Source organism: Peromyscus maniculatus, chromosome X, assembly GCF_049852395.1.
Source record: "Peromyscus maniculatus bairdii isolate BWxNUB_F1_BW_parent chromosome X, HU_Pman_BW_mat_3.1, whole genome shotgun sequence".
NCBI classification, from domain to species: domain Eukaryota; kingdom Metazoa; phylum Chordata; class Mammalia; order Rodentia; family Cricetidae; genus Peromyscus; species Peromyscus maniculatus.
The window spans coordinates 19,600,132-19,744,310 of record NC_134875.1 but is presented as its reverse complement, the minus strand read 5'-3'; the positions used below and the strand labels follow the sequence as shown (position 1 = coordinate 19,744,310).

General features: G+C 43.6%; 2 protein-coding genes and 1 pseudogene across 6 annotated transcripts; all 3 read left to right on the top strand.

Annotated features, from left to right (window-relative positions):
• Positions 1 to 14,882: 14,882 nt before the first annotated feature.
• Positions 14,883 to 15,377, top strand: LOC102924274 (UBA-like domain-containing protein 2 pseudogene; annotated as a pseudogene).
• Positions 15,378 to 65,117: 49,740 nt separating this feature from the next.
• Ints6l (integrator complex subunit 6 like) lies at positions 65,118 to 121,932 on the top strand. 4 transcript variants are annotated; one of them, XM_006991985.4, is made up of 18 exons: positions 65,118 to 65,609; positions 65,742 to 65,819; positions 87,898 to 88,047; positions 88,880 to 88,969; positions 89,199 to 89,382; positions 89,810 to 89,938; positions 92,306 to 92,469; positions 95,754 to 95,906; positions 99,737 to 99,869; positions 104,465 to 104,559; positions 105,552 to 105,662; positions 107,936 to 108,154; positions 109,614 to 109,737; positions 111,072 to 111,214; positions 115,401 to 115,635; positions 117,969 to 118,343; positions 120,513 to 120,606; positions 120,981 to 121,932. In XM_006991985.4, exons 1-18 carry the CDS (start codon positions 65,499 to 65,501, stop codon positions 121,087 to 121,089), a joined length of 2,697 nt encoding a protein of 898 aa, XP_006992047.1. In that variant the 5' UTR covers positions 65,118 to 65,498; the 3' UTR covers positions 121,090 to 121,932. The 4 variants fall into 4 exon arrangements, with proteins under 4 accessions (XP_006992047.1, XP_042124708.1, XP_006992049.1 ...); XM_042268773.2 differs by having other exon boundaries at positions 65,132 to 65,609; positions 115,401 to 115,503; XM_042268774.2 differs by lacking the exon at positions 105,552 to 105,662 and having other exon boundaries at positions 115,401 to 115,503.
• A 1,841-nt stretch (positions 121,933 to 123,773) lies between these two features.
• On the top strand, positions 123,774 to 140,359 carry LOC107399368 (uncharacterized). Of its 2 annotated transcripts, none has more exons than XM_042269382.2 (5): positions 123,774 to 124,001; positions 136,570 to 136,745; positions 138,476 to 138,622; positions 139,608 to 139,701; positions 140,081 to 140,359. In XM_042269382.2, exons 2-5 carry the CDS (start codon positions 136,571 to 136,573, stop codon positions 140,178 to 140,180), a joined length of 516 nt encoding a protein of 171 aa, XP_042125316.1. In that variant the 5' UTR covers positions 123,774 to 124,001; position 136,570; the 3' UTR covers positions 140,181 to 140,359. The 2 variants fall into 2 exon arrangements, with proteins under 2 accessions (XP_042125316.1, XP_042125315.1); XM_042269381.2 differs by lacking the exon at positions 123,774 to 124,001 and adding an exon at positions 128,233 to 128,353.
• The last annotated feature ends 3,820 nt before the right edge of the window (positions 140,360 to 144,179 follow it).

The window sequence follows — 144,179 nt, the reverse complement described above, 5'->3', positions numbered from 1 at the left end:
CCCCCTCTTCCCTCCTCCTGCCCGATCCCCAGCCTCCCCCTCCCAACCCACCCTCTACTCTACCCCACAGGAAGGCAAGGCCTCCCACGGGGAGGCACATCCAGTAGAGGCAAGTCCAAGCCTGTCCCCCTGCCTCAAGGCTGCACGAGGTGTCCCATCCTAGGTAGTGGGCTCCAAAAATCCCTCTCAGGCACCAGAGATAGATTCTGATCCTACCGCCAGGGGGCCCCCCAAGAAGGTCAGGCTACACAACTGCGCATAGGACTGGACTAGGTCATTCCTATGCAGGCTCCACAGCCATTGATCCACCTTTCATGAGTTCCCACTCGTTGGTTTGGTCATCTCTGCAGGTTTCCCCATTGGTGGCTCCGTGGTTAAGAGCACCCACTGATATTCCCGAGGACCCAGGTTCAATTCTCAGGTTCTTCCATTTTAATGAACAGAACAAACAATCCTTTTCATATGTGCTCATAACAATTTCACCTCCTCTTCAACCTTTCAATCAGCCCAAACCACTGAATCTCTATCCAGGCCTCAACTCAGCTGTTCGTGATGGGAAAATGCCACTTCCCTTCTAGTTATCTGGCTCTTTCTCATCCTGTATGTCTTAGAGTTATGACACAGTCTCTTTTTTTCTTTTTTTTTTAATTAACTAATTCTATATTTCTTTTATCTATAATAGCTTTTTTTTCATACAATATATTTTGATTATGATTTCCCCTTCCCCAACTCCTCCCAGATTGTCCCCACCTCTCTTCTCATCCAATTCTACACCCCCCATCCCTATTTCTCTCATTAAAAACAAGCAGGCAGTCAGGTGTTGGTGACACATGCCTTTAATCCTAGCACTTGGGAGGCAGAGGCAGGTGGATCTCAGTGAGTTTGAGGCCAGCCTGGTCTACAGAGCGAGATCCAGGACAGCCAAGGAGAGCTAAGGCTACACAAAGAAACCCTGTCTCAAAGAAAGGAAGAAAGGAAGAAGGAAGGAGGGAAGGAAGGAAGGAAGGAAGGAAGGAAGGAAGGAAGGAAGGAAGGAAGGAAGGAAGGAAGGAAAGAAAAGAAGCAAGCTTCTAAAAATAATAAAAGATAAAACCAAAAACAAATTGCAATAGGACAAACACATATCTTAGAGTTTTGACCCCATCACTTTTTAAAAATTAATTTTAAATGTTCATGTGTGTGAATGTCTTGCCAGCATGTATGTATGTACACCATGTGCATGCAGGGCCCAATGCAAGCCAGAAGTCAGTGCTGGATTGCCTGGAACTGGAATTATAGGCAGTTGTAAGCTGCCCTGTAGGTGCCAGGAGCCCATCTCAGGTCCTCTTTAAGAGCAGCAAGTACTCTAAGCACTAAGCTATCTCTTCAGCTCCATGACACCATTTCTTTGGCAATCGTTCTCTGCACTGTGAGTGTAGGTTGAGTGCTTTTCTTCTGGCCCTCACAGTCCCTAGAGCACATTCCTCTCACCATGCTGCATATCAATTGCTTGCTAGCTGTCTGTCTTTTCTACCAATGGCTAGGGACTGCTCTGCTTATCTTTGTGATCTTGCATCTCACCAATATCCTGGCACAAATTAGGAATAAACCACATTTTCCAGTGAAATTATATATAGCACCTGCTGGGTGGTGGTGGTGGTGGTGCACACCTTTAATCCCAGCACTTAGGAGGCAGAGCCAGGCAGAACTTTGAGTTCAAGGCTAGCCTGGTCTACAGAGTGAGTTCCAGGACAGCCAGAACTGTTACACAGAGAAACCCTGTCTCAAAAAACAAAACAAAAGGCCGGGCGTTGGTGGCGCACGCCTTTAATCCCAGCACTCGGGAGGCAGAGCCAGGTGGATCTCTGTGAGTTCGAGGCCAGCCTGGGCTACCAAGTGAGCTCCAGGAAAGGCGCAAAGCTACACAGAGAAACCCTGTCTCGAAAAAACCAAAAAAAAAAAAAAAAAAAAACCAAAATAGAAATTGTATAGCATCTCATCATCATTTGACAATCTGTGAGTGAAAGACCTTGCTGGGTTCTTGGGACAGGGATAAAACACATGTGACCAGAATAGAGGTAGAAGCATATTAAAAGGTATAAGAAATAGGGGTGACTGGTATTTGGGATGTGGCCTGATGGGAAGGCTCTTGGTATCGTGGAGATGTGTTTAGACTTCATTGTCTTAGGAATGAGAGGGTAAGAGAGTGAGTTTAAGGGTCATTATTTTAGTATCAGAATGTGGGATGGGTTTAAAGGTAGAATTATCCAGACCAGCCAGTGACCATTCTGTCAGAGGTGGCAGAACTGAGGAAGACTAGAGGAGGCTGGGAACTGAGAACTGGCCCCCAGAATGCTTTATCTGAGCTCTGCAGTTCAGTTTGCAAACACAAATAAAATCGTTAACAATCAGCAAGTCCTTCTTGGTTTTTTCCTAAGGTCCTGTTTTATCTAACCCAAAGTAGCCTCAAACTTGTTAAAGCTAAGGATGACTTTGAACTTTTGATCTCCCGCTTCTACCACCCAAGTGTTAAAACTACAAATATGCGCCCGACCGCACGCTCTCACACACACCCTCTACTCCCTACCCCCTACTGTGGTGACAGGGATCAAAGCAGGCAAGCACCCCACCAACTGAGCTATAGCCTCAGGCCCTTTGTTTCCAGCTCTCTGGTCCCAGAAACAGAACCCTGGGCTCTTTTACCAGGAAGCAGTTTATTATGCTGGCAGGCTTCTAGCAGATTGTTATCCAAAGGCTAGAGCCCAGAACGATACGGGTTGATGCTTTTATAAATTTTTGGCTCTTTTATTTCCTGTACGTGGCTACATGCATTTTGATTGTGTGTTTTAAATTACTAGGCAGTAATGAAAAGAGGAAGGAGTATTCAAAAACATGAGTTTGTGGGAGACATTTTATATTCAAACCATAATAACTATGCTTACCTATGTGTGAAGATTTTTTCTTTCTTTTTTCTTCTTTTTTTTCTGGTTTTCAAGACAGGGTTTCTCTGTGTAGTTTTGGTGCCTGTCCTGGATCTTGCTCTGTTAGACCAGGCTGGCCTCAAACTCACAGAGATCCGCCTGGCTCTGCCTGCTGAGTGCTGGGATTAAAGGTGTGCGCCATCGTTGCCTGGCTGGATTTTTATAATGATTGATATTGGCTAACATTTTATAATAACATAGTGCATTTTAAAAGCTAGTCGTATGGGGTTGAAGAGGATACAGGTTTGATTCCACACATGGTGGTTCCCAACCATCTGTAACTCCAGTTCCAGAGTGTCTGATGTTGTCTTCTAGACTCTGAAAGCACTGCATGTACTCAGTGCACAGACATACATGCAAGCAAAACACCCACACATATAAAATAAAAATAAAATATTTGGGGGCTTTTGTATTAACATTTTTCATTTATTTTACATATACCAACCACGGTTTCCCCTCCCTCTTCTCTTCCCATTCCCTTCCTCCACCTCCTCCATCCCATCTATCCCCATCCCTCATCCATTCCTCCTCTGTTCAGAAAGGGCAGGCCTCCCATTGTAGTAAACAAAGCATGGCACATCCAGTTGAGGCAGCACCAAGCTCCTGCCCCTGCATCAAGACTGAGCGAGGCATCCCACCATAGGGAATAGGTTCCAAAGAGTCAGCTCATGCACCAGGGACAGAACCTGGTCCCACTGCCTTTAAAAACTAAAAAGAAAAGGAAAATGATGTATGTGCTCACAAATACACAAAACGTCATATTATATAACCACTAGGGACAGATATGAAATTACGTTCAGTTGTGTTTCTTTTTTGAACCGTCTTCTCCTGGTCATAATTAATAATTTAGAACATCTAAGAAGCTGCTGTTTCGGCTGTTATTCCTCATCCTGTCAGTCTTCCAAGTGGCCTCTGAAGTCACACTTCTTGGACCCAAATACTGGCTGCGCTATTTGATAGCTATGTTCTCTTAGGTAACTTAACTTCTTTGCGCCTTCATTTACTCATCTGTAAAATGGTCATGATATTATTTCCCTCATAGAACCATTGGGAGGATTAAATGAGATATCTCTACATTATCTTGCAGCATTATGTCTTCCTGTGCATATATTACCTTCCCAGCAGACCACAGCATATATCATTGGGAGAGGAACTGTGTTCTATTCACCTTTAGAATCAATAGCCAGTTGATATACATTATTGATTGAGAGGAAATTTGATGTCACATTTTCCCTTCATCGTTGTTCTATTTTGGCTAAAAGCAGGTCCATTAAGTGGGTCCTCTGCCACTATACTTTGTGAATCAGACATCTTTGAGAAGCAGACATCTCTCACAATAATCAAGTGTATGACATGAAATGGTGGCCTTTGTTTTGAAGAGTTCCTAAAAGGTACAAAGGTGTTTTTAGCAAAGTACATTTCTGCTGTGGGCGCAGAAATTTAAGACTTTCTTCCTAAAGAAAGCTCGTAGTCTAGAGAGCATGTAATTGGTTTCAGGTGGATTTATCTTGATTTGTTGCCTGGTGATAGCCAAAGGAAGTTACCCTGTGGTGAACCACAAGTCTGTTTGCCATTATGGTTTCACACAAAACAGGCTCGAACAGAGAGCATTCATAGAGGAGAGCAATGCCAGAATGGGTTAATTTTAGCTAGGTAATGGGAACATCAAGTCCTCAGAAACGCTAGCGGAGGCACAGCTGTTTTAATGTCCTCGTTTAAGTAAGCAAAATGTCTCGACTCCCTTAGGGACAGCTTCTATTCATTTTTGCTACTGTACACAGGTCGTATTTCATGGATTCTTTGCATGGATCTCAGGTTTTGCGTGAAACCGAACATTATAATGTGATACCTTTGGCAATAAGATTCTTCTGCTTCCCCAGGTTGTTGCTGTTCATTGCAGACTGCAGGGTGTTTTAGTTTGGGTTTGGATTTGAGTTTATAGTTTTGCATTTTGGAGTCAGGCACTCCCAGCCCAGGCTAGCTCAAACTCGCTATGTAGCCCAGGGTGGACTTCAGTGTCTACTCCCCTTGCCTCTAGCTCCCGAACGCTGGGGTCCTAGTGAAGCAGTACCACACAGGTTAGTTGCTGGGGTTTTGTTGAGTGTTGGACACTGGTTTTGTAGAGGCTTCATCTATTGTGCGCATTCCCTGAACTCTTTCTTCTGTTAGCCTCACAGTTCACTAAATAATCCTGATAGGTTTAGAGATTTTTAAAAAAAAAAAGCTCACCTGGTCTTTGTTAGATTGTGTCTCTGGGAAGTTTTACCCTCTCCTATCAGCTGCCTATTCAGAACTGAAAGGTCAATCAGAGGTAAAAGCCTGGGGTCTTCTCAGATCTTCTCTGAGCATCCATCCCCAGGCACATGCATGGCTTTGCTCAGTTTCCTCAGCCATTTTACCGCCTGATCCCACACGTATTTCTACCAGCAGCCTCTTGCCACTCAAGACTGTTGGGTCCATCTGCTCCTTGCTCTCTCTTGTTCCCAGCCCCAGGAACATGTGGCTAATGTATTTTCAATTCTTTCAGCAAAAGTTGCTCAGGAGGCTGCCTGCTGCAGCCCTGAAAAGACTCTTAGACCCGTCAATCAGAAGTGAGCCTGGGATCATCCCTCTGGGAGCCGCTACACTGGCATTTTATGACCAACTGTTCAATGATATCTATAATCTGGTCTGCAACTGCCTATGCCCTTCAATAATCCTCTTGACTCGGGTTTGAAAACAACCGCAGTTGGCAATTCAAGCACAGGGAGCAGCAGGCAAGACTCCCAAGTTCGGACTGGCGTGAATCTGTTCTGCTCCCGAGAGAAAGGCCCCCACCATGTTGCTAGTTGCCTGAACTCCAGGGCTCCAAGTGACATTCCACAGCTTTACCTACCAGGATATTGGAGGGAGGACACTTACATTCAATCTTGAAACATGTCAAAGAACTTTCTAGTTGGGTCTACAAAGATTAAGGCCAGATGTGGGAAGTCCATCTTCCTTTCATAAAATTTCTTCCTCCTCCTCCCCCTCCTCCTTCCCCTCCTCCTTCCCCTCCTCCTCCCCCCCCCTCCTTCTCCTCCTTCTTAAGTTTTCATTATATAGGTCTAGCTAGCTTGAAACTCAGTATGTAGATCATACTGGCTTCAAACTCAGAGATTTCTCTGCCTCTGTCACTGCCTCCTGAGTGCTGGGATTGAAGGCATGCACCACCATACCCCACAGAAGTCCATTTTTTTATGCCAAATGAACAGCCAGTAAAAACAGAAGTGTGAAGCAGCTTATATGTTTTGATTTAAGTACTTTTCTCAAACCTTCTCACAGTACTACCACAATTTTTGTAGGAAATAGGTATTGTTGTCACTCTAAAAAATTAAATATTGCAAGGACTAGAATGTTTGCTGTGAGATAGTGTCTTCTGAAACAAAGAAAAAAGAAGACATGAAGTGGAGGGGTGTGGGGAGAAGGGGGTGGATCTTGGAGGAATTAGTTGGGAGGAGTAGGGGTTAATGATCAAATACATTATACAGAATTCTCGCAGAATTAATAAAAATATATTAAATAATTTATTTATTTGTTTATTTATTTATTTGTTTGTTTGTTTTTGAGGCAGGGTTTCTCTATGTAGCTTTTGCAGCCTGTCCTGGAACTCATTCTGTGAACCAGGTTGGCCTCGAACTCACAGAGATCCACCTGCCTCTGCCTCCTGAGTGCTGGGATTAAAGGCGTGCGCCACCACCGCCTGCTACATTTTTAAAAGTTACATTTTACTTTGTGTGTGTGTGTGCATGCACACCACAATGGATGTGTGGAGACAGAAGACAGTCTGAAGAAATTGGGTCTCAGCTTCTAACACGTAGGTCCTGGGGTTCTGATTCAGGTTGTCAGGCTTGGCAGCACCTGCCTTTACCTACTAAGCCATCTCGCCAGCCCCATTATCACCATATGCTGAAGGAGAAGGTCACTCCCTTAGCTACAAGTGTCCATAAGGAGATGGTCACAGAATCTTTACAAAAAGTTACTATAAGTAGCTATTATACTGTCCACTGTGAAGTCCCACAGACCGCACCCTCTATTCCTCCATGGGTTCCATGTTATCCACAATTGAGCATGGAGTTAGTGTCCTCTGAGTTGACCCTGCCTTCAGGCCCAGCTTCCCCACATGGCTTCTGGTGCCCCTTTTCTGGTGCCTTTGTTCACAGAATTTTTTGTTTTGGTTTGCTGTTTTTGTTTTTGTTTTGTTTTTTCGAGACAGGGTTTCTCTGTGTAGCTTTGGAGCCTGTCCTGGAACTCACTCTGTAGACCAGGCTGGCCTGGTTTGTTTGTTTTGTTTTGTTTTGTTTTGTTTTTGTTTGTTTGAGACAGGGTTTAGGGTTTCTCTATATAGCCCTGGCTGTCCTGGAAATAGCTCTGTAGCCCAGGCTGGCCTCAAACTCAGATATGCACCTGCCTCTGCCTCCCCAGTGCTAAGATTACAGGCATGCACCACCACACCGCAAGTTTGATTTTTATTGATGAGTGACAATTTTGTATGCATAGGTCTCACTAAACTGGACACAACTAGAGATATAGAACTAAGAGGAGCAAACAGGAGAACTAAGTAGCAGATGTCAGGAAAAATGAATCTATCATTTTGCCTAGTTTTCTTTATGTACACACAAAATATGAATCAAATTTGAAATATTTCGATGGTGGTGAAATTACACTCACATATCTATGGAAATGGACATCTTACCTCCCAATATTTAATCTGCAATGGTCCTGCAGTTTTCCATCGCACATTTACTACTTTCTGCAGTAGTAACTTCGGGAAATGTGCTGTCTTTTCTATCAAAGGGTTAAATAAGACAAAAACCCTTTGGAAAATTGTGAAGAAGCCACTTGGCAGAAATTCACATTCCTCCAGGGTCAGCTCTTCTTGAAATCAAAGTACTCGCTCAAGGTTGCATCCTTCTCTCAAAAGTTGAAATTTACTTATCCACTGTGCTCTTTTGAGTTAGCCAAACACTGGAGAATGGGAGGCCAAGTTCTGGGCACTCAGTGAGATACAGAACTCCCTTACCCTAGGACTAAAACCCAGCATCGAGGTTAGGTGTGGTGGTACAGGTCTTTAGTCCCAGGCAGAGGGAGGTGGCCCTGTGTGAGTCCAAGGCCATCCTGATCTACACAGTGAGTTCCAGGACAGCCCGTACTGTGTAGGGAGACCTTATCCCCAGAACAAAGCAAACAACAACAACAACCCCACAGCAGGCCCCCTACTAGCCTGCTTGATTTGACATTGTTGAGCACCTTGCACCTTGCTAGCAGGAGTAACCTTTTCGCTTTTTGGAAATACTTTGGCTTGTGTGGTCATTTTCTTGGGACCTGAGATCCATTTCGTGTGTGTGTGTGTGTGTGTGTGTGTGTGTGTGTGTGTGTGTGTGTGTGTGTGTGTAGGTATTTGCATGTGTGTGCAGGTATCTGCAGAGGCCAGAGAAGTCAGATCCTTCTGAAGAGTTACAGGCTGATGGAGTAAGTGGCCTGCTGGAGATTGAACTAGGGTCCTCTAGAAGAGAAGCACATGCTTTTACCACTGAGCCATCCCTCCAGACCGCTGAGACCCACTTTGAACAGGAACCAATGACCTTATTTTGTGATTTTCTTCTGAAACAAGGACTGTTTCATTTCTGGTAATCCTCATTTTTTTTAGTCAGGGTTTCTCTATGTAGTCCTGGCTGTCCTAGAACTCATTCTGTAGACCAGACTGGCCTGGAACTCACAGAGATCCACCTGCCTCTGCCTCCTGAGTGCTGGGATTAAAGGCGTGCACCACCACTGCCTGACAGTAATCCTCATTTTTATCATTTATAAAAAACTAAAGGAGGGCTGGAGAGATGCTCAGAGGTTAAGAGCACTGGCTGTTCTTCCAGAGGTCCTGAGTTCAATTCCCAGCAACCACATGCTGGCTCACAGCCATCTGTAATTAGATCTGGCCTGCCCTCTTCTGGCCTGCAGTCATGCATGCTGTATACATAATAAATAAATAAATCTTTTAAAAAAAAACTAAAGGATAGAAGAAGAGGAAAGTATGATGAATTACAATTTTTAAAGTAAAGATAAGATTTATTTGCATGATTTTTCTGCTATGAGGTTAAATGTGCTAAGCTTGGAATCAAAAGCATGTTTCCTTTTGTATAGGAATCACCAGTACACCAGAAGTTTAGGTTTTTATGTATTTTCTTAAATTACATGACAGTCTGCTGCGATTAAAGATGTGTGCCATCACCACCAGCTTATTTTTAATTTTTTATTAAATTATGGAAATATGTGTGCCCATGATTTTGACTCGGAAGTTAGAGGTCAACAAGAACTATCACTGTGCCCAAAGCCCAGGTCATCTTCTTTTCATTGAGCCCAGCTTGGTAGAGAGGTAAAGTTTCTCTCTGCAGACTCACTAAAGAAAGACAGGCAGGAAGTCAGTTGGTGGTGTAGGAATTCGTGTCCGGCACACACACAGAGAACCAGGGCACAGCAATGCAGTAATAAGCGGTGTGGTCAGTGGCTGGATTTACCACCTGGCACAGACTAATTCTTTGGGCATCTGGTTACTGATATCCAGCCAGCTGTTCAGTCCCATCTGGAAGATACCTATAGTGTAATGTTCACTTATAATGTCATTGGCATGATTAGAGACCACTGGCAAATGGTGTATAGGTTCTGTGGCATTTAAAATCCTTACTTTTATCTCTTAGAGAAAGAAGTTGTTTGATAATCTAACTTCATAGGACAGCTGATGCTCTATATTATTATTGTTGTTGTTGTTGTTGTATATGCCATGGAGGGTATGCACACCCTGCCATGGTGGGCACGTGGAGTCCAGAGGACAGATTTGTGGAGCCTTTTCTTTCCTTTCCTTTCAGTGGGTTCTGAAGTTCACACTCAGGTTCTCAGCCTGTTGCACCAAGTGCCTTTATCTGCTGATAAACTGGCTCAGCTAGTTGGCGCTTTTGGTAAAGTTCTGGTACTAGTCTTTTGTTAGCCAATTTGCTGTGGGTGCGGCACATGGACACGAGGGAGCTTTTCCATAGGCACTCTCCGAGTAGCTTCAAGCTCCTGTTTGGTCTCGACTCTCTTGCCATGCAGCTTCTCAGTACCATGCATCTTGTCGGATGGGCTGTCCAGTCAGCAGGATGGCTGATGGAACGGTGCTTGTTGTACTAACATCTTCTGGGGAGATGTGACCAAAGGACAATTTGTCACACATAGAGCGCAACAACTGGACAAAGAAGGATTCCATCCAAGTCTGGTTTGGTGACGTGAGCTTAATTGGGTTACTTATAAGAGCATGGGGAATTTATGAGTGGCTAGAAAACCAAGGAAAAGAGAATTCAGGAGAATGAGTTTCAAGGGTCTAATCAACACTCTAATAGAGAAATTGTCTCATTTAGAAGTTGAGCTCCATATGAAGTCCACAATAAGTCTACCCAGTCTGTCGTTGACTCCTGTGAAGACTCTGTATCTCGACACAAACTAGATTTGGGAAATGAACGTAGGCTGTATGGGTTTTTTTTTTTTTAACTTGCAGGGACCCAGCTGAATACAGTCCACACATTTCTATGACAACATGACTTCTGCTGAAGCCAGGGCACATGAAGAGCGGTTGTGCCATTTTGAACTTCCACAGTGAAATGGGGCCAGGCCCTGGAATTGTGAGCTCTGCACCAGCCAGTTCCTGTAGACCAGCAGATCAGATGACCACCTGCTGTTCAGGATAGGGAGCTGTGGTCCAGTTTCCTTGGAAAGATTAGAAACCGTTCCTTGTATTGTGTGTGGCTATGTTTCTGATTTCCATGCTCACTGTACCATTTGCCAAGTTTATGGTTGAGGGCCTGGTTTTTTGAGACCCCCATCCTACCTCTATTTTTGAGTATTAACATTGCTCAGCTCTTTTTTGTTTTTTTTTAATTTAAGAATTTTTTAGTCATTTTACATACCAACCACAGATCCCCCTCTCATCCCTCCTCCCACTCCCCCCATCCCCCCCACCCCTTTCTCCCCTCCTCCAAAAGGGTAAGTCCTCCCATGGGTTGTCAACAAAGCCTGGTACATTCAGTTGAGGCAGGACCAAGCCCCTCCTCTCTGCATCAAGGCTGAACAAGGTGTCCGAGCATAGGTAGTGGGCTCCAAAAACCCAGCCCATGCACCAGGGATGGATCTTGATCCTATTGCCAAGGGGGCACCTTAAGCAGACCAAGCTACACAACTGTCTCGCTTATGTAGAGGACTTAGTCTGGTCCCATGCAGGCTCCACAGCTCTTGGTCTAAAGTTTGTGAGTTCCCACGGGCTTGGTTCAGCTGTCTCTGTAGATTTCCCCATCATGATCTTGACCCCCCCTTGCTCATAGAATCACTCTTCCCTTTCTTCTACTGGGTTCCCAGAGCTCGGCCTGGTGCTTGGCTGTGGATCTCTGCATCTGCTTCCATCAGTTACTGGATGAAGGCTCTCTTTGTCCAAAGAGCTGGCAGAGTCTGTGTCTCAGGGGGCCGCTGAGGTCTCGGGAATGGGAGGGTGAGAGAGGTGGGGGATGGGGGAAGTGGGGGAGTGCTTGGAGGATGGAGCGGGGCTTGTAGATTACAGAGTCCAATGGAGGGCGGGTGGGAAGGCCTGCCTGCAGGAGTCTTGTGGTCCAGTTTCCTTGGAAAGATTAGAAACCGTTCCTTGTACTGTGTGTGGCTGCGTTTCTGATTTCCATGCTCACTGTACCATTTGCCAAGCTTATGTGTGAGGGCCTGGTTTTCTGAGACCCCCATCCTACCTCTGCTTTTACCCTGTCTTGAAAAACAAAACAAATGAAAAAAAAAACAAACAACAAGATAAACAAGGTAGTAGAAGATGACAGAGTGCAGGTTGTGTCTACCTTATGGGTTCCTAGGCCCTCCTCCTTTGATGGGCTGGAGTATGTTACAGGTGAAAGCCATGTAGGGAAACAATAGGCTCCATGTTCAAATGTAGATAGATTGGTTCCCCCACTAATGTACAGATCACAGGGCTTCAGTGGACGCTAAATCATGACAACGCCCCCAAATACAGTAAGCCATGAAAACCCAGAGGTGAGTACAAAGAGGAAAGAACACAAGAAAAGAAGGTGTTTGTCCGGACGGGCAGCTGTGTCCCTCCACAGTAAGCCGTTTACAGACTTCCCACCCAAGAATACATACACACTGGGTGTTGACGTGCTTCTGGAACACACTGCCCAAATGTGTCCTTTGTCTCCCAAAGGGGACATACGACCTATCAGCAGATACAGGGCTTGTTATGGGAATGACATGTGGCAATAGTTAGCATGCGCACTTTCAGGAGGCCTTTCTTGTCTGGCTGTATCTCTTGATAACTGACCGGCCTGCTTACTCGGAAAATCTGAAAGCTTCGGAAATTCCTTGTCCCTGGGTGCTGGCATGATGGGCGCTGTCTCCATGCCCTCCCTGCTCGTACCTCGGGTGAAGATACTGGATGCTTTGATTCAGGTTAAGACTCTCCATCCGGTAATTGGGATCATGTACTCATGAATGCTTTTAAGTGATTCTGTGGATTGCCCTGTTCCTATAGAATAAATAGCACCTCGGTGTTTTGTGCTTGACAAGCAAAGATAACGATTGTGGAAAAAGACAGAAAAAAATGGAAGAGCCAGTGGAAGGGTCTAATGAGATTTGTTCTGTGAGTCTGAGCCTTACTCAGCTGGAGTGACTCTATCTTGCAGTGAGCCACCGTTCAGCTGTACTGTGTCAGACTGAAGCAAAGTAAGCCATCTTCTTTTCCAGGATCAGATAAAGTCTGCTGGAGTCAGCTCATCGCCGCCGCCGCTGCCACAGGAAGGGCAAGGACAGAGTATACAAAAACAACTTTGCTGGTCAGTTTGGGGCCTTGTGCTTTGTGAGCCAGTGGCACCTTCGCTGCTCTGACACTAGGGGGTGCTATAGCTTCAGAGCCATATAAAACAGGATCCTGCTAGGTATGCAGTTACTGACTTAGGCAAAATGCAGCTGGATGTCTGGAGCCATCGACGTCTATGTCAGTAGCTCAAAAACAAGAACAAAACCAAAACAACTCATTTTACTTGTGAACATGAATCTACACAGCGGTTTTGGGTGCTCTAGTCTGGGGGCAAATGAAAGTTAATTATAAATCTCTCTCATTTTGTTTGGAGTTTTTTGTTTGGTTGGGTTTTTTTTTGAGGGCGAGGAGGCAGGCAGTGAGACAGGATTTCTCTGTGCTCTCTGGCTGTCCTAGAACTCTGTAGACCAGGCTGGCCTCGAACTCACAGAGATCCATCTGCCTCTGCCTCCCAAGTGCTGGGATTAAAGGTGTGCGCCACCACCAGGCTGACCTGGAACTTCTGATCCTTCTGTCTCCACCACCTGAGTGGGGGTGGGGTATAGAAAGGATGGAGGACGGAAAGAGACCCACACTGAACGCAACTGGTACCATTCCGTGGGCTGAGATCCTGGACCTGATCGAAAGAAGAGAGGGAGCCAAAGACAGCGCTTACCTTTTTCCTTTCTGACTGCAGATGCGATGCAGGCCTCTGCACCCACAACTAGAGGTGCCCTTGTCACCATGCCTTCCCCGTTGTGATGGAGTGTGCCCTCCAACTGGGAGCCAAAGAAAGACTTGCTTTGCCAGGCATTTCTGCCACAGCAATGAGAAAGGAACTAAGAGATGGGTGAGGCCCATTTGGCAGAGCCGAACATGCTAAACTTCTGGTCACATAACCTGGGATTTGCACTCTGGGTTTCCCAGCAACTATATATGCCCATTAAGCCAGTTCGTTACTTTCTGGGTTTTTGTTTGATTTTTGTCTGTGTCTGAAAAATGATGCAGGATGGACAGTTTTCAGAGTCCGTTCCTATGTTCTTTATGCACTGCAAAAAGGGTCATGGGGTTCTTGGCTGGTTGCCACCCTCTTTTTCCCCTCTTTGTTGTTTTTAATTTATTTATTAATTATGTATACAGTGTTCTGCCTACATGTATGTGTGCAGGCCAGAAGAGGGTACCAGATCTCATTACAGATGGTTGTGAGCCACTGTGTGGTTACTAGGAATTGAACTCAGAACCTCTGGATGAGTAGCCAGTGCTCTTAACCTTTGAGCCACCTCTCCAGCCCCCTTTGTTGTTGTTTTGAGACAGGGTTCCTCTGTGTAGCCCTGGCTAGCCTAGAACCTGCTCTACAGACCAGGCTGGCTCTGAACCCAGAGCTCCACCTGCCTCTGCCCTCCAAGTGCTAGGATTAAAGGCACATGCCAGCACACCTGGCTCTCAGCTTTTGTAAAGAATGCACATGTGAAAATTCTCTCCAAATGTTTTTTCCTTACATACCAGAGATGCGGTGCCTCAACCACTTCACCTTTCTCTCTGATTAGTGTTGAATCTCAGGGGGAAACTGAGTAGCAGCCCTTAGAAGTACAGGAAAAGGAGAACGAAGGGACGAAACTCAGCTCACGTACCTTGGGATCAGCAATTGGGAAAGCTGAACATTGGCTGAGAGTGGGAAGGAAGCCTGTGGTTACTTTGAAGCCACAGCTGTATATTCTCCGTGAATGTTTTTGAAAGGTCTATTCCGGAGGAAAGGAGCAATAGTTGTTTTGCCATTGTAGTAATAATTAAGCTTTCTAGAGCCTTTTAAACTGAACTTCTATCTTCACTGATAAGCGGTTGGGAAATTGGTAGCTGAGAAGAGATGGCTCCCTAGCAAAGACAGGATAGAAGCCGGAAACTGGCTTAGAGGCCAGGGCAGGTTCAGCTAGGAAGGCCTAAAGAACAAAGAAATGCGCACTGTCTAGGTCCAGAAGGTACCACGCTACTTAGAAAACGGTGGTGGTGGTGGCGGCGGCGGCGGCGGCGGCGGCGGCGGCGGCGGCGGCGGCTGCGGAGCTGCAAGCGCGAGCCCGGAGCGGCCGCCCAGCGCCATGTTGATGAACACAGACAAGCTGTGGCACCAAGTCATGATCCACCAGTTCGCGCTGGCCGCGGGCTGCGAGGCGGACCAGGTGCAGCAGCTGCTGCAGGCGGCACACAGGCAGTTCGAGACCGCCCTGGGCACGTTCTTCCAAGAAAGCAACATTCCCAACAGCCACCACCACCCGCAGATGATGTGTACTCCCAGCAACACCCCTGCCACACCACCTAACTTCCCTGATGCGCTAGCCATGTTCTCCAAGCTTCAAGCCTCTGAGGGCCGGCAGAACAGCAACAGCCCCATGACAGCTGTGGCTTGCTCCCCTCCTGCAAACTTCAGCCCCTTTTGGGCCGCTTCCCCACCCAGCCACCAGGCGCCCTGGATCCCGCCCTCTTCCCCCAACTCCTTCCATCATCTCCACTGCCCAGAGCCCACGTGGCCCCCTGGAGCGTCCCAGGGGGGCGCCCAGCAGAAAGCCGTGACAGCAATGGATGGCCAGAGATGAGTGAGACTGGATGGCACTGGGCTGGAGCTGGGGGCAGTCCAGGGTTGTGGGGGACACAGAGGAGGGCTGGGGAGGGGGGGACACAAGAGGGCAGGGGATTTCTTGAAGATCGCACTGGAAGATTTTAAAAGAATTTTTGTGGGGTGGGCGAGACAGTAAACATCCTGAGCCACTTGGGTTCTTCAGGAATTTCTCTTTGGGAAAGTCTTTTCCCTCTTTTTAATATATAACTATAATATATATGAATATAAATTTAATGTATGTGAGAGTGGGGCCTGCACACTGGGGTGCTGGGGTCAGAAGGGAAGGGCCTCGAATCCTCTGCCCATTTGGGGGAGAGCAAAGGGGTGCTCATAGATGAAGCGAGCTTGCAGCCAGGTGACCTGCTGCCTTCTTTAGAAGCCACATCGGCCATTAGGAAGCCCCGCCCCCACCTCCAAGGGAGCTCCCGGAAGGGTCCTGTTGGAATCCTGGACTTTCCTACCCATCACTGGTAGGTGGAGTTTTCATTTCTGCTGGTGGTGGCCTCTCGGTGGCCCTAAAACTCGTCCCCCTGTCCCCAGCTGGGTGTGCAAAGCCCACAGGACTGAAGAGTTGGCTGACCTCTGAGTGCATGCTTGGCTGTCCCGTCCCTACTGTCCTGGCTGTCCCACAGGTCCCCAGCCTCTGTCCAGCATCAGAGGACGACAGCTCGGGAGAGCCTGCCTTTGGATTCCTAAATTAAAATCACATTTCACCAGGGTGCAATTTTGATTTAAAAACTTAAAGACTTTTCTAACTTAAAAAAAAAAAGAAAGAAAGAAAACGGTGTACACGGTTACATTGGGTTAACCAATATAACACATATTGTGCTTACAATTTGGATACTGTGTATCTGTGGGGGAGGGGAATGGAATAAAGGGGGACTGGAAGATGACAGAAAAGGAAGGGAGAAGGAAAGAGAGTACACTGTGGGGAGAGGGCAGACACAGACAGCCACGGCACAAGGGAGCTTGCTTTGTAGCTCAGGCTGGCCTAGAATTCACCATATAGCCCAGGCTGAGCTGAGACTTGTGATTCTCTAGCCCCAGCCTCCTGAGCGCTGAGATCACAGCATCTGCCAGGGCTGTTTTGGTGAAGAGCTAATGCTAGCTACAGGACATCTTCACATTTCTCCTATCTCCTAGTTGGAGAGAGTGTGAGTTATAATCACAAAGGTGCAATGTGGAACAAGAATCTCTTTTAGGGCCTGGAAAGATCATTAGTGTTTAATGTGGTGATATATTGTGTACCCTAATAAACTTGCCTAAGGATCAGAGGACAGAGCCAGCCACTAGATTAGACATAGAGGTCAGGCAGTGGTGGCACACACCTTTAATCCCAGCACTTGAGATCTCATGCATTTGCTTGGGAAGCACACACGCCTTTAATCCCAGGAAGTGATGTCTAGGCAGAGAAAGGTATATAAGGTGTGAGGAAACAGGAACTCACTCTCTTTAGACTGAGGATTTTGTAGAGGTAAGAACTAGTGGCTGGCTGCTCTGCTTCTCTGAGCCTCAGGCAAGTTTATTAGGGTACACAAAATATCACCACAGGTTAGGAGCACTGGCCCCAGGACTTTGGGGGCTGGAGAGATGGCTCAGTGGTTAAGAGCACTGGCTTCTCTTCCAGAGGACCCAGGTTCAGTTCTCAGAACCCATTTGGAGGCTTACAACCCTCTGTAACTACAGGTCCAGGGGATCCAACACCCTTCTCTGGCCTCCACAGGAACTAGGCACCCAGGTATTATTCATAAATAAATAAATATATATATATTCTGTATATGAATATACATGTCTGAATAATATACATGAAAACACTAATAGATAACAAATTTTTTTAAAAGAATCTTTTTAAAAAGAAAATCGAAGTGGAGGAGATATTTTCTACATACAAGAAACAGCTTCTTTACCTTAACCAATGATATTAATTTATCTGAAGTGCATGTGTGAACATATCTATGTGACAGAGACTGATTTGTGCATATGCAGTACTCTCTAAGGGACAGAGGGTGATTGTTGCACGAATCCTAATTGATCTTAATAAAAACCCAGAGCCAGATATAGGGGTAAATGCAGAAAGATCAGAGAGACAAAGGAACAAAAAGCCACAGCCAGCGCTCGCCTCACCAACTCCTCAGCTGAAAGGACTGAGCTCCTGTCTCCTCCCACCTTATATTCCTTTTTTTTTTCCACCCAGCCATATCACTTCCTGTTTCCTCCTTCCAAGTGCTGGGATTAAAGATGTGTGCCACCACTGCCTGGCCTCTATGGCTAACCAGTGGCTGGCTTTGCCCTCTGATCTTCAGGCAAGCTTTATTTGTTAGAGCACAAACAAAATATCACCACAGGTGACCCATACTGAATTAATATACTGCCACATGTAAAGTGAATGGAAGAAAATAAAGAAGATACATTCAGTGTTTATGATGGAATTACAGGCAATAGACTATATTTTTTTCATGTATAATTCTCTAATTGCTCCCAGATCTCTGTGCAACCTATACAATTTTTATAATGTAAAAAAAAAACCCATAATTTTAAGGCTTTCTTGTTTTGTTTTTCAAAACATGGTCTCTCTGTGTAGCCCTGGCTGTCCTGGAACTCGCTCTGTAGACCAGGCTGGCCTCTGCCTCCTGAGTGCTGAGATTAAAGGCATGTACTACCACTGCCTGGCAATTTCAAGGCTTATTATATTCATCAAAAGCAGTTGTGGTAAAGTTTCTCTGGATCCTTGAAGCCCACCCTGTTACCCTGGCCTCTGTTCATAGATGTCCAAGAGAAGGATGTAATTAAAAAGATAAGTCAGAGAAGAACCTGCTTCTTGAGTTACTAAATACTCATGTATCCCAGCAAAGCAGCCTACAGCATAGGAGACAAAAGGACTCCTTCTTCCCTTTTCCTTAAGGACATTTAAAGAAGACGCAGACCTCAACAGGCATTGAGATAACACATGTTCTATTATTACTATTATTATTATTATTATTATTATTATTATTATTATTACATTGTATTACATAGACATGCACAGTTTCAGTGTTAGAAAGAATAAGGGACCTGGGCTATCTTGTCCCACTAGCCACATAAGATGCAGGGTTCAAGGAAGAATGGAGAAAGAACTTACACCAAACTGAGGGGAATGGCCTCAGGCCAGTTGCACCTCAAACCACTTTGCCCTTCCCATAGGAAGCTCCAACCTCTTGCAGGGGAGAGGAAGGGGAGAAGCCTGGCTTTCTCTTAGGACAGCAACTCTCAAACTCCGATGACAATCACAGTATATACAGACTACATACTCCCTACCCCTAAGCCCAAGGAGAATTTTCATAAACAATACCTTATTAATAGGGTCTGCGTCCTCATCACATCTCCAGTACACAGAGCATGGCTCGCTTGTGTGCGATTTAGTGCCTACCTGTTACTGTTAGAACTTATCAATAGCTAGGTGGTGGTGCATACCTTTGATCCCATCACTCGGAAGACAGAGGCAGGTCGATCTCTGTGAGTTCAAGGCCAGCCTGGTCTACAGACTGAGTTCCAGGACAGCCAGGGCTGATACACAGAGAAACCCTATCTCAAAACACAAGAAAGAAAGAAAGAGAGAGAGAGAGAGAGAGAGAGAGAGAGAGAGAGAGAGAGAGAGAGAGAGAACTTATTAATAATTTCATTTCTGAGCTCACCTTTTAGAATTGTAGTCAAATGCAGCAACTTTGATAAGCATGGAACAGGGGAGATGTGTGTGGATCGTAGCAGCTCTTTTCTTCCAACCTCATTTACATACAGTGTAAAATTCCAGTCGCCCCACAGCCCTTGTGAGGTCGGCATGACTGAAAGGGAGCAGAAGGTTAGGGAGTCCCATCTACAGTTTAGTGAGGCTGGACAGAGTGTGGTGGCAATGGTACCTCACTGAAAAGGTCACAATTTCCTTTGGAACTAGAGCTTGTTCCCAAAGCAGAAAGCATGCAATGAAGTTCTGAGAGACATGGAAACTAAGAAAGCCTTCCCAATTAGAGTAGCAGTGCCCTCGGTTACTAAAGTCTGGAAATAAATCGCTCAGCTGGGCAGTGGCGGTGCACACCTTGAATCCCAGAACCCAGGAGCCAGAGGCAGATCTCTGTGAGTTCGAGACCAGCCTAGTCTACAGAGCTAGTTCCAGGACAGCCAGGACTACACATTGAAACCCTGTCTCAAAAAACCAAAAAGAAGAAGAAGAGGAAGGAAAAGAAAGCTCCTAAGTTCTAAACTGTGTCCCCACCACCACCCCGTCTCACAATGAAATCTTGCATCATTGTCCTTGGTCTTTCTGGAATGTACATCATCCCTTTGTCTAGTTACCTGCCCACTGGTCACTTAGTAGCCTATGAGATTATCACATTGACTTTCCTGGAACTACTATATTTATGTGACAGAGCCCTTACTTTACTTCATAGGAATGTAAAATATGAGAGTAATGATCCTTCCAACTTTATAAGAGCATATTTTGATAATTGTTCTATTTTATTATCACTTGTTAATTTCTTCTGCTGCCTTATCTATGAATTCAACTTTCTTACAGGCATGTATGAATAGAAAAGCACATAGATATCGGGTTCAGTACTGTCCTTGGTGTCAGGCATCCACTAGGGGTCATGGAAGGAGGGACTCCTGTTTGCTACAATGATGACAGAGAAGCAAAGGGAAGATAATCCAGCCTTTCCTTTCCATCCTCACGCACTCACCAAAAAAGTGAGCACAGAATGCGGCCTGAATGCCCGTTGAGAAGTGCCATCAAACAAAAGGAATCGGCTTTGTGCTGCAAATCTATCACCACGGTCAGAGCAACGAAGTGCCAGTTGTGTACGCGGGGGGGGGGGGGGGGGGCGCAGGAGGGGGGTGTCTCTGGGTACACTTGCGATTTCAACAAGCCTTGCAGAACATGAAGAAGAATGGCGACCGTCACATTTACAGTAACTTTGAGTATTTTACTCAGTGTGATAGGCAACAGCAAACAAACAAAACATACCAGGCAAACCAAAAACAAAAGACACACAGAGAGAAACAGCAAAAGAAGGAAATTGCTATAGAGCTCCATACTTCCGAATGACTCTTTCATCCTGCTTTTTGATCAGAGCATCTCTTAGTTCCATTGTTCACTGGACCCTGTATGTTACCGTAGCTCGTCCTACTTAAAGTGTGTGAGATCTCCCTGATACTACTTTACTGTGCTCTCTGTTAATTAAATGCTGTTCATGAACCACACAGATTTCATTAACCTGATAGGTTATGACAGGTGATAAGTGAAGCACAGCCCCACCCATTAGAGTGCATACTTAACATCCTCCTAAAGATTTTCCTCCGCAAACAAACCAGAGGTCTTAACAGGCCAGCATGATAAGACTAACCAGAGCCGGTATGCTTTTCCTTGAGAAGGATAAGCAGTGGTAGCATCAAAGTCCTTCTGAGGGCTGCCTGAATAAAGACTGCCACCGCCTCTAGACCCTCACGGCCTCAGACAAAGGCTCTTTGATCTGGGTCCAGAAATCATTGCCATTCATCAAAGTAATACTTCAGTTAAATTTACCCCAAGGCTATCCCAGGAACTTGGTGAAAAAGTCATCTAAACTTAAGCTTAACTCAGTTATTCTAATAGGATCACCAGACAGGTTTATACAATGGGTATATTACCTTGCTCATAACTGTGGTAAAGTATCAGAAAAGGGCAAGTTAAGGAAAGAATGGTTTGTTTGGGCTCACAATTTGAGAGTATAGTCCATCGTGGGAGAAAAGTTACGGCAGCAAGAGTCAATGGTGGTGTGTACCCCGTCAGCAGGAGTCAGTGGGTGGTGTGTACCCCGTCAGCAGGAGTCAATGTGTGGTGTGTACCCCTGTCAGCAAGAGTCAATGGTGGTGTGTACCCCGTCAGCAGGAGTCAGTGGGTGGTGTGTACCCCTGTCAGCAGGAGTCAGTGTGTGGTGTGTACCCCGTCAGCAGGAGTCAATGTGTGGTGTGTACCCCTGTCAGCAAGAGTCAATGGTGGTGTGTACCCCCGTCAGCAGGAGTCAATGGTGGTGTGTACCCCTGTCAGCAAGAGTCAATGGTGGTGTGTACCCCGTCAGCAGGAGTCAGTGGGTGGTGTGTACCCCTGTCAGCAGGAGTCAGTGTGTGGTGTGTACCCCGTCAGCAGGAGTCAATGGTGGTGTGTACCCCGTCAGCAGGAGTCAGTGTGTGGTGTGTACCCCGTCAGCAGGAGTCAATGGTGGTGTGTACCCCGTCAGCAGGAGTCAATGTGTGGTGTGTACCCCTGTCAGCAAGAGTCAATGGTGGTGTGTACCCCGTCAGCAGGAGTCAGTGGGTGGTGTGTACCCCTGTCAGCAGGAGTCAGTGTGTGGTGTGTACCCCGTCAGCAGGAGTCAATGGGTGGTGTGTACCCCTGTCAGCAAGAGTCAATGGTGGTGTGTACCCCGTCAGCAGGAGTCAATGGTGGTGTGTACCCCGTCAGCAGGAGTCAGTGGTGGTGTGTACCCCGTCAGCAGGAGTCAGTGGGTGGTGTGTACCCCTGTCAGCAAGAGTCAATGGTGGTGTGTACCCCGTCAGCAGGAGTCAATGGTGGTGTGTACCCCTGTCAGCAAGAGTCAATGGTGGTGTGTACCCCCATCAGCAGGAGTCAATGGTGGTGTGTACCCCTGTCAGCAAGAGTCAATGGTGGTGTGTACCCCGTCAGCAGGAGTCAGTGGGTGGTGTGTACCCCTGTCAGCAGGAGTCAGTGTGTGGTGTGTACCCCGTCAGCAGGAGTCAATGGTGGTGTGTACCCCGTCAGCAGGAGTCAGTGGTGGTGTGTACCCCGTCAGCAGGAGTCAATGGTGGTGTGTACCCCGTCAGCAGGAGTCAATGTGTGGTGTGTACCCCTGTCAGCAAGAGTCAATGGTGGTGTGTACCCCGTCAGCAGGAGTCAGTGGGTGGTGTGTACCCCTGTCAGCAGGAGTCAGTGTGTGGTGTGTACCCCGTCAGCAGGAGTCAATGGGTGGTGTGTACCCCTGTCAGCAAGAGTCAATGGTGGTGTGTACCCCGTCAGCAGGAGTCAATGGTGGTGTGTACCCCGTCAGCAGGAGTCAGTGGTGGTGTGTACCCCGTCAGCAGGAGTCAGTGGGTGGTGTGTACCCCTGTCAGCAAGAGTCAATGGTGGTGTGTACCCCGTCAGCAGGAGTCAGTGGTGGTGTGTACCCCGTCAGCAAGAGTCAATGTGTGGTGTGTACCCCTGTCAGCAAGAGTCAATGGTGGTGTGTACCCCGTCAGCAGGAGTCAGTGGGTGGTGTGTACCCCGTCAGCAGGAGTCAGTGTGTGGTGTGTACCCCGTCAGCAGGAGTCAATGGGTGGTGTGTACCCCGTCAGCAGGAGTCAGTGGTGGTGTGTACCCCGTCAGCAGGAGTCAATGGTGGTGTGTACCCCCGTCAGCAGGAGTCAATGGTGGTGTGTACCCCTGTCAGCAGGAGTCAGTGGTGGTGTGTACCCCTGTCAGCAGGAGTCAGTGGTGGTGTGTACCCCCGTCAGCAGGAGTCAGTGGGTGGTGTGTACCCCCGTCAGCAGGAGTCAATGTGTGGTGTGTACCCCGTCAGCAGGAGTCAGTGGGTGGTGTGTACCCCCGTCAGCAGGAGTCAATGTGTGGTGTGTACCCCGTCAGCAGGAGTCAATGTGTGGTGTGTACCCCTGTCAGCAGGAGTCAATGGTGGTGTGTACCCCTGTCAGCAGGAGTCAGTGGGTGGTGTGTACCCCGTCAGCAGGAGTCAATGGTGGTGTGTACCCCTGTCAGCAAGAGTCAATGGTGGTGTGTACCCCGTCAGCAGGAGTCAATGGGTGGTGTGTACCCCGTCAGCAGGAGTCAATGGTGGTGTGTACCCCGTCAGCAGGAGTCAGTGGTGGTGTGTACCCCGTCAGCAGGAGTCAGTGGGTGGTGTGTACCCCTGTCAGCAAGAGTCAATGTGTGGTGTGTACCCCGTCAGCAGGAGTCAATGGTGGTGTGTACCCCCGTCAGCAGGAGTCAATGGTGGTGTGTACCCCCGTCAGCAGGAGTCAGTGGTGGTGTGTACCCCTGTCAGCAGGAGTCAGTGGTGGTGTGTACCCCGTCAGCAGGAGTCAGTGGGTGGTGTGTACCCCGTCAGCAGGAGTCAATGGTGGTGTGTACCCCGTCAGCAGGAGTCAATGGTGGTGTGTACCCCTGTCAGCAAGAGTCAATGGTGGTGTGTACCCCGTCAGCAGGAGTCAGTGGGTGGTGTGTACCCCTGTCAGCAGGAGTCAATGTGTGGTGTGTACCCCTGTCAGCAGGAGTCAGTGGGTGGTGTGTACCCCGTCAGCAGGAGTCAATGGTGGTGTGTACCCCCGTCAGCAGGAGTCAATGGTGGTGTGTACCCCCGTCAGCAGGAGTCAGTGGTGGTGTGTACCCCTGTCAGCAGGAGTCAGTGGTGGTGTGTACCCCGTCAGCAGGAGTCAGTGGGTGGTGTGTACCCCCGTCAGCAGGAGTCAATGGTGGTGTGTACCCCATCAGCAGGAGTCAATGGTGGTGTGTACCCCGTCAGCAGGAGTCAGTGGGTGGTGTGTACCCCTGTCAGCAGGAGTCAATGGTGGTGTGTACCCCGTCAGCAGGAGTCAATGGGTGGTGTGTACCCCTGTCAGCAAGAGTCAATGGTGGTGTGTACCCCGTCAGCAGGAGTCAGTGGGTGGTGTGTACCCCGTCAGCAGGAGTCAATGTGTGGTGTGTACCCCTGTCAGCAAGAGTCAATGGTGGTGTGTACCCCGTCAGCAGGAGTCAATGTGTGGTGTGTACCCCGTCAGCAGGAGTCAATGTGTGGTGTGTACCCCTGTCAGCAAGAGTCAATGGTGGTGTGTACCCCGTCAGCAGGAGTCAATGGTGGTGTGTACCCCCGTCAGCAGGAGTCAATGGTGGTGTGTACCCCCGTCAGCAGGAGTCAGTGGTGGTGTGTACCCCGTCAGCAGGAGTCAATGTGTGGTGTGTACCCCGTCAGCAGGAGTCAGTGGTGGTGTGTACCCCGTCAGCAGGAGTCAATGGTGGTGTGTACCCCTGTCAGCAGGAGTCAATGGTGGTGTGTACCCCGTCAGCAGGAGTCAGTGGGTGGTGTGTACCCCTGTCAGCAGGAGTCAATGTGTGGTGTGTACCCCTGTCAGCAGGAGTCAGTGGTGGTGTGTACCCCGTCAGCAGGAGTCAGTGTGTGGTGTGTACCCCGTCAGCAGGAGTCAATGGGTGGTGTGTACCCCTGTCAGCAAGAGTCAATGGTGGTGTGTACCCCGTCAGCAGGAGTCAGTGGGTGGTGTGTACCCCGTCAGCAGGAGTCAATGTGTGGTGTGTACCCCTGTCAGCAAGAGTCAATGGTGGTGTGTACCCCGTCAGCAGGAGTCAGTGGGTGGTGTGTACCCCTGTCAGCAGGAGTCAATGTGTGGTGTGTACCCCTGTCAGCAGGAGTCAGTGGTGGTGTGTACCCCGTCAGCAGGAGTCAGTGGGTGGTGTGTACCCCCGTCAGCAGGAGTCAATGGTGGTGTGTACCCCATCAGCAGGAGTCAATGGTGGTGTGTACCCCGTCAGCAGGAGTCAATGGTGGTGTGTACCCCGTCAGCAGGAGTCAGTGGGTGGTGTGTACCCCTGTCAGCAGGAGTCAATGGTGGTGTGTACCCCGTCAGCAGGAGTCAATGGGTGGTGTGTACCCCTGTCAGCAAGAGTCAATGGTGGTGTGTACCCCGTCAGCAGGAGTCAGTGGGTGGTGTGTACCCCGTCAGCAGGAGTCAATGTGTGGTGTGTACCCCTGTCAGCAAGAGTCAATGGTGGTGTGTACCCCGTCAGCAGGAGTCAGTGTGTGGTGTGTACCCCGTCAGCAGGAGTCAATGGGTGGTGTGTACCCCTGTCAGCAAGAGTCAATGGTGGTGTGTACCCCGTCAGCAGGAGTCAGTGGGTGGTGTGTACCCCGTCAGCAGGAGTCAATGTGTGGTGTGTACCCCTGTCAGCAAGAGTCAATGGTGGTGTGTACCCCGTCAGCAGGAGTCAGTGGGTGGTGTGTACCCCTGTCAGCAGGAGTCAATGTGTGGTGTGTACCCCTGTCAGCAGGAGTCAGTGGTGGTGTGTACCCCGTCAGCAGGAGTCAGTGGGTGGTGTGTACCCCCGTCAGCAGGAGTCAATGGTGGTGTGTACCCCATCAGCAGGAGTCAATGGTGGTGTGTACCCCCGTCAGCAGGAGTCAATGGTGGTGTGTACCCCATCAGCAGGAGTCAATGGTGGTGTGTACCCCCGTCAGCAGGAGTCAATGGTGGTGTGTACCCCCGTCAGCAGGAGTCAATGGTGGTGTGTACCCCCGTCAGCAGGAGTCAATGGTGGTGTGTACCCCCGTCAGCAGGAGTCAATGGTGGTGTGTACCCCGTCAGCAGGAGTCAGTGGGTGGTGTGTACCCCGTCAGCAGGAGTCAGTGTGTGGTGTGTACCCCGTCAGGAGCACGGGAAGATGAAAGCTGCTCTTTGGCTTTCTTTTACAATTTTATTCAGTCCAGGACCTCAACCCTGGACCTCTGGTGCTCCTAACATTCAGTTAGATCATCCTGAAAATGCCCTAATAGACATTTCCTGTGGTGTTTCCATGGTGATTCTAAATTCAATCAAGGTGACGAGATTAGCCATCATGATGGGTGAATTCCTCTTGTAGAATATTATTTTAAGGTGTGTTACTTTTGTTTATGCTCTGGAAATTTTGTTTAATGATGCAAAGATGTGTTTGATGAAAATTCACCTGCGGTCAGGAGGCTGCATCAGCAACTAGCTGACAGGAAGTCATAGGGAGAAGCTGTTAGTATTCTGACCTGCCCCTTGGGGACCCACCCAGTGTTCTCCTGATGCCATCCTAAGTTCCCTTTAAGTAAAAGCTCCTCCCTCTTTGATCTCTCTCTCCTGCCTCTCACCAGAGGTAGCACACACCTCTCTCTTTCCTCTTCTCTTTCTATCTCTCTTTCTTTTTTCCTTCCCTCTGTTCCCTCTCCCCTCCCCCTAAACCCCAAAACAAACTTGCCACATGGACATCAAGTCAGCCATGTGAGTAACTTTCCATCATCCACCGTGCTCAAATGGCGCGTCTCACCCACTGTGGGCACCTTGGTCCAAAACCTGCCAAGGCCTCCCATGTGCCATATCATTACAGGAGCTAGGCGGGGAAGGGTTTTTAAGGGGGGCCAAGGAGAAGCACGGGGGCTTTTGGAGGCTGCGAGCAAGGAGAGGAGGCGAGCTACTTGCTAGTCAGCCTCTCTGAGGAGCAGAATCCCACCGCAACCTTTGAATCTTGAGTTCATTGGAGGGACGGAGATTTAGTGAAGATGCCTTCATAGCTTGGAAAGAGTCAGTGCCTGAGGGAACAGAATTCCTTCTAGCTATGGCCCTTGCGCCTAACCGTTGCTGCTGGTTATGGAGTTGCAGTTGCTGATTCAGACAGCCATGGCTTAAAAGGCTGCAACAATTTTTAAAAGGACAACAACTTCCCATAGGCCAGTGGCTCTCAACCTGTGGGTCACATCCCCTATGGATGGCGAATAACCCTTTCACAGGGGTCACATATCAGATATCCTGCATATCAGATATTTACATCACGACTCATAGCAGTAACAAAATTACAGCTATAAAGTAGCAATGAAAATAATGTTATGGCTGGGGGTCAGCACAACCTGAGGAACCGTACTAAAGTGTTGCATCACTAGTAAGGTTGCCATAGAGGAAACACCATGTTGAACACAATACTGAGGTAGGTGAAGGCAAAAGCGTGCAACTTGATTAGATTAGATACTAACCCTAGCCCTGCTCTTCGGTTGGGCATGCAACTTAACCTTCCTGCATATCATTTTCCTTGGACTATTGCTCTGGAGATTGTTGGAAAAGAGCAAAGAATATTTCCTAAGCAGCTGATGGTGTTATCATTTCCAGAAAAACTCTTTCATATCTCAGATATCTCCCTTTTACAATTTTGCTTTTACTGTTTTAGTGTTCAGTCCAGCTGGAAGGATCTTTCTTAGGTGCCTTGTCCAGGAATTGCTAACTGGGAGCACTTGTTCACTTGGCCCTATCTCACAAACGTCTGAAGACAGTGTTCATCCTACCGCCTGAGGGATGAAGGTGAGACCAGCACATTGGAGGTAGGGCCAGAGATACTGTTAAGCCCCCTACAATACTCAGTACCTGTTGTGTCCTGGGCGCGAGACCCCTGAAGAGACCACCAGAGACACGAACTCACCGAATTGCAGCAGCAAGGTTTATTGAAGCAGTTCAGGCCATGACACAGCGGAGGCTAGAGGAGGTGCCCGCCCTTCTGCAAGCTCAGTCTTTAAAGGCAAAAACCATAGGGTTACATCATTTAGGGGTGCTAGTACGGGTACAATTCTGACTGACTCAACTTTTAAGAGCTTTTTGGAATTTCTGTGTTATCTTACTTTGCAGTTTTAACCGGTTGTTTGTCAAACTTTATAGACTACCTCCGGCATTGGGGCATTCTGTGGTTAATCAATTGTTACCAGATAGTCCTTCAAACATCCTGACTTTGTACTTCGACCATCTCCGGCATTGGGACATTCTATGGTTAATCAGTTGCTACCAGATGGCTCTTCAAACATCCTGACTTTGTCCTGGGACCTATGTCAGCAGCTCTGAGAACTTTGAAACTCAGGCCTGTTTCAAGCTGGGGTGAGGGTCTTGCTTGAAATAGGGGTGCTTTGGTTCTTTAGTACCCACACACATTAAAGAATTCTACAGGGGCTGGAAAGATGGCTCAACAGTTAAGAGTATTGGCTGCTCTTCCAGAGGTCCTGAGTTCAATTCCCAACAACCACATGATGGCTCACAACCATCTGTAATGAGATCTGGTACCCTCTTCTGGCCTGCAGGAATACGTGCAGGCAGAACACTGTATACATAATAAATAATTTTTTTTAAAAAAGAATTTTACAGTCCAAAATGCTGATGTCACCAAGGTTGAGCACCCTTCACTTTGGTTGAAACTTAGACTAGTACCTACTGGAAAGTATCCTGCTGCTTTAATAGTTCCAAAATTGGAATGAACTCACCCCATGACTCCTATCTTCCAGAGTTTTCAGAGCTATCAGACCAGGGAAAATTTTGATCCTCTTATCTCATATAGTACAATGAAACCATAAAAGAATGAGATCAGACATTAGTACAACAGCTAACATGTTTTTTGTTTGTTTGTTTGTTTTTTCCAGACAGGGTTTCTCTGTGTAGCACTGGCTGACCTGGAACTCACTCTGTAGACCAGGCTGGCCTCGAACTCAGAGAGATTCATCTGCCTCTGCCTCCAGAGTGTTGGGATTAAAGGCGTGCGCCACCACCGCCCAGCACACGTTCTTTTTTTTTTTTAAAGACAAGGTTTCTTCACATAGCTTTGGCTGTCCTGGAACTTACTATGTAGATCAGCCTGGCCTTGAATGCACAATATTTATCTCTACAGAATAATGTAGTAATTATCAAAGCATGCTCTGTGGAGCCCTGGTATTTCCTGATAGGCATGTAGTAGTATCCAAGGTCAAAACTAATATTAGGATATTAAAATATCCTTGCCTTTTCTACCATGTTGAAGTTTGCATTGAATGCACTAAGGCAATGATAAGGAACATTACCAGCCACCTATGACCAAACACACCATATACAAAACTATTCCCCTCTATATTAGAAGCAAGAATCAAAACTGAGGAGGAAATATGCCTTCAGGGCTAGGACTATTCCATGGCATAGGCAGACATGCACTTCCCCAACATACATGATGAGACCTTGTTTCATTTCCCGGGACTATAACATAAGAAAAAAATGCAAAAGGATTTCGTGGTCCTGAAGAAATGGCTTATTAGGTAAAGCCTTTCCTGTGCAAGGGTCCTGAGTTCAGTATCTGAGCATCCGTGTTAAGAAAAACTGAATACGAGTGAACATCTCTGTGCCCCAGAACTGAAAGGCAGAGAGTGGAAGACTCTTGGGACTTGCTGGCCAGTTAGTCTAGCCCAAGCAAGGAGATCTAGACTCAGTGAAAGATCTTGTTTCAAAAACTGAGGTGGAGGTCTAGGGAGATGGCTCAGCGGGAGAGGTATTTGCCCTGCCTGAGTTTAATCCCTGGATCCCCAGGTGGAAAACTGACTCCGGAATATTATCTCGCCTCTACATGCACCATTGTACACACGCACACACACACACACACACTCATGCACTCACCATGCATATACACTCACAATAATAATAATAATGATATTGATAATAATAATGATATTGATAATAATAATAGGACTAGAGGGATGGCTCAGCAGGTAAGAGCACAGGCTACTCTTGCAGAGGATGCAGGTTTGATTTCCAACACCTACAAGGAAGTTAACAGCCTTCTGTATCTCTATTTTCAGGAGATGTAATGTCTTCCTCTGGCCCCTGAGAGCACCAGGTACACACATGGCACACAGACATACATAGAGGAAAAACACCCCTACTCATAAAAATAAATAAATCTGAAATATCAATATGGGCTAGAGAGATGGCTCGGTGGTTAGGAGAGTGACCTGCTCTCGCAGAAGATCTGAGTTCGATTCCCAGCACCCACATCGGGCAGCTCAAACTTACCTTTAACTCCAACACCAAAGAATTCAATGCCTCTGGCCTGGTATCAATACTCATATGCACACTCCCACACACATACACATACTAATGCCATCATTTAAAATAAAATAAGTTGTCAGGCAGTGGTCATGCACCCCTTAAATCCCAGTACTTGGGAGGCAGAGGCTGGCGGCTCCCTGTGAGTCGAGGCCAGCCTGGTCTACAGAACAAGTTCCACGACAGTCAGGGCTACACAGAGAAACTCTGTCTTGAAAAACCAAAAATAAATAAATGGGTAATAAACATTTTAAATGAATGTTGTTTAATAATAATAATAATAATAGTGATAATGATAATAGTGATAATGATAAGATGGAGAAGAGAATGAGGAATACGTCTGGATGTCAATCACAGGCTTCAGAGCTCCTATGTGGGCAGGTACACCCCCATCCCCAGAGGTACACAGATGCATATAGTACACACGGAAACACATACATAATTTTTTTTAACTTCAAAATGTTTAAAAGAAGCACAGTAATATGGGATGCATGAAATGAATCTGAGTCAAACACAGCAAATGCCTTTAATCCCAGCACACAGGAGGCTGAGGCAGGTGGATCTCTCTCTGTAAGTTTGAGGCCAGCCTGGGCTACATAGGAAGTTCCAGGTCACTCAAGGTTACAGAGTGAGACTCTGTCTCAAACAAAAGTAATCTGAGAGGCAGTTTTCAATAAGGTTAAAAATGGAATGAACTGAATGCAGGAATATACTATGCTTGGAGCTAAGGAGAATCCAAAATTTTGTACTTGACATGGATTCTCCACAAAGGAAGATACACATTTGATGTCATTCACCCCAGTCTGGAGACTTCTTCTATACAAAAGAAAATTCTCAGCAGAGTGGTGGTGGCACACGCTTTTAATCTCAGCACTCAGGAGGTAGAGCCAGACGGATCTTTGTGAGTTTGAGGCCAGCCTGGGCTACAAAATGAGTTCCAGGAAAGGCACCAAAGCTACACAGAGAAACCCTGTCTCGAAAAACACCAAAATAGATAAATCAAACAAAAGAAGATTCTCAGTGTGAGTCACTTATTCTGAGATGACAATCAGTACAATTCTTGGTATCAGTTAACTTTCTCGTGTTGTGTCATGAAAACAGAAGCAAAGTTCCCTCCAAAGGAAATTGCAAGGGCTGGTTCCAGGCACACAGGTTTTCATGCTCGGGAACGAGGAGGACATGATGGGACCCAAGACCTGCTTTGAAGGGCTCTTCCTCGATGGGACCCATTGGCCCTTGGAAACCATATAGTCAAGCGCCGGGCCATAATCGAGAATATAACTACCCTCCAGCCTTCCAGAACGTCACAGCCCACCCGAAAGAGTCCCCTCAGGCATCACAAAGCTATTTTGAGTGTCCTGGATAGTAGTGGCAACAAGGTCTCAGAAAAATCACAGGGAGGACCGGAGGAGGGCCGTCAGGAAACCAGTAGCCATGACCAGCATGTCCACGCGGTGGCAGTATGAACTCACTTGGAAACGTCCATTCTCGGCTCCCAGCAATGTCTCTGTGGCTGGCAAGCAGGGTGTTCTCAAAAGCCTCCTGAGAAACTGTGATGCAAATGTGCAGTAGAATGCCACCCATGAGGCACTTGCAGGCCCTGAGTAATACCTATTTGGGGGCAGGGGGAGTAGTAATGCTGTGAGGCCAGGGCGTGGAAGACACCACTTTCCCTGGAAAGGCTGAGCTTTTCTGAGCACTGTGGTTGGCTCAGCGGCATGCAAAGCCAGCACAGAGCTGAGAACTCAATGGGTGTTCAGTTAGGACCTACCTCTGCACTTCTGTTTTTGATACCTGCAGCATCCCTCAACTTAGTAAGATTGTTCTAACATTTATATGAAAATGCAAAGCTCAAACTTGACAGAACAGTCTAACAGTGAATCAGAGATGCAGGATTTCTGGTAAAGTTTGAAATATTTACTGCATAGTCCAATGTGCTGGTGGATGTCTTTAATGCCAGCACTTCAGCATCTGAGGCAGAGGTATATGTGTGCTTTAAGGCTTGGAGTAATGGCTCAGTGGTTAAGGATACTGCTCTATCAAAGGGTCCAGTTTCAGTTACCAATACTCACAACTGCTTATACTTTAACTCCAAGGGATCTTTGCCTCTAGCCTCCATGGTCACCTTCACTCATATGCACATACCCCGGAACACCACACACACACACACACACACACACACACACACACACACACACGAAAAAGAAATCTTAAAAATTACTTCATGACAATTTCTGATAAATGGCTCTGATCAGGACGATCTTTTGTTGATACCTGATTGGCAGAGACTTGTATATGGGTTGAGACTCAGAAGGAGCATTTATCAACCAAATATCTAAGGCCCAAAACAAACTGCTCCCCAATAATTTTACTCCTGCACTCCAAGTTCTATGAAGACACGGGGACGATGGGACCCATGTAAGAGGGCCCTAGTATTAGTCAGTGTCCTCTAGAGAACAGGGCTGATAGATTATATATATATATCATACATTTTCCAGAAAGCAGTCAAGGTGAGATGCAACAGAGAGTCTTGTTGGAAGCGTAAAGCGATTGAGGACTTAATCATTTCTCTTCTGAAGGGACCCTATGTAGCAACTTCAGATTAGTGTAATTAAGGAGCCATGATCCCCAGCTCCTGCATTTGAAGTTTACCTGAGTGGGAGATGTCTTATCTTTATCTGTGTCCCTATAGCCTGTTCCTCCCTGACTGCCACAGATACCTTTTCTAGAAGTCCTATCTGCTCAAAACTAATCAGCCTCTAAATAGAGAATATCTAAGTTGTAGCTTAATAAACTCAAAACAGCAACAAACAAACACAATTTTAAGCAACCAAATATTTAATCAGAAACTTTACCCAATAAGGTGTTTAGGCAGCAAGGAAGCACATGAAGAAATTCTCAGTACCATTAGTCATCAGGATGTTTAAAATAAAGGATACTTTAGTCCACTTACATTGTAAGATGGCCTCTTCAGGTGGTGAAGATGGGCAACTTCTGTAGCTATCATAATGCACTGGTGGAAATGTAAGATAGTCAAATTTTTTTTTATTTTTCAGCTTTAAAAAACATCCTAAATGTACTCTTTCTATGTGATTAAATCATTCCACCCTGAAGTATTTGCCTAAGACAAATGAAAGTATATGTTCATACAAAAACTTGCAGAAAAAGTCTTTCTTTGCACCTTCATTTCACAATATTCTCACACTGGAAGCTGCCCGAGTGGCTAAATCAACAAGCAATTGAATAAGCCAATGATTGCATATCAATCATATAATAAGAAAATGATTGCATATCAATATTACTGAACACTTCTTACCCATGAAGATGAATTACATGCAACATCACAGACAGAGCTCAACATTGTTCTTATGAATGGAAAAAAGACAAAAGTAGTCATACATTGTGACTTAATTTCTAGAAAATTCAAAAGTGCAATTGACTATTGCTACAGAATTATTTTCATGGTTTGTCTGAGGTAGGTAAGGAGCTAAGAGAGGCAAGAGGTAGTCGTGATTACAAAAAAGGAATGAGAAAATGTTGTGGAATATTATTTTAAGGTGTGTTACTTTTGTTGATGTTGCATTTGTTTAACTCTGGGAAGCTATGTTACTGTGCTTGTCTAAGACACCCGATGGTCTAATAAAGAACTGAACGGCCAATAGCGAGGCAGGAGAAAGGATAGGCAGGGCTGGCAGGCGGAGAGAATATATAGAAGGAGAAATCTGGGAAATGAGGAAGTAGCCAGAGAAAGAGGAAGACTCCAGGGGCCAGCCATCCAGCAACACAACAAGTCACAGAGTAAGAGTAAGATTTTCAGAAGTAAGAGAATGGGAAAAGCCCAGAGGCAAAAGACAGAGGGGTTAATTTAAGTGAAGGAAAGCTGACTAGAAAGTAAGCCAAGCTAAGGCTGAGCATTCATAAGTAAGAATAAGCCTCCGTGTGTGTGGTTTATTTGGGAGCTAGGTGGCAGGCCCCCCAAAAGGAAAAAACAACAACAACAACAAGAAAACTTTGGTAGGTTTCTGTCTTAGTTTGGTTTCTGTTGCTGTGATAGAACACTGTCCAAAAGCAACTTGGGGAAGAAAGGGTTGATTTCATCTCACACTTCCAAATAACAGGGAACTTCCAGGTAACATCACCGAGGGAAGTCTGATAGGAGCTCAAGGAGGAAACTGGAGACAGGAACTGAAGCAGAGACCATGGAGGAACACTTGCTGTCTATGGCTTGTTCAAGTGCCCAGGGGTGGCACAGCCCACGGTAGGCAGGACCCTCCCTGCATTAATCATTAATGAAGAAAATGCCTCATAAACTTGCCCACAGGCTAATCTGATGGAGTCATTTTCTTAAAGTCCTCTTTTCCAAGATGGCCCTAGCTTGTGTCAAGGTGACAGAATACTGTAGGGACTTTAGATCTCTCCAAATGACCAGAAGACACCTGGTATGCAATTGCAGAAAGCAGCTTTATTCTTGAGAAAAACCAGCATGCTGGGGCCCACCCAAAATGGCTTCGACCCCAGGGGAGGGTAAGACAGCCCCTTTTAAGCCTGCTTAAAATTAATTCCAGCTGTGGTTAAGTATGGGAATTCCTTCTGCCAATGGCTTTGGGGGTACAAACCCTAGGGCATGGATTTCTGTCTGTGTACATGACCCCTTAAGAATGGAGCGAGTCGAGTGTGCACTCTCTCTTGGGTGGTGAAGACCAGGTCCGGTGGCAAAAAGCGTGATCAGTCCCTAGCTTTCCAAGGACACTACACCTGGATTTACCTTATCCTGTATCAGTGAGTATATTTCCCCACTTCTTATCTTAATAAATTACCAATACCCCTTAAACAGACTCTTGTGGATTTCACTAACAGTTAAGTGTACTTTGAAGTGATTGGGTATAGACTCTTACTGATACAGGAATCAGTTTACGATTGGCTCATGACATCTGCTCAGCAACTGTGGGTGCTGTGTCAGGGGCCTATCTGACTGAAAACAGCAAGAACAGTTCCTGCTTGTGGCCAGGTAGGACCCTATCCTTCTCTCCCCTGCCACAAATGATCCTGCTTTTACTCTAAACTTTTCGGAGATCAAGTCTTCTTTTGTATGTTTTGTGTGGTGCATATACATGCTCATGGGTGTATGTCCATATCTACATGCAGGTGCACATGCAAGTGGGTACATGTGCATGTGGAGACCAGAAGTCAATGTCACCTGTCTTCATTGTTTGCTCCCCACTTTTTAGTGACAGGATCTCTGATTGAACTTTGGGCCTGTCCATGTGGCTAAAATGGCTGCCCAGTGAGCTCAGTCATCCCCAGCTGTGGAGTTACAGGCAGACATCAGTGTTCCAAACTTTTGCATGGTTGCCACATGAGTCCTTTTACATGAGTCCTTTACATAAGGATCCAAACTAAGGCCCTCATGCATGCTTGGTGGGCGCTTTACCCTACTGAGTCACCTCTCTAGCCCCTGAGATGAATGAGATGATGCAATACTTGTCTTTTCTGTGCTTTTTATTTCACTCAATGAATTCCTGCTCCATCCATGTTGTGCAAATGACAGGCTTTCAATTGCATTAGTTTTGTAGCTGGATGGTATTCATTATATATGTGTGTGTTCTTTATCAATTCTTCAGTTGATAGAAATAGAAACGGAGGTTGTTTCCATTTCTCGGCTACTATAAATATTGCTACTATAAACATGAAAGTGAATATTTCTCTTCAAAATACTGATTTCATTTCCTTTGGATACATACCTGTAAGTGGGATTTCTAGATCATAGCTAATTTGTTACTGAAGAACCTCCATCCTGACAGCTATCATGGATGCTCTAATTTACATTCATACAAATGCTGTTTAAGAATTTCCCTCTCTCGGGTCAGTGGGATGACTCACTGGCTGAAGACCCTTGCTGCCAAACTTGATGACCTGAGTTGGAGCCTTGCAACCCACACGATAGAAGATGAGAACCAACTCCTGTAAATTGTCACCTGACCTACACATACACACTGTGGCACAAGTATGCACACACAAATAAATGTAAAAAAATTGAAAGAATTCTCTTTGTTCCACATGTTCAACAGCATTTGCTATCTTTTGTCTTATCTCATTATTACCCTAATTTGATTTGTTCTCCTGGTTAGTGATTTTAAACACTCTTATATGATCCTCATTGATCCTTTGCATGCTTTTGTTTGGAGAGATACCTATTTTGACCTACAGTCCATTTTTAATTAGGTTACTGTTTTTCCCCATTTTGGGGGGTTTCAAAGTTCATAGTATGTCATGATATCAATTCCTTATCAATGTTTTCTCCCAGTCTGTGGTTAAGTATGGGAATTACTCATTTCAAAGAAATGAATCCCTCATTTCTTTGGCTGTTGAAAAGCTTTTAAGTTTGCTGTTATCCCATCTGTCTATATTTACTTTCATTTCCTCTACTTTTAGAGTCACATAAATAAATGATTGCCCATTCCAAAGTTCCAAAGTGCTCCCCATATGTTTTCCAATAATTTCATGTCTTACACTTAAATCTTGAATCCATTTTCGGTTATCTTTGTGAATTCTTATAGAAATGTAGGCCCAGCAACATTCTTCTTATGGACATCCTGTTTTCTTGATGAAAAATTGCCTGTTTTCCACTGTGTGTTCTTAGCATTTTTGTCAGGGAGCTGGCTGTGCTTGCATGGAATTATTTCTGGATACTCTATGTGCTTCTATGTGAATACTATGATGTTTTGATTACTATGTAATAGAAGTCAGGTAGTGTGTGCTTCCTATTTTTTTTTATTTTTGCCCAAGACTATTTCATCCACTGACTTTTAAAACCTTGAAAGTTCCTGGAATCAAGCCCCACGAATACTAAGGGACCAGTACAGTGGTTTAAAAAATATGCCCACAATTTCTTTGATAGCACCTCTCTTGAAGAAATGTAGCTTACTTCCGTTGAGTACAAGCCAGTATTCTTTTTTTCGGGGTGGTGGTGGTGGTGGTTTAAGACAGGGTTTCTCTGTGTAAATTTGGTGCCTGTCCTGGCTCTCTTTCTGTAGACCAGGCTGGCCTCGAACGCACAGGGATCCACATGCTTCTGCCTCCCGAGTGCTGGGATTAAAGGCGTGCGCTACCACCGCCCAGCAAATACAAGCCGGTAGTAGCAATTTGTTTGCATTGCCTAGCATATGGAAGGATTTATGGTGTATCTCGAAGACTGAGTGTTAAAGTGTATCACAACTTCCATAGAATACCGTCTCTTGGCTTTCTCTCACTCTGAGGGACCCCACCACAACAGGAGAGTACTCAAACAGCCCTGTGGATTTATAAGACAGGGAACTAGTTTTCTTTAGTTCAGGCTAGAGAGCCACCTTGGGACCAAATCCTCTACTCTGAGGCCATCAGAAGTAGCCCCAGGTGAGGTCATGATAACACAAAAGGCCATGAGCCAGGACCACCCACCCAGTTGAGCCACTCTTGGATTACTGGTCCACAGAAACTGTGAGATAATAAATGTTGCTTTTTCTAAGCCACTGCTTTGAATAATTTGTCGCATAGCAAATATGCGTGTTTATAAATTTGCCTAGCAGTGCTCTTTATAACTCAGTGAAGTTATAAAAAAGAAGAAAAATATCATTTGTTGAGTTTTGGTATAGTATCAGAGAGGAATATCCACAAATACATACAAAGATTATTAAAATAATCTGTTTTTATTCCAACCATATATTTATGTAGCCCTGATTATCTTTCATATATTGCAACCAAAACAGCATCTGAAATTGACTGAACACAAATGCAGATATGAGAATCCAATTGTCTTTTATTATATCAGATAGTAAAGAATTTTGAAAATACAGAATAATTTAATTTTTCTTAATGTTTTTCTATTTTGAAAACATCAGGATTTAAAATAAAACTAATATTACAGTTTTAAACAATAAAAAATTCTATATAAAATTAAAATTATGAGTGAGACACAGTCCTTTTCACCTATCTGGATTGGGGTTACACATATGAATCATTACCATTCTGAAAGGAAATACATTCTAAATAAGAATCTACTTGAGGGCTGGAGAGAGAGATGGCTCAGAAGTTAAGAGCACTGGCTGCTCTTCCAGAGGTCCTGAGTTCAGTTCCCAGCAGCCACATGGCAGCTCACAACCATCTGTAATGAGATCTGGTGCCCTCTTCTGGCCTGCAGACATACATGCAAGTAGAACACTGTACATAATAAATACACCTTTAAAAAAATCAAAGAATCTACTTGATTTTATTATATGTTTTCTATAAGCAGACAGAACTACAGTTGTGAGATGAGGACTTGTGGAAAATAGTCAACTAGAATTATCTGGATAAAAGTACAGGAACATTCCATAGAAGAAGGCAATGGATATCCTAGAACTCAAGTTTAGATGATTGTAAACCACCACGTGCGGACTAAATGTGGGTCCTCTGCAAGAGCAAAAAGTGCTCTTAGACACGGAGCCATCTCTCCAGCTCCAAGATTAATTTTTAAAAAGTTTTTTTTAATTTTATACATATGGATGTTTTACCTGCATGTATGTCTGTGTACCACATGTGTTTCTGGTATCTGGGGCAGCCAGAAGAGGGTGTTGAATCCTCTGGAATTATTGTTATAGATGGTTGTAAGCCACCATGTTGGTGCTGGAAATCAAACCTAGGTCCTCTGGAAGGGTAGCCAGTGCTCTTAATCACTGAGCCATGTCTCCAGTCCCCTAATTTTTTTTTTAAAAAAAGTCAAAGATGGAAATCAATGCATAGAGCATAAATAAATAATAATTGTATGGAATTTTGAAGAGTAAAATGGTTAAAGAAAGAAAAGTAAAAGGAAGCTACATCTTGGCATGCTAATGGAATGAGTCACACTGAAAGCTACCTAACAGGAAACTATTCAAATGCCCAGTAACAGAAAGCTGGCTAAACAAATTGTGGCAGACACATACAATATGAGTGCTATTCAGCAACAGAAATGAACAGACTCCTGATGATACACAGCATTGGATGAGTCTCAGCAACATTATAAGTAGTAAAAAAAAAAAAAAGCTAGACATGAAGAATCCAAACAGCATGATCCCACTGTCGATAGGGATATGGCTCAGTGGTCGACTTGATGACAATAATGCACAAGGTCCTGTGTTTGATCCCCACACTAGCACTGCATATATATATTATCCAGTTATAGTCCATTTATATAAAATTCAACAACAGACTAAAGTAACTGAATGACGTAACTCCAAATGAAGATGAGAATGTGAAGGGATGAAGTCAATGGAGCATGAAGACCTCCTAAGGTTATTTGATTGATCATATGGATGTGTACATTTTTCAAAGATTGTAAAGCTATACATTTTGAATCTGTGCCTTGGGTTTTGAGTGTAGTTCATCCTAATATGGGTTGTGCCCTGGATTCCATCCCACATAGTGGAGAGAAAAAGAGCAAGAACTTATTTGTCATCTCTTTAACCCCAGATACTTCATTTCCAACTGAATAGTCTCAAGTGAGACTATCATCATTTGTGGCGGGGGAAAAAAGACATCTTGCTTCAGCAAACCATCCAGAATCCATCCACTCTTCGCCTCCACTGCTCCATCTGGCTGTTCGGACACAGAATCCCTGCCTCCAATCCTGCCTGCCACAGTCCTTTCTCCGCAAATCAGCCATGGCAATCAGGCCACAGCATTCTCGTGCTTAAGCCTCTCTCTGCTTTCCTAGCACATTTAGAAAGAAGTGCGTGTTCTTCCTTTTGTCCTACAAAGCTCTACATGAACAGGTCCTGCCTCCTCACTGTCCACTCTGTCCCTTTATCCTGTCATCTCGCCACTCTGACCTCTTTCAGCTCAAAAGCACCAAGCGCTTCCTGATGGCAGGTGTTGATTGTACAGAAAGCCTCCCCTGTGCTTCCTCTGGCTGATTCGCTCTGGCACTGGCTCCAAATATGCTGGGACACTTTTTCAGAAAGGCCTTCCAAATGTCCCCCCATCTGGTGGGTTCTCTTCTTCCTTCTCATAGCACACTTACACCATGTTATAATCTTTTTTTTTTTTTTTTTTTTGGTTTTTCGAGACAGGGTTTCTCTGTGTAGCTTTGTGCCTCTCCTGGAACTCGCTCTGTAGCCCAGGCTATAATCTTTTTTTTTTTTAACTTAAATTTTTTGAGAATTTCATACATGAGTATTATATTCACATCATTTCACCTCTCCATCTTCTCCAGTGATCCCCAACTCCCTCTTAAATTTATGATCTCTTGTTCTTTAATTACTGATATATAACTTCTAATTGCCTGATACTCTTCATCCATGGGTGAGGCCTTGTGAACTATCCCTTATCTGTATTGGCAGGTCATCTGGTGTTTAGACAACTGTGATGACTAGTCTTGGCTGTCAATTTGACTACATCTGGCATTAAGTAAGACCCAAGTTGCCAAGCACTCCTGTGAAGGGATTTTCTCAATCAGATTCTTTGAAGCAGGAAGATTCACCCTAAGTCTAGCCCGCACCTTCTGATGTTAGCCCAGGAAATGGACATGAAGAAGGAAGCTTTGCCTTTGGCCTGCCTGCTCTCACTCTTCACTGGCAAGTTCCCTTGTGCTGTTGTTTCTCCTAGTATTAAATCCAGCTTCTTCAGGATTCCAACGTATACTGAAGACCAGCAGCTCTCCAGGAATACTCCAGCACTCCAGCTCCAGCGTGAGACCGTGGAGAGACATCTAGTCCCCTGGGCTGAGCAACTATTGGATTCTTGTCCCTTCCATCATGAGACAGCCATCATTGAGCTACCCAGACCACACCCTATAAGTCAATCTAAAATGTGTGTGTGTGTGTGTGTGTGTGTGTGTGTGTGTGTGTGTGTGTGTGTGTGTGTGTGTTCATTTTATCAGTCTGTTCCTTTAGAGAAAGAACTCTGACTAATAACCATATTGTTGGGATTTCATGGGTCCCGATTCCCTGACTTTTTCAGAAGACACCATCTAGCAGCTGCTTTCTTAGTTTTCTGACTTTTTTTTTTGGTTTTTCAAGACAGGGTTTCTCTGCGTAGCTTTGGAGCCTGTCCTAAACTCACTCTGTAGCCCATGATGGCCTTGAACTCACAGAGATCCGCCTGCCTCTGCCTCCTGAAGTCTTCTGACTATTACAATCTTTCTTTCTTTGGTTTTGAAACCCAGTCCTTTTTAGCCCTGGCTCTCTTGGAACTCACTCTTCAGATCAGACTGGCCTCAAATTCACAGAGATCCACTTGCCTCTGCCTCCTAAGTGCCAGGATTAGAGGCATGCACCACCATACCCAGGTTTTTTAAACCTGTAGATGCTCTTTATTGAATTTTTTTGTGTACTTTGCCTATTTTTTAAACTGAATATTTTGTTTTACGTTTTTTGAATTTTGAAATTTAGCCTATATACTGGTCCTATGTCCAATATGGGACTTCCAAATATTTCCTTCCAGTCTGTAGTTGTGTGTGTGTGTGTGTGTGTGTGTGTGTGTGTGTGTGTGTGTGTGTGTGTACACGTTTGGGTATCTTTGCATGTGAGTGTGAGTGTATGCACGCACATACACTTGTGGAGGAGAGAGGTCAATGTCAGGCCTTCCTCAGTTGCTCTCTACCTTAAACATTTCGATTTCAAAAGCATGAAGTTTATTGTTCTGTATCTTTTGGTTTTGTCCTTATACTGTCTTTGTCTGGTTTTGGTGTCACGGTACAATTGAACTAAAAAAAAATGTAAAAGCATTCCTTTTTTCTTTTTGGAAAGATATATTGGATAATTAGTGTGAGTTGTTTGTTAAAACACTTGGCAAAATTCTCCACTGGGACCATCTGGGCTAAGAGATGTCTTTTTAGGGAATTTTAAAATTACAAATGCAATTTCCTTCATAATTGCAGTGCTAGTTAAATTAGTTCACATTGACTGAGTTTTGCTAACTTGTGCTTTTTCCTGGAACTGATTGATTTTGCTAAGTTCCCCAGTGTGTGTGTATGTAGAGTTGTTTGTAGTGTTTATTGTCTTTAATGACTATAGCCTGTTGTGGTAGACCTCGCTTCATTCTTGGTATTATTTATTTCATCTCTAGTGGCTAGCTGGCCTTGAGTTCACATTCCAATGGTGGCACTTTTTTAAAAATTACATTTTAATTTATTTATTTTGAGGAATTATGTGTGGGTGCAGGCACAAGCATCGTGGCATGCTCATGGAGATCAGAGGACAACTTGTGGGTGTCCGTTCTCTCCTTCCTGCATGTGGGTCCAAGGGATCACACAGTGGCAGCAAGTGACTTCATTGGCCGAGCCATCGCTGGCCCTCCGTTTGTTCTCTTCCTCTAGCTCTCAGCCTTTCTCTTGCCTCTCCTTCTCCCCCGCTCTGTTGACTTCATATACCTTTTCAAATAATAATAAGAGTTAGTTTCATTGAGTTCTGATATTTGGTTATTCATTTGTCCAGTTTTGATTTAGGCTTTTTTTCTTGTTTTTTCCCCCTCCTCTGTGTAACCTTTTTTTTTTCCCTCTGTGTAACCCTGGCTGTCCTGGAACTCACTCTGTAGCCCAGGCTGGCCTCGAACTCACACAGATCCTCTTGGCTCTGCCTCCTGAGTGCTGGGATTAAAGGTGTTGTGCCACCCTGGGCTTTTTCTTTTATTGACACAACATCTCACACTGTAGCCAAGGCTGGCCTAGAACTCATGACGATCCTCCTGCCTCAACTTTCCCAATACTGAGATTGTAGATGTGACTACTAGTCCCAGTTTTATTCCTCTGATTTTCTGTGGTGTGTGTGTGTGTGTGTGTGTGTGTGTGTGTGTGTGTGTGTGTGTGTTCCATTTCATGATGTACGGGCATTATCACTTATACTTATATCTTTGTTTTAGGCTCTTTTTTCTAGAACTTTTAAGACTGGGGTTTAGATTGTTGATTTGATACCTTTTTTTTCTCCAGTGTGAGAACTTAGTAAAGACATTTTCTCCTTAATTTATAAAACGGGATCCTACTAATTGTGATTTGCTTGACTTCATTTGAAGTCACCTCAGGATTTAAAAAATTGTTTTCTTGAGGCTTTTCCTTGGATCTGTAGGTAATTTAGAAGCATGATCTCTGTTTTCCCAATGCTTAGAAGTTTTCTCGGTCCCTTTCTCTTATCCATTTCATTATGGATTGCTTCTTGGACTTTTGGTGAAGATGAAGTGACAATTTCATTATGGTTGAAAATGTAAATTCTTTCAATTCCTCTACACATTGACATTTGCTTTATGGTGCAGAGTCTGATCCATCTTAGTTTAGTATCATGTTCCGAGGTTATGTGAAAAGAGCCTGCATCCTGCTGTTGGACAGAACATTCTATAAATGCTAAGATCCTTTGGTTGATGGTGCATCTGCTGGTTTGCTGTCCGGTTGCTCTATCAATTGTTGATGGAGGCATGTTGAATGTCAGCCACAATTGTAGAATTGCCTTTCTCCTTTCCGCTGGGTTAGCTTTTGCTTCCCAGACACTCGTGCTCTGCAGTTTGGCATGTATTCATTCAGGATGTGGAGGACAGGCTCTTTATCACAGCCTCTGTCTCTGATATTTCGCTTTTATTGCTGCTAACTTCCTATTGGTAATTTGGCCATTTTGAGAACTTAGCTTTGGCTATCTCTTGAACTTCGCTGTTTATCTCTCAGTGCAGCTTTGGTTGTGGTTGCTCTAAGTATTATCCCATCCATATATAACTTATCACTGCTGTCATCATTGTACCAGTTCAGGTGAAGTGCTGAACTCTCCATTCCAGTGTCCCTTACATTCCCTGGTTTAGATTATAATTATCTTTTTGTGTGGTATTGATGCTAAACCAAGGATTTTATGCTTGCTAGGCAAGTGCTCTACCAAAAAGCTATAATTTCAGCCTTAAATAGTTCCCTCCACATTTACTGATGACCAGCTCAGGGTAGTGCTAGAATTTTTGCTTCAACATGAAATATGATTTAGAAAACTCAAGAGAGGACAAAAAGTACTTATCCTGTTTTTGTACATTCTATTCTTTCTTCTTGACAATGATACTTATTTTCGTATTTCCTGTCTATTTATAGAAGTTCCTGTGATCATTCTTTCCTGCTGGTCTCACTGGCTTTTAGTCTATCTTCAAATGAGAACGTCTTGCTTTCACCTTCATTCCTGGAGGGAAATTCTGAGTTGACAGTTATTTGTTTCAGCCCTTAAAGATCTCACTTCCTGCTGAGAATAATGGCATATACTTGGGAAGCTGGGGCAGGAGGATTAAGGGTTTGGCTCAAGACCATCCTACACTACATAGCAAGACCCTGTTCTCAACACATCAAAAAGAAAAAAGTCACCTTTTCCTTCAGATTTCTTTTTTTATTTTTATTTTATGTGCTTTTATTTTTATTTTGGTGTTTTGCTTACCTGTGTGAGGGTGCCAAATCTCCTGGATGCAGATTTACAGACAGTTGGGAGCTGCCATGTGGGTGCTGGGAATTGAACCTGGGTCCTCTGGAAAAGCAGTCAGTGCTCTTAACGTCTGAGCCATCTCTCCAGCCCCATCCTTCCAGTTTCTGACGAGGAAACAGCCATTATGCAAATCATTTCCCCATCTATAGAGATGTCAGTTCTCCATAAATTCATGATTTTCCTTGTGCATTTAGTTCTCAGATATTTAAAGAACCATGTACTGTTTCTTTCTTTTTAAGTTTGTGTGTTTGTGGGGGCACACCTGCCACAGTGTACATGTCAGAGGACAACTTTCCAGAGTCAGTTCTCTCCTTCTACCATGTGAGGAATCGACATAGAATCCACCAGCTGATGAATGGATACTGAAAATGTGGTAGATATGCACAATGGAAATTATTCAGCTGTACAGGAAATGAAATCATGAAATTTACAGGTAAATGGATGGAACTGAAAAAATATTACACTGAGTGCAGTCACCCAGGCTCTGTTCTATCTTACATAAGGATCCTGGCTTCAACTTTTGTGCATTTAACATGGGGTACATATGTTCTCGGAAACTAGAATCAGACCATTGATGTTAGGGTCGAGAGAGGCACTTCAGGAGGAAAGACTAGAATACATTTAAAATTAAAGTGGTGGGGGCAGTATTGGGGTAGAAGAACCCAAATGGGTGGTGGAATGATGGGGATAGGGAAATGAAGCGCCAGGGGAAGCTTAAAAAGAGCAAGTGTGCATGAAAAAGCTGCTATGATCTTTTTTCGAGGGGTTCAAGACAGAGTTTCTCTGTGTAACAGTCCTGGCAGTCCTGGAATTCACTCTGTAGACCAGACCGGCCTTGCCTCTGCCTCCCAAGTGCTGGGATTAAAGGTGTGTGCCACCACCGCCCAGCTGGAACCTATGATCTTGCAATCCAAGTAAAAAAGACAATAAGAGGGAATAGTAAATATATATATATATATATATATATATATATATATATATATGATAGTATATATATATATATATATATATATATGAAAGAACATAGGGAGACTATTGGGAGCTAAGGTGTAAGCTGAGAACAACGGGTAGGTGGAACAGAGGGAGTGGTGTGTGAACCAAACTAAGAATTATGCAATAAGGTAATACAAATACCTTTTTCTAAAGGAGTTTGAACAGAAATAACTACATTAGTGAACAATGCTGCTTCTAGAAGACATGGGTTTTTCTTTTTCATGAAAATCCCAGTTCTGGCTCAGGTTATTTTCCTACAAATTATTGATCAGAGAGGCCATTGCCCTTGGTTGCCCACCTTAACTAGATAGTAAGACCCTATTGCTGAAGATGCCATATGTTTTTGTTGCAGGAAACAGAAATCAATTTGTACTAACCAGAAAACTCTACTTGCTGGCTAATGCTGGAAGATGCTTTGCGCTATCTCAGTAAGAATAAGAAAAGACAGGCTGGGCAGCGGTGGCGCACACCTTTAATCCCAGCACTCGGGAGGCAGAGTCAGGCAGATCTCTGTGAGTTCGAGGCCAGCCTGGTCTACAGAGCAGCAAGATCCAGGACAGGCACCAAAACTACACAGAGAAACCCTGTCTAGAAAAACAAAACAAAACAAAACACCCCACACAGTTTTATTTTATTCTAAGATGGCAAGTTTGCGTAGTGCTAAAGATGCTATCCAGGCTGCTGTGGAAAAAAAATCAAAGTTATTATCCAGAACTGGACCCTGTGCGCTACAATACTGACCTTCCAGGCAACATGTATCCATTGGTTTAATAGTGGCAAGGCTGGGGGGCTGGAGAGATGGCTCAGAGGTTAAGAGCACTGACTGCTTTCCTAGAGGTCCTGAGTTCAATTCCCAGCAACCACATGGTGGCTCACAACCATCTGTAATGAGATCTGGTGCCCTCTTCTGGTCATACATGCTGTATACAAAATAAATGAATAAATCTTAAAAAAAAAAAAAAAAGAAATAGTGGCAAGGCTGTTTGTGGAGACAACCAACTAGTGTCTTAATTGTATTTGAAGCCTGCTCCTCAGGAGGGAATTTATGCCTGGTGCTGTAACCATGCTCAAAAACCATGGCTAAAGAATGTTTATATCCATAGATTTGTCTTGCTTCCAGCCTTGATTGGAGAAGCTTATTGCGGTGGGTCGTGGTTACCACAGAAACACATAACTGTTCAAACATGGAGAACAAGCACATAAACAGGATATCTCTACCGACATACCTTACCCCACCCCACCCAGGGCCACCAAGACTCTGGGACATCATGGAAGAGGAAGCAGGGAGTGTCAAAAAGCCAGAGGATGAGGAAAAGCACTGTGAAATGCTGTCCTCTGGCTATGACATATTGGTGCACACATGAAGTCACAGCAGCAGTGGTACCTACAGAAGACCTATGCAAGGTTAAGCCAGTTAAATATTCCATCATGGACTGAGGAGGGCCTCCTGAAGCCCCAACTCTAGCTGAGGAGCTGTTGGCCATTGGTAGCATTTAATGGAGGAAGAATCACTTTTCCTTAGATGTGTGACCACTAGAAAGTTACCCATGCCCCAGTGGATGATCTTCCATCCATGCCCATATGGGAGCATTAATTGTACTCAGAGGGTTACATCATCATCATCATCATCATCATCATCATCATCATCATCAAAGAACAATATGAATTTGGGAGGAGATGTGATGAAGAGGTTATGGAAGGAGTTGGAGAGGGGAATAAAGGGTGGATATGATCAAAATACATTGTATACATGTACGACACTGTCAAAGAATGAATTAAAATGAAATGAAGTAAAATGGTAACGACAGCCTGCAAGATGGCTCGGCAAGTGAGGGTGCCTGAGTGTAGGCCTGCTGATCCGAGCTTGGTCAGGGGATCCCTCAAGGTGACAGGAGAGAACTGGCTCCCTTTGACCCCTACGCATGTCCCCCAACCTACACACACACACACACACACACACACACACACACACACACACACTAGTATTGTGATATGCATTAGTTCTCAAGCTTAAATTGGCTGGAGGACTAGCATAAATTTCTGGGTTCATCCTTATGATGTAATTGGGAAAATATGGGAAAAGTTTGAAAAAATCTGCATTTCTAACTATGTCTTAGCCAATGCTGCTGGTTCACTATAACAATTTTAAGACCACTGCCTTGAGATAGCTACCCAATTATTCGGAACTGACTGTTCATTAGAATTACCAGCTGAGTTTAGTGACTTAACAGAATGAATACCCAAATGCTATCTAGCCCCTCTCCCCCAGATGTTTTGATTCTATTAGTCTAGAATGAGACTAGAATATTCAGTAGTTTCAAAAGTTTTGCCAGAGCTCATTTCAAAAAGGTTTTGTCGGATTGTGGAACGAAGACCTTTTAGGGCTGAGACCAAAAAAAAAAATGAAAGTTTCTCCAGGATGCTATAAGTGCTCAATAGTGACCTATTTTCCTGGTAGGACATGAAACTGTTGGAGGGGATAAGTGAAGAGATGCTTTAGCAGCTAGGAGCACTTGCTGCTCTTGCAGAGGACCCAGGTTCAGGTCCAGTTCACAGCATTCACATGGCAGTTTACAACGGTCTGTAACTCTAGTTCCTAGGGGATCTGACATCCTTCTCTGGTTTCTGAGGGCACCAGGTACACATATGCTACATAGATATACATGCAGGACAAACACCCATACATCTAAAATAAAAATAAATTTAAAATGTTTAATTGCTGATTGCAGAGGGTGGTGGTAAATGTATGTTTCAAAGTTAAAAAAAAAGTTTCCTAGACAAGAATGTTCACTGTAGCACCATTCAAAATATCCCTATAATGGAAACAACTTAAATACACATGTGAACTGGTGAATGAATGCTCACTTTGTTATATCCATACAACGGAATGATATTCATGCATAAAAAGGAATTAAATACTCAGGCTGGGCTTGGTGGGACACGCCTTTAATCCAACACTCAGGAAACAGAGGCAGATGGAGGCAGGTGGATCTCCATGAGTTCAAGGCCAGCCTGCTCTACAGAGCAAGTTCCAGGATAGCCAGGGCTGTTACACAGAGAAACCTTGTCTTGAAAAACAAAACAAACAAAAACAAACAAACAAACAAACAAACAAACAAACAGACAGACAACAGTTGTTAAAGTGATGAAACCAACCACAAAAGGCTACATATTATGTGACTCTAATCAGAACTAGTGGTTAGAGCTGATGAAGTCTGGGAGAAATGGGAAGGCAATAGCTATAGAATTACTTTGGGAGGGATGAAATGCTCTAAAATTAGAGACTGTGATGATTGGATAATACCTTATAAATATCCTATTGCACCAGGATTGCATCTTAAAATGGATGAATTTCAGGGCTGGGGTTTAACTCAGTGGTGCTGTTTGCCTTGTGTGCCTAAGGCCCTGGATTGAATCCCTAGAACTGCAAAGCAATTTTAAAAAGATTAAAAGGATGGATTTTTATGGTCTGTGTATTCCGTGTCAATAAAAACCCTCACCAGGTAATAGCCAAGCCAGTCTAGTAACTGGCACTATAATTGTGTCTGCTGCATGTTCTTGTAGCATTATCTGAAGTGACTATGATAGGCAAGAAATTTTGGAAACAGCCTTCGGTGATAAGGAACAAGTAAAGGCTTTCTCTGTTGTATTAAAAATGTGCTTTTTCCCCATGATGGAGGTTCCTCAACAAATTAAAAATAGAACTATCATATGACTCAGCTGTATCATTCCTGGGCATATACTCAATGGATTCTCTTCTGCCACAGAAATACTTGCATATCCGTGTTTATTGCTGCATTATTCACAATAGCTAGGGAATTGAAATGGCCACGTAGTCCATCAATAGAAGAAAGGCTAATGAGAATGTGGCATATGTACACAATGAGATTTTATTCAGCCCTAAAGAAAAAAATAAGATTATAAAATGTGCAGGGAAATGGATGGATCTGGAAAGTATTAAGTGAGATCACCTAGACTCACAAAGACAAAAATCCCATATTCTATCTCATAGGCAGATCTTAATTTTTATTTTATTTCTTGACTATTTCACACTTATGTACAGTATAGTGTATCATGAATCCTAAAAGGTCTTATTAATAAAAAAAAGACCCAGAGTTTTTTGGGGTGAAAGCTGGAAGATCAGAGAAATAGAACAAGCCACAGCCAACCTCACCTCTCCAATCCCGTTTCCACAAATCCTCAGACTGAAAGCCCATGGAGTCTCAGTTAACCTGCTGCCTAGTTCCTGTCTCCTCACGCCTTATATACCATTCTCTACCCAGCCATGTCTCTTCCTGGGATTAAAGGCATGTGTGCTTTCCAAGCTCTCAAGTGCTGGGATTAAAGGTGTGAGTCACCATGCCTGACTGTTCCCAGTGTGGCCTTGAACTCACAGAGATCCAGACAGATCTCTGCCTCCCAAGTGATAGGATTAAGGGTGTGTGGCACCACTGTCTGGCCTCTATGTCTAATCTAGTGGCTGACTCTGTCCTCTGAACCTCAGGCAAGTTTATTAGGGTGCACAATATATCACCACAGTGTATTGCGACCATGTTCAGCCTCTGTTATGCCCCCTCCTTTCCCTATGAAACCCTTCTTCTCACCTAGTCCCCCTCTTGGTGGCTACATTAGAGAAAGTGGCATCCTCTCCTCCAGCGACCATTAACAGTCATTAGCCCCTCGCCACAGGATGGAGCTTCTTAGGCACCTTCTGAATTTTGGTGGAAAATGGGCAGACCCTAACTTTCAATGTTTCTATCTATGTAAATAAGGGGGTGTGCGAGAGGGTCTGGACTATTCAACTAGATGGAGGCCAGGAAGGGGGAATAAGAAGTGATGGGGAGAGGGAGAAGGGCAAAAGGAGCATGTGACACGAAGGTGGAAATGTCATTGGAGGGGAGGGCAAGGGAGAGAGAAGGGCAGGGAGAAAGGAGGAAGCCAAGTAAGTTTGGTTTGAAAAATGCCATCGGGAAACCTAATTCTCTGTATACTAATAAAATAAAATAAACACTATTTCCTGAAATGTTTTGGTGACTTATTAGAACACATTTAATCCGAATCTACATTTACCGTGTTTGTCAAGCAGCAATTAACTGCTCACATGATCTGCTTCAAACAGTAAGAAATGCTCTGTCTGTTTGGGTTTTATGCTTTGTGTTGTGAAGGTTTTGTTTGTCTCTTTTGAGACAGAGCCCCACGCTAGAGCCCGGTCTGGCCTGGAACTCGCAATGCAGAACAGGATGGCCTGGAACTTGCAATGCAGACCAGGATGGCCTAGAACTTCGTGGTGATGCCACTGCTTCTGTCTCCTCAGTGCTGGCATTGAAGGTCCCCAGCAGCCATAGTCAGATAATAGCTGGAAACTGTGCTGGATGTTGTCGACTTTTGTCTCCTTGGTTGGTTTCTTGTGGTTAGCAGATGTGAATTTGTGTGAACTACAGATGTCTAAATGCTGTCTCATTGTTTGCTCCATTTTATTCGTTTTTGTTCCTTAATCCACTTAGAGCACATTCCTGACATTTAAATCGTTTTCTTGGGCTTATCCAATATTAACAACTGCTGACACTATGGTATATGCAGTTTCACACATTTCATTAGACAGATGCACAAAAATGGAACCCAAAGTGTCCCTTTTCACATAAAATGGTGAACACTTTATCTCAGCATTTTAAAGTCCTACCTTTCCTATCTAATGACTAAATGATACTTCCTTTTAATATATAAAGTATAATTTATAGCATGCCTTCTTTTGAAAGACTTAAGTTGTAATTCAGTTTCTTTCCATGTTTTTTGCCTTTGAAATACAGATATAAACATTAAAAGAACAAAACTACCAATTACTAAGAGAAAATATTTAATGCATTTATGACGTCAGATCAGGGAGAGCTTTTAACTCCTGACAAGAAATGCAGAAGCCATAATGAATATGAAAACCAAACTTAATGAGAGAAAAAATAAAAATTGTTGCTGGTATTATAAACAAAGTTAAAACATGTATTAATAAATTGGATTAAATAGTTACAACATATGACAGACACAATAGTGTTACTGTATAACAAGCTCATGGAAAATATTTTTAAAATTCTAACTTCAATGGGAAAGTGGATAAAGGATATGGGTTACTTTACAGGAAATGAAATACAAGTAGCCCATAAACTTATGCAAGCTGTTTGGCTGCACTGATTCAATAAATACAAATTAAAATAATGATGTAGCAACTTTGACTTTGCCTATTAGCTTTGAAATTTTTTAAATAATTAATGGTACCTTGTTTGGACTTAAATGTGGGAGGAGAGGTTCAGACACTGTCAGTACAATGACTATGATACAAAATCATCAAAAGGAGAATTTTGGAGCCCGGTGTGAAACTTGTAAGTTTCAGAAATTTCCAGAGGGTTGGGGATTTAGCTCAGTGGTAGAGTGTTTGCCTAGCAAGCGCAAGGCCCTGGATTCAGTCCTCAGCTCTGGAAAAAAAACTCAGTAGGTTGGGGATTTAGCTCAGTGGTAGAGCGCTTGCCTAGCAAGCACAAGGCCCTGGGTTCGATTCTCAGCTCAAAAAACAAAACAAAAAACAAAAAAAAGAAATTTCCTGAGATTTATTTCTGAGTCTTCATGAATCTCCTTCCAGAAGGGGATGTTTCAATTTGCAGGAAGTAGCTATATAATATTTCCAAGGCTTTAACCTAAATGAGTCAGTCAGTCAAGTTATTGGAGGCTCCATTATTCAAGGGTGGGGAAGTTTTGTATTAACTTCTCTCAGGGAAAATGTAAACCAATGTCTACCTACTCACCTCAGATAGAGACCAAACTAAGAGTTCCATGTAGGTCTATCTTGGTGAAGCACTGTGTTTACTGACTTCATTTACAGAGCATGGATGACCTCCTAAACAGCCATATTGAATGTCATCCTATCATGGGTGACAATTTCCCCATGGCCATGTAGATGGCACTTTCCCTGTAGTTAGTCTTCTACACTATACACCCTAGCACCTCCTGAGACCATAAGACCATGAACAGCTGGAGCAGAGTTATATACATCTGGGGGAGGGGGGGTTGTGGGAGCACATGACTGGAATCTCACCCGAGGGTCTACTGATTCTCCTCCTGGTCTTCTGTAAGGCCTGACTTTGGGAATGTCAGTAGGTCTGATCTTGAGGGTGGCTCATGAGTACGGCAGCTACTCTGATTAGGATGGCAGTGGCTCTTACAGTCCTAAGACAATGTCCCAGAACAGGAGGCTACATCAAGAATAGTGAGGATTGTGGTTTCCAAATGGATGCTCTAGCCTTTTAAAGACACAGTTTGTTTTTAAATAAGAAATTTTAAAAGACTCAAAAGGATTAAGACCATGCTGGCCTCGAACTCACAGAGATCTGCCTGCCTCTGTCTCCTGAGTGCTGGGATTAAAGGAGTGCCCTACCATTGCCCCACTAGGTTTATCTTTGTATTGAGGACTGGAGTGGGTTGAGGCAGGGCCTCTCATGTAGCTCAGGCTGGCCTCAAACTCATTATGTAGCCTAGACTGATCTTTCTGTATCTCCTAAATGTTGGGGTTACACACATATATTATATAATATATAATCACACACAGCTTAGTACATAGTAGGCATGATCAACTGAGCCAGGGTTGGTTTCTCTCTCTCTCTCTCTCTCTCTCTCTCTCTCTCTCTCTCTCTCTCTCTCTCTCTCTCTCTCTCTCTCATTGAAAGTACATTCTTTTCTCATACAATAATCCCAACCACAGTTTCCCCTCCCTCCACTCCTCCTAGTACCTCCCCCTCCCCTCTCCCACATATCCACTCCCTCTCCCTTTCCTCTTCAGAAAAGAGCAGGCCTCCAAGAGACAATAACAAAATATGACAAAACAAGATATAATAAGACCAGGCAAAAGCCCTCTTATCAAGACTGGACAAAGCATCCCAATAGGAAGAAAAGAGTCCCAAGAGCAGACAAAAGAGTCAGAGATCCACCCACTCCCACTGTTACAAGTCCCACAAGAACACCAAGCTAACAGCCATAACATTTACACAAAAGACCTGGCACAGACCTGTGCAGGCCGGTGCTTGTCACTTCAGTCTCTGTGAGCCCAGGTGAGCCCAGCATAGCTGATTCAGTAGGCCATGTTCTCCTGCTGTCCTCCATTCCCTCTGACTCCTACTGCTCTGGGATATCTTTCTGTACGCTGTGAATATGTGTTGCTCTGATTGGTTGACATATAAATCTGTATTGGCCTATGGCAGGGCAGGATGTAGCCAGGTGGGAAAATCAAAGGGAGATAGTGAAAGGAGAAAGGAGAGGCAGGGGAGACACCATCCTGTTATCCAGGGAGCAGCAAGTAATGGGATGCAGTTAAAGCCATGGAACACATGGTGACATCAGGATTAATAGAAATGGGCTGAGTTTAGTTATGAGAGCTAGCTAGCAAGAAGCTTGAGCCATAGGCCATGGCCATATAGTTTGTAATTAATATAAGCCTCTATATGTTTATTTGGGTCTGAGTGGCTGCGGAACCTGGCAGGACACAGGAAAACTGAGTACATCCTACAATCTTTCCTTGCCCTCTTCCACGAAGTTCCATGATCTTTGAGGGGAGGGACCCAATGGAAGCCTCCAGTTTAGACTCTTTCTCTGCATAGTGCCTGGCTGTGGGTCTCTGCACATGCTCCCATCTGCTGCTGGAGGAAGCCTCTCTGATGACAACTGGATAAGGTACTGATCTATGAGTATAGCACAATGTCATTAGGAATCATTTCGTTGACATTTTTGCCAGTCATGTTTAGTTTTACCCTAGGTCTAGGTCTCTGGGTTATCCAATCCTGGCCATCCAGGCAGTATAGGGCATGAGCTCCCTCTCAAGGCCTGGGTTTCAAGTTAAACCAAACATTGGTTGGCCACTCCCACAAGTTCTGTGGCTGGATTACTATCCAGGTTTCTCTTTCCATAGCCTGCAGAGTATCTTCTTACACCAAAGAGAACAGAACACAGGGGTGAAGGCTCCATGCAGGTACCAGCTTGGCCTCTCTACGTTCAATGAGCTGTGTGGATGTTGTCCTCAGCAATGGGGCCCTGCTGTCAGTTTTCAGAGAGTGACCCTCTGTCCTAGCATCAGCCTAGGTAGTATAGGGATCTCCATGGGACCCCCCAGCCAACAGATCAACCGAATGCAACCCAGTCTCTCCACTGGAACCCATGCCTGACTACAAAATAGTGCCGGTTGAGACTCTGTATCCCCCATTCCTATGAGTCCTCATTAGGGTCACCCTCATAGATTCCAGGAAGTTTCCACTGCACTGGGTTTCCACACTCCCCCTCCATGCCCCCCAATTCTGGCCATCTCTTCCTACACTCTCTCCCCCAACTCCCCCATCTGACCCCTCCTACTCCCATCCCCACATGCCCACAGTCCACCCACAAAATCTATTCTAGTTCCCCTTTCCAGGGAGGTCCATGTGTCTCCCCAGAGCCCTCCTTTTTAATCTAACCCCTCTGTGTCTGGGAAATGTAGCTTGATTATCATTTACTTAAAAACTAATACCCTCCTATGAGTGAGTACATACCATATTTGTCTTTCTGGGTCTGGGTTACCTCACTCAGGATTTTTTTTCCTAGTTGCATCTATTTGCCAGCCTGTACCACATTTTTCTTTATCCATTCTTTGGTTGAGGGTCATCTAGGGCCAGGTTTCTATACTCTGGCTTTTGCTTGGTTCCTGGGTTTAATCTCCCATCTAGTCTTTGACTTACCTTGATTTCAAGGTATGTTAAGTGTGCAGAAGTTTATTAAACACAATAGGTAGCCTCTCTACAGGCAGAGTTCAAGGTAGGGATTTGGGTTTTTATAATTTGCTACAAAAGAGCCTTCAGGAAGAATGAGGTAAAGGGAAGAGTATAGGGTGGGGGAGAGAGCTGAGCAAGAACGAAGGTTTCAGCCTGAATGTCCAAAGCAGATTAACACCACAAGAGCAAAGGGGCCACGCTAGGCAGTCATTGCCTTCAGGTTGGTTGGGAGGATGTGGCAAGCTGCTGATGTAATAATGCTCAATGATCTCCATGCAAGGCAGTTACCAGTCCTCCAAGCAATTTTCCAGAGAAGGGGTCCGGGCCATATTCACAACAGCTGTGGGAGGATGGCTAGACTGGTTAGGAAAGGATAGGCCACAGTTCAAAGCCTCAGACTCTGACTCCTCCTCCTATTTCTTTATCTTGGGAAATAGTTATCTCTTTTGTCTCAGGCCAAGTTCAGGTGCCACTTTTCTCAGAGGCTTTGCCTAAAAATGGTCAGCCAAGCCCTACCTTCATATGCCCCCTCAGTATGTACGTCTGTACCCCCCCCCAACTTTTACCATATGGTCTGGAAAATGATCTGCTGATCCTTCTCCAGTGGAGTAGTAGCTCAACAAGCAGGAATCGTGTCCTGTTTGTCTTTTTACCCCGAGCATGTAGCAAATGCCAAGGAAAGCAGTCCTAAACAAATATCTGATGAACTGAACACCAAGTAAGCGACTTCCTGTTCCTGTGTGGCCATGTAAAGACAACAAGCTCTGCTGCCAAGAGACTTCTATCTCCAAGTGACAAGAGGGAAAACTGACAGACTCTGCATTTGAGACAGAAGGACAAAGTGACTTCTAAGTACAGCCAAGTCAAAAGTCTGTTCTGGTTAACATTTCAAGTACATGACATGTACTTAAACACAACGGGGCTTGAGAGCTGTTGATTTTTAGAAACGGCCATGAGAAAGAGAAAAGAATGATGAAAAGAAGCAAAGCGTTTCTTCTCTGATTAGTGGAAATGGTTTGGTGTAACAGTTGGTTAAGAACTTTGCACACCAGTGATTTTTTTCCCACAAGTTAAAGAGAAAAGCAACGGTTTGTCAGCACCGTGGGCTAAATAGCAGTGTTCAGACGCGGGGCCTCTGGAAGGTGGTCACAACGTGAATGAATTCATTCATCTATGAATTCATAGCTTAGTTAGCCTTAGGGAAGGACTTGGTTATAACACCCCACCCCACCCCCGAGTGCTTCCTATCCACCATGAAATGAGCCTTTCCTTTGCTCCATCCTCCACCATCACGTACTGCCTCCTCAGGCTTCAAACCAAGTGGACCAAGTCACCCCATACTGACGCTTCTGTAACCATAACCACATGAATGTTTCCTACTTGAAGTGGGTTTCTCTCATGTATTGTGTCACAACAATGCAAAGCTGTTGTATGTCTTTCTTACGGGGAGATGTGAACAAATTCGTATTTACCGACAGGCTACCAACGACAGAGCGAAGAAACCACTCCATCTAAATCGAACCTAGTGAACCAGTGAATACATAGGGCTCCTTACAGGAGCAGGCACACAAAGGCAGCTGCATCACCAAAAAAGCCCACCCCAGCGTGAGTGACATTCTTAGAGCTCTCTGCATGACTTGCACACCACTCAGCTGCTCAGAGATCAGCTGCTCAGAAATCAGAGGACAGAAGGGCTGCCTCTCCAAGCAAGCATTGCTACTTGTAAAACTTTGGGGCGGGATGCTTTGTGAATCTCAAAAACGTGTAGTTCCCAAATCTCATCAGCCTCTGTGCGGTCTCCCAACTCGCCCTGGTTGGGAATGTTTTGTGCCGAGTATATTGCTACCCAACACTGGACACGCCAAGGATGCTGCTTTCTCAGGTGGTCGCCCATGCTGGGGTGGCCTCTTGGTGTCGTATATTTCTTTAAGTAACTCCTCACTCATACTTCTGTAAGTAACCTGATAAAGCCACTTGTTCACCAAGACTTGGGGGGGCTCATTTCTTTGGTCTGTTGTCAGAACCTTATCTGGGGTGAGTAGATTTTTGGTTCCTATCTTCCCAGGAAATGTCATACAACAGAGGCTGACGAAAACATGGGGTGGGGTGGGGTGGGGGTGTGTGTGTGACAGAAACGAGATGAATTTGAAAAATATCTAAAAGGCAAACATCTGGCAGGATTTGATAGCCTTGTGCACGTGGGGAAAGAAAGAGCTGAAAGGAAGTTCTGGGTTCCTGGAAACAGAAAAGGCTGAGGCTGTCTGCCTGGGATAGGCCTCCCCACCACAGTGCTTAGCCTGTCAGGTGTGCCCTGGTACCACCACCCACAGAGTAGGATTCTTTTGCCCCCTGTGTTCCTGCCACTACAGACTGCAGGGGCCATGCTGCTCCTGCCTCCAGGTATGAGCTAGAAGGAGAATATCACAGCAGGAAGGAAGAGACGAGATGGAGATTTCAAGGGTTTTGCCCAGAGGCTCCTACACCGTACATGTGACAGGAAGTTACCCAAGTGGCAGAACCCGCTGGGAAGCTTGTGTTGGGACTGTACTGGGCCAAGTTTCATCACCAGCTATTTTTATTTTTAGCCTATGCCACGTCTTAGAGCAATCAGGTCTATAAATGTCCATACAGCTTGCCATGCCTGGGCCCCAGGCAGAAGGGAGCAGCTAAAAAAGGATTATGCTAGGCCTTGTCATGGGCTCTTAAATGCCCTTGCTCAGCAAATGCCTGGATCTTACTTCCAATTTCTGGTTTTCCCATCACTATCACCAGCCCTCTTTCCATCGGGTTTCAGAAAAGAGGGTCCTAGGAGAACAAGTGGATGGCCATGTATCTCTAGGTAAATCACCACAAAGCCAGGTCCCACAGTGGCCCACAGCTCCAGGTGGCCTGCTACTCTGGCTTTCCTGGACTCCTCTGTTGAGCCTCTGTGAATGTATCTTCCCTCTCTCAGCGGTTTGTCCTATTGCTATTATTAAAGAGAAGGGACGCTTGGCTTCTGAGTGAGGCAGCTAGCTAATCAGCTTAGGGGCCTCAAGTCTCCGCACCTTTACCTAAGAGGAAGAATAGGCCTTATCTCACAGGACTATGGAACTGAGCTAAAATACACAGAGGGCAAGTGCCTTGTCTTGCTTATGCTTAGGGAATGAAGTACTTCCCATCAATTTGAACCCTCTGGGCAGTTCAGTTTTAGACTCTACTATTCTAACTTGTTTCCTGATTATTTCTATTTAAATGGCCAACAGATGACTCAAACTCACCTTGCCCCATTACACAGATGGACCCTCTCCACCTCACTCAACTTTTCCTATAGTTTTAGCTCCATCTAATAAACTAAATATCTCCTTGTTTGCCTGGCCCCAAAGGCAAGAACTTTGACCTATCTTATCAGCTGATGTATATCTGCCTTGTAAAACAATCCAGGGGAGGGGGCCCTGGAGAGATTGCTCAGTGGCTAAGAGCATTAACTGCTCTTTCAGAGGACCTAGTTCCAATTCTCAGCACCTACATGACGGCTTATAGCTGTCTATAAATTCCAGTTCCTGGGGGATCCAATGGTCTCTTCTTGCCTCCTTGGGCTCCGGGCACTCACATGGTGCAAACATACATGCAGGCAAAACAGCCATTCACATAAAATAAATGAACGGGTAAATAAATACCCCAATGCTGGGCACATAGATGCTGCTAAATAAATATTTGTTGAATAAAGCTATTCTCCTATGCATTTATTACCCTATTTCCCGCTTTAGCCCATTTTCCTTTTCCTATTGCTCAAGCCAAAATACTGGTTGTCCTTCATTCCAAGTTTTTTTTCACAGCCATGTTCAGTCCCAAGTTAAGACTTTATATGCCCCTGCTCCAATGGGCCTGACACCCACTCACTTCTTTCTAATCCTTAGTCACAAATGTATTGCACCTACATTACAGAAGTAGACTGCCCAAGTCTTCTGTTCCCATACAGCTCATTCACCATGCTGCAAATATAATGATATCACCAAACCACAATCCATTGATCTTTCTTCAGTAGTTCCTTCATGCCTCCAGGACAGCAGTCAACTCCCAACTGAGCCAGCTAGGCCCTACCTCACCTAGGTCCTGCTCATTTTTCCAAGTTCCTTTCTACCTCCTTTCCCCTTGGCCTGCTCCAGCAACCCAGGCTCCCCTACTCTGCAGCCATACAGAACTCTCGTGTTTTCAGAGGGGTCTATTTGACCCTCTCTCTCCATCTTCGTCCTCTTACTGTTTTCTACCTAGAATTCCGTCCTTCCCTCCTCTGCCCCCGGCAGCCTCCCTTCACAGTCTATGTTCATGCCATTGGCAGCTTCAAAGTCAGGTTCCTCGGGAAGCCTCTGCTCCCCACTGCCACTTCTCCAATGTAGGCTCCTCCTCGGTGCTTCTTCTCTTAGAGCGCTTCCCATAATAGTGTATCTACATGCTTGCTCATCCCTCCACTGGAATGTAAGCTTTATAAGGACATGGGCTATAGCTAGTCTTGCTTTTACTGAATCTGTACATAGCATAAACTTTTTCTTATTTTTCCAGCACTGGCAACAGAACCCAGTGCCTACTGCATGGTAGTTCTTGATTACTGAACTATATTCCCAGAACATTTTGTGTTTACCTAGTTTTGAAAAAGGGTCTCATTAAGTCACCCAGGCAGGCCTTAAACTCTTTCTGTAGACCTACAAGGCCTTGTACTTGTGGTCATCTGCTTGAGACTCCCAAGTAGCTGGGATTACAGACCCAAGCCATTAGATCCAGCTGTAAAACCTTTTTATAAATATTAATTCATACAATTTTCTTAATACTCATATGAGGTGCTATTATTATTAGCATTATATAGATAATGAAGCTGGAACAGAGCAAGGTCAGATAACGTGCCCAAAGTCACATGCTGGCTTGTTGCAAAGTTGGAATAATACAAAAATCCAAGCTCTTATAGCTACAGTTCCTCCATTGCTTTTCATATAGAAAGCCCATCCAAGAACTTTTAAATACAACAAGGAAAGAATGACTATGTGAATAAAGATTGTAGAAATAACACAGTTCTGTGTGGGAGCAGTGGGAAGAAAAGATGTAGGACAGAATAAATAAGACAGATTATGTTTACATGCCAGCCATGGTGAAAAAAATCTTAGTCCATAGCATAGGATGACTCTAGAAGAAATGGAAGGTGATGGACCAGGATATATCTCAACAGTATAGTACTGCCCTAGCATTCACTACTACGTTTACTTACTACTACACCCAAAAATATGTTCATGAGGCAGGTGTGTAGGGTGGGGGAGCTCAGGAAGACAAATGGCAAATAGTAATGCCACCAATGGGAGAATGTAGGACATACCATTGGACTTGTTCAGAAATGGGCCACTGAGGACATCTAAGTAGTTTCCATGGAGTGCTGGAGAAAGAAATCAGACGGCATGGGCTTAAAGAATGTGGGGGTATGGAGGAAGCATCCAGGGAGACTTTATTCCTCTCTGAGCTGTGGAGGGCAGACTTAGGAGTCATGAAGTCAGATCTTCTTAAGATATGATGACCAGGGCATGCTTAATTTCAAGAGGATTGACTCTTTGGAAAGTGAGAAGTGAAATAGGCTTAGACTGGAACAAAGCAGCCACTTCTCTGCAGCAGCAAGCACACTGTGGCCAAGTACGTAAAATGGAAGTGTGGCACAAGGCTGGTGTTTGGGTAGAGGGAACGAGCAGTGTTAAGTTAGGAAGTCCTTCCTGGGAAGCATCTGGAGGAAAATAATTTAGGGCCTATTAATGAAGAAAAAGCAGACAATGAATGGAGATGTGAGGAAAGAGGAAATGATTTTCAAGATCTCCCAAGTTCAAAGAACGTGAGAAGACTGAAAAGATTGGATGGGCAATGCAGTTCACAGAGACATAATGAAAAAGAAGTCTGGCAAGTAAAACAAACCTCAAATTGGGGAATAGTAGGGAAGATTTGACAAAGGGAGATAAACAGTATGCTGTAGACTCCTCCAAACAACTTTGTAAGGAGCATAAGGCAAGCTGCCAAGGTGACAATTGAAGGGCTTCATCTGTAGAGGCCTACCGGGGCCCTAATCCTAAAGGTCCTAGAGCCACAAGGACACCTTCCTCAGGTGGAGGATGGTGGGGAGGGACAATGATCCAGGGCTGGGTAGCCCTAGGAAAGGATATGCAACATAATGCCCAAGCACTTGAGAAAACAATGAAAGAATGAAAACCAGGATGAATTTGATAAGTTCTTTTAACAAGCGTTGATTGAGCAAGTACTTTGCACGAGGCATCAGTCATAGGCGTTGACTGTTCTCAAAAAGTTTACACTCTAGTTGGAGGGACAAGTCGCTTCAAGGCACTTAAACTGCAGCGCAGGAGTGGATGGTGTGTAGCAGAGAAAGATACAGAAAGACCTCTCGGTCTTAGTATTAATGTGTGGCGTAGAGGTCTACGTAGTATACCTTAATAGAGCTCACACTGAAAAAGCCAGTTGGGGTTTTGACTTAATCTGGGTAAGTATATAAATATATATAAATATAAATCCACTAAGTTGCTACTTTTTGTCTATTGCCACTTCTGCATTTTATAATGAGACGTGGACAGTTCTCAGATTTTTAGGTTTGCATCACTGCAGTTACTCTCGAGCTTATGCCAAAAAGAATGAATTAACATGCCTGCCTTGTTTGGAGGAGAACAAGTACAGTATAAGGAGTTTGCCTGCCAGGAAAGACTCTCTACCCTGCAGGACCTGTGTGTCCCCAACTGCGGGAGGATTGTGTGACTGAAGCTATTTGTGCTTTGCTAATGTTGGCAAGTTACTTTTAAAACTTCCTGCAGCTTTTACCTTGGGAGAAAAATCTGGGAGAAAAGTATAAGAGTTTTTTTCGAGACAGGGTTTCTCTGTGTAGTTTTGGTGCCTGTCCTGGATCTTGCTCTGTAGACCAGGCTGGCCTCGAACTCACAGAGATCCGCCTGCCTCTGCCTCCTGAGTGCTGGGATTAAAGGTGTGCGCCACCACCGCCCGGGCGAGATCTTTTAAGACTTATTTTTTTATTTTGAATTCCCTGCATGTATGTGTTTCTACATGTGGGTATGCACATATGAGTGCAGCCATCAGATTCCCAGGAGCTGGAATTCCAGATGGTTGTAGGCCTGGTATGAGTGCTAGAAACTGAACTCAGGTCCTCTGCCAGAGCAGTAGAAGCTCTTACCCCTGAGCCATCTCTCCAGCCCCTAAAGGAATTTTTCAAAAGTCATCTTAAAATACCATTTGTGGCTGGGCGGCGGCAGCGCACGCCCTTAATCCCAGCACTCAGGAGGCAGAGCCAGGCGGATTTCTGTGAGTTTGAGGCCAGCCTGGGCTACAAAGTGAGTTCTAGGAAAGGCACAAAGCTACACAGAGAAACCCTGTCTCAAAAAACCAAAAAAAAGTACCATTTGTGAACTATTGCACATTATGCCTCAACAGTCCTATTACCAATGAATCAATAATGTCATAATAAAAAGTAAACTCCTCATGAGTAGTACTCTATTTTATTCAACAGAAGATGATAAATCAACCCAATGTATTTATTTGGTTAGATGAGAGTGACACATTTATTACTATTATTATTTATAAATTGACTTTAATGAAAATTATAAATTATGCAAAACTGGTTTCTAGGTCATGCTCCCTCTTCCCTAAAGTTGTGCAGAATTCTCAGATGGGCCCCAGGATCTGTACCCCTGCTGTATAATCACTTTCCCTTAAGTGTGGGTGGGACCCCTGACTTGCTTCTAGTCAGTGGTAATGGTAATGGATGTCACTGTCATGATTATGTTACATTGTATAAGGTTCTATGTCAGCAGATTGGAGAGAGAGCTTTCCCTGCTGGCCGTGAAGAAGCAGCTGCGTTGTGAACAGGTGATGGAGAGGACTGTGTGGCAGGGAACATTAGCAGCAGGCAGATCTGTGGGTGGCCTTCAGCCTCTATACATACCGTCCTAATGAATTCTGCCAACAGCCTTCCTGAGCTTTACCAAGCTGATTCTTTCCCGGTTGAGCTCCCAGATGAAATGTGGCCTGGCCAATACCCTGACCACAGCTCTATGAGATGGAGCAGGAAATCCAGCTAAATCGGACCATGAGATAACACTTATGTGTTAAGCTGCTGAATTTGTGATAATTTACTACACAACAATACAAAAACCAGCACACAGGCATCCACTGGTCATAAACTTTTATTTGCACCCTAGCCCATGTAGATACTGTCTTTCTTCAGTAATACTTAATGATTTATTTTTATTTTCAATTACATGATTGTGGAGTGTGTGTGTGTGTGTGTGTGTGTGTGTGTGTGTGTGTGTGTACATGTGTGTGGTGCCAGTGGAGGCCAGAAAAAGGTGTGGGATTCCCCAGACCTAGACTTGCAGGTAGTTGTGAGTCGCTCCATGCTTGTTCTGGGAAGCAAACTCGGGTCCTCTGCAAGAGCAGTAAGCACGCCTATCCAATGAGCAATGTCTCCAGACCCCTTTCCAATAATACTGAAAACAGAATGAACACGGGGGCTTTTCGTGTCTTTCCACCCTTATTTACCCACTAATTCTCTATATTCCAACCCACCGGCCTGAAATGTGTCAGGCATAGTCTGTTCTTTGGTTGGCTTCGGTTCACACCATTCCTTCTCACCTGGATTCCCTCCTTTACAACTTGCTCTTTGCCCATGAAACCTGAACTTCTAGACCATGGACAATTGCTCCCACAGTGTTTTGACTTGCATTACTTTTTGTCTGTGGTTCATAAACTATCATGGAATCACTTCTGAAATTTTATTTCTCAGAAAACATAATATATATATATATATATATATAGAGAGAGAGAGAGAGAGAGAGAGAACATATACATAGAATGGCTACAGCAATATAGAAAATATTTGCAGATATGTATGTGGTCTTCTCATTAAAATTGTACACTCATTGAACCCCAAGATTCCAACTTGTACATAGCACGTTGCTAGAAATCCTCTGCATCAGCATCAGCATCAGTGCTGGGAATCAAACCCAGGGCATCGCATGTTCTAGACAAGCATTCTACTAATGTGCTTCAGCCCTACCCACAAATCGTCTTCGTTAAAAATAATGGGCCAGGCGATGGTGGTGCACGCCTTTAATCCCAGCACTCAGGAGGCAGAGGCAGGCGGATCTCTGTGAGTTCGAGGCCAGCCTGGGCTACAGAGCGAGATCCAGGAAAGGCATAAAGCTACACAGAGAAACCCTGTCTTGAAAAACTAAAAAAATAAAAAAATAAAAAATAAAAAAAATAATGGTCACAACAGTGGTTGAAGTATCACAGTTTGGCCAGTGTTTCAACGCTTGAGAAAGCCTGTCTTTGCAAAAAGATAGCTTAGGGGAACTGTTTCAGTGCTAGTGTCCTTTTTAAGTAGCTACATTCCGAATACAACCGAGATAAGGACACATAAACACTGATCAGGAAGAGGGACTAAGCTAAAGGAATTCGAGCAAGTATGGCCAGGAAAGAAGTTTGCTGCTACTGAAATGTTTTGGTCTTAGCCACTGGCAGGATTGATTAATTGTAGTTAGCACAACGTTTTCTGTGCAGCCTGCCTAAATATCTTTTTTGTACAACTGTTGCTCAGTTTTCTCTTCCTTTCGAATCACTATCTTTGAAGCACAAAAGACCACACAAATTACCCTAAGGGCTTCCCAATCCTTTAAAGGAGAATCTGAGCTTCAAGAGGGTTCTTGACTCTCTAGCCCCTTACCTCCAGCAAGGGTTCAAACTTCAACTCTTAGGCTTGACCCAAGTCCCTCCCCTTACCCTGTCATCTAATGAATATGCAAATTAAACATAATTGGCAGCCAATGGCGTGGGTCCTGGTCACATGGTGCCGATGGTAGGTGAGCAGACAGAAGTTGTGTCAGTGAACAGAGAGGGCTCTCAGTCTGGGGCGAGCGCTCTAGTGAGCGTGGACGGATGCTTAGGCAGTAGTCCTGGCAGCGGCGGCAGCAGCAGGCAGTAGTGGTGGCAGAAGAGGGGAAGAGGGACGGCCCCGAGACCTACACACACTCACACTTTCAAGTTCTCTTGAAGGGAGAGGAGTTGGGGCTGCAGAAGGAGGAGGCCAGGAGCGGTCCCATCTATCCCATTCCATCTCCCCCTCTTCCTCTTGCTCCCTGGCTCTGTGAGAGTTCAGGATTTGGGTAGCCATACGTGGCAGCGAGGGCAAAGGGGCCGGGAGAGTGGGGACCAGAACCAAAGGTGTAGTGGAAGATGCCCATCCTGCTGTTCCTCATAGATACGTCCGCCTCCATGAACCAGCGCACTGACCTGGGCACCTCCTATTTGGACATTGCCAAAGGCGCTGTGGAGTTATTCTTGAAGGTAAAAGGAGGGGAGAGGAGAGGTGGGGGTTGCTCCTGCGGGATGGGGGCGGTTGGACTGAGGTGCTTCTGTAACGTTTGTATCGCTTCCCCTCGTTTCCTACGCGATCCCTCCGTCACCCTCGCCCCGCAGCTGCGAGCCCGGGACCCGGCCAGCCGCGGAGACAGGTACATGCTGGTCACCTACGATGAGCCTCCGTACTGCATCAAGGTAAAGAGGCCAGCCGGGGAGCAGTGGCGGGCGGGCGGACGGGCGACGGGCGGGCGGCGGGCGGGCGGGAAGAGCGAGCGCGTCCGCCAGCCGCCGCCGGAGCCGCTGATCCCCTTTGCCTCCGCCCGTGGCGATCCTGCGTCGCCCTTGCGGGACGGGCTTGGGTGCGGGGCGCCGAAGGCCAGGAGGAGCGGGGAGGTCAGCGGCGCCCGGGGGTCGCAGAGAGGGACCCGAGAAGGGGCAGCCCGGGTAGAAAAGGCACAGGAGGGCTAAGCCTGCAGCGCGACGGCTGCAATCACCTCGGAAGATGGCGGACATTTTGCTTTTGTATGAGGCAGCCGGAGGCAGGGTGAGGGCGCTGCTGAGATGGAAAGGAGGGAGGGGAGGAGGCTGAGGAAGGAGGGCTCAAGGCCCTTGGTGAGGCTGCGGCCCCTTCGCCTGGGACTCCGCCCTAACGTGCTCCTAGCCCAGCGCGGGCTTTCCTGCCGCCCGGGCTCCTCCTCTGGACCCTCCTTCCATCCCTCGGCCCGCCCTGCCAGGGCTTCCTCTCCCTCCGCCTGCTGCCGTCCTCTTCTCCTCCACCACATCTTCCCCTCCTCTTCCTGCCCAGCGCAGGGACGCGCTAGAGCGGGCCTCCGGGAGCTGCTCCTTTGCATTGGAGCCCCTGGACCCCGCCCCCGCGCCCCACCCCCGCCCTCCCCCGCGCCCCCACCCGTTTGGAAATGGTTCGCCTAGGCTGCTCCCAGCTCCCAGACCCTGAACGCTCCTTTCTGCTCGGTGCTCAGTCAGATCGAGCCCGGCTCTCAGTTACCTTAGCGACTGTTGCTGTTTCATTGGAAATTCCTGCGAAGCAACCACTGAATGTGTGTGGGGGGCGGTTGGGGGGGTGCCCGCGCAGAATCTTCGTAGGGAACTGGTTTAACAGGGGCCAGAGGTTTTTAGGGAGCTAGCCTACCTATTTGCATCCGAAATTAGGTTTGCTCTTAGCTGCATAGGGATTTGCCAAGGGCACGATTGGACTCAGAGCAGATGCACTAGTCAAATTCGATGATTTGATTCTCAAGATCTGACCCTTAGCCTCCGTGGGGTAGTTTTTTTGTGTTCCCATGGTGAAGAGATAAAGAACTGGTTTGCCTGCAGTAGCTTGATAAGAGGAACTCAAACTGTTAAATCATCCTGCAGAAGGATCGTGCTTGTATTTTGAAATTTTAGAGGGTTGTTACCATTATCCCCCATGTCTTTTACTAGCAAGTGTGTCCGTCTCTCCCACTCCCCCTCCACTCCCGGTCTAAATCATCTTAGTAAATTAACAGGAGGCTCAGTCTGGATGTGTTGTAAGGCTTGGTTTAGCGAATTGTTTTGATGAAAGATACCTCTCAAAGTGATTAAGTTAACCAGGGTGTTCTTTCAGACATAATGAAAGTGAAGAGACTTATTTGGTAAGTCTCAGCTTTGATTAAACGTTTAATTTGCAGGTTCCTCCTAACATTATTCTGGTTTCATTACTTTGTTTTCAATTTTTATTTATCTACCACCACCCCCAATCGAACTACTAGACATCTTGCAAAATGTCATATGTTTTTAGAAAATGGCAGTTTTCCGGGCCAGCCTGGGCTAACATAATTGCAAGTATAGGGCTGGAGACCTAACTTTTAGTGATGGAGCACTTACAAATATGAAGCCTTGCAAACATTCTATCCTCACCATAGAAAAATCAAATAAGATCCAGAGTCCAAATGTTTACATCTTTTGACTATTAATAACAGCAGTAAGAGCCTACCATTTGTAGTATGGCTATTTGGAGATATACTCAGTAATTTGTAGCAGTGGAAGACTACGTACAAAAACAGTGTATGTATCTTTTTCTATAAAGGTACAACTTACTGATCGTTTTGTGAGGACTGATAACAGTTCCTAAAATAGTTTTTTGAGTTATCAGAATTACATGACAGCCTGTCATAGTATTACATGCCTTTAATCCCAGAACTCAGAAGGCAGAGGGAGACTGATCTCTATGAGTTTGAGGCCAGCCTGATCTACACAGGAAGTTCTAGGCCAGCTAGGGTTATATAGTGAGACACTTTCTCAAAAAAAAAAGAAAGAAAGAAAGAAAGAAAGAAAGAAAGAAAGAAAGAAAGAAAGAAAGAAAGAAAGAAAGAAAGAAAGAAAGAAAGAAAGAAAGAAAGAAAGAAAAGAAGGAAAGAGAAGGAAGGAAAAGAATTAAATGATAATTTGCAAAATCTTTTCCCTTGGAAGGAATGAAATGTTTTGTCCACTTTAACAGCCATTATTCCACCTTCAAGTCCACCATTGGAATCCCGTGGCTCCTCCTATTTTTTTTTCAGTGCTGGGATACAACTCAGGCCCTCCTGAATGCTGGGCAAGTGTTCTGCCACCGAGCTGCATTCCCAGCCAGTGTGCTTAGTTATACTGTGCCTTCCTACTTACTTCATTCAGTGAACTACCCTGAGTTGCCACGTACTTTTGAATGGCTGTGTATCTTAGCCACTTGTTTACGAAGCACTCAATATTTGTGTGGAACAGAAGAAAATATTCAGTGTTATTTTAGTTTAAATTTCATTTTAGCTCTTTTTTTTTCATTTTAGCTCTTTTTATCCTACCGCTTTACATCTTCCCCCTTAAACAAGAAGCAGTCTACCTTTGATTTTTTTCTCCTGTAGATCAAATGTGAGAAGATACTTTGTATACTATGTTTAATTATTAATCACTTCATCTTAGTCTTTATGCCTTCCCAAGCCTTTTCAGTTCTCATTTAACCCATGAAAGGAAAGGTTAAGAATCTGATCATATTCTTGTCCTTTACCAACATTCTTATTGATAGACCCTATTTAGGTAAGAATTTTCTGAATTTTTCGTTTGGATAGTACCTTCTGCCTACCCCAACTCTCTCCTCTGCCTGTAATAACTTCCGTTCTTTTGCTTTTGGGGGTTGTAGCTTGCTTGGGAATTCGGAAACGTTGGAGCATCTGATGATATTTTTCATAAAATTCAGGGTAGACTTTCACTTGCTCCGGCTGGGAGCCCTGCAGGTCTGCTCTCTCTCACCCATGCCATCAAACAGGTCCTGCGTTGGTTGTCAGCAGGCTCCTTGCTTCCTACTTGAAACTTCAGTGTTTGCAGTGAAGGGGCCCAGGTCCTCCCAGCAAAGTGAAGGGTTGGCAGCATTTTATTGGTAGCCAATTGTTCTGCAGAATAAATAAAGTCAGTGTCATTTTCACTTTCTTCGAGGCTGCAGAAACAGTGTAATAGCTTACTTCTCAAATCTGGACTATGTCCAGCTCCAAATGCTTCCAAATGAATTTTTTTTTTCTGCTAGTAGGTCCTCCGCTCTTGCAACTGTAACAGGCCTGAGTTGTGCATTTGCTTGGGAGATTTCTTTTTAACAGGCATGCAACTCTTCCCAGTATATCCACTTACAAGCTTTGACAATAAATCTTGGGAGGAGTTACTGCGACAGGACTATATATGCAGTATATTTTCAGTGTACATGCTAGGATACCCTTGTTTAGCATTTTATAATTTCCAGTGTATCCTTAGAAGATGAATATAGTTCAGGGCTTTAAACATAGTGTGTGAGGGGTTTTGTGGCATAGTTCTTAATGGTCTTGCCTGAGATTGTGCTGTCTTGTATGTTTTGTTTTGTTATGAATCATAATTTCCGTTTATTCTGTGACTGGGAGAGGCAGACTTGTCAGAAGAAAGTAAGCCATTAGCCTGAGCTCTCTCCAGTAAAAGTATTCAAAATAATTTCGTATTTGAAGCCCCTTTATTAAAATTATTTTTATTTAAAGGGGATTATTTTTAACATAATACAGAATCATCTTTCTAGAAATAGTTGAAACATGTGCATAAATAGTAGTCAGAAGTATGTTATAAATAAGAAGATAATGTTTCAAAGAAATATCCTACACCCTAAAGTAGTAAATTGAAAAAGTGAGTGATTCTCTTGGATATTGCTTTTTCGGATATTGTTTTTGCACATTGTGTAGCTACTTTTGCTTATTTGTGTCTACATGCCTTTGTCAATATGAGCCAGAAAGAGGAAGAATTCCAGCCTATAGACTGAGGAAGTAAACCTAAGGTTTAAAAAAAAGATACATGCAACAGACATCGATTAGAATTTTAATTGGGGTATTACAGGACTCTTTTTTTGGGGGGGGCAGGTTTCAATACAGGGTTTCTCTGTAAAGTCCTGGCTGTCTTGGAACTAGATCTGTAGACCAGGCTGGTCTTAAACTTGGAGATCCACCTGCCTTTGCCCCACCTGCCTCTGTCTCCCAAGTGCTGGGATTAAAGACTTGTGCTACCACTGCCTGGTTAAAGGAGCATCTTTTAAGAGGGTCCTCTATTATGGCTAAGACTCTGTAGAAATGTTTTGGGGTAAAATAGTAGCAACATAACCTGTAAGAGCCATGTTAGGCAATGCAAGACACTTTTAAAACTCAAAATCCCCAAAAGCAGCACATTCACTTTAATGATTAATTGTTTCCCCCATGATTTTGTTTGCACCTCCCCTTTTAGACAAGGTCCCTTATGTTGCCCTGGCTGACTTGAAACTGTTTATGTAGACCAGGCTGGCTTTGAACTTACAGAGATCAGCCTGCCTTTGCCTCTCAAGTGCTGAGATGAACAGTATGCACCACCATGCCTAGCTTGATTTTGGCTTTCTTTCTCCCTTTCCTTCCTCACTAGCTATGTGAAATATTTGACAATAGTTATTGTGAAACAAAAACAGAAGGACTTAACTGCAGAAGCCTGAATCTCTGACAAAGGTCTATTTTGTAAGCTCAGTGTTCAGATTAGGCATCAGCCGGAAGATACTAGGAGAAAACTGATGACATTGTAGAAGCGCATCTACATTGTGTCCCAAGCCTTTCTTGTATCCATTCATTAAGTGTTACATTTGTCACTTTTCACCTGGGCCAGTGTTGTAGCTGGCATTCAGTTGGTAGCTAGTCTTGCCCTCCAGTCATTCTTCCCCTTCATTGCTAAGTTTGTTGGTCTTTAAATCAAACAAAATAGTCACTCTCCTGTGAAAAATCCTGCGGGCACTGAGCATGGTGGCTCATGCTTGGACTCACAGCCTGGCCTGCGTATTGATACCTTGTCTCCCAAACCAAACCAAGCCCAGAATGGTGGCATACTCCTATGAAGGCAGCACTTGGAAGGCTGATGCAGGAGAATTGACATGAGTTCTTAGTTCTTGCATAGTGAATTCCAAGTTATCCTGAGCTACAGAGTGAGATATTGTCTACAAAAAATGAATGAAAATTTTAAAATGAGAAAAAACTTCAGGATACTCCATTAGATGTCAGAATAAAATCCATACACCTTGGCCTAGACACTGGTGATGGCCTTGATCTGGACCGGGGTTACTTTTCCAACAGTGTCTCTCCATTTTTCTTCTTTGCACATGAAGCCAGGCTCCAGTCATCAGGAGAAATGAAGCCCTCCCTCATCTCCAAACTCATTACGGCTCCTCTGCGTCATCGTCTATGTCATCCTCTGTAACTTGGACATATTTCGATTTACTTTGTTCTGTTTGATCCAGGTATCACTAGGTAGCCCAGACTAACTCGAATTTGGAGCAGTCCTCCTGCCTCAGCCTCCTGAGTGCTGAGATTACAGACATGGGCCACCATGTTGGGCTCTGTTTTCAGCCGCCTCTAAAGTGATCTGGCTCCTCTTTCCCACTTCCATCCACTCCAAGCACTGTAACAAATCCCCTTGTGAGTTCTTAACACTGAGCCCTTAATACTTTCTCCATAGTCCCACTTCTGCATTTAGCACTTCTCTCTCTCTCTCTCTCTCTCTCTCTCTCTCTCTCTCTCTCTCTCTCTCTCTCTCTCTCTCTCTATTGTTACTGTTGTTTTTTGGGGGTAGAATCCGAGGCTTCATGCATGCTAAGCAAGCATTTTACTGCTGAGATACATTCACAGCTCCTAGTGTGTTGAGTATGTTAGTGTTCATCTTGACCTCCCTAATGCGAACATTTTAAAGGCATGTATTTGAACATAGGCATATTTGTACCTCAAGTACTAGAGAGTGCCTACATCTTAGTAGGTACTCAAAGGGAAAAAACATTTTTGACAATGTGTTTACACAAAAGCTTACCCCCTTTCCTACCCTCACTCCCATTTTCAGATTTCTCTCCAGATAGTAATCACCATTAACAGTTCTAATTTCCCTTCACTGCCTGCAGTCCCCCTTTCTTGCAGGGAAATGCAACTTTTATCACTACAGTGATATGATCAAAATGGTGCTTCCCAAGGGTGGTCTGACAGTGCCTCCCTACTTCTGCAGTCTAGGCATGCGTTTATATTTATTGAACAATCTCTGTGCACCAGGCTTTGTTATAGAGACTTAGGGTAATACCAAGAACCACCCAGCTCAAGGGGAGAATGGGAATCATAGAGTAGTGGACTCAACCAAAGGATCGGAGGTGAAGGAGGGGGAGGGTATATAGGACTGAGAACTCAGGTCGTCTGATTAGAATTGTGACTAGTTCAGACAAAGCCTGAGAGTTTTGAAACTGCCATGCTACAGTTTGTGTATTTCTTCCGAGAAGAAGAGGTGTCTGAGGTGAATTGGAAGAGAAATGGGGCAGGCCTTGTCGTCTGCATCTGTTTGCTTATTATTTCCCAGTGTTTGTTGAAGTGGGCCAGGACGGAGAGGAAGTGGGGAGATAGCGGACTAACACGGAAGCTTGAGCTGAAGCTGCCTGCTCCTTCCTTAGTGCTGGCTACTTGGGATTTGGTCTTGGCACTGGGCTTGGGGATGGAGAGGCCAGGTGCAGGTAAGGAGAAGGCAAATATTTTCCTTTTCAGTTTGCCTTTGCTTCTGGAAGAGAATGTGAACTGCTGGGAACACAGGCTTCTTCGTTTCACAGTGACCAAACAAGGCAGCTGTTCTATGTCTTGGGGAGAAATGTGCTTTCTAGGAGAGGGCCGGCCTGAAGGGGCCTCTATGTGGGTGGGGGTGGGATCTGAATCAAGACAACTTAACTCCTTTAATTTAGATCCTTAAACAAGAGGCTCCTGTTACTTTAGAGAGAGCGTGCGTGTGAGATCTAGTCCAACCCCATGGATAGATGTTGGAAGCCTGGTAGACTTACCTCTTGAATACAAGCTTGCAAGTAATGATTGACTTTCCAGAGTTTCCTCCTCAGGAAAGCCTTTTGAACCCATAGAGGTCACTCGGCCATAGAACTATTGTGTTTATTCTTGTTTCTGTTGGTAAATGGGTTAGGGTTTCCAGCCTGGTTTGTTAAAAACACATGGTCTCCACTCCCCCTTTCTTCCTCAGAACTCCCTGTCAGGGCTTGGCACTGCCAGTGCTGGGTGAGGATATGGAAGAGGCTCCAGTGGAGACAGCAAGGGGCTGAGATGGCAGAGGCGGTTGGCATGGCTTTTTCAAACGTGCCAGCTGTTCATACTTTTTACAGTTGCTATTGTTGCATCTGCCCGTGCTCATCTGCATGTGCTACTCTGGTGCTTGTGTGGACGGCAGAGAAGGGCGGTTCTCGCCTTCCACTGTGTGGAACCAGGGACAGGACTGAGGTCGTCAGGCTGGGAACAAGCACCGACTCGTGTCAGTGGCCCTAGAGTTTCTATTTTTCTACTCTTCAGCACAGCATCCACAGCCATGTGTGATTGCTGAGCACTTCAAAAGTGGATGCTTTACAAGTATGCTGAACAAGGCAAAAACCATTTTTGTTCTAGTCTGTTAAATAAATTGCATAATAATCCAGTTATTTTTACTTTTTTGGTGTGTGTGTGTGTGTGTGTGTGTGTGTGTGTGTGTGTGTGTGTGTGTGTGGTCTTACCATGTTCCTCAGGCTGGCCTCGAACCCCTGAGATCAAGTGATTTTCCTGCTGCTAAATACCTCTTTGTAGGCTGGACTATAGGCACATACTGCCATTTCTAGGTTTTATATTTTTTAAACATGGTTGCTTGGAAATATAAAGTTACATCCATGACTTGCACTGCATTTCCGTGAGCAGTGTCGCTCTGTCCTTTTTCTGAAGGTGATTTCTGATGCGCAGGCCCTGGAAATAGTTTCTGAGGGAGGATCGTTTCAGAGTCCTGTTTAAAAATGAACAGCATCATAAAGGCCTCATTTATACATGAAAGGTTATCTTACAGTTCAGAGTTGATGGCTGGATAACCCTCAGCCCTGGGGCAACATACGAAAGCATCCCGTTCTTGACTGTACTGAAAGCTAGTTTGGTTGCTTAGATTTTTGGATGCAGTTACTGCCCCAACTGGTTGGGTTGGAATTGTTTCCTGGGCTAAGTATAGCATAGTACACGTATGAACGAATCTAACTGGGATCATTCAGAATTCATTTCAAACGTGTTTTCATTGGTGACACTCAATGGTTTTGTCACATTGGTGACAAAAAAAAGCCTATTTCAGGCTTTCAGTGTTATTAAAATATTTATTAAAGTGTTTACTATGTCTCTTATTAGATTTCCCCAGCTCCTTGGCCCCAGAGTCTCCGGGAAAAGTACGATAAAGAGTTCATTTTTTCAGCTCAGCATAGTGCAAAGCTAAGAAACAAGAGAGTTTGAATTATTTTAATGATCCTTGCACGGTCCTATCTTAGCATGGGAAGACATCAGAAGCCTTAGAGGGAAATGCTTTGTGGTGGTGGTGGGGCCCACCTGTCAGGAAAGCACCTAGGAGTCTTACTTCTGGGGGATTCAACTCTTAATGGGGTTTCCGGGGGCCATCTGATTGCATTGTTACTATAAAGGCTCCAATTTACAGAATAAGTGTGTAATTATGAGGATGCAAGTACAGAGAAGCCTGTTAATAACATGCAAAAGATGTGGGAGGGACTAGAGTGTGGCACAGTGCTAGAGTAATTGAGTGTGTGAGGCCCCAGCACTATTAAAAAAAATTTTTGTAGCCAAGTTTTGGGTCCTCCCAAATCCTATCTTAAGGTCAAATGTGTTGTCTAGACCTTCTGGTATACCGTATATTTCAGATACGAATTGACTTGTGACTGCTTCCTTATAAAAGCGAACAGTCAAATGCTTGCTTTCTAATAATAGCAGCTGACAATTATTGAGCAATGCTTATATACAGGGCAACTTGCCAGTGAATATAAAGAGTTTATTTAGTTTATCTCCCCAGTCAGCCTATGTCAAAGGTATTATTATCACCACTTAGTAGATAAGTCAGAGACGTTTATCTGGGGCCCAGAGAGGTTAAGAAACGCAGCTGATAGCAACATGCCTCCATTCCAGAAGCTCTTCTAATACGATAGTGCATAGTAACTTGGCAATCACCTAGCAAGGGAAAAGTATTGTTGCAAACGTTATTTTTATTATTTAGCTGGCTCTTTCCAGGTGAATATCATTGTACATTTCTGCCTTTGATGTCCTGTCCTACAGTTGGGACCCTGTTTAGCACAGTCGTGGAGTTATTCCGGTACAGAGTGGATGGAACTTGAGATAGGGTATATTATGTATATTCTGGCAAGTGGGGAGGCCGAGTAGGCCCTGTGAAAACAGTAGCAGGTTGGCAAAAACAGCAAGGTGGTTCTTGGCTACTCAAAGATGCCTGGAAATGACTGTTTCCTTGCTTTACCCATCACCTGATAGGTATTTTGGTTGTGAGGGAAGAAAAGTATCTAGTGCCCTCCACAGTACCCCTTGGTGTCTTCTAAGCTGAAACCTGTAGTCGAAGCAGGGTTGTTGTTTGTTTTGTTTTTGTTTTTTGTTTGTTTGTTTTTAGACAGGGTTTCTCTGTGTAACTTCCCTGGCTGTCCTGGAACTTGCTCTGTAGACCAGGCTGGCCTGGAACTCAGAGATCCACCTGCTTCTGTGAGTGCTGGGATTAAAGGAGTGAGCCACCACTGCCTGACTGAAGCAGGTTTTTTTTTTCAAGCCCTAGATGCACCAGACTCCGGATGGGTCTGGGCCTCCCCTGCTGGTATGGCCCCTATTTCATCCAGAACTTCCAATCTCCTCAAAGCGTGGTTGAGAGAGAGTACTCTCTTACTTATTTAGATGACCTGGAATGGGGAGGTGGGTTTTAAAGAAGAACTGGAGACACTGGCAGAATTACCACTGAGTCATGACTGGAAAAACATTATATGCAGACTTTTGTGGTACTGTGCCACATGCTGACAGGAAAAGGTAGAGCTTTGTACACTTTCTGCTTCTCCAATTCATTACTTGCCACTCTTTAATTCAGCAATTTTCAACATGTGGGTCTTGACCCCTTGGGGGCTTGAACCACCCTTTCACAGGGGCGGCATATCAGATATTTACATTACAATTCATAGCAGTAGCAAAATTACAGTTGGGAAGTAGCAGTGGAATAATTTTATGGCTGGGAGTCACCAGAGCACAAGGAACTGTATTAAGGGTCACAGTCTTAGGAAGGCTGAGAAGTGCTGCTCTAATTACTTATGTCCTGCCCCCTGGCTTGAATAACCTGGTAAATTTCGTACCAAAGCCAAGGGCTAGGACTTGAATGCTATTGAGCAAAAACGGCTCAACAGTTTTATCTGTAAGCCAAGGAATAGTACTGTTGAGAAAATATGGTTTATGGAAGCCTTAGGGTTTCTTTGCTTTAGAACTGCTTTTTTGGGGGGTGGGGGCAGAGCTGATGTGACGGCTCACTGGGTAGAAGCACTGACCGCGCAGGCCTGGCAACCTGAGTATGATCCTCCGAAGCCACTCAGGGTGGAAGGAAGGAACTGACTTCACATTTGCGCCGTGTCACATGGTCTCACACACCCAATACACACATGCAATAATAATAAATACAAAGTTAAAAAAGGAACGCCTTGGACTTCTACATGACTTTGCAAGGAGTTTACTAATGTTTCTTCTCCTTGCCCTTAGCTAAATTTGAAAGTAACTAAACCTCTTCCTTCTAGAAACTTGTCACTTCCTCTATTCTGTTTCCCTGCTTTTCTATCTTCCCATCCTTGTCCTGTCTCTTAGTTTTTCCTTTGATGAATGAATGCATCCTGTTCCTTTCACGGTTTCGGATATTCTGTCTGTATGGATGCTTCCCCGCTTTGTGTTTTTCATTCAGGTATCTCAGTTGACTATAGGATGTCCTCAGTCACAGGTAGGACATCCACAGATCTAAAACCTTCTATAGTCCCCTCTTTTAGTCACTTAGGATCGAAAGCAAACCATGATGCAGCTTTGATTATGCCTTTCCATCTTTTTTCTGTGACCTAGATGGCATTCCTCTGAAATGTCTCCTACATTCCTATCTTCAACTCGGTCCAAGCCCTCAATGTTTTAATGCTTTGAACCTTAGACCAACCTTCTAATTGGTCTTCCAGGGGCCTCCCATGTTCCTACTCTCCACTCAAACCGAATGTTCGCTCCCTTTAAAATTTCATTTCATCACATCACCCTCCCCATGAACCTTCAAAGACTCTTCGTGCCTACAAGTCCAACTTTTTTGGGTTTTTAGGGCTCTCTGAGAACTGCTCCATGTGTCGGCCTATACATTTATACTTCATCATTTCTGGCCTAACACGCCGCCAGACCTGTCTCTTCTACCTGCTGAGTGTGACTCGCCACTCTGTTCACAACTCTTAGAACCTCAGTAACAAAGGAACTAGAGATCCACGAAGGCCTGGGGTGGGGGAGGGAGAGGGAAGAAAGTGAACTGAAAGTATCCCATTAAGGGTGTGACTTGAGGGGGGTGATGTGACAGAAGGTGCTTTTAAACTGCTGTTGTAATGATGAGAGGCTGCAGAGGGGCTGGGGGAGGGGCTGGAGTATGTATGACCTTTAGTGGTTTATTAGCCTGAGCCAGACCAAGATGGTTTGGTTTCAATTGGCCTGGAGTTGCCTGGAAGCACATTTGTTTAGTGAGAAGCCCCAGTCTCTGCATTTCCGTCTCCATGGAAGGGAGCCTGTATAACTAGGCAATCGGCTGTGGGATTCTTGGGACCGGGATCAAACGTTTATTCAGCCGTGGCCCTGGAAAGTAAGGAATCCCTTTGGCTTTAGTTCTCAGACAAGAATGCCAGTGAGGCACAAACCAGAGCTTCATTTTCATGACATTTCCCCAGGTATAGTAACACCGGAAATTTCGTTGTTTTTGAGACAAGGTCTCTCTGTAGCCCTGGCTGTCCTGGAACTTGCTATGTAGATCACACTGGCCTCGAACTCAGAGAGATCCATCCACCTGCCGCTGCCTCCCAAGTGCTAGGCTTAAAGGCGTGTGCCACTGTGTCCCGTGTAAACTTCATCAAAGTGATGCTTTTAAGCTATATGTTAAAAAGAGATTCAGGACCCAGGTATCTTTATATGAGACAAATGTCAAAAACTGGATTAGTACATCCTGTCTGCCAGACAAGGCTTTCCACTGCTGTGATTCCTGCAGGGTGTGCCATCTTAGGTGTGTGGGCATCGCTGGGCTGGAAGGCAGGAGACCTGGGTTTTTAACCTGAGTCTGCTGCTAATTACACCCGTGACCCCCCAGCAAGCCACTTAACCTTCTGTGGTGTCAGTTTCCTCATCTGCTAAAGGAAAGGATCAGACTGGATTATTTCCATGGTTCCTTCCTGAAAGGGGGTGGGAGAAAATTGTAGGACTAAATGGCAGGAAATGGAATAATTGAGGATTGGAATTCAAGGTGATTTAGAAATTACTTGAAGTTTCAGAAAATAGCTCCTTGGTGTGCTTAATGTGTTCCAGTGTACGCTTGTTTAAGTTGGTGAGTGGCACCCCAGTTTACACTGTTTCTGTTTGCTGCTACAAAGTTTGGTTTCCTATCAACAATCACTTCAGAATCCAGGTGGTTAAGGTTGATGGACAGACTAGTTTTCTTCTTATGTGTGGATTTTCAACAAGGAACAAATGTTACTTTTATTTTGTGCAAATCAGCTCATAATTTTTTGAGATAGTTTTGAAAAAGAATTAGTCTATTGGGAAGAGATGCTGTGTAATATTAGAACGTTGCAAATGACCATTCTGTTATGGGCAGGTGTTTTGTTGTGTTTGTATTGCTTAGTCTCATTCCTGACCAGGTGTGTTTCTCCCTGGGCCATTAATGTGAATTTTTATTATGTATATGTGCCCATAAAAATGTCTCACTGTAGCTAGGCTGGATGTCACATAATTGAATTCCTAGCAGTCAGAAGGCTAAGGCATACAGATTGTGAGTTTGAAGCTAGCCTGAGCTATGTAGTGGGACTCCTTGGAAAAAAGTCTCATATTGGTGCCAATATTGAAACAAAAGTGCATGCAATCTGCACAGTAGCTTTTAAAACTATTTATTGATTTATTTGTATGTGTGTATGTATGTGCATGTAAGTGCAGATGCCCACAGAGGTCAAAAGAGGGTGTTCGATCCTTAGGAGCTGGAGTTGCAAGTGATTGTAAGCTGCCTGATGTGCTGGGAACCAAATTCAAATCCCTCTATTTTTCTGAGGTAGGGTTTCTCTGTGTTAAAGTCCTGGCTGTTCTGGAACTCACTTTGTAGACCTGGGTGGCCTCGAACTCACAGAGATCCTCCACCTGTCTCTGCCTCCTGAGTGCTGGGATTAGGGGTGTGCACCATCACTGCCTGTTTTTTTTTCTTTTTGTCTTGTCTGAAGCACGTGGATGGATATCAGTAGTTGGACCCACAAAATGATAGCATTCTGTGTTCTCGAGCAGAGAAGTCACTTAGTGAATTAGAATGGACTTTGCACATTTTAGCGAGTTCAGGACACAGGAGCTGTCAAGAAATAACTCAAACAAAAAGGAATCCAAGAGAACTGAGCAGTCCTTAAACAAGTGTGTTGTAAGAAAGAGGTATACTAATCAAACACTAACCAAATGCACCCTTTGGCCTCCTCAAAGTGTTAGTGCCTTGAGTCAAATGCAAAAGCCAAAGGCTGCTTCTCTATGACTTTGAGGCTAGCCTCTTCTACGTAACAGGTTCCAGGCCAGCCAGGGCTATGCCTCAATGAAATAAAATAAGAAAAAAACTATGAAAAGCTTCACAAAGGAAAGCAAGTTAAATAACTCGATGTTGAGGCACTAATGTGCCACAGAGGGTGACAGAATACCATGTAAGAAGAGAGTCTTAGGAGGAGGTACACAAAGCAACAGTTACATTCTTGTTAATGGACAATGTGTGCCTCCTCCCTTCACGGGTAGGTTAGAGAAAAACAATTTAAATGGACATGTTAGTGATTTTAGCTGTCACAGTGTTCTGTTATTGGTGCATCTTCTATATAGAGACTGGAGTCCAAACAGACCTGGGTCTGTCTACAAACTCGTGTGCTTCAGAAGCTGAGGCTGGAGGACTGGCAAGAGTTTAAGATCAGCCTAGGCTAGATACTGAGTTCCAGGGCAGTTTGGGCTACAAGATGAGACCCTGCCTCAAAACAAATAAGAAGCTAAAGTTGGGGCTGGAGAGATGGCTCAGCAATTTAAGAGCACTTGTTGCTCTTGCGGAGGACCGGAGTTCAGTGCCCAGCACCCACATGGCAGCTCATGACTGTTGTAACTCTAGTTCTAGGGGATCTGACCCCCTCTTCTGGTGTCCCTGGCCACCAGGTGTGTATATGGTACCTGTACACATAAACAGGCAAAATATATACATAAGATAAAACAAATCAATTTTTTGTAAAAAAAAAAAAAGGTCTTTGAAAACCCCAAACAAACAAACCAAAACAAGCCCCCAAAGTGGGAGGTGGGTGGAAAATTGAAGAATTGGAATCCGTTTTAATGGCGAGGAGAAAATTCTTGGCACTGAATGTTTTAAGTTGCCTGAATTTGGCATAACGCTAAGGGCAGGGACCAAGAGAAAAGCCATTTGTTTTCTGGAGAGACAAGGCTGATTGGAAAAGCTGGGCATATTAGTTTTTTACGGCATTCTGTCTTACTCATCAGTTTACTGACACAGAAACAGTTCATGTTAACAAAGACGATACAATGTCAAATGGAAGAAGAAAGTAAACGGCTACAAACTACTGTTGAGATTGATTTATGGCAATTGTCTGGGTTGCTGCAGAGCAGCTTTCCCTAAGCTTATGGAGAGCAGATGGAAAAAGGAAAATTGTTTATCTTTCAACAAGAGAATTGATGGCCCCGCTATATTTAGACTCCTTGGCTTTAACTTGGGACATCTGGGGAAATACTCAGATCCGTTAATCATCTAGTTTGTAACCATCTACAAAGCAGCACAGGGTCTAGAATAGCTCTTTAGCACAGGCTTATGAAGAACAAACACTATCGGGCTGATTTCACTTTCTTTCATGCAAAACACAATGTGCGGCCTCAGGAGGGAAAGCGGCATGTATTGTCTCCCTGGTGTGGACAGCAGCCCTTGTTCCTCAGTTGCTGTGACGGGCTCGCCTCAGCTGGGATGACTTGGACTGGACTGTCAGGAGAGTGTCAGGATAGGTTGAGGAGCAAATGTGCCCCCCAAATGAGTCAGGGCAGTGGCTCAGCACTAAGTTGGGAACATTAGAAGCTCTGCTATTCCAGAGAGAGGGTCACGGCCTGCTGTGTGAGAGAACTGTAACGTGTAAGGAGCTTTTTCTCTTTGAAGAGCCACTGCTGCTATCTTTCGATAGCTAACCATACTAGAAAAATCTTAATAATCTCTTTTTCTCTTTATAAATACTCAGTTTACATACAGTCTGTAAGGGACACTTCCTACGTGGACGTTTAAGCGTAGCTGACCTAACTATCTTTATGCATTACTTTGAATGGGAATGTTAACACTGTGTTTATTAAACTTATGAATTATGCTAAGTCAAACAAGGTCACTGATATTTTGGAAAAGGATTACAAATGACCTTTAGAGACAGAGCAGAAGCGTTCAGAAAGGGCTCTAACACCACTCCCACATCCCTCCCCTTCAAGCACAGTTGATCTTCTAGCTCCTTTACTTGTTTATACTTCTGGCAAGGTTTAATGGAGGGCAGAGTTCTTCTAGTTTAAAAAACCCCTACATTAGAGAAGTAGTCTCTGGGAAATGGGATGAAGTTCAGGATGCTGAGATTTGAGGGTGGGGAGTGGGGTGATAAATGCTTTTTTTTCCTCCTCCATTTGAAGCCAGTGGAGAAATAGACACAAGAACCAGCGAGTCCCTTTGTTGTTGTTTTTTAGACAGGATCTGGCTAGCCTCCAGCTCACTGTCCTCCTGCCTCAGCCTTCCCAAGTGCAGGGATTACAAGCATCAACCATGACAGTCAGCTCAGAGTTCTAAGTAACACCTTTATTCCTGATGAAGGCTAGGCTAAGAACCCAATCTAGATGCACGATCAAAAAGAGTTTTCAGATATTACATACTGATACACTCCCTTGTTGGTCTGTTTAGGGCAAGAGCCTACCTCCTAAGTCTTACATGTCAGAGAACAAAGCAGGCAATTCAAGGGGCTTTAGCAATAGTCTGGGAAAGACAATGCTGCCTGCCTGGTCCTAAACCCAGCAGTTGGATTAGAAGGTAGAGATGACGGCAGTGAGAAGCCTCTTTAGGCTTCCCACCTCCGAGGAGAGTCTCTCTACTGCGCAGAGGTATAACTGAGATAAGTGGCTAGTGGACAGTCAGGCCGAGCTGAAAACAGAACTGAGGTCACTGAGACACAGAAAGCCCTGTGCTTTTCTGTTGATATGAAAGGATATTTTGAGTTGGCTATGCAAATTTAAAGCAGGCCTAAATTAACTTGCTTTACAAGGCAGCAGATACTTTCCTTCTGTAGGTCAGTTTTACTTACATGATTATTATAAGACATAGAATTATAGGGTAAATAAATGCTTAGATAAGAATTGTTATGGGGTGTGGAATTACAGGCTATGAAAATCAGAAGGGATGTTAGTTTTGGCTTGTTTGTTTGTTTGTTTGTTTGTTTTTATTTAAGACAGGGTCTTATTGTGTAGCCCTGGCTGGCCTGGAATTCTCTGTGTAGACCAGGCTGGCTTCAAACTCACTGCCTGTCTCTTCCTCTCAAGGGCTGGAGTTAAAGACGTGTACTATCATGCCTGGCTTGGCATTGGTTTTATAGCCCTTTTATTTACTGGATGAAGAAACAGTGCCCCAGACACTTATTCTGGACCATGCCAGGTTAGTCAGTGACAGCCAGGGCTAGATGAAGGTCATATAATTTTGAATTTACTTCCCCCACCCCCAAGTGTTCTGTACTTAGCCATCAGGGAAAACAGGCTGAGTAAAATGCAATTTGAAAACCCTACTAACCTTGAACTTAGTTACTCTAACAGAACTTGTCTATGAGGTCTCTTAGAGAATATGTGGAGGAGTATATAATGTAGTGGTTTAAATGGGAAGGAGATGCTCTAAGGTTAGGCTGGCTAGCTTCAAATCCTGGCTTAGCCTTGATGAACCTCATCTTCATCTAGAAAATGGGTATAATAATAGTACCACCCTTCTTATGCTTCTGAGGCTAAGATAAGAATGATATATAGCTACTCTACACTTTGCATATGTGAATTCCTAGTGTATAAACACTGGTAAAGATTATCTGCTATTATTCACCATAATCCTCCTGAGATACTTTGAAAACTTGACCTGTGAAGACAACGAATGCTCAATTTTGGATTTTACTCATCCCAGGTTACTCCTTTGCTCTAACCTTCCTTCTCTAGATATATCCCAGGCTAGGAATATTGTCGTCATCCCCTTTAGACCTGCCCTCTATTACCAAGTCATAACTTGTGCGTTTCATATGTTGTTCAGTTTACTCTGCCTCTGTCCTGTGGCGCTTCTGGCCCTGGTTGCCCCAAGCCTGGGTTACTATATAGTTTCTTTTTCTGACTTGCATTCTTCCTCTGGTCTGTTTTGGTTGTTGCTACCAGACTGGTCCTTCAGAGGCATTGTTTTATCTTGTTTCCCGTGGCCCTGAAATCTGTAATGACTCCATTGTCTGTTCCCTCAAAGGGCAGCCCTCATGTCTGACCTCCATGTCCCTAGCAGATCATCAGTGATTAAAAGAAATAATACAACGCCTGCCACATACAATTGAAAATAGTCAAGTAGCAACATTTAAAAAATACCCTTTGTGACGGCACTTACATTTAGTCTTAACACTTGGGAGGCTGAGACAGAAAGAACAGCAGTTTACATGGATTTTTTTTTTTTTTGGTTTTTTGAGACAGGGTTTCTCTGTGTAGTTTTGTGCCTTTCCTGGATCTCACTCTGTAGACCAGGATGGCCTTGAACTCACAGAGATCCACCTACCTCTGCCTCCCGAGTGCTGGGATTAAAGGCATGTGCCACTACCACCCGACAAGATTTTATTCTTTAATTTCATATATGTGTATCTATAGCTGGGCATGTGCATGGGAGTCCATATGCCTTCAGAAGTCAGAGGAGTACGATTTCTGTGGAGCTGGAGTTACAGGTGGTTTTGAGCCCGCCCACATGGGTATTGGAATCCAACTTGTGTCTTCTACAAAAGCAGAATGTGCTCCTAATCAGTGAGTCATTTCTCCAGCCCTTTATTAGTTTATTTTAAATGAACATGTCTCAGAGAGTATCATTTTAATATAACCAGTATAAAATAAATAGTGAGATTTTGAATTACTTGGGAGAAGAGTCTATACCCTCAAAACCTCATGTGTAGAGCTGAGGAAGTAACTCTGTGGTAGATTCCTTGCCCAGCATGTGAAGATCCCTAGGTTCTGTCCTCAACACACGAGAAGCTCCTATGTGTATTCTGTTTTTCTATCACATCTTCATTTCAACCATGCACATTTCAAATGTTCAATAGTCACATGGTGCTCTACTTGTCATCACTGTTCCTTCCACAGAAAAGAACCAAATTTCACCTCCTCCTTGTTTGTTCAAACAGAATCGAGTGATAATGTACCAAATGGCTGGACTGTTCTAGGCCGGTACGAAGGGTGAACGTGCTTTGTAAGCATAGTTCTGCAAGAATATATGGAAGTTATTATTTCACACAAGAGTAAAATGTCTTGGAAGTAGAGTCATTTGAACGAAATGCCTGGTTGGGGATACAGCTTGGTGGTATAGTGCTTGCCTCCCATGCCTGATGCCATAAGTTCAGTTCCCAGTCCAGAGAAAAGAAACTCTTCCGCATTAGGGACTAGGACTACAGCTCAGTGGTGGAGTGTGGACTTCGAGAGGAAAAGGACACATTAGCTGTCCTGAATTGAACTGTGAAAAAATATAACCTCAAGCAGTGAATGGAGAATATTAACATGTACGTTATCCTGCTGTTTCTTTATAATGGCTTTTTAGGAAGAAATTAGTTACATTAATAAGGTTTTCTAAATTTTTCAATTCTTATCTTCTAGCCTTTCTTCCTTATTGAAAATTAACTTACTTTCTTGAAATGGGATCCAGGCAGCTACCAAAAAAACCCATTGCTTTCAACACCTTGTAGCACTCAAGTATGGAATGACATTAAAATTTTTTCATATTGTCCAAGTCAATATAAAGGCTAAGAGTTGACCTAAAAACAGATGTTAGATATTTAGACCTTGAAACCATTTGTAAAATGCTTTCAAGCTATGCTATGAAAGGAAGTTTTAAGGAGTAAGTATCCTGACAAATTGATGAGTAAGACTAGTAAAAACCAGGATGCATGCATGTTTTAAAATCCCCATGAGTTGGCCCCCTCTGTCAGCTCCTCACTTAAGCCACTGTTGGCGATGGAATACAGTGCTTTGCGCATGCTAGGCAAACAGTGCCATTGTGCCACATCCCTGTTGGTTTGTTTTACTATTTTGTTTTTGTCTGACTGTTCTTGAGACAAAATTTTGGTTCGTAGATTAAGCTGGCTTCAAGCTTTCAGCCGTGCCTCAATCTCCTGAGTGCTGGGTTACAGCTGTGCACTACCATGCCTTGTGTGTATGTGCATCTATGTGTACGTATATGGGCATGTGTGTCGTGGCACACATATGCCAATAAGAGGACAATTGATGGGAGTCAGTTCTCTTTTGCTACTCTTACAGGTCGTGGGGATGGAGCTCACGCTGTGTGACTTGATGGCAAACACTTCTACTCTCTGAGCCATCTTGCTCCCTCCTTTTGAGATAGAGTCCAGGCTTGCCTTGAATTTCATTTGTCATTCATAGGTTTCCCCAAGCTAGAAACTCAAATCTGATGCATGCCCCCTTTTCCCTCATGCATCCCACTAAATTAGGTGCTGAATCCGTACAGTAACTCCACCTCTTCGAGTACTTCCTTAGTCTGCAATCACCTCTCCTCCTTGCCACCCTCATTCAGGCTTTTGCCCTGGCTCAGGCTTTCGTCACTTTTCTCTTGGCTACTGCAACAGTCTCCAAACCAGTTTTCCTGCCTCAAGCTTCAGTCTTCCCTCCACCCCTCAATTTAGTCTCCAGCTCCTAGCAGAACGATCTTGCTAAAATGCAGATCTGATCACACCACTCCCCTAATTAAAAAGAACACTGAGTTCTTCCCAGGGCTGCAGATACAATCCAAACTACTGAGTGTGCTGTACAAAGCACTTAATAGTCAGAGCCCAAATTATCCCATTAGCCTAGCCTTCTGCCATATATCCAGAGCAATAATAATATTATTAGTGGTTCTCCAGTAAGGTTCATCCTTTTAGGAACTGTTCTCTTCTTTTGATGGTCCTTGCTACTTCTCACATCAATAAGACATGTCATCTTCAGGCTTGTTCTAATGTCCCTTCTTCCTTCACATTGTGGCCATTTGTTCTTTTATTCTCTGTGTCTTATTGTGCTTTGAGAGAGGAGGAGACTAGAAACAGTGTTTGCTGTAGTTGGATTGATAATGGGCATTATGACTTTAGCTAAATATTACATACAAATTACTAAGTTCATCTCTGTATTACTTCCTCTTTCTGCCTCCAGCTGTAGTGCTCTGGTTGGTGTACCTTCAGTGTTCAGCTTATCATGCTTGTCCTCATGGTCCTCCAGGCTCAAGTGGCTGACACGCAGTCTTCTATGTTGCCAAGCTGTGCCATGTGCATTCACCTTTGCTAACACACTGCTTTGTGACATACTGAGAGCTGCCATCGTCTTCTTTTGGCTTCTCTTCTTGTATCTCACCGTTGCTTTGTTTTTATAGTCACCACTGACCAGGCAGTATGATCCTTTCCTTCCTCCAATTCTGCAGACTAATCACAGCAACAGTTGGCTGTTGACCTTGAATTTTGGCTCTTTGCTGCGATTTGTAGCTTCCAGGGGTGCTTAGAAGCTGTAGTTCATTGCAAAAACTTTTCTTTTTCTTCTTATTCTACATTTGGGATTTTGTGAATCTTTAATAGTGCCAACAGGATTGTCTCCAAATAAATACGGCTCTGCTCTATTTGTTTATCTATCTATCTATCTATCTATCTATCTATCTATCTATCTATCTATCTATCTATCTATTTATTGGTAGCCATGTGTATTTATGTGTGCCTGCTTGTCTGTATATTTGCCACACATGTGTACAGGTGCCCCCCCCCCAAACCAGAAGAGGATGCTGGTCTCTAGGAACTGGAGTTATAACTAGTTGTGAGCTACCCAGTATATGTGCTGGGACCCAAACCAGAGTCCTCTGCAAGAGCAGCAGGTGCTCTTAACCATGGAGCCGTCTTTCTAGCTGCTTTATGTGTATAATTCTGTATTGTCATTTAAAAGTGAAACTCCTGGACAAGAAGATTATTAGTTATCAAAATTCATGTAGCTCAGACACTCAATAACCTCTCCCCCTTCTATCAAGGACAGTGCATCTACAAAATAATTGCTTTTTACTCTCCCCTGACTCCATGCTCATCTGCTCACTGCCACTGCTAAGATGAGGGAATTGGTGTGTATGAGTAGATTTAGTTGAGCCTGAATATAGATTACCTTCTTGAAACAAAGCCCTCCTGCTTGCAATACTGAATGAATGTTTTGTTTGCTTGAGTTCTTTGCCTTTGATCGTTAAAGCTAGTAGAACTTTTGGAAAGTGACTGCTTGTTTGGTTCCACTTGAGCAGTCAAGATCTAGAATGGAATTAGTTTAAAGAGGGATTAATTTGTCAGAGGCTTGGTACTGTGTTATTTAGTGCTTATTTGTGCTCTATCTTAATCATTGTATAATTGAGAATTTCTTTGTCAATGTTTGGTTTTCAGGCTGGTTGGAAGGAAAATCACGCCACATTCATGAGCGAGCTGAAAAATCTTCAGGCTTCTGGACTGACTACTCTTGGTCAGGCTCTAAGATCCTCATTTGATTTGTTAAATCTCAACAGATTAATATCTGGAATAGACAATTATGGACAGGTAATGATTTTTGAGTGAGTACAGCTAATTTATTTTGATGATTTAGGGTAAGAGTGCAAAATTAGGCAAGACTTGTGCTACCTGAACTATCAACCAAAAGGAGGCTCATGCAGCTTGTAGATGCACATTTCATAAAAATCACAAAGCAAACCCAAATGTTTGGTTCTTCGTTTTGTTTTGGTTGTTGTTGTTTTGTTTTGTTTTGTTTTTCCCTGGCTGTCCTGGAACTCGATCTGTAGACCAGGCTGGCCTCAAACTCACAGAGATCTGCCTGGCTCTGCCTCCCGAGTGCTGGGATTAAAGGTGTGTGCCACCACCACCCGGTCAACTCTTTTGGTTCTTAAACATCAGTTCATCTATGGATTATACACTAAATAAAATGTCTTGTCATTTGATCTCAGAAATCTGAGAATATGATGAATAAGGTGCTGCAAAATGTTGGAAGAAGGCAGTGGGAGGGAAATCTTCTGTGTCCCTCCTTCTTCCCCCGCCCCCAGTCTAATAAAAGACTTGGAAAGCTCCAGATAAAAGAGGAGGCCAGAGAAGCACGTGCTGCTGCCGCCACCATTGTTCCTTTCTCTCCTAAATGCTCTGCTCAGAATCCCCAGACACATTGTCCGCGCTGCAGAGCACGTGCCCCAGGTGTCCCTTAACCTGTGCCAGGATTTTATCTCAGGTGAATGGGTTCATGAGTACGGATGAACTTTTATTTCTTATTTATCATGGAAAATTTTATCATGCTTGAGGGATCATCATTGGCAAGGCAAATGTAGAAGTTTAAGTAAAATCATATTGCTTTACTCAGCTCTAATGCTTTTTAAATATATTTTAGGGGAGAAATCCGTTTTTTTTAGAGCCATCTATTTTAATTACCATCACAGATGGAAACAAGTTAACAAGTACTGCTAGCGTTCAAGAAGAGGTGAGATATATTTTTTTTTAATTTCATTTAAATAGCAGAGAACATGTAGCTATTTCTGTGGGAGGCATGTATTTCCAGTTAAGAATACAGTTTGCACAAATCTCTATTGGTAATCCTTAAGAGATGGCTTAATTCTGTTGAGTTCCATGAAAGTGCAGTGAACCATTGAACTCTTTCTTCTTTTTATATGGGTTGTTATGATGAACCTTTTCAAATTTTGCCTTATCAGCTTCATCTTCCTTTGAATTCTCCTCTGCCTGGAAGTGAACTAACCAAAGAACCTTTTCGTTGGGATCAAAGGTTATTTGCCCTGGTGTTGCGTTTGCCTGGAGTGGCTTCTACCGAACCAGAGCAACTAGGGAGTGTGCCAACTGATGAATCGGCCATCACACAGATGTGTGAAGTCACAGGAGGTACTACTGTTCTTTCAGGTTTCTGCAGGAAGAATTTGGGATGGGAGAGTATAGGTCTTTTTTGTTTGTTTGTTTTGGTTTTTTTGAGACAGGGTTTCTCTGTGTAGCTTTGCGCCTTTCCTGGAACTCGCTTTGGAGACCAGGCTGGCCTTGAACTCACAGAGATCTGCCTGCCTCTGCCTCCCGAGTGCCGGTATTAAAGGTGTGCACCACCACCGCCTGGCTGAGTATAGTTCTTATTAAGAGCTGTAGCTAGCCTTTGGGTGCTTGCCTTCAAAATCTGTGAATTCTGCTGCTTAAGGTCATTGTTCATACCACATCCCTGCTAATATAGTTATGACGGTTCTAAAGGCTTTCAAATACTTGTATTATGAACCAGGATTTGATTTGATGAAACTTATGCTCTTTATTTTTCTCTCTGGCATAGGTCGTTCCTACTGTGTAAGAACACAAAGAATGTTGAATCAGTGTTTAGAATCACTAGTTCAAAAAGTGCAGAGTGGTGTAGTTATTAATTTTGAAAAAACAGGACCAGATCCGCTTCCTGTTGGAGAAGGTACAGTAATCATTTTCTAAGCTAAAACATTTTTTACCATAATATAGTGTGAGGGAGAATGATCTAAGATTGAAAAGACATTAAACATGTGGCGGTAGAATCCAGTATCCATGTGCATCCCATTCATCACGAACATCCATCCAAACACTGAAGTATGATTGATCACTGCCCATGCATGTGTTAGGTGGTCAAATTCTAGCAACGTTCATTTCATGTCAAACATTTTCCTAAGGAAATTACTTTTTCTGACCTTAGTTTTTGGCTAAAACTGATTAATTCATCTCTCTGCTCCCCAAATTTTAGATATCTACTATGGTATGGTACTTGAGTAGTGATCTGATTTGGCACTTGTGATCACCAAATATGCTAAATTATCCTTCTGAAATCTCTGTTAATTACCACCCCATAGCAAGAGTGTGAATGTTTATTCAGGAACTTACAGTATTCTGTGAGGTTGTATATTGGTATTTTCTCCACCATTCTTTAACTGCAGAATGTTTTCTCTTCAAATGAGATCTTATAGAAAATTTGACATCTAAAAATATAGAAGCATTGGCTAATTTTTGCATAAGGAAGTTAAGCCATAGTGAAGCTCCAGATGGTGTGTCAAATGGATGTTTCTGAATGGGTTTCAGAAGGATCAGGGGAACTAAATTATACCACAGTGATACAGTACAGGACTTCCTTAAAGCCCTGTTCTTTGTTATGGCTTCTCCATTCTCTCAGCATGGGTATGCGCACGTACCACACACACACAGAGAGAGAGAGAGAGAGAGAGAGAGAGAGAGAGAGAGAGAGAGAGAGAGAGAGAGAGAGAAGAGAAGAGAAGAGAAGAGAAGAGAAGAGAAGAGAAGAGAAGAGAAGAGAAGAGAAGAGAAGAGAAGAGAAGAGAGAAGAGAGACCGAGAGACTGAGATTTCATTATTACCATGCATGGTGTTTTGTTTGATTTGATTCCCTTGGGTAAGGCCAAAGGGATCCACTATACATGGCAGAAAGTAGCACAGTTTTGTCTAGCACAATGGATCTTGTGTTTCTTGACTTGTTTTACTCTTTAGTTCTTATATTCCTTTGAGAAATTGTTGGAAAATACAGATTTCTTTCCTTGGAGAAAAAGACTTAAGTCACACAATACAGTTTTATGTGTACTTTCAGGAGTTTCTTGGATTCCTAAGTTAAGAATGTCTGCCAAAGAACACTGGGGCCTCACAGCATATTTTGAATCACCCATATAGGGAAGGGTGTGCTGTAGTGTTGGCAACTGACTGCCCAGCCCATAATTTTGTGTTTACCACCTTAACATGAACGAGAAACTCAGATTGAAATACTAGTTGCATCTGCTGTCTCATAAGTAGCTCAGATTTCCTTTCTAGCTCCATTTTTTCCCTCTTTGTCCAGAGTTCTGTAGTCTCAAAGAATCTGATAAAAATAATAATACTTTGCTCGGAAAGATGGGCATCCCCAGCATTGTGTGCCCAACTGTAGAGGGATCCTCACATGTATTTCTATGTTTTTCCTAGAGCCTGGTGAACGCCTGTAAAATCTCCTAACCTGAAGTAATTACTTGTTTAAAGTAATGCCAAAATAAATAAATCAAGTCTTCTGTAATAAGGAAAATAACATCCAAATAACTAAAATGGCCTTCTTAATTATAATTTAGACTAGTAAATCATGTCATAAAGGGTTTTTTGTTTTTGTTTAGGGAGGCAAAAGAAATAAGCTAATTTAAATAATTAAAATGAGTTAATGGTATATTACTATGCATTATATGTGGCCAGATTACATAGAATTTTAATGGTGTATGGAGAAAATGGGGTGAATTTTCCACAACAGTCTTGAGCTGTTGGCTTTTTATTCCCCACCCCTATGTATACATAGAATATGCCACCAACATACTCCCAATTATCAAGAAAATTTAGAAAGCTTGTGTTTTGTTTTGGGCGTCACTGGGTGTAGAGCAAAAATGTAAATGGAATTTATGATCTATTTTGCCAGCTCCCAAAAATGTAAAGACTATACCAGGGAAGAAATGATTTCATTTGCCTAACTGGGTAAATGAATCCTTGAAAACTGACCATTGTGTTGTGACGCGCTTCACTTCTGTGCCCGAGTCTCCTAAAATGTGAAAGGAGTTTTGCACTAGTTTTCCACACATCTTCCTCTTCTCACAGTACATTAAGAATAGTGGGAGGCATTGAGTTAAAGGACAAATTAGATTCAAATTGTCTCGAAAGAGAGAACACAAAATCCTTGGACTGCCACTGCCTTTTCCTCCTTTCATATTTTTAGTTTTAGTTTGTCCTTTGTGTACAAGAAGATAAATAACAGTCAAAAGCAGTCCCGCCTTTGTCACGTATTTCTCTCGTAGATGGACTGATGGATTTGTGTAGGCCGAGCAACTCATTTGGTGCTCAGCCCTGGCACAGTTGTCATAAACTCATCTATGTGCGACCTAATTCTAAAACTGGTGTTCCTGTTGGACATTGGCCAATTCCAGAATCGTTTTGGCCAGAACAGAATTTATCTTCACTAGTAAGTATTATAAATGAAAAGAGTAAACACTGATCTGGGTTTTTAATTAGATGACAGTGAAGCTTTTAAAATAACTTGAGGCTTTTAAGCTGTGCCACAGGCTAGTAGACCCCCTTCTTTTTTGGCTTCCATCTTTTATTGAAAGGCTAGTTCTATGCCTTAAAGCATAGGAAGAGAAGAGCCTTTATTTGATCGTACTTGTTAGTCTTATGTGCTGTTGCCTTTGCCGTGTGGATATTAAAGCATTGCTTTTAGTTAATTTTTTTTTACATTTATTTAGTGTGTGTGTAACCAAAGTTTGAAATATTTTTATTTCTTTTCATATTTTATATAGGAACTTATTTTGAATATGGCTATTTTGATGCATTTGAAAGCAAATTAAGAGAGCATTGTTTTAATGTTTTCTCCCTCCTAAAAGATCCATTTTTCCAAGTAACATTTACATTCATTCATTATTTATTTATGTGTTGTTTGCTTTTTTTGTTTTGTTGTTTTTTTCGTGGCAATATTGGCAGGTGAACCTAGGGCCTCACACATTCTAGGCAGCTACAGCCGCTCTATGTAATATGTCATTATTTTTACTGTGGACAATAAAATGGGAAAATAATGGGAGGCTGGTTATGCAGAAAACATTGCATTAAGGCATGAAAAGATAAAACTGAGCAGTTGGCGGCTGCTCTCAAGGATGGAAGTAGGAGAAAAATGTAAACAAACAGCTGTCTCTGTCCTTGAAGCGAAGAGCAGATAAAAATTTGTGCAGTTCTCCTTCGATACACTTTCACGGCTACTCGGCCTTTCCTCCCAGTTGCCTTTTTTTTTTTTTTTTTTTTTTTTGGTTTTTCGAGACAGGGTTTCTCTATGTAGCTTTGCGCCTGTCCTGGAGCTCACTTGGTAGCCCAGGCTGGCCTCGAACTCACAGAAATCCGCCTGCCTCTGCCTCCCAAGTGCTGGGATTAAAGGCGTGCGCCATCACTGCCCGGCCCCAGTTGCCTTGTAGTATTCGTTTTTCAAAGCCGGCTCGGGAAGTGTCGGGCTTCCTCACGGCGTTCTCATACATGCTTCATCTGGGCTGAGTCTCCCTCTGCTCCCTTCAGCATCCCTTTGCCCTTTCCCCACGTCAGCCTTTTGCCCCAGCCTTCCCCCTTCAATGTGAATAGCCCATGTGTCCTGTTGCCTTCTCCACCTCACTTCTTTAAGGCCTCTTTTTCCCCATCTGATGAGCCCCTGGCCTTTACCTACCCTTTCTCCCATCTAGTTATACATATTTAAGCATTATAAACTAGAATCCACATGTGAGAGAGGACATATGTCTTCCTGAGCCAGAGTTATCTTGCTTAATAAAGTGTTTATCAGTTGTACCCATTATCCTACAAATTTGACAGATTCATTTTTATTTATTTATTTATTTATTTTGCTTTTTGTCTTTTTTTTTTCCGGAGTGGAGGACCAAACCCAGGACCTTGTGCTTGCTAGGCAAACGCTCTGCCTCTGAGCTAAATCCCCAGCTCCTTTGCCAAATTCATTTTATGGCTGAAATTCCATTATGTATCTGTCTGTTTTCATCATTTATTCATCCATTGATAGACATCTGTGTTGATTCTGTGTTTTTAATCAAGGCACTTCTGTTTCATGTGGATTCACATTTTTTTGTTTAAGATGGGCTCTCACATTGTAGCCCAGGCTGGCTTTGAACTTACTCACAGTCCTTCTTACTCGGCTTCCCAAGTACCTATAATCATACCCTGGTGAGCCATTTACTTTTCAATGATTCTAATTATGCATTGCTTAAAAAGTTATCTCTAAGCAAAGGTTTGTCTTTTGGTATCTGCATTTGGTAGAAGAGGGTTGGATGCTATAGCTACTCTTAGTACCAGATGAAATGGCTTTTCTCAGGGGTAGTGTTTAGGAAAATAGGAGGTTGTAGGAAACATACTCTGTTTCCTATCCTCCAGGAAAGAAAGCCTGAGTAGTTCATGTGTGGTCTGGGGCTAGGGATGGGGAATACAAACATATCATTGCTCCTCTACTTGCCAGATTCAGGTTAATTTGTATTTTAGGTTCTAGAAATTTCCACAGTGAACTGCATTTTCTCCCAGGCTACCAGTTTGGGTACTTATATTTGCAGGAGTAGTCATGGAAGGCTCAATGAACAAGACACCTTTTAGCCCCATTCTGTGGGTGAGGGAAAATACTCCTCTTCTCTCCCCCAGGGATCCAGGGTGGCAAACCGGTCAGCTCATAGCTCCTTCAAACCCCTTTGGTAAATTTATTTCATTATTACTAGCTATGGGGTTTCACTCAGGTGTTTACCTTTTTTTTTTTTTTTTTTTTTTAGATACACAGATCTAAGAAATCAGAAACATTTCACAAACTGATTAAACCTGAAATAAGGGAAAGCTGGAATGACGGAAATTCCAGTAATTTATACACAGTTTGCCCTAACATTCCCCCACCTGTAGAAGATCACTGGAGAGTCGTTTTTGTCAATTCTCAAGCATCTTATAAGTTTATAAATGACAAAGCTCAATGCATGTGTTTCCACTTTTCATAAAGGAAGCCAAGCCATTTCCATCATGTTTCTATTGCCCCCCACCCCATGTGTCTCAGCCCTGGGTGTCCTCCCCTCTCTCTGTGGTGGTCTCTAGTTATACAAAGCTGCTGATCAAATTGCTTCTCCTTTGCTCTATTATGGTGCCCCAAACACATAGGCCTTTGAAGTTTCACCCAAAGCACCCTCAGTTTCAGCTGTTCAAAGCAAAGACGGGGGTATGAGCAGTGCTATAAGAAGATTCCTTTGAGCCCCTGAAGTTGTGACCAGATCATTATCATTGTGTATCTTGCCCTTCCATACCTTTGCTATTTTTCCTTTTGCTTCTTAGTAGCTTGAGCTCATTAGAAAAGCTTCTCCTTGTTCAGTGGTATCACAGTTATCTAACCTCATGCTACAGAAGACTGACACTCATCGAATGCTTAAGGGTCACAAAATGGATTTGAGAGTGAGTTCATCCTATGGCTCTTAAGAGTTACTTTAACATAATTAATAGTTTTTATTTCACTGAAATTCTAGCACTACATTTCCTTATCTTCCATCTTCCCAATCCTAAGAAGAGGTTAGAGGTGAAGGACTTGAGTCACCACTGCCATGGTGATTCTTAAAGTCCTAGAAACTCTTCAAATACTAATCGGTATCTAGTGATTGTTTGACAAAAATGTAACAGGGCTTTCAGAATGGTTAGAATTGTGAGCTTGCTTGATATCCAATTGTATTTCCTCTTTTTTTTAAGCCTCCACGAACGTCTCATCCTGTTGTGAGGTTTTCCTGTGTCGACTGTGAACCAATGGTTATAGATAAACTGCCCTTTGACAAATATGAACTTGAACCTTCTCCCTTAACTCAGTACATCTTGGAAAGAAAATCTCCTCATACTTGCTGGCAGGTATCTATCTTTACCTAGTAGCCAAATGTCTATAATCATTCTGGGACCTGGGAATTGGTTATAAATTGGGGGTCTAGAGAGATAGCTCAGTGGTTAAGAATGCATACTGGCCAGGCGTGGTAGCCCACACATTTAGTCTCATTACTTGGAAGTCAGAGGCAGATGGATCCCTGAGTTTGAGGCCAGCCTGGTTTACAGAGTGAGTTCCAGGACAACCAGGACTACATAGAGAAACCCCGTCTCAAAAAACCAAAACAAAGGAAAATGCACACTAACTTTACAGAGACTCTAAGTTCAGTTCCATTATTCACATCAGGTGGCTCACAACTTCCTGCAATTCCAGCTCCAAATGATCTGATGCCATCTTTCTGGCCCCTGTGGACACCACACACATGCACATACCCTACGCACATATACACATAATTAAAAACAAAAATATGGGTATGGTGAGATGGCTCAGCGGTTAACTTAATGCTCCTGGGAGGATCCAGGTTCAGTTCTCAGCAGCCATGTGGCATGTGGCATGCATCAGCGCACAGCTGTCTCTAACTCCAGTTCCAGGCATCTGAGGCCCTCTTCTGGCCCCCATGAGCACCAGGCATGCATGTAGTGTACAAACATACATACAGGCAAAACACTAATACATAAAATACAAATATATACATCTTTAAAAAATGAAAACTTTAAAATCTTTTCAAAAATTACTTCAAAATATTTCAAATTTCATAATAATTACACTGCATTTTTAAATGCTATCAAATAAACAATGTAGCCAAGAAAATAAACTTAGAAAAGTAGGAAACATTAATGTACTGTACATTGCCATTTGTGGAAGTAGGATCTGATGAAACCACGCATTTGAGGATTTGGGGTTGGGTAGACCCGTAAGAACGGGTCTGTTCCCCAGGCTAAGAACATTAAACTACAGGGTGTGATTCCATTCAGGTATGAGCAAGACTCTCAGCCCTTATTTTGAACTTGACAAATGAGAAGTCCTGCATATTTGGGGCCGAGAACCAGAAACTCTGAAATTACCTTTTCTATGAGTATAATGCAGTAAAACTATAGTTACTATAGCCCCACTGACTGGGATTTGACTTAGATGAGGCAAGTGGAGAGACACCATTCTCTCGTGCTTCTGAGGGCTGTGCTGCAGTAGGAAAGACCTGCTCATTGCTTAATAGAGTTGCCTGTGGAGTTTGCCTTGTAAAATTCTAGACTTGACAGTCATAGCTTTTTTATTTGGATACAAAAAAAGTCCTACATTATAAAGATGTCCGTTCTATTATTGAACTATGGGACCACATACCAGCCAGTAATTTTTAGGTTCTGTTGACACAGGAGATACTTTCAGACACTCATCTGTTCTGTTCTAAAATGTGAGATCACTGATACACAGCATCTATAAGCTACTTTAATTCTCTCAAGATGCTAAGGCTAGCTCAAAAGAAAAGGAACAAGCTTGAAGTAAAGATATAAAGGGGTAAAAAACAAAATTTCAAAACTACAGGTGGTACTGGCATATGTCTTTAATCCCAGCACTCCAGAAGCAGAGGCAGGCGACTGAGTTCAAGGCCAGCCTGGTCTACAGAGCAAGTTCTCGGACAGTTAGGACTGTTACACAGAGAAACCCTTGTTCAGAAAGAAATTTTAAAAAACATTTCAGAACTACAGTATTGAACAGAAGCCAAACAAAAAAGATTACATACTGTATACTTGTACTTTTCTATATTCTGACAGCTAAACTTAACTTACTGTGTCCGAAGTCAGAATCATATTTCCTCCTGAGGGCTGCAGGGTAGTGGCCAGAAACGGACACAGCTGGCTTTCTTGTAGTGGAAACAACACCTAGGTCAAGAAACAGAAAAGGACGGGCAACTCCCTCCTGTCCTTTTTCTGGAATATTCGCCATCTGCTTGTTTACCCCTAAATTCTAGAAATGTGGACAATAGAAAATTAACTTCTTCTTTTGAATAGTTTGGTTTGGGTAGGGAGTTTGAATTTCTACAACAAAATTAAATAAAATTACAAATCACACCTTTTCTCTTAAGTAAACTTTCATTCTATATAGCATATTCCTTCTAAATCTTCTCCAAAGAAACGGAAGACATCTGTCCCTCTTCTCCACAGCTTCTCAAATGCCATGCATAGTCTTTGTCCTGACCTTCTACGAATTTGAGCTGGTTGATTGGTGGGACTGACAAAGAATGGAGCCGGGCCGAGGAAATCTCAAAACTTGAGTAGAGAAGGTGTTCTAACAGAGCCGGGAGAAGGCTCAGGCAGTGGAGAGCTTGGCCCGCCTTGACGAGACGAGCACTGCGTTCAAGGCCAGGGCTCGCTGTGTTTTAAAGAGCCCGTCAAGGACCTGTAGCTGTAACTCCAGCATAGACAGATAGAGACAGGGGGACCCGGAGCTCTCTGGCCAGCCAGGCTAGCTGAATTGTTGATCTTCAGCTTCACTGAGAGATCATGTCTCAGAAAATAAGGTGGAGAGCAGCAGAAGAAAGCACACGTTAACTAGGCCTATACACATGTCCATACACGTGCACTTGTACTTACATATGCACTAACACACACACACACACACACACACACACACACACACACTTGTTTTTTACTTTGCGTGATGCATCATTTCTCCCTCTTAGGAAACAAAATATACCCCATTTTGTTATAGTTATCTGTTTAAAGTTCTAATTGCATCAAAAATCTAGAAGAATCATTTTTAGCATTCCTTATGTTTTATGGCGTCATCAATTACATAAGAAAGATTTTTTTCTTTTTTCTTTTTCTTGTTTTCGTTTTTTGTTTGTTTTTCGAGACAGGAACTCACTATGTAGCCCTGGTTGTCCTGGAACTCTCTCTGTAGACCAGGCTGTCCTCGAACTTGCAGAGATCTGCCTGCCTCTGGGATTAAAGGTATGTGCCAGCATACCTGGCAAATTTTCATTAATAACTAGATTGAAGAAGAATTTCCTGAACTGTAGGTGATATTGCTGTTACGAAGAAGTAGCATGGTAAATTGTTATCATTAAGGAACCCTACCAAAGGTCTTTGGCAAGGGGTAGGACCGGGTCTCCAAAAGTTTGTACTGGTGTCCTCATTTGAGTTAAAGAGTCTAAAGAAGGAACACAGAGAAAACATGGAGGCTGGGGGACTCTGGCATGGCACATAGGTGTGTGGAAGCTGGCAGATAATGCACACCAACTCAGGAATACCAATAAAGAATCAAAAGGTAGTTATGTGAATACAACCAATGTTCTAGTCTTCTAAGTTGATGTAGCCAAGAAAATGTGTTCCAGATTGAAGTGAAGCATCTCCTTGCTGCCTCAGAAAGTGTACAATAGTTTCTGTCTCATAATAGGTTACTCTATAATATTTACTCAGTTAAAAATGAAAGGAACCAGCAAGACTTAATGGAAGTATGTAGAAGGACTGTTTGCACAGTCTTTTAATGGCCTTTCTTTGGGAATGGAAACATAGTCTTCTTTTTCTGAGTCTCCTGTAATCATGCCTTGTTCTTTTGGAAGCTGGCATACTTAATACTATTTCAGCATCATTTTCCATTATACTAACCAAGTGAATTTCTGGACATTGTTGCTGTGTCCTGTGGCCTCTGAGTGGTTATTGTATCATCTAGTTCAATTTGTAATATAACTGTGGAATAGCTATAATTTGAATATGCCTATTTAGCACGCTATTTTTACATGACCCTATGCAAAGCTACCGAGTCTGTTTTTTGAATTGCTGTGGCACAGATGTTGCTACAAGTTTGGCCTTACCTAGAATAATCCCTGCCGTAACTGTACATTGCTTCATGTTCTTCTTAGGTGTTTGTTACCAGCAGTGGGAAATACAATGAGCTCGGATATCCGTTTGGTTATTTAAAAGCTAGTACGACTTTAACTTGTGTAAACCTCTTTGTGATGCCTTACAACTACCCAGTTTTACTTCCTCTTTTAGGTGAGTAAAATATGTGCTACTTAATCATCTTTAAAACATGGCAAAAGTACTAGGTAGATAAAAGATTCATAAGCATTTCAAATTCCATCAAGGAATGACCAATACTAGAGTAAATACATGTGTAACTGATGTGGAAAGATAGAACTTCATTTCCTTTTTCTTTCTTTTTTTGACTTGTACATCAAATAGAAGAGATACCTGATCCGATCTTGGCTGTTCTTCAAATTGCAAACTCCATTAATCACCCTCCGTTCTCCACCTTTGAAAGAATCTTGGCTTTTCTGTAGATGAGTTGGAATGCCCCCAAAAAACTAGATGGTGTGTGTGTGTGTGTGACATGAGCATGTGTGTATGTATGTGTGAAGGCCATAGGTTGATATCAGATATCTTTTTGAATCACTTTCCACTTTGATTTTTGAGAGCCGGTGTCTTGGTCTCTCTGGAACTGCTGAGCATCTAGGCTTTTCCATGGGTGATGGAGACCCACACTCAGACCCTCAGGCTTCAACAGCAAGCGCTTTCCCAAATGATCCGTCTCTCCAGCTCCAAAACTAGCACTCTTGTTGAAGAGGAATTTGATGGCTTTCTTCAGAAACTAGGGCTTCTGGGAGGCTACTGACTTGATTCCACTCCTTTCTCCCCAGAGTATTAGATACGCTAAAAGCATATGTTTTAAGAAGGGTGGGGAAGTAAGGTACAAGGGTCAATTCTGCAAAGCAGGGTTAGAAGTTATGGATTGGTTCCATGACAAAATTCTAAAGGATCAACTTAAGTAGCCATTACTCAATGCTTTTGAAAATGTATATGAAGACGTTTACTCTTCATTTGAAGAACTGTATTTTCTTTTTAACTTTTTTGGTTTTTCGAGACAGGTTTCTCTGTGTAGCTTTGCGCCTTTCCTGGGACTCACTTGGTAGCCCAGGCTGGCCTTGAACTCACAGAGATCCGCCTGGCTCTGCCTCCCGAGTGCTGGGATTAAAGGCGTGCGCCACCACTGCCCGGCGAAGAACTGTATTTTCTTAGAGTAATATACTACATGACATCCTTCTACTTGTAAAGTTGTGAGGATTTTTGGTGAAGGTTTCTAAATTTTTGTGTAAAAGGAACATTTACAAAATTTAATCAAGGTACTACTATTAATGTATGATGTATTTAAAAGGCAGTACTTTATTTGTATTTAAGAAATTTAAAAGTAGGTCATCATAAATATATCAGCATGGTTGCTTTGTATATTTCACTTTATTTCTTAGTCCAGTCTAAACTTGTTCTTTCTAAGAGTTGCTGCTAACAGGAGAAAGTGCAGGCTATATGTTAGAGGATAGTAAGATTACCAATAAAGGGGCTGGCGAGATGGCTCAGCCTTTAAAAGCACTTGCTGCTCTTCCAGAAGACACAGGTTCACTATTTTACAACTATGTAGAACTCCAGTTCCAGGGAATATGACACCCTCTACTGGCCTCTGAGAGTACTGCATGAACATGACCAGCACGCATACATGTTGGCAAAACAGCCATATAAATAAAATAAAAATAAATAAATCTTTCTTAAATTACTAGTAAAATGTGTCTCTAGTTCATGTATTAATCTATCCCTTTTCTTAAATATGTCCTTATGACCTCAATTTCCACAAATATATAGTAAGGAAAAAAAGAGTCATTTTCATTTAGGCTGCTGGGTTGTTGTTGTTGTTGTTTTTTTTTTTCTATTTTTAAGTGTACTTTTGATCCACTTGATTGCATGAGGATTGGCATACAAAAAGCATACATATTTAATCTCCAGTATTCATGACTGTACACCAATGAAACATCAATACAATTTATGCCCTAAACATGCCCCATTCTTGTCTTTCAAAAGTTTCTTTTTTATTATTAATTTTTATAATGAAAGTAAATACCATAAGATCTACTTCCTGAGTAAAATTTCTATATACAAAACACTAGTGCTAACTATTAGCACTTGTTACGGTGTCGGAAACAAAGGAGACACAGAAGGACAAATAATCCATGATAGTGCTTACATACTTCTCTAGCTATGGTCTTGTGTATTGCCAGCTGGCCTCAAGCTCTCTCTGTAGACAAGAATGTAAATAGTAGAGAGACATTTAGATATAAACAAATCAGATAAACAGAATAAGTGATACCCTTAGTTTTTATTTTCTTTTTAAGAATTTATTCTTTTATGTATAGAGGTTTTGCCTGCATGTATGTCTATGCGCCATGTATGTGCCTAATGTCCACAGAAGCTGAAGGAGAACTTCAGAGTCCACTAGAACTGGAGTTCTAGAAAGTTGTACACTGTTATGAGCTGAGACTCAAACCTGGGTCCGCTGGAACAAGAGCTGCTTAGTCCTCATCATCACTGAGCCATCTCTCCAGCCCCATCCTTACTGTTTTTAACAACGGCAAATGCTTTGCCTAGAAGCTGATTGAGTCGATTTCTTGTCAGATTGTTTTTGCAGTGCTGGGGATCAAAAACAAGCCCTTTTGCAGACTAGGCAAGTGCTATCCCTCTAAGCTACATTCCAGCTCTGCAGACTTTTCAAACCTCTGTGTAATTCCCAAAAGACTTCAAGAAATAGCACAGTATAGCAGGATCTTCCCATAGCGTTTCATGGCTTCCTGTCAAGACATGAATGATCTGTAAAGGACCTGAGGGCTTCAATCAAGGACACCTTCTGATCTCTTGCTTTCTTCTGGGGGTGGGGGGGGGAGAACAAAAGACCTACTTTTTATGGCTCTGTAAATTTATTGAAATTTGTTTCACAGGGAGTGAATAATTCATTAGGGCAATAAAGAGAAGAAAATAACTAGTTGCTTTTCTTAACCAAAGTACTTTTTAAAGAATAGACCTATTTGTAAAGAATGTATGCATTTTTCCCTCTGTAAGTCAACTATTTGCCTAATGAAATTTAAAGGAACAATAGAGAATGAACTGATACTATCTGCTGTCTTTATAGTGTGAATGACAGGTAGATGTTGATAGCTGGGATACCAGTTTGAATTATTAAGTTAGAAATATTTTTCTCATACTTGGAGGGAAATAAAGAGAGTGTTTGGAAGTTTTCATGCAATATGTATAATGTATATATTTCGATTACTAAAATAATTATATTTATATATTAAAAGATAGGGAATATCTGCATATTTAAGGTAAATATCTTGAGTTATGTTGGTGCACATGGTGTTCAAGAGACATATTAAGCCAGACATGGTGGTACATGCCTGTAATCCCAGCAATTGGGTGGCTGAGGCAGAAAGATCCTGAATGAGCCAAGCCTGGCTACATAGTAAATTTAAAGCTTATCTAGGCTACATAGTGAAATCCTAGGTCAAAAAAATCAAAAACAAATAGAGAGGAAGGGTGTGCATGCCATGGCATGTATGTGCAAGTTAGAAGAATCTGTTCTGTTCCTTCTGCCGTGTGGGTCTGAGGGATGGAACTAAGGTTGTGAGGCTTGGCTGCAAGCACCCTTACCTGCTGAGCCATCTTGCTGGGCCCACCCTCTATGGTTTTTGTTTGGTTGGTTGGTTTGGTCTTTCAAGACAGGCTTTCTCTGTGTAGCCCTGGTTGTCCTGGAATTAGCTCTTCAGACCAGGCTGGCCTCGAACTCAGAGATCTGATTGCCTCTGCCTCCTGAGTGCTAGGATTAAAGGCCTGTGTCACCACACCTGGCCCATGCTCTGTTTTTAAACCAAAGAAATATTAGTCTGTCAACCAGTGATCTGTATTCCCCTCCGGGTGAAAATTATTATAGTTGGAATTACTAATGCAAAACACATCAGGAAAACATTAAGCTTTGCAAATAGAAAATGGATGTATAAGTTGAAATTTTACTTCATTTTTTTTAAAAAGACATAGTAGATATGCTCCTTGACTTATGATGGGGTTAAGTCTAATAAATCAATTGGTAAGTCCAAAATGCTCCTCCTACTCCTAACCTCCAGATCATCGCAGGTTCGGGCCATGGCACACCTCACAGTGTCTCTTGTTTCCCCATCATGATCCATGAGGCTAACTGGGAACTGTGGTTCACTGCTGCTGCCTCGCATTGGGAGAAAGTTCTCTATTGTGCATCACTAGGCTGAGCAAACATCACAACTTAGAAGTTGTAACGTGGTTGCTATTGAATATATATTACTTCCCACCAGTTCTCTCTCTCTCTCTCTCTCTCTCTCTCTCTCTCTCTCTCTCTCTCTCTCTCTCTCTCTCTCTCTCTCTCTCTCTCTTGTTTTTTTTTTGAGACAGGGTTTCTCTGTGTATCAGTCCTGGTTGTCTTGGAACTTGCTCTGTAGACCAGGCTGACCTTGAACTCACAAAAATCCACCTGCCTCTGCCTCCCAAATGCTGAGATTAAAGGCATGTGCCACCACTGCCCAACCATCTTGAAGTTTAAAGAAGTCTTCAATTGAACTATTGTAAGATGGAGACCATCTGTATGGAACTTTGGTATATACAACAACCAGGAAAGACAATCAGATAAATTGCAATGAAATATTCATCTAATGTGAATCAAATCCAATTTCTAATGTCAACTGCTTGATTTTACATCTTACAAGCTGGTTCTGGGCTAACAATTTCTTGGTTTTGTGTTACAGATGACTTGTTTAAAGTTCACAAGCTTAAGCCAAATCTGAAGTGGCGACAGGCTTTTGACAGCTACTTAAAAACTCTGCCTCCATACTACTTACTAGTATGTATTTTTTGTGTGTATATATGCATATGTATTAACTGTCACTGATGATTCTTGTCATAAGGAATCAAAAGTTTTACCCCTGCAAGAAGATAACTCTTTGTACTTTCCGAACATTTGTGCCGTCACTGTCTTCCCAAGCCATATGTAGAGTTTGGAGATGATATGGCGGCACAAAAGAGCATTGTCTTTCTGTTTCCTTTATTTTTAACTGCCATGGTCATTGTTATAAGCACATCTATGTTTCTCTTATTAAAACTAACCTTATAAAATTGTAATTCTGGAATGTAAGAACAAGTATGTCTCAATTCATGTTACACCAACTTCCCTTTTGAACTCTAGAAACTCATTGTGGCGTTTCAGTCCATAAACAAAATTTGGAAGAAATTATAGTTCTTTTTGCTGGTTAAATGCGTCCTTGACACAACATGATGTGGAGGCATTGGCATTAGAGAGAGGATCCAAGGAGAAGAAAACATCTTGGCCTCATTCTGTTTTTTATACCTTGAGAAAACAATGCCTAATTATTCTGAACTGGTCATGTAATCCAAATCAAGACAATCAAGGTCATTTCAGGAGTTGCTGTCGTAACTTAACGCCAAGTTTCTAGAGGTGAAAAGGCAGAGTCTTCAAGGGGACCACTGGTGTTGCTGGGAGGAGGAAGTGGGCTGTGTTGCTGTGTACCATGGCAAGTGTGGGTTCTGCAATCATATGCAGTGGGAAGTGATTCAATGATGGGGATTAAGACTGAAAGCAATGTACTTGTTTGAATTGGCTGCTACTTGCTCTTCTTACCCACTCTCTTCTGATTTTTTTCTGCTCCTTACTTCTCTGCTATTTTCATTGCCACTTTTTAATGTTCCATGTTTGGTTTTATGTGCAGCACCTTGACTTCTAAGAAATGAATCATGTCCCCTTGCCCCTTATAACTGAACTTTTGAGTATTTAAGATTTATTCTATTCTTACTGTTGTGTATTTTGTTTCCTTATAGCCATTAAAGAAAGCACTAAGGATGATGGGAGCTCCAAATCTGATATCAGATAATTTAGATTGTGGACTTAGTTACAGTGTTATCTCTTACCTTAAAAAACTCAGCCAACAGGTAGTATTGGTAAAAACGAACAAACCAAAATCCTTTGCCCTCAGAAGTGCATTTCCTTATTCTTTAGTGTAATTGTAACTTTTCAAATTAAATGTGTATATATCTCTACACTTTATGGACTAGTAATCATGTGATTCTCTATGGCTTCTAGCTTCACCATTAAACGCAGTTAAGGGTCTGTCAGTATCCTTTGATGCTCTGCCATTTCTCTTTCTGCCTGCCAGTTTGTTCTGCCCATCTGCTGGCTGATATTTTGTGGCCTAAGAGAGGCAGAGGCTTCATAGGCTTCTCTTGTGGGTCACATTTGGTCTGTCCTCCAACTAGTTTCTCCTCAATTCACTTGGCTAGAGCATCCCCCTTTTGTGAGTCAGCACACCAAGGTCTGGTGTGATTCGATATGCCTTGCCTGAAATCACTTTTCAGGCAGCATGTTCAGCTCTTATACTCACAAGCTAGCCCTTGGATAAATAGCTGCCTGCTTTTCCCTGGAGAAGGGGGGGCACAAGACTAGTATTCTTCAACCTAGAGAGTGATAGACCCCCAAGGGAACCTGGAGAGTGGAGTTCTTCCTCCTCTCTTGCCCTTCATCAATTCCTTCAAGCCCCACCTCATTCACCATTATTCACCTTGTCCCTTGCCTGCCCCTCTCTATTAGTACCTCATCTTCCACTCAACCCTCCTTATCATATTTCTCACTTTTACCTAGACCATTCTTGTAGGATGGAGATATTTGGAAACTATTGAGTTAGAGTGCTACTGCCATGCAATTGTGCTGTGTGATAAATTAATGCAGCAGCTTTATGCTCTTATTCACAAATACATATTTTTTTAGGCAGGAAGTTACATTTGCAGCAGCTACAGCATTTCAAGCTGAGTATGTTTGCAAATTTGGCCTTTAGAAAACTGAGTACTAAGCAAAGTGGCAGATTTTACTAAGGGACCTATAGGAATCCATGACTGGAATGCTGGCATGCCTTGTTAGGAATGAGCAAAAACTTAAAAGCACATTCTAAAGTTTACAAATGCATACTAGTCTAACATGCTCATAAGTGCAAAAGAAAATAAAGGCAAGCCCAGATTTTTGACATAATAAGTCCCCCTAACCCGCATTCCTCTCTGCTAATAGATTTTTGTTGTTGTTGTTGTTGTAAATACCTTGGTTATTTATCTTTCTATTGATCTATTGTTTTTTTTTTTAATTTGATGTTTATGTTTGGCCTTTAAGGCTTTGTCAGAGTATGGCTACAAAGGAAGAAAAGTGAACAGAGTTGAAACTAATTCAAGTGCTGGGACCTTCTGGGACACACTGTATTCTTTCATTGAATGAACTTTCAAGGTCATTCAAGGAAACAGAACCTTTATCTACTTTTGTCTCATATTTCATGACTTAAAAATTTGCTTATATATTATATATATGTAATATTATATATATTATATATATATTATATATATTCCAAATAATTAGTTAGGGAAAATAAATATCTCTGGCCAATCCATAAGAAACAAAAAAAAATATTGGGGGCTTATTGAACATGGATAGAATTGTATTTTTTAGAAAAAGGAAAGATTATTACTAATTTCTATTTCTCTAATTACTAATTTAGTATCTATGTCACCAGTGTCCCTTCAACCATCTCAGATGGATCTAAAACACGAAATATGCCAAATATCCTGCTTTCATTCATTCAAGCAAAATTAATTGATGCAATGTCTATTACAGGGATTTCCCAGTGTTAGTGAGAAGCTTACTGAGTAGACATTAAAAGTATTTGCTTAGTAATATTTGTTAAATTAAGCTTTACTTTTATAAGATTTATTGAATCATCTCATTTTTTTAAAAAATCATCATTTTACTGTTTTCAAATATAATGTCAGTCTATATGATCTGAATTTAAGCAATAATTTACATGTATGAATACACAGTTTTATACCTTTGTATCTGGGTCCAAACTGAATGTGTTGATTTAGATTAGATTTTGCAGTAACAGTATGTGCTTTTTTATGTCTATGAATGAATTCTTGCCCATGGTTTCTATTTTCTCCATGATTCGTTCATAGTTTTGACACTACAAAAGAAAATTTGCATGAAGTCATTTGTCTCTCCAGCCCTCTGTGTTTGCTGTGGTAGAACAGAGAAGCATAGGGAAATGATCACTTGACTGTTTTTCTGTGATTTGCACATAAAAAGTGTTCAGTGGGGTATTTTTCTTAAATAGTAGAATGACAATGATATAGTTGATATTTGGATGACATATTCTGTCCTTTCATTTTAGACCAAACTAGAGTCAGAGAGAATACTAGCATCAGTGGGGAAGAAACCCCCGCAGGAGATTGGTATCAAAGTGAAAAATCATTCTGGAGGTGGCCTGGCCCTGGCTCACAATAAAAACTTTCGAAAACTGTTGAAAGAAATCATAGGGGAAAGTGCACCAAGACTGACAGAACCGAATACCAAAGAATTTGCTGGCTTCCAAGTAGGGCTCTTCAACAAGGTAAATTGTGCCATTAAATGGCTTGTTTAATCTGACTTTGCCTGCTGTTTTTATTTTGTTTGTATTGCTTTAGTTTTGAAATAATGGCCTGTTTTAGAGTTGTTCTTATTAGTATTACTATTAGTTTTAGTATTAGTATATTGTTTTTTTGAGACAGGGTTTTACTGTGTAGTCCTTCCGGTCCTGGAACTTGCTTTGTAGACCAGACTGGTCTTGTTTTCTGAGGTCTGCCTGCCTCTGCCTCTGCCCCTCTGCCTCTGCCTCTGCCTCTGCCTCTGCCTCTGCCCCTCTGCCCCTCTGCCTCTGCACTTCTGGGTCTGCCTATGCCTCTGCCCCTCTGCCTCTGCCCCTCTGCCTCTGCCCCTCTGCCTCTGCGTCTGCCTCTTCCTCTGCCCCTCTTCCTCTGCCTCTCCCTCTGCACCTCTGCCTCTCTGAACCACTGCCTCTGCCTCTGCGCCTCTACCACTCCGTCATCCACTGTGCCCCTCTGCCTCTGCCCCTCTGCCTCTGCCTCTGCAACTCTGCCCCTCTGCCTCTGCCTCTGCCTCTGCCTCTGCCTCTGCACCCCTGCCTCTGCCTCTGCCTCTGCCTCTGCCTCTGCCTCTGCCTCTGCCTCTGCCCCTCTGCCTCTGCCCCTCTGCCCCTGCCTCTCTGCCTCTGCCTCTGCCGGGATTAAATGTGCACATCTTGGAATTAATAATTATTAACAATGCCGTTTTGAGATTATTCTGCCAGCCGATACCAACATGAAATTAAAGTTACAAGATATGTTGGTTGGTAGGAATGGACAGTAAACTGCTTTGAAAAGGAAATGCAAGGAACCTGCAGTAGGCTCACTGCCGTGTGGATCTAGCAGTCATGACAGAGTATTAGCTTGTAGTGTGGGGCTGAGGAAGCTCCCTGCACATTAGAGACCGCCCGAGCCAGACCACAGGAAAGCTCTGGCCCTGGGCATTCTCATGGAGCAAGTGAATGTGATCGGAGCTGGCTGGCCCTTCCACTCTGCATGTCTGTGTCCCTGGCTATGACCAGCCTGGCTCATGCTCAGGGCTGCAGCAGACCCCGAAGGTACTGCATGCAGCTGAGCCCTCCGCCAATATCCCTCCGCGTGCGGTCAGGCCTTGCCATCCTGCAGGGAGACTGCTGCAACCCACCTCCCTGCCTGCTGGGGAAGAAATCTAGGTTACAAGCAGAGTCCTGCAGGACAGCTAGAGGTATATATAAATCTTGGGATTCGGAGTTTTAAATGATATACTTGAAAATTGTATCCCCAATGACTTTAATGACGTAGGGGGATGTTAACATTCAGAACAGTAAATAGAAGTTTTCCACTGGAAAAACTACCTGTAATTGGTTGTATTAAATATTGTCCTCTTCAATAAGATTTTAAGAGGGTTAGGTATTACATTTCTTTATTTAAAAGCCTTAGGAGTAACTGAGATTGTTTCATTTAAAATAGGATTTGAAACCTCAGACATACAGAAATGCTTATGATATTCCACGTAGAGGACTTTTAGACCAGTTGACCAGAATGAGATCCAATCTACTGAAAACACGGAAGTTTATTGTCGGACAAGATGAAGGTAACTGAACAGTGGAATACACTTTTCATCAGGAGTATAGCAGACATAACTTACATGAAAGTCTTTATTGCAGAATTACTTTGTAATGTGTTAATGTTCAAAATGCTCATAATCACTCAAACCTGCATCTCCCTAGTTTCCTTCCCCTCGAGTTTAAAAGCAGGTGCGTATTAACCAGCATTCTAGACCACCATTGCCAATGTTCTGTGTGGCCACTCTTGCCAACCTCAAAATCCCAGGAGATAGATACTGATTGTATGCCCAGTTTACAGGCACTGAAAGGAAGAGCGAGCATTTCGGTAGCTTGCTCGGGCAGGTTTAGCCCATTGCAAAGTAGCAGAGCCTATGTCTGTCAGATTTCCAAACCTGCACACTCAGACATTGATCGTGCCCAGCCAGCTGTGAAAACATCAGTAGAGAATCCCTCCTCCCCATGAAAGTAATGAACTCTAGTTAGTATCTGGGAATATGTGGCTGTTTGTGATTTTTCTTTATCTTATTTTGTTCCTTTTGAGTGGGGTCACTATCCACAAAAATGAGCAAACCCTAGCCTTTGATGTACTTTTTGTAGGTGTGTGAACAGAAGATTCCTAGGAAGAGACCTTTTGTATTTAATCAAATCCTCAGAGGATAAGATCATTAACCAAAATTCTCTTTGTGACGAGAGATTACCATGAGTAGCTGGGAATTGTTGCTCTGCACTCAAGAGCCTGAGGCAGGAGGATTCTACAGATTTGAGGCCAGCCTGGGCTACAGAGTGAGAACCTTTTCCAGAAAACAGAGAGAGGGCCTATAGCGGTGGCACAATGTTTAAGAGCTCTGGCTACTCTCACAAGAGACCCCAGTTCAGTTTCCAGCACCTACATGGTGGCTCACAACTGTCCATGACTTCAGTTCCAGGGGATCTGACACCTTCCTCTGGACTCTGCAGACACCAGGCCTGTATGCAGTCCACATATATGCCTGCAGGCAAAACATACACATAAAATAAAAATAAATCTTTTTTAGAAAACAATGTCTTATTGCTTCAAAATGCAAAATGTACACAGTATTTGGAATTCAAATGATGGCATGTGGGAAGCCAGCCCATTTTGACATGGAGTTGGGAAGTAAAGGAGTCATTTGTCCTTGTGACGTAAGCCTGTAGGCAGTAAAGTAATTGTAGACCACTGATTAGTATAAATGAAGATGATGCTAGATCCTGGAATAATAGATTCGAGATTTCAGACCGTAATGCTAAGCTACACACTGCTGAGCCAGCTATGATAATGTCCTCTCAAAAGGACCATATACTTCAGCTGTAAGTATTAGTTTCTCTGCTGCTGATTTTACAGATTCACTTCATAGTGTTCCGGTTGCACAAATGGGCAACTATCAGGAATATCTAAAGATGCTGGCTTCTCCACTACGAGAGATTGATCCAGATCAACCAAAAAGACTGCATACTTTCGGCAATCCATTTAAGCAAGATAAGAAGGTAGTATACTCATTTCTGTGTCTGTGATATTTTTACTGTAACGCTGTCGTTTTCAGCCAGATGTATACAAATCAGAGGTAAAGATGACATCAGGACCTCTGTGTAGATGGGAAGTGGAGTCTCCTAATGCAAGTTGTGTTAGTTGAATACAATAATAGTCATTTGTTGAGTATATAGCAGGACTTGGTAAATGACTGTTTGTACTCACAAGTGTTTTGAAAGATAAATCACCTCTACCCTATAATAAGAAATCTTGGCTTAAAGTGCTTAGATGTCAAAACACTATGATATGGCTGACAAAGCCAGAATTTGAACCCACATCTTTCTGGATCCACATTCTATATTCATTCATACTACCACACACTAATTCTTTTAATATAGAGAATACCAAGTATTTTTCCTCCATTTACATGATTCAGATCTATGTGTATGTCTCTTGAATTATGATGTATTATGTGAAGTCACTTTGTTTGAATTATTCTAGAGTTCTAAATATGAGGTGTGTGTGTGTATGTGTATATGTTACACTACTGACTTGATCATTAAATAATGAAAAGAAGTGGGATTATCACTACACTTCTGTAGGCAAACATGGATATAAGTCATGGATATATTCTGTATCTCTCTTTGTCATAAAACTGAACTAAAAAATATTCCAGCTCATGTCAATCCTTAGTTAAAGACTTTGAATGTTTTTGTGCCTTGACTTCCTCATGTAACACTGGGGACAATGATTACACCAAACTGACAGAGCTGTGTGGAACACTGAGTTTTATACACCTACACTGTTTAGACTATTACTCCGCATTTATTAAATGCTCAGTAAAAATGCTGTCTTTTTTGCATGGTTAATGGAGGGAGAAAATTCTTTAGAAAGATCATTTTGCCGTGTTTTTTCCTAGTAATAAGGCACATATTTTGGGACTATCTGTGCTGACGACACAGCTTTTAGCTGAGATAAGGTATTGGTGATTGTCATGTTCATCTGTTCTCAAGAGTGAACAGCGCCCTCATTCCCTGAGGAGTGTCGAGGTAGACAGACATATGTGAATCCATATTTGAGGTTGTGTCTGAGGGAATTACGTTTTTGCATTTGCCTGCCTTTCACCATCTACATGCACTGCCCTGTACAGGAATAATCAGTGTTTCTTAATTGTGAGTTTAAAGCCCTACAAAGGGCTAGTGCAAGATGCTTTGGTTTGGTTTTGTTTTTTCAAGACAGGGTTTCTCTGTGTAACTACCCTGGTTGTCCTGGAATTTGTTCTATAGACCTGGTTGGTCTCGAACTCACAGAGATCCACCTGCCTTTATCTCCTGAGTGCTGGGATTAAAGCTGTTCACTACCACTGCCCGGCTTGCACCACCACTGCCCGGCTGGCACCACCACTGCCTGGCTGGCACAAACACTGCCTGGCTGGCACCAACATTGCCCGGCTTGCACCAACACTGCCTGGCTTGCACTACCACTGCCCGACTGGCACCAACACTGCCTGGATGGCAGCACCACTGCCTGGCTTGCACCAACACTGCCTGGCTGGCACCAACACTGCCCGGCTCGCACCACCACCACTGCCTGGCTTGCACCAACACTGCCTGGCTGGCACCAACACTGCCTGGTGGGCATCAAAACTGCCTGGCTTGCACCACCACTGCCTGGCTTGCACCACCACTGCACGGCTTGCACCAACACTGCCTGGCTTGCACCACCACTGCCTGGCTTGCACCAACACTGCCCAGCTTGCACCACCACTGCCCGGCTTGCACCAACACTGCCCGGCTGGCACCAACACTGCCTGGCTTTTACCAACACTGCCTGGCTTGCACCACCACTGCCTGGCTTGCACCACCACTGCCCGGCTTGCACCACCACTGCCCGGCTTGCACCACCACTGCCCGGCTGGCACCAACATTGCCTGGCTGGTACCACCACTGCCTGGCTGGCACCAACACTGCCTGGCTGGCAGAACCACTGCCTGGCTTGCACCAACACTGTATGGCTTGCACCACCACTGCCTTGCTTGCACCAACACTGTCTGGCTTACACCACCACTTCCTGGCTTGCACCAACACTGTATGGCTTGCACCAACACTGCCTGGCTTGCACCAACACTGTCTGGCTTGCACCAACACTGCCTGGCTTGCACCAACACTGCCTGGCTGGCACTAACACCACTGCCCGGCTGGCACCAACACTGCCCGGCTTGCACCACCACTGCCCGGCTTGCACCAACACTGCCCGGCTGGCACCAACACTGCCCGGCTGGCACCAACACTGCCCGGCTGGCACCAACACTGCCTGGCTTTTACCAACACTGCCTGGCTTTTACCAACACTGCCCGGCTTGCACCACCACTGCCCGGCTTGCACCACCACTGCCCGGCTGGCACCAACATTGCCTGGCTGGTACCACCACTGCCCGGCTTGCACCAACACTGCCCGGCTGGCACCAACACTGCCTGGCTGGCAGCACCACTGCCTGGCTTGCACCAACACTGCCTGGCTTGCACCACCACTGCCTGGCTTGCACCAACACTGCCTGGCTTGCACCAACACTGTATGGCTTGCACCAACACTGCCTGGCTTGCACCAACACTGCCCGGCTTGCACCAACACTGCCCGGCTGGCACCAACACTGCCCGGCTTGCACCAACACTGCCCGGCTGGCACCACCACTGCCCGGCTGGCACCACCACTGCCTGGCTTTTACCAACACTGCCCGGCTGGCACCACCACTGCCTGGCTTTTACCAACACTGCCTGGCTTTTACCAACACTGCCTGGCTTGCACCACCACTGCCCAGCTTGCACCACCACTGCCCGGCTGGCACCAACATTGCCTGGCTGGTACCACCACTGCCCGGCTGGCACCAACACTGCCTGGCTGGCAGCACCACTGCCTGGCTTGCACCAACACTGTATGGCTTGCACCACCACTGCCTGGCTTACACCACCACTTCCTGGCTTGCACCAACACTTCCTGGCTTGCACCAACACTGCCTGGCTTGCACCAACACTTCCTGGCTTGCACCAACACTTCCTGGCTTGCACCAACACTGCCTGGCTTGCACCAACACTTCCTGGCTTGCACCAACACTGCCTGGCTGGCACCAACACTGCCTGGCTTGCACCAACACCACTGCCCGGCTGGCACCACCACTGCCTGGCTTGCACCACCACTGCCCGGCTTGCACCAACACTGCCCGGCTGGCACCAACACTGCCTGGCTGGCAGCACCACTGCCTGGCTTGCACCAGCACTGCCTGGCTTGCACCAACACTGTATGGCTTGCACCAACACTGCCTGGCTTGCACCAACACTGCCTGGCTTGCACCAACACTGCCCGGCTTGCACCAACACTGCCCGGCTGGCACCAACACTGCCCGGCTTGCACCAACACTGCCCGGCTGGCACCACCACTGCCTGGCTTGCACCACCATGCCAGACAAAAGATAGTTTTTGTACTACTTTAAAAAGGGTGACTGTAGCCGAGTGGTGTGGTGCATGCCTTAATCCCAGCACTCTGGAGGCAGAGGCAGGCGGATCTCTGTGAGTTGAGGTCGAGGACAGCCTGGGCTACAGGGCAAGTTCTAGGACAGCCAAGACGATTACACAGAGAAACCCAGTCTTGTTGGGGGGGACAAAAGGGGGGAAAGGGTGAATTTGGTTGCTGGAAAGATAGCTTAGCAGTTAAGAGCACTTGCAGAAGACCCAGGTTTAATTCCCCGCACTCACATTAGGTGACTCACAACTTCTATAACTTCAGTTCCAGGGCGATCTGGCACTCTCTTGTGGGCTCACTGAGCACCTACATGCATGTGGTCCACACAAGCAAGCATGTGCGCGCACACACACACACACACACACACACACACACACACACACACATTGCTTTAAAAAGATTTTAAAGGTGACTATGGATTGATTTCATCTTGGTTGGTTTGAGGCTCTCTATAAACCTTAGACAAAAACCTGCATGTTAGGTTCCTCCTTGACCCACTTCAATAGGATTACAATTGGTTGCATTTTCTGATAACAGAGTTGATAGAGGGAATATAAAATTAAGGCTAATCTAGATGATGTGGCGCATGGCTGAGGGGATGTGTATATGAAAAGTGCTTAAAATGTTTTGTTTTTTTTGACAATTGAACTTCTGTTTTAAATGAAATATGTTCATTGATGTTTTTTAGGGAATGATGATTGATGAAGCAGATGAGTTTATAGTAGGGCCACAAAACAAACTGAAACGTCCTGGAGAACCCAACAGTCCTATGTCATCTAAGAGAAGGCGGAGTATGTCCCTGCTGTTGAGGAAACCACAAACACCACCTACTGTAACTAACCATGTGGGCGGAAAGGGACCACTCTCAGCCGCGTGGTTCCCATCTTGTCCAAACCTCATAAAACCCACCCTTGTACATCCAGGTATAGAGTAGTGGTTGTGATTTCCTTATGGCTCCTAGAGGACTAACACGTTAAACATTTGGCTTTTCCTTTGTATTCCTTCCTGTGTCTATTTTTTGTTGATTAAGTAAACCATTATTAAAGCATCTGTGGTAGGTACAACAGACCTTCCAGGGAGCAGAGAGCCTGATTCAGTGATCTTAGCCATATGAGTGGAGGAAAAAGATACATAAGTATAGTAATGAACACATGATATTAATGTCATAATTAGTGATTAATATATGCTTAGTAAGTATTAATGTAGAACCTAGTATGGAAATGAGGAGCTGTGAGCATGTCTGCTGTAACCATTTGGATCAACTTCAAAAGTTAGGAAGATAACCAAGTTTCTAAGTAGGTTCACTAGGGAGAGGTTGCACCAGCAATTGCCCTCTGCGCCGTCACCTCCTATTCATGGTGAACTGGTAAAGCTGGCATCGACCTCCTCGACCCCACGGAAACAATTCTCAAGCTCACCAGTGCTTTCTGTACATTGCCTTTCTTTCTTAATAGATTTTGGCTCAGTTGTTGTGCCTGCCTCTATGGAAGCCCTTGGGTTAGCAGACACATAGTTTTCTTTTCCCTCTAGGAGTGACTCCTTTCTATCCTTTTCTGTTTGCCCCCCTTCTTTCTCACAGCTAGATACTATTGGCTCCCACAGTTTAATCCTGGGACCTAATCTCACTGTGTTGTCTTCCTGAGGTGGTCTCCTGCAGCCTTGGGGCTTTAAATTGGGTTTCTATTTCAACATCTCCCAATATTTATACCTCTAGACTACAACTCGTTCCTCTACTCTCAATCCTGTATTTAGCCATGAATACAGTGCCTCCATTTTAGAGTCTAATAGACAAGAATATTTTAGGTTTTATAACTAAATGCCTAGCTTTGCCTCTCTTCACAATAGCTCTGTTGGCATCCTTCTGCATGGCAGCTTATGAAATTACCCCTCACTCCACTGGAAAACCTATGTCACCTCTAGGGTAGGGTTGAAGAACTTGAGATTATAATGCAGTGTGACTAATACTGCGTTATTGGTGCTGAATGATCAATTTAGTCACTGAATGAGAATCAGGAAGAGTTGAGTATCATCTACTCTCAAAGCCAGTAGTATGCTGGCTTCTGGACATGTGACTATTTATCCAGTGGTTCAGGTGGCAAGCCTCAAAAGTCACCACAATTTTTAAAATTGCTTTCTTCCATTAACAAGATGAGATAATGTGACATTCAGTTTAATCCCTGTGTCTTGCTATTTTTCTCCATTCTTTCACTCCATGCTTGCAGGAATTTTCTCATTCTTGTTTAGTTTCCACCCACCTTCTCTGTCAATTTGAAGTCTGAATGAAGATGCCAGCAGACAATAAAAGCATGCTACCTCCACACAGAAAATGCACCCTCCATATTTCTCAACATTCAGGCTACAGCCTGACTCCTAAGCCTGGTCCACCACACAGCTCCATGTGGCCTGGCACCGCAATCCGCTCTTAGCTCCAGTTCCAGCCGTATCCTCCTCACCTTTCACTCCGCTGCCCCGGCTTACTCGCTCTATCTCCTGCCCTCACTACATTTTGGCATCGTCTCGGAAGATCCTGTCACCACCTGGCAGCCCTGGAGGCTCCCGCTCTCATCCCTACTATGTCTTTCCTCAAATGAAAGCAGCTATGAGTGTGTGTTCACTCTGTAACTCCTCTCTGATGGACCCATGACACTGTAGGTTCTGTAAGGACAGGCAGGGTCAGCTTCATTGTTTCTTCTTCACTGCTGATTCCTAGCTGCTATTCTGGTGCCTGGCCCAGCAGGAGATAAGCAAGTGGCATAGAGGTGTTAGCCTGAGAACGGAAAAGTAATTACTCTGGTACAAAAAGGGAAATGGGCGGAATCATCTACAGATAGGCAGTTGCTTAGCAGGTGGGGGCAGAATATTTGTTCAATCCCACTAAGCATCTCAGTTTTCTCAGAATATTTGGTTTATACAGGAAGCATATGGTATACAGAAGTTATAGGGATTCAAACTCAGTGAAGGGTATCAGTTTGTATGTGACTTTGAAGCATACAGGTTGACATTAAGCCCTGAGCACCAGGGACCTATGAGTTCTTATTAGTATCTTTATGCATCTCTCTTAGAGAGAGACCATCTAAGATAGTAGCTTGGTTTCTGTATGCATTCATAGTTGGAAAGAGTCTCTGATCTCCATCTCTTCTATCCTCTTCATCAATGAAAGCAATTATTTCCTTGAAACTGAGGAACATGGAGAGGTACTTGTGGGATCAACATGATGTACCCACTTCAGAACTCAACTTCTAAATTTGCTTTCCAGATGTCCCTGTCATTCATGATATCCATGAAGACAAGATGGAAAATGGGCAAAGCCCAGCCGATGGCTTCTTATTAAAATCTTCTCCAGCAGAGTTTATGAATATGGCAGGAGACGGCCTTATATCCAACCAATTGGATTCTCTATCTGATGACTTTACTAGTCTCAGGAAAGATGGACTCATTCACAAACCTAGTAATAATATACTTATAGGAGCAGCCAAAAGCTGCAGTCTTTCTGTAGATGACAGAAAAATCCCAGTGGCATCTGCTTTGGACACTGTGCCAAATTCAATGCAAATCACTCCTGCGATGGCACAAGGCATCAATGCTGACATAAAGCATCAGTTGATGAAGGAAGTTCGAAAGTTTGGACGAAGTAAGTAGTGATGGAATATCCATAAATAAGGCAATGGGAGATCCCGCTTGTGTAGATGTAACCAACCGTTTTATTAAATAAGAAACACAGAGCCAATACAGAGATGAAAGCCAAGAGGTCAGAGCAATAGCTAAGAGCTAAAAACCTTACCCTTCACTGTTGCAGTGGTCCTACCTCTCTGAAAGAGAGCTACTTCCTGTGTGTCTGTCTTTTTATAGTGTTTCTGTTCTGCCTTCTCATTGGTTGTAAACCCAACCACATGACCTCCTAGTCACTGCCTGTCTGTACAGACCTCCAGGTCTTCTATGGTTGGTATTGAGATTAAAGGCGTGTGTCTCCATGCTGGCTGTATCCTTGAACACACAGAGATCCACTTAGCTCTGCCCCCCAAGAGCTGGGATTAAAGGCGTGCACCATCACCGCCCAGCTTCTGCTAATACTTGCTATTAGCTCTGACCCCCAGGCAACGTTATTTATTAACATACAAATAAAATCACATTTCAGTACAAATAAAATATCGCCATATTTCTCCTTTTCTATTTTAATAAAAAGAAAAAAGGGAAAAGGTTATAACTAACATAAGAAAAACTATATACAAAAGTACAATAACTATATACAATATATACAAGTAATAAATACCTAAACAATGTCTAGTCCATTTGTATTTGACAAATTCAGAGAAAATGATTCCATTATCTATCCTATTTGGTAAGTCCAAAATGTACCTAATTCACTTTCTATTCTAACTAATCTTCAACTATAACTAACTAACCGCTTGTAGGATTCCAAAGAGATTTTTGTTATTGGTTTGGAGATACTCTCTCATTACAGCTCAGGTTGGCCTCGAACTCTGTGTGGTCCAAACTGGTGATAATGCCTGATCTTGCTGTCTCTACCTTCATAGTGCTCGGGTTACAGGCATGTGCTACCACAGCCGATTAAGGTGCTGCTAAGGATTGGACCAGGGTCCCCTGCTTGGTCGGCGGGCACTCTACCAAGTGAGCCAAATCCTTAGCCCCAGAGTAGAGTCTGGACATATATTTTTTTTTGGTCAGTCTTGGACTTTCACATACCTTAAAGTGATTCTTCTGGCCTTAACTTACAGTAGTTTTATTTTGCTGCTCTAAAAAGTTATCAGATGACCCATAGCTTCTTCAGACAGCACAAACTGATTATGTTACAGCTCTGCATTCAGACAATATTTTCACTGGATTAAAATGAAGGCAAGCTGGCAGGCCAGTGCTTCTTCTCAGGAGTAAAGGCAATATCTGTTTCCTTGCCTTTTCTGGCTTCTGAAGGCTGGCTTCACTTTGCTGTGCCCATGGTCCCTTCCTGCTTCAAGTCAGCAGCATAACACTTTTTTTCTTTGGCTTCCACTTTTGTTATTAATGTCTTTTTCTTCTGATCTTTAAGCTTTAGCTGGGCAGTAGTGGCACTCACCTTTAATCCTAGCACTGGGGAGGTAGAGGCAGGCAGATCTCTGAGTTCAAGACCAGCCTGGTCTACAGACAGAGTTCCAGTATAGCCAGAGCTACACAGAGAAACCCTATCTTGGAAAAAAAAAGAAAGAAAAAAAAAGATTTTATTTTCAGATTAATTCTGAGACCTGTATACAATATATTTTGATCCTATTCACCCCCAACTCCTCCCTGAAATCCCTTCTAGAGCTACCCCACCCTCTGCTCCCTCAACTTCCTCTCCCCTTTTTTTAGTAACTGGTTGAATCCACCATGTACTCCTGGGTGCAAGGCCATCCACTACTATGGGCAACACTCTCGAAAACTGATTCTCCTCTTCCAGAAGCAATCAAATGTCCATACTATTCCATCTTACAAGGATATTTATAGTTACTTTGAACCCTGTGCATAAGCCAGGACAAACTCAATACCCATCGCCTAATTCCATCCGCATATAAAGCATATATGGTAGTAAATTCTCAGGCTTCGTGCATTAGGGCAGTTTGGAGCAACCAGTACTCAGCTTACCTCATTTGAGTACTGCATAAGAATTTCCTTCTTAAATGTATGTAGGCATTGTTATTTTAGTGCTTAATATACCAGTTCTGCTTATGACTTTCTACCCATGAAGAACGATTTCTGAGGATAGATAATGATTGGATTTTATTCCCCATTCATATTTTTATAATACTGAATTTTGTAATATCACCAGAGTATGAAAGGATTTTCGTTTTGCTTGAAGAAGTGCAGGGACCGCTGGAGCTGAAGAAACAGTTTGTTGAGTTCACCATCAAGGAAGCTGCAAGGTGGGTATAAACAAAACTTGTACAGGTTTTCTAATTGCTTTTGGTCCTGGTTTTCTTTTCTTTTGTTTACTTTACTTAGAGTATCCAATGAAAGACAGAGGGGCATGGGCTCTGCCTGGATCTGGGAAAGAAAGCATTTGTCCTCACTCACAGTTACAGCTGCTTCCTCCCTCCAGTGTTCAGATGGATACTAGCGGGTCCTGCTTCATAGCTCCCGGCTAGTGTGTGTATGGGACTTGGCTTGCCGCTCCCATTCGCTAAGCCACAGCTCTCCGTGAGGGGGACTTCTACTCCCTTTGGGTTGCAGGCCGCACAACACCCTGTGTACCGTCAAGACTTCTGTGATGTTTAATAATGTTTGTTTTCACTTTCAGGTTTAAAAGAAGAGTCTTAATTCAGTACCTTGAGAAGGTACTAGAAAAAATAGATTCCCATCACCTTCTTAACAATGTGAATCATATCAACAGCAGATCATCGTGTTAATACCAAGACAAGTGACGAAAAAGAAGAGCTTTTCTGTGCTGGAGGATGGAATGGGACCTTACTGAAGCCCTCTAGAATGTTTGAGTGAAGGGAATGACCTAACTCAGGCTAAGAAAAGGCTTGACTAGAGCTTTTAATGATTATCTGGAAGTAAAATCTGGGCTTTCGCCTTAAGAGTTATAATGAAAAGTATTTTTTTATTTCGTTGTTTATTTTTCCAGTTAGGAAAAGTGATGTTAAATCCAAGCACTGCTGCTCCGCCTATAGCTAATAGAGCTCACTCATCTGAGCGTTACCATTCCAGACGTTTTCAGAGTGGGCAGGGGCCACCTGCCAGGAGAGCACCGCCTAGTGTCTTCATGGTGTCCCATAGAACAAGTATATAGAATTGAAGTGGGTGGTCATCATGTGCTCGACAGACTTTTCCACAATTTCTAGCTGTGCCTTTTAAACCATGCAATATTCAGGATAGGTGGAATCAAAGAGTAAAAAGCTGCTATTAGGTAACGTTTTTCTCTCTGGGAAGGGGCAGGGAGAGTCACCGAACAATCTACCTCCAGTGCTCTTCCATTTTGTCTAGAAACATTACGAAGTGCACCTGAGGCTGCACTAACCTCTCACATTTGTTCCTGCATGTGACAACAGAGAGTCTTCAGGTAGACTTGTACATTTTGTGCTTTGGAAGCACTAAAAGAAAAAATAATATGTATATTTTCTTTGATGTTTATATAAAAGTTTATATGGAGCAGTATTGTTGCTTTTATTTGTAAAAATGTAAGTGATCAAAGAGATTTTCACTTTGCATATATGAAATAAAATCGTTTTATTGATTTTCAAACTTTATTGGTAATACCTTTCTAGTTGTGTGTCTCTTATCATGGCATTCTTTTCAGAAAAAAAATTATACACTGTTGTAGTTAGAATTTTCTTTGGGCCACCAGCTAACTCCCAAATAAAGACACGGAGAGTTATTAATTATGAATGCTCAGCCTTAGCTTAGGCTTGTTCCACTAGCTCTTTTAACTTAATTTAATCTGTTTCTGTTCATCTACGTTTTGCCTCGGGGCTTTCTCCCTTTCTTTCATTCTGTATGTCCTACTTTCCTACTTCCCCCATGTCTGGCTGGCCCCTCGCATCTCCCTGGTATCTTTCCTACTTCCCCCATGTCTGGCTGGCCCCTCGCATCTCCCTGGTATCTTTCCTACTTCCCCCATGTCTGGCTGGCCCCTAGCATCTCCCTGGTATCTTTCCTACTTCCTCCATGTCTGGCTAGCCCCTGGCATCTCCCTGGTGTCCCCTTTTCTTTCTTCCTTTCAAGCCTAGATTCCTCCTCCTACTTACTCTCCCTGCCCAGAAGCTCCACCTGTACCTCCTCCTTCTCTATTGGCCATTCAACTTTTTATTAGATCAATCAGGTGCCTTAGGCAGGCAAGGTAAAACAGCAACACATCTTTAAATAGTTAAACAAATATTCCACACCATAAACAAATGCAACATAGTTAAACAAATGCAACATACCTTTGTATAATTAAACAAATATTCTGCAACACACTATCAAACAAATTAACAAGTTAACAAGAGGGCCCATAAGATGGCTTAGCAGCAAAGGCCTTGCCACTAAGCCAGATGGCCTGAATTTGATCCCTGGGATCCACAGGGTAAAAGGAGAGAGCCAACTCCCAAAAGTTGTCCTCTGACTTCTACATGCACACTGTAGTAAAAGCACATATGTGTATATGCATAAATGAACAATTTTTCTTAATGTTAACAAAGGAGTTGAACTTAGAAGCATAACTCACAGAACTGAATGGTGTTATCAGAAGGGTGTGGGGAGGTCAGACCCTCCCAAATACAAGTAAATGAGGGGAGAAAGCTGCCAAAATCAAATTTATTGGAACTCTGAAATATAGCCAAGGAGTTGTTTTTTTTTTGAGAATTTCATATGATGTATGTTGACCATATTCACCCCTGCCAAGTCCTCCCATTACTACCTTTCCACCCCACATCTCTTCCCACTCAATTTTGAGATTTCATTTTTTTCTTCTTTACCCATCAAGTCCAGTATGTGTTGTCCAGATGGTCATGGGAGTGTGGCCTGCCCTGGGGTGTGGTCAACCTCCCAGGAGCCACATCATTAAAGAGAATGGCCTCTTCCTCTGCCAGCAACTATCAAATTCCAGCAGCTCCTCAGCTAGTGGTGGAATTTCATGTCTACCTTTCCCTCTCTGAGCTGGAATTTTGTCTGGTTGGAGCTTGCACAGGTCTTCTGCATGCTATTGCAATTGCTGTTAACTCATATGTGTATCTGCCCTTTTATGTGTGGAAAGCAGGTTCCTTGGTGTTATCCTCTAGCTCTCACAGTCTGTCTTTCCCCCACAGATCCCTGAGCATTGTGGGGAGGGGCGTTATATGAATGTCCCCTTTAGGACTGAGAACTCCAGTCTCTTATTCTTTGCATGATGACCAGTTGAGTATCTCTGTGTTGAGTGCCATCTACTGCAATAAGCTTCTCTGATGAGACGTGAGAGATGCACTGATTTATGGGTATAGCATGGCATTGGGAGTAATTTTCATACTATGTCCATTTAAGAGAATAATAGCATTAGGTTCTTTCCTATAATAATACCATACTGGATAGGACCTCTGACCTATCTAGTCACAGATTCTTGGCTACTTGAACAGTACCAGGTATGGGTTACTTTTCATGAAATGGCCTTAGATCCAATCAGAAAGTAGTCAATCGACCACTCCCATAACATGCCATTATTGCATCAGTGGGCACATCTTGTCACAACTGTTGTAGTTTGCAGGGTTCACAGCTAAGTGAGACTGAGGATTGCTTTTTTCCTCCAGCAACATGCATAGCATCTTCTAGCACCATGAACACTAGCCACCAGGGATGAAGCTTCCAAGTAAGTACCAGCTTGATTTTTCCATGTTCTGTGACTTAACTTTAACTAGCAATAGAATATGTGTGTGTGTGTGTGTGTGTGTGTGTGTGTGTGTGTGTGTGTGTGTGTGTGTGTGTGTGTGTGTGTGTGCTAACCCTAACTTGACAGGTGTCTATCTGGTTTCCTCTCTCAGCTACTCCTCCCATTCAAGATAGGCTGTGCTGTCTCCAGTCACCTCACAGCTGTTTTCTTCCTCCTCCTCCTCCTCCTCCTTTTTTTTTTTTGGTTTTTCAAGACAAGGTTTCTCTGTGTAACAGCCCTAGCTGTCCTGGAACTCACTCTGTAGACCAGGCTGGTCTCAAACTCACAGAGATCTGCCTGCCTCCCCAAGTGCTGGGATTAAAGGTGTGCGCCACCACCGCCCCACAACAATAGAATCTTAATCATGTTCTGGAGGATAGCCAAGAGTATTGACAAGAGTCTATAATGCTTGGAAGTCTATGTCACCCCACTGAGCAACAACTCAAACAAAGGTAGCTGTTACTGAGTAGTTTCTTCAAGATTGAAAAATTCCATCATTTAGGAAAGCTCTTTAAAAGAAGGTAAACAAATCAAAATAGCTTCAGGAGGTCCCCGAAACTGACCAGATTCACTAGGCCCCTCCTTGCCAGAGTAAACAAGACTTTTGAGAGTCACTCTCAGACAAGACAAGCTTCAAAGAAGACCCTGAGAGCAGACCATTAGCTTGGAAGAAGTAGAAACCATGGTAGCTGCCTGGAAGAGGTTTAGATTGATGGAAGCACTCGGAAAGGACACTTCAACCTGTTGAGCTGCCTGCAGGCTGTGCAGTGTGCTCCAGGTTTCCAGCTTTGTGAGCTGTCACCTGGGCTGAGGTGGGCTTTGGTGATGCAGCTGCCTTTGAGTCTTTTCTGCTCCTGTAAGTAACCCCTCCCCCATATTCTGTAAGTAACTATAATAATCGTTTGATTACCAAGTTGGACTTTGGTGGTATCTGTGCTTTGGTCTGGGGTGAGTAGAATCTCCCCAGGAAAAGTCTTGTCAAACAGCAGCAACCCATTGCTGACATTTTATTTGCTAGTGTGGGGTGTTTAGCTGGAGTATTGTCCAGGGTGTATAGTAACCAAAATGAAAGAGGAATATTGTGAAAAGCCATGAAAACATAGTAGGGGAGCTTTGTGGTGCTTCAACCTACACTTGTCCAACCCCTTTCAAGGTACAGTCGTGGTTTTGACGATGACATCGTAATTGGATTCAATACATAAACACTTCCAATCAGCTGTCTTAGACATCAAAGAGCTAAAAGAAAGCAGAAAGATTATATATAAATGAAGATAATGAATAGGTAAACAAAAAGAGAGGAAACAAATAGAAAGTATGGACCTGCAAAGTATAAAAACTGACATGGAAAATTCCCTACGAGAGTTCAGCAGCAGACAGAAGAACCTGTGGACTTGAAGATAGGTTGATTGACATTATCCAATGTGAGGAGCGTAAATAAACTGGGATTAAGAACAATGAAAAGAGCAGAGGATATAGCTGTGAAGAGACCTGCATTCCACGCCTGAGCACTAAAACATAACAGAACAAAAACCAAGAATTTGACACCCTCACCTTAGCCTTTGGTGCCACAATCAAGCATGACAATCAAGCATACTTTTCTATCACTGTGACAAAACCCTATGACCAAGGCAACTAATAGAAGAAAGTGTTTATTGGAGCTTACAGTTTTAGAGGATGAGTCCATAACTATCATGGTGTGAAGCATGACAGCAGGTAGCCAGGCACAGCATTGGAGCATTGGCTGAGAGCTTACATCCTTATCTGCCTGAAGGCAGAGAGAGCTAACCTGGAATGGTGTGGACTTTGGAAACCTCAAAGCCTAACCCTAGTGACTCATCTCCTCCAACAAGGCCACACCTCCTAAGCCTTCTCAAACAGTTCCTCCAACTGGGGACCAACTATTCAAACATCTGAGCCTATGAGGCCATTCTCATTCAAACCCCTATAGTGTGCATTAATAGGATCCCTGGAAGAAGATGTGAGAAAGCAGTGTGAAGACTATGTAAAGATAATATTTATAGACCCCATAGTCCCAAACTCTCAAATGTAATAATGGATGTGTGGCTGTATACCCATCCAACTTAAGGACGTGCAAAGCAGAGAAACAGAGAGACAGTGACATAATCAAACCATTAAGAGACAAAGAGGAGTCTGAAGGCTGCCAGAGACCCATCGTAATTTTAACGTCTGGTTTCTTATCAGAAGTATGGGAAGACAAAAAGCAATATAATAACATTGAAAATGCTCAAAAGGAATTGCGGGTGTACTCAAGTAGAGTACTGTCTAGTCTGCACAATGCCCTGGATGCTGTTCCCAGCACTGCACAAGAAAGGAGAGGGACGGGTTCAAGCAGTGAAAAGGAAGTGCTGTCAATCAGGAATGGTATCTCTGGCCAAACAAACCTTCACTAATGACCGTCTCAAACAGACAAAAATATAAGAGAGTTCCTCACTATCCACCGCCTGAAATCTACTGCCAGCGTTCTACAGGCTGGAAGGAACAAACGGACATAATATAGCAACTGACAGAAAGAAATCAAGAGAAATTCTCAGTGAAGGTATCTGCAGAGGTTACCTTTAAGTTTTAGTTTTAGTCTTGGGAGATAAGGATAATATAGAGCTAATAATGATTACAGAGGTTCTCTTTTTGGGGTAAATAAGTTTGGAAAGAGTCATAAAGGTTGCAGAATATTGTGCATGCAAAAAGCCACTGAATTGCACACTTAAAATAGGTGAACACAACAAATTTACATTATATATATTTAAGCATGATTTTAAAAATGTCAGCTACCAAAAACCACTGAAGTGCAACTTAAAATGGATGAATAGCACTATGTGAGAGTTATATGTCGATATGTTTGTTGAATATTGGGGGAATGGGTTTTGAAAGAACATGATGTAATCATATGCTGTGTACAAGGGGCACACTTGAGATTCCAAGCCACAGGCAGATTGAAAATGAAAAGGTGTAAGCAGTTACTCCATGTAAATGATCATCAACAATGAGGTTGGTGACAATATAAGACAAAATAGATATGAAGCCAGAAATTGTTACATGAAACAAATAATGACCTTATATATTGGTATATTGAACAATTTACCAAGATGTGAAAATTATAAACACATGCAATAAATGAGAAAAAGTAAGTGAAACAAAAATTGAGAGAATGAAGGAATATAGAACTCCACAATAATAGTTGGAGACCATTAGGTAGAACTATTCAGAAGACGAACAAAGAAACAGAGGACTTGTAAAATGCTTTAAAAAAAAAAAAGCCAAAAGCCCAGTTGTATACGACATACTTATAGAACACCACTAATTAAATTTGTCACATTTTATGCATCCATCAGGATGATAGCTAATTTTGCCCACCAGCTCCAAAATCACCCTTTTGTCCTGCTCCATGAAAAAAATTCTGGTTCCTTTAAAGATCTTTCTTGTGGCAACTGCCACTGAAGTCTGTCTACAGAAGACTCCTGGACACTATAAAGCCCAGCTTCCTGGTTCTCTGGGCTGGTGGCAGCCAGTTTTCCTGATCTCAGACTTGTGCATAGAAAGTTCTGGTCAGTCCCCCACAGCTTCTCCATGGCCCAATTGTGGCAGAGCACAGTAGCCCAGCAGCAGTAGCTAGCCAGTTATTTCCTTTCTGGTCTTCTCGGACACAAATAATCAGAGTTCTTCTGGGAAGACTAGTACCTCTTCATTTCATTCCATTCCAGACACACTGGGCGGGGGTGGGGGAGCATTTTCCAGTGGTCAGTGCTCAGAGCACCGATTTCTACAAAGTTCCAAGTAACCACACTGCAGACAACTGCACAATCACTAGGCCTGCTCCACAGCATCAGGATTTCAGCCCTGAGATGTATTGTGCTCCCTGGGTGAGTGCTCTCATTTAGCACGGATGGGACGCAACTCCAAGTCGGGCATTCTCAGTCTATCGTGGGGCCCTGTTCCGTAGGATATTTAGGATGGCTCTTTGAGGACACCTTTTGAAGGGTGTTTGTTCCAAGCTGGAGAATGGCTTTCCTGCAAGTTCTCAATTGTTCTGTGGGCTTGGGTGGGCTTCCCTCTGGTAGGGTTCTTCTTCAAATTTCTGAAGGACTTGTGCCCAACCAGTAACCACTCTGCTCGTGGTACGCTCCTTCTCTGCGCATGCACATGGAATCCTGAGGAGGATAGAATTCTGTGCCGTGGAAGGAGAGTCAGTGAGGCTCAACGGCGCTCTTCGGCAGGCTTCTCAACTGTCTGTGATTCCTCCGCTACTTGTGAAGTTGGAAAGGGTTCCATCAAGTGTAAGTCTCTGCTTGGAAGAAGGGTTCTTAACTATTCTTTCTCAGCCTCAAGAGAGGGTAAATCCTTAAGAACTCACCTCATCTACCGAGAGGGGATGGTTGTTTTTCTTTTCTGCGTCAGCCATGTTGGGCTGGGTCTCATCAACCCACGGGTGGGAGTTTTCCTTGTATCCTCAAACTCAGCCAGGCTAGGATCTGGCCTCGGCTACAGATGGGGTGACAGTTTTCTTTAGGTCTTGTAACTGAGCCATGTTGGGCCCTAGGGCTGGCAGGTTTTTTCTTGGGTCCTTAACATCAGCTATGTTGATCCAACTCTGCTCAGCGGTGGCACTTTTCCTTGAATCTTTGAACTCAGCCAGGTTGAATCCTGACTTAATGACCCAGGGGTGGTGATTTTTTCTTGGGTCCTTGAATTTGTAATGTTGGGAGATGTATCAACGATCCATAGGTGGTGGTTTTGCTTGTTTCCTGACCTCAGTTATGCAGGGGACTCAGCTTCTGAACTGTGTCTATGCCCTAGGGCTACGGTTTAGGTGAGCACTTTCCTGAACATTGGTGGTGTGTAGAGAGAGACCAGGATGATCAGCCTAAGCCATGGGATGGGAGGTTCCACCTGGATCCTTTTGTCTTGGTCCAGAGGGAATGTTTCTCTAAGGGCTCAATATAACCCTTCAACTGTTGACTTGGGCACCTGAATCCATTAATTTGGGAAACTTCCAACTGTACCACCTATTTTTCCCAGTGGGTTGAATTTTTGTCACTCAGTTTCCCATTTTTGCCACTCAGGTGGCAAGTCCTGTGTCAGGACTTGCAATTCTCTGATGACTAGGGAGATTGAGAACCATTGTGTTTCTGACTTCCTGCACAACTTTTGCTGGGATATTTGTATTTGGAAATTTAGTTTGTGGTTCTGCATATATCCTGAAATCTGCTCATTTGTTGTTGCTGCTGCTGCGGTTGTTGTAGTTATTTTGATAAAGGCTGTCATATACCTCAATCTGGCCTCAGATTTGCTTTAGAGCTGAAGCTAGCTATGAACTCCACTCCTGCCCCTAGGCTCTCATGTGCTGGAGTTACAGATGTGTACTACCACATCTGGACAGTTCCATTCACTTTTCTAGATATATGTGCACTGATGTATATGCACACATCTAAGAAGAGAATTTTAAATTTCTTCTTTGTCTTTCTGCTTTTAAACTTCTTTTTTTTTCAGTTCAGTTCTTGCTGTGTAGCCCCAACTGGCCTCAAACTGCATCCTCCTGCCATAGCCTCTTCAATGCTAGGATTGAAAGTCTGTGCCACCATGTCCAGCAATAACACTGTGGAACTGATGTCTTTCAGTTGAATGGAAATTAAAATTCAATCTTTGTGGCTAGCTGTCTTATTCTTCAAAGAAAAAAGCTTCAGTTAGGATTTCCTGTTGGTACAAGACTATAATCCTAGCTACCTGAGAGGTTGAGGCAGGAGGAGTATTGGAAGCTGGAGGCCTGTCTGGACTACCTAGTAATTTCTTGCCTGCCTGGGCAATTTAGTGAAACTTGTCTCAAGAAAGAAAGAAATAAGTAATAAATGGACAGACTAAAGTCTCAAGGTCCAAGGCTTGCCTAACATTTTTGAGGTCTGATTTCAATCCCCAGTAACATGTCAGAGGCTGCGGACAGTCAGCTGGGTATCTGGGTAGAGGCGTGGGGATTGAAGAGACAATGAAGAAGACAGAAAAGAGTAGAGAGGTCTGTCAGTCAATGCCTGACAGCCCGAGTTTATTTCACAGCCAGCTTATACACAGTCTTGAAGGACAGAGGTAGAACAATGCACAGCACAGGCATTTGAACACTATCTATCCTGCCTTGCGTCAAGGAGCAGGCAGTTTCATTTTCTATCTCAGTGTACCTCTCTGGTATCAGCAGCAGTGTCTAGCTAGATAGTGTGTTCCTTCCCATGGGGTAATGTGGACTTTCTCACAGCCCTTCAAGGAGACTCTGTGGGCTAATCAGGACTTTCTCACAGCCCTGGAGCAAGCAAGCTTGAAATCTATTGACTCAGAATAGGCTTCAGATTCAAACTGGGAAACTGAGTCAGTTGTGGGCTCCCACAATAACAAAAGCAATCTTTGCCTGCACAAATAAAATATCCTAAGTATACGTACATGTCTCCCATGAACTAGGAGTCAAAAGATAATTTTTCTTTGTCTTTATGATGTGAACTTATTTTTTCTTAATTTTTAATTTAAAATTTTTTCATATGTATTTTTGCTATATTTTTCTATCCCCCAACTCCACTCAGATCCTCCCCACCTTCCTACCTGCCAACTTTATATTCTTTCTCCCCCCTCAAAAAATTAAAAAAACAAAACAAGACCAAAAAAAGACAAAACAACAAAAAATGGAAACAGAAACACCCCCTCTCCCCAATTATGGTGTTCATTTTTTGTTGGCAACTATTCCTGGGCACGGGACCTACCCTAGTGTGGTTGGTATATCCAGGGACTCGCCATTGATGAAAACTGATTGTCCTTTGCTAGAATGTATCAATTGCAAATAGCTTCTTCATTAGGGTGTCGTCCTATGTCCGCTTCCCCATCTCAGGGCTGGGACCCCATGTGGCTTGAACATGTGCAGGCAGATCTTGTGTGTGGTGCCACAGCTTCTGTGAGTTCGTGTGTGTGTGTGTGTGTGTGTGTGTGTGTGTGTATCAATCCTGTTGTGTCTGGAAGACAGCTTCCTTGGAGTCCTCCGCAACCTCTGGCTCCTCCAATCTTTCTGCCTCCTCTTCCCTATAGACGCCCAGGCCCTCCCTGAGGGAGGAGTTTGCTGAAGGCATCCCATTTAGGACAGAATGCTGCAAAGTCTCACTCTCTGCCTGTGGTCCGGTCATGGATCTCTCTCTGTGTTACTTTCCATCTGCTTCAAGAGGAAGCTTCTCCAACTTGGAAGCTTTTGATTTGCATGCTGCAATCTGAATAACCACAGAGGTTAGGCATAGTAAGGGAACAGTGGGGAGGAGAGGCTCTCAAGGAAGGGGAAATAGACTAGAGTGTTCTGAAGAGAGAAAAGGAACTCATTCTGCTAAGGGACTACAGCAATAAAATCATTCCTACTGACATTCTGCTGTGTGCATGCATCAGATCCTTGCTTGACCCTCATCAGAGAAGCTTCCTGATGTCAGCTTAGTCAACGAAGCATGTTTTCCAGGATGGTTAAGTAGCCTAGATGCTATGAATCTAGTTATTTTCTTTCCATACTTGTTTCTAAATCCTAGATCCTCTCCCACTACCGTGTTTGCCCATCTTTATTCAAATATCATACGATTTCAGTTATATTGGTTTTTAAATATTATATGTGGGAGTGTGTGCACCTATGTGCACATTAATTTGGAGGCCAGGGTAATCCCTGAGACCTCAAGTGTCATCTTCAGGGCCATTGTCCACCCCCTTTGAGATAGATAGAGTCTCTCATTGGCTTGGAACTTACCAATTAGACTAGTCTGGTTGGCTAACAAGTCTCAAATATCTGTTCTGAGTGTCTCTTCTTCCCTATTGCTGCTGGGATTGCAGGTGCACACCGCCATACACAGCATTTTCATGTGGGTTCTGAGAATCAAACCCAAGGCACTTGACTGACAACTGTCTCCTGAGCCCTGCTTTGCTTTGAAAACGCCTATCTGGGAATGTTTCTTCTAACTTGGTTGTTTTACTTAAAGACTGGATAGTCTAAGCAATTTCACATCTGTACTCATTACCAGGTTGCCTTTTTTTCTCTTTTCTTTTTCTTTTTGTTTTGTTTTGTTTTGTTGAGACAGGGTTTCTCTGTGTAGCATTGGAGCCTGTTTTGGAACTCACTCTGTAGACCAGGCTGGCCTCGAACTCACAGAGATCTGCCTTCTTCTGCCTCCCAAGTGCTGGGATTAAAGGTGTGTGCCACCACTGCCTGGCTCCAGGTTGCCATTTTTCAAAATCAGTTAGCATAGTGAGATTTTTGAATGAGATTGTCATTATCTTTCTAGAAGGAATGAATGTTAGTGAGTTTTAAAATATGACTTCTACTCCGTGCAAAGACTATTCTTTTCAGTTTACCACAGTCTTCACTTTCTCTAAATGATGGTTTATACTTTGTGTGTACTGCATTAGCACATTCGCTGGTATATTCCTAGATGTTCAAGGTTTGGGGCACACTTTCACTGATACTTTGAAGTGTATTTACTAATTGTTTGTGCTTATTCTACAGAAATATAGGTGGCTTGTGATTCTTGTGCCCAGGTCCAGAAACTTGGCTACTGTCACTTAGTAACTGCAGTGGTTTTATATCATCTTAAATGGTCTCTCCAAATAGAAATGCCACCTGTGGGCAATGCCACTTGCACTTACTCTTTTCCAGCCTATCTGTCTTCACATTGTTAGAACATTTAACATTGTTGCACGGAGAATATGCATCCTTGCATTCTTTGCAACTTGGGGGAGAAATTGCTTGGTATTTTTAAATGGAATTTGGTGTTGTCATAGATTAGTTTTTTGTTTTGTAGACACACTTTATTATTAGTGAAGTGTGACAATGGGGTGTGCTAGAATAACGGGTGTCCTCAAGGTCTCCTCCTCACGTGTCATGGCACTGTGCTCAAGTTCGCCTGGCCATCCCCTCCCCTCTCCCTCCCTCCCCCTCTGCTACTGCACTTCCTCCACCCACACGGGCCTGGTGCTGCTTCCTGTTGGGTGTCCATAGTGCTCAATCCAGATTGGCATAGGAGAGAACACGGCTATTTTGTCTTCTGTAGAAACACTTCAGTGGGGTTCGGCACTGGTTTTGTGCTCTCAGTTGCTGATCCTTTCAAGGCACGAAGAGGATTTGAACTTAAAATGACCTGCTATTTCCCTGACCCTGTCCCGAGCTTAAAGTTGATTGAAGTTAAAGCAGCAGCCTTGCCTTTCTGCATTGAACTGTACGGTGACGTGCGGCATGGCTTCCACCCACCTTTGGTTTTTGTTTAATCATGTTTTTAAGATGTTCATCCCTATTTTCAGGAGAGACTGTACCCCATAGTTTTGTTTTCTTCTCATGTATTTTATGTAGATTGTCATTAGCTTTCTATTGGCTTCACAAAATGCTTTAGGAATGGACACATTTTTTTCTGTTTGTGATAGGATTTACCTAAAATACCCCCATTGGAATGCTTACAGGACTCCTTTAAAAGCCTTGTGGGTATACAAGTTTCCAATTTTGCTTTAAGAAATTTTACCAAATAAGACATTTTGATTTTGTGTCCCAGAGGGGCAAATTTTATTAGGTTATTTTTTCTACAATGTATCTGTTTGTATCTCACTTCAAAAACCAAAAGGGAAGTATTCGATATTTATCTAGCCCTCCCTTTTCCCTCGCTGCTGGTTCCTGTTATGAAGTCTTTCGTTCTTCTGCCAAGGTCTCATCTGTAGCGGAGACTGACCTTGACTTTGTAGCAGCACTTCCACTGTCGGAGTCCCGTATGCTGCTCTGACGAGCTTGAACCCGGGGCCAGCTCGTGTGCTCCCTCTTCACTGTGGCTACGGTGTCCTTTGCTTTGCCTTTTAATTTCCCACCACTACTATCTGAGAAAGCATAAGACTTGGATCTGTTAAGACTCACTCTACGACAGAAAATGCGATCTGTTTGTAGAACATGGGCTGCTGAAAATAATATGCATTTCCTAACTATTAGACGGAATAGTCTGTGGATGTCTGTAAAGCCAGTTTGAACCATAGTACAGTTAAACACTGACGTTTCTTCATTAGTTTTCTTTTCTGGAGGATCTATGGATTGATGAGAATCTGATACTGTAAACAGTCAATCACTTTTGTTGTATCTGAACCTACTTGTCCATGTCCAGTAGTTTTGGGTCTATGAAACCAGGTGAACTAACATTTGTTGTGTATATTTAGAGTGTATATTTATCCTTTTGATGGGTTGTTTTCTTTATTAAGAAGCAGTGACCTTCTTTATCTCTTTTGATAGCTTTCACCTCGCGGTCAGTTTTTTCAGATCGGAGTCTAGCTGCTCTTGCACTTGCATGGATTCTGTTTGCCTAGGAATGCAATGTGCCATTCTTTCCCTGTTTCTGTTTACCCTTGACGGTGAAGTTTCTTGAGACAGGAAACAGTTGAATCTTATTTTAATCCCTTCATCCAATCTGCATATTGTAGTTGGAGAGTTAAGACCATTTATATTTCTAAGGTATATATTAATTTCTCCCATATTCATCTTAAAGTTTTGTAGGTTTACGGAGATAAAAATATTTACCTCTTTCCAAATTCCCACTTATCTTTCTATTATTCTGTTTTTTATTCCCCAAGCTTTCATGTTGCTGTCTATCTTATCTTCTGTGTATAATATTCTATTAGCTATCTTCGTTGGCGATAGCTTAGTAATGATGAATCTTTATTATGGAAGGACTTTACTTCTCCTGATTTTAATCTTGGTTAGCAGTTACTGACTTTCTCTCTCTCTCTCTCTCTCTCTCTCTCTCTCTCTCTCTCTCTCTCCTTTCTTTCTTTCTTTCTTTCTTTTTTTTTTGTTTGTTTGTTCTTTTGAGACAAAGTCTCTTTATATAGCCTTGGCTGTCCTGGAACTCACCATGTAGACCAGGCTGGCCTCAAACTCACTCTGCTTTTGCCTCCCACGTAGTGGGGTTAAAGGCATGAACCAAGGTGCCCAGCTAGTTACTAACTTTCAAGAGTTGAAATACTGGCCAGAGCAATGTGTCAGTAGGCGGAGATGATTGCCTCCAAGTCTCATGACCTGAGTCTGATTCCTGAGCCCCATGTGGTGGAAAGAGAGAACCAACACGGCTTTGAGTTTCAGTACTTGATCTGGTTCTAGGGTTTCTTCACAGAAGTCTTCTGGTTCTGATGGGTTTGCCTTTGTACCTAACTTGGAGCTTCTGTCATACACAACTTTCATTAAGTTTTCTTTGGCTCCATCCTTATTAGAACTTTAAGATGACATGGAGAGGTAGTTTTCTGGGCATGTCTAGTCAGGGTTGCAAATTTGTCCTGTCCTTACATGACCACATCTTTCCCAAGATTTGGGAAATTTTCTGTTGGACTTTTGTGGAATAGAGTATATGTGTTTTGATTGTAACTTGGTTCCTTTTTTAAGCTCAGAGTTCATAGGATTGTTCTTTTTCAAAATATTTGTTTTATGTATGTGAATGTTTGACCTGCATGTATATCTGTGCATCAGGTGTGTGTCTGCACAGAGGTCAGAAGAGGACATTGGATCCTTCCCTGGAACTGGAGTTATAGATAGCTGTGAACCACCATGTGCGTGCTGGTAATCAAACCAGAGTCCTCTGAAGGAACAAGTGCTGTTGATAGCTGAACCATCTCTCAGGCCAGCCTTGGTCTCTTGATCATGTCTCAGTGTTCCTTGAATGCTGTGGTCATGGTTACTCTGTTTTTTAAATTTGATTGTTGCTACGTGAGTGCAATAATTCCTCAATCATGTATTTAATTCTTGGAATTCTTTGTTATGCTTGGTCTAGATGCTCTCTTTAAATGTTTTGTTTAATTAATTAACCGTTATGTTTCCAAGGTATCTGATTGGCTCCCCCACCCCACCCCCAGAGGGATGTCTATCTCATTGCCTAAGTTTTCACCCACTTCACGAATTTACTTCTTTCCTTTATTCTTCCATTTCTTGTGACCCCTTTGAGCTCAGAGATCATCTAACACACTGAACTTCTGGGTTTTTCCACACTGAAAACATTTAAATGTTTTCACTTTATTTATCAAGAAGCCATAAGCTTTTAGAGGAACCTCATAGCCTTGCTTTTTTCACATTTCAGTTCCTGTGTTTCCCTGACTCTTCTCATTGGAGAATCACACAGATGAAACTTCTAAACTGCAGTCTTACCCCGGAACCTTTGCTTTATTTTATTTTGTACGTGTGTGAGTATTTTGCTTGCATGTATGTTTGTACTCCGTTTGTGTGCCTGTTGCTGGCAGAAGCCAGATGAGGGCATCAGATCCTCTGGAACTGGAGGTGCAGACAGTTGCGAGCCACCATATGGATGCTGGGAATCAAACTCAAGTCCTCTGGAAGAGCAGCCAATGTTCTTAACCATGTACCCATCTCTCCTGCCCAGACTCTTTGGTTTGTTTGTTTGTTTTTTCTTTTCTTTTCCTTTTTGCAGTGTTGTGTGGCTAGATTTTGTCATTAATGGAATAAAGCTGTTGATGTTTTCTACACAAGGATGATGGCTGAAAAAAGCAAAGAGCTTTCTGTACGCTCTGAAAAGGAAGAGGACCCTGCTGGAGACGCCGTGGATCCTACATTACCCCAAATGGGAAGCATTGTGACCATGATGCCAGTGGGAGAAGAAGAGGGAGAAGTCCACCTTAAGGCCTCAGTCACTGCAAATGGAGAAGGTAATCAGGATCCCTGTGGCTAGACAGCTACTGGTGTGTTTGCAAGAGGAAGGGACCACATGTGAACAGATGAAAATGATGCTGTGTCCTCCATGAAGCAGCGTCCTGCACGTGGATGGGATGAGCTCTAACGGAGAGTGGAGATGCTGTGTCCCCTGGCCTGTGCTCAGCACCTGGATATGTGTCTTCTTTCTTGTCCTCACCTCTCCTTCATGCCGTACTTGTGGGGTTTCCTGTCTCTGTGTCCTTCATCAGAAACTGTTGTGGACAGCATCAGTGGTCTGAGATGGCATTGCCATTCATGCTGAGCATGTTTTGATGTAGCTATTCGCTTCTGCATTTATGGCCATTTACCACGGTTTCCATGATCTGCTTTGTATGTCTGTTCCTTATTGGTGAATCTTTGCCACTGTTTTCCTCCTTTTTCTTTTATTCTTGCTTAACCATGCAATGCTTTCTGAAGCAGACCATTTGTATTTTGCATTATAGTCTACTCTAGTCAGATTGACCACCACAAAGAACCAAAAATGTCTTCTCTGCTCTTTCTCCTTCCCAATGTTGTCTACTTCGTTTAATTTTTTTTATGTGTGTGTCCCATATTTGTGACAGTATAGATGGAGAACAGAAGACGAGATTGGATCCCCTGGAACTGGAGTTACAGGCAGTTGTAAACTTCCCAACATGGGTGCCAGGAACTAAACTCAGGTCCTTGGGAAGAGTGGCAAGCACTCTTAACTTTGGGGCCATCTCTCCATCCCCCAGGATTAGTTTTGGTTTTGGTTTTTGTGAAATCATTCACAGATTGGAATTTTGGGTGAAGGAGTAGCAATATCTTCTTTGTTATTGTTGTTGTTGCTTGTTTGTTTGTTTTTTAAACTCCTTTTTTTTTCTTTTTGGCTTTTTGAGACAGGGTTTCTCCGTGTAACAATCATGGCTATCCAGGGACTCACTTTGTAGACCAGGGTGGCCTCAAAAACACAAAGATCTGCCTGCCTGCCTCTGCCTCTTGAGTGCTGGGATTAATGGTGTGCTCTACCACTTCCCAGCAATATTTTTTTTAAGATTTTTTTTTATTATTTTAGTTATGTGTGTGTGTATGTGGGTGCAGGTGATCTTGGAAGCCAAAGGACTCGCTTCCTCTGGAGCTGGAATTACAGGTGGCTGTGAGCTGCTCAATGGGAATGGTGAAACTGAACTTGTGACCTCTGAAAAGACAATAAACACTCTTAACTGCTGAACCATCTCTCTAGACCCTAGAAATACCTTCTATGGCAATATCATGTGATACTTTCATTCTCTAAAGTACATCAAGGTGAGACTAAACTGTGCACACCAGGGATCTGCACATGTTTATTTCTTCATTGTCCTGTCCAGCGAGTTTGTGTGCGTGTTCATAAATCCAGAGGGTCCACTGTGTCCTGGGGTGGCTTGTTCATAGGTGACGTTTCTCTCTGCTATACGTTCCTCCTCTGAAATGATTTTAGACTCTAGGGAGCACAGGGATGCTTGTGTCGGGGGACAGAGCTCCCCCACTTCACAGCTCAGCTTTTGTCTTTGCTTTCCAGGTGCTACTGTCAGCCCAAAGGCCCAGGAGGGTGTGGTAAAAAGTGGTCCCACAGCAGCTAAAGGCTCCCCCAAATGGGTTCCGAGAAACAATGCTAAATCTGCCCAGTCCAGTTATCTTAGCAGTGCAGGGCTACTTCCTGAAGGTGGTGATGCCACATTTGCAGGGGAAGCTGTCATCCGTGAGGTCCCTCCCAGGGTTGCAGCAGCAGCTGACTGTGGACGTGTGCCCAGTGGGTACCCCGGGAGCCGTGAGAAACTGAATGCTGAAATTAAGCGTCAACTAATGAAGGAAATTCGACGATATGGACGAAGTAAGTACTGGGGCAATGTCACTAGCAGAAAAAGAAAGTCCCTCTCATTTTTCTATTAAATTTTTTTCATCTTTCTCTCTCAAAAAACTCCAAATAAAAAAATCAAAGCAAAACAATAAGACAGGAAATACTTTAAAAAAAAAAAGGCAAATGTATGCACACACTCTCACCTCCCCACACACACACTCGAAAACCAGCCAAACAAACAAAATATGGAGTCTGTTTTGTGTTGGCCAACTACTCCTGGGCATGGGGCCTTCCCTGGAGTGTGGCTGCTCTACCCTGTGATGCTCCGTTGGAGAAAGATGAGCTTCCTCTTCCTAGAAGGATTAATTCCAATAGCTTCTTTGCTAAGGGTGGAACTCGGTGACTGCTCACCCTCTCCAGGAGGGATGTTGTCTGGTTTGAACCTGTGCCGGTCTTATGCATGAGCTAATCTGTGCATCAGTCCTGTCGTGTCTGGAAGACTGTTTCCGTGGAGTCATTCACCTCCTCCGGCTCCTACAGTCTTCCTGGCTCCTCTTCTGCATAGAGCAGTGAGCCTGGAGAGGAGGGTTTTGATGAATGTATCAAACGTAGAGCACTCTAAAGTCTCTCAATCTCTGTACATTGTGCAGTTATGGGTCCCTGCATTCATTCTCATCTACTGCAAGTGGGAGCTTCTCTGAAGCTTCTCCAGTTGTATGATTAGAATAATCTGAAACTGCCTCAGGAGAGGGAGCCTTTGCCACAACCGGGGTTTTCTCTATAGTTGAGTACAGTCGCTCTTTGACTAAAACATCTCAGTGGACTCCATCTTTCATTTGTAAGGTTGCTTGGTTATTTCTCATAAGAATTGTATTAGTGTCTATGCTTAGGCATTTAGAACACATACCCACCATTTAACATTCCTGACCAGAAAGCACATTACTGAGGTACACACGGATTCACCAGTTCTATGTCTTCATTTCTGAGAGATACTGAAATATTCTTATATTCTCTTCAGATTATGGAAGGATTTTCAAGCTGCTTGAAGAAGTGCAGGGACCTCTGGAAGTCCAGATTCAGTTTATTGAGTTCACCATCAAGGAAGCCGCAAGGTGGGTGCCCAGAGGAACCGCACATCTTCAAGCTATTGGGTCACTGTAGTGGTTGGGTGTGGGGAGAACAGCGTCTGCTTTGAGTTTCTCAGTCCCTGGCCCCAACTTTAGAGTTAAGGCTGGTGACACAGACATTTAGGTTGATGTCACTTGTGTGCGACACGTCCTTCCAGGCCTACTCAGCCCTCCTTTGTTACGGTAGTCTTGAGCTGGGCACTGAGCCTCATAGACACCCTTCATATTGGCTAGAGCACCTGGTGCCAGGGATGTGCTGACTATTCCCACAGATGGGGAGCCCCTGCTTTGGGTCACACAGAACTTCCTACTGCACAGGTTCTTTGGGTATCCTTTTTTACATGATGTGTATGTTTATTTTCAGGTTTAAAAGACGCCACTTGATTCAATTCCTTGAGAAGAAACGTGAAGAAATATTGTCTCAGAGCTTTCTCTCCAACAATGATCCACCAGCTGATATGTGATCCTGTTATTACTGTGGTCAGGCAGATGCAGCAAATAGTTTAGTGTGTTCCAGAGTAGGAGGAGGATGCTGAAGTCTCCTAACATGTGTTAGCTAAGATAACTACGTTTAAGAAAACTATTCTAAACTACTCTTCATAAAGATGGGCTCTCTCCCTGTGCCTTTTGTTTAAAAGCATAACTTCTTGCTGGTTTGTTGATTTTTTCTCTCCCCTCTGCTGGTTGATGTTATTGATGTTATTGTCTCATTAGTTAAATATCATGACGAGTCTGTATTCTGAAGCAGGTCACCAGTGTCATCTCTGGTATTTAGAAATGCCTTCGTTCCCAACCATTTCCTATCCCCATTGTCCAGAGATATCCCCTCAATAGGCCATGGTGCCTGGCTTTATGGGCTGTCTCCAATCTTCTTTACTGAACATCTGGGCCAGTGAATGTCCTGTGTGAATCTGACTGCTGTAAATATCCATCATCTCTAAGCACAAGAGTACTAAGAAGGGCTCCACATCTTCCACACAATCCTCCTTAGCTCCTTGTACAGTAGCATCCAGTTTCATTTGAAAAAAAATGTTTTCATCACTCTATGATTTACAGTAACACATTTGTGACTATAATAAAGGTAGACTAGGTCTTCCAAAATATTCAGAGGACATTTAAAATTACCACTTCAGTGAAGACTCCTCCTCCTCCTCCTCCTCCTCCTCCTCCTCTTCCTCCTCCTCCTCCTCCTCCTCCTCCTTGATGCTAGGAGGAAACTCCCACCTTCCAGGTCCTTTCAACTCAGCCTCCAAAGGCAGAACTATAAGTGACATGTCAGAAGGTAACTAACTCCATGGTTACACTAAGCCAGCCTGGTCAGGATTACGGCAGAAAGATCAGTGACAGCTGGCAGCAAGTGTTCATGGCTGGGCTTCCTTTCCTATGAGTTCCATGTTTAGAAGGAGTATAATGAGGTGTATCTTGATGATCAATATCACCTTTCTAAGACCACAAATGGTTTTCTCATACTACAGTGGATGAGAATTACTTTTCGTATCCAGAACTGGAGAACTGGAGCACTTGATGTTCTTCCCTGAGGACCCTAGTTTGGGTTCCAACACCAAGGGCAGCTCACAACCACCTGAAATTCCAACTCTGAGTAATCCTACTCCCTCCCTTCTTCTGGCCTCCATGAGCACCCACACACATTGCACCCCCCCCACCCCACACAGAGGGGGGGCATTTTACAAATATAAATACTGGGGAAACGGAAGTTCATATCAGGAATAAGTGTCAATTCAAGTGTAAAGAGCCACCTTTCCTGTGATAGAAGCAGGCCAAAATAATCAAGCTGCCATTCAGAAGCTGATTCATCATTCTGGGACATGGCACCATATGTAAGGTTCACAGTTTGACTCTACCTCTGGCATATTGAACATTTGGCAGTGACTATGGCAACATCAATCCTAGTGAACAAAAGTCATTTTCTACATGCTTATGCATAAATAACCTCCATCTCCCACTGTGTGACCAGGATGCAGTATTCCATCTTAGAAAAGGAAGGGGCATACCCAAGGGGGTATGGGCTTGCTCCTAAGAACTTAACTTTGCCTTAAAGGAAAAGACAAAGAAGTGAGTGCCACAAGCCTTGAGACATGCGGTCTGTCTAATGACCCAAGGGAAGGCAAAAGCAGCTCACCACATGTTTTAGTCCTCTTCTTCAGAAATAGAAGAAAAATTATATACAGAGAGATATCTGAAAAGAGATTTAGTAAGAGGATTGGCTCCCTTGATCATGGAAACTGAAAAGTCCCACAGCAAGGTGGAGATCACAGACTCCAGGGAGAACAAGAGAAGCTGATTTGATATCTCCTAGTCCAGAATCGAGGGCCATAGAATCTGACTGGAAGAGTGGGGGTGTGAGCCTGGATGTCAGTGCTCAAAAAAACGTGATCTTCTGACTTCCAAAGCCAGGTGGAAAAAGTTGTCCTAGCTCCAGAAGAAGGATACCTTAAACTTTCTGCTTTCCCCCTTTTTTATTTCTCTCTCTCTCTCTCTCTCTCTCTCTCTCTCTCTCTCTCTCTCTCTCTCTCTCTCTCTCTCTGACACACACAGAGAGAGAGAGAGAGAGAGAGAGAGAGAGAGAGAGAGAGAGAGAGAGAGAGAGAGAGAGAGAGAGAGAGGAGAGTCGGTCTTCTTTCACCATTCAGGTTCTGAAGATCAAACTCACTCAGGTCATCTCGTTTGGTGACAAGCATCTTTACTCACTGAACCATGCCCCCTCCCCTTTTTTTATTCAATCCATGTCTCCAACTAATTGGATGATGTTCAACCACACTAAGTGTTAATCTTCTTCCCTGGGTCCACAGACAGACAAGCCAGTCTCCCCCCGAAACACCCCCACAGACACATCTAGAGCATCTTGACTATGCAAATCCAATATCAACAGTACTTGGGAGGCAGAAAGAAGTGGATCTTTGTCACTTTGAGGCTGGCCTTGTTTACATATGTAGTTCCAGACCAGCCACGACCATATAGTGAGACCTTGTCTCAAAACAGAACCCAAATAGAATGTCAAACCACCTGGATTGCCCTTTCAGCAATGAAGGGGTGAGTTCAGTGCTTGTTGAAGCCCTGAGAATAGTTAATGCTTGGCTATTCAGAGTGTTTGGGGGGCCAGTTCACATCCCAAAGCAACCACGATGCTAAATATACAGTTAGTCAGCATCAGGGTTCTAGCTTGACACTGATTTTATGAGCCTTTAGGCAGAAGAAATAATTGATCTTGCTATGACATCTGACCTATGGAACTGCTCAACAACACATTCATGTTCTTGTAAGATGCTGAATTTGTGATCATTTGGTTTGTAGCAATAGAAAACTAATATTAGCTGTGTGGCCAGGCCTGGTGGCTCAGACCTATAATTCCAGCTGCTAGGAAGGAGTGAGGCAAAAGGATTGAAAATTCATGGTCCACCTGGGCAACTCAATGAGACTGTCTCAAAATGCAGAATATCATGTTCATGTTGTCAGCAATTTCCAGTAGGCTTCTTGAGGGCCCCTCCCACCTATTGTTAGCAGTTCTTACTGGGGTACATCAGCTGTACCTCACAAGCATTATTTGAGCATGCCTTACAGCACTTGACCATTAATTTTTTTTCACTCTAAGATCCTGATTTTGTGTAGGATTGATTTCCCTCATTTTCTCTTGCAAATGTGTTGCCAGCGTGTCTAGGTTACTTTCTACATCTTTCACAGTTAGAATCATGACATCAGTACAACAGAATGGTGTCCTGTGTGGTATAAGGAAAAGGTGATCATGCCTATACAGTCTCATTTAAGATACAAGCTTGAAGAGTTGATATGACCATAAAATAGCAAGTGATGGTGTACTGTTGCCCTTTCCAGGTGAAACCAAAGCATTCCTTGTGGTGATTATTACTGAAGAGAAACAAGTGTTCATCCCATTGATCCCATTGATGCTCTGTGCTAGACATTCAGGCTTGTGTTGATCACCAAAGCACCAATACTACAAGTTGTAGTGTAACTAGAACAACCAGATTAGGTTTATGGTAATTCCCTCACTCGTCTCTAAAATGTAATTGTTTTTACACAGGATAAAAGTAAGGTAAAATGGATGATACAATAATTATCTACATCCTTCAAGTCCTTGGTTGGTACCACAAGTCAGAACAGATTTGGGTAAACCCGAACCATTAATTTTTTAAGAGGATAAAGGGCATGGCTCACTGTATCACCAATAAGAACTCCAGGGAGCAAAGAAGATTGAATCAAGGACTGAAGGGGAAGAAAAATGAGTGATGAGCCAAAAGGTAGCAGAATGAGTTGGTCACCTACATTTTCAAGAGTGGGGACCTTTCTAGAGCTCAGCAAAGGGAAGTGGCCAACAATGAGAAATGCAGGGTAGAACACAAACTCACCTTTCAATGCCACTCTCACCTCTGGTACAGTTCCCTCAGTACCTTCCATGACACCACCAACCTTGCAGAATAGAATAGTGC

What these genes read in the sequence shown, in the direction of transcription:
- Ints6l (XM_006991985.4), top strand. Translation starts at nt 65,499, where the DNA reads ATGCCCATCCTGCTGTTCCTCATAGATACGTCCGCCTCCATGAACCAG. An exon ending in GAATAGACAATTATGGACAG is followed by an intron (nt 88,048 to 88,879) that starts GTAATGATTTTT and finishes AATATATTTTAG; the next exon opens with GGGAGAAATCCGTTTTTTTT. An exon ending in TATTGTCGGACAAGATGAAG is followed by an intron (nt 109,738 to 111,071) that starts GTAACTGAACAG and finishes CTGATTTTACAG; the next exon opens with ATTCACTTCATAGTGTTCCG.
- LOC107399368 (XM_042269382.2), top strand. Translation starts at nt 136,571, where the DNA reads ATGATGGCTGAAAAAAGCAAAGAGCTTTCTGTACGCTCTGAAAAGGAA. An exon ending in AATTCGACGATATGGACGAA is followed by an intron (nt 138,623 to 139,607) that starts GTAAGTACTGGG and finishes TATTCTCTTCAG; the next exon opens with ATTATGGAAGGATTTTCAAG. An exon ending in ACCATCAAGGAAGCCGCAAG is followed by an intron (nt 139,702 to 140,080) that starts GTGGGTGCCCAG and finishes GTTTATTTTCAG; the next exon opens with GTTTAAAAGACGCCACTTGA.